The sequence below is a fragment of the Glycine soja genome, chromosome 17 (assembly GCF_004193775.1).
Source record: "Glycine soja cultivar W05 chromosome 17, ASM419377v2, whole genome shotgun sequence".
NCBI lineage: Eukaryota > Viridiplantae > Streptophyta > Magnoliopsida > Fabales > Fabaceae > Glycine > Glycine soja.
In genome coordinates, this window is record NC_041018.1 from 5,255,793 (window position 1) to 5,387,717 (window position 131,925).

At 30.9% G+C, this 131,925-nt stretch overlaps 9 protein-coding genes and 2 pseudogenes across 11 annotated transcripts; 3 read left to right on the forward strand and 8 right to left on the reverse strand.

Moving 5' to 3' along the window:
* Positions 1-19,338: 19,338 nt before the first annotated feature.
* LOC114393956 (protein SUPPRESSOR OF MAX2 1-like) lies at positions 19,339-23,976 on the forward strand. The gene is made up of 3 exons (XM_028355475.1): positions 19,339-21,199; positions 21,688-21,985; positions 22,087-23,976. Exons 1-3 carry the CDS (start codon positions 19,995-19,997, stop codon positions 23,686-23,688), a joined length of 3,105 nt encoding a protein of 1,034 aa, XP_028211276.1. The 5' UTR covers positions 19,339-19,994; the 3' UTR covers positions 23,689-23,976.
* A 20,821-nt stretch (positions 23,977-44,797) lies between these two features.
* Positions 44,798-48,327, reverse strand: LOC114392640 (probable alpha,alpha-trehalose-phosphate synthase [UDP-forming] 11). Its single transcript, XM_028353849.1, has 3 exons — positions 45,964-48,327; positions 45,589-45,862; positions 44,798-45,428 (listed from the first exon to the last, which is right to left on the reverse strand). The coding sequence occupies exons 1-3, from the start codon at positions 47,952-47,954 to the stop codon at positions 45,126-45,128; spliced, it is 2,568 nt and encodes an 855-aa protein (XP_028209650.1). The 5' UTR covers positions 47,955-48,327; the 3' UTR covers positions 44,798-45,125.
* Positions 48,328-64,312: 15,985 nt separating this feature from the next.
* Positions 64,313-67,344, reverse strand: LOC114392177. The gene is made up of 5 exons (XM_028353225.1): positions 67,196-67,344; positions 66,562-66,634; positions 65,484-65,597; positions 65,176-65,277; positions 64,313-64,623 (listed from the first exon to the last, which is right to left on the reverse strand). The coding sequence occupies exons 1-5, from the start codon at positions 67,276-67,278 to the stop codon at positions 64,579-64,581; spliced, it is 417 nt and encodes a 138-aa protein (XP_028209026.1). The 5' UTR covers positions 67,279-67,344; the 3' UTR covers positions 64,313-64,578.
* Positions 67,345-68,678: 1,334 nt separating this feature from the next.
* On the reverse strand, positions 68,679-69,789 carry LOC114393430. The gene has a single exon (XM_028354784.1). The coding sequence runs from the start codon at positions 69,761-69,763 to the stop codon at positions 68,834-68,836; it is 930 nt and encodes a 309-aa protein (XP_028210585.1). The 5' UTR covers positions 69,764-69,789; the 3' UTR covers positions 68,679-68,833.
* Positions 69,790-71,499: 1,710 nt separating this feature from the next.
* Positions 71,500-72,502, reverse strand: LOC114393431 (RING-H2 finger protein ATL56-like). Its single transcript, XM_028354785.1, has one exon. It carries the CDS (start codon positions 72,237-72,239, stop codon positions 71,706-71,708), a length of 534 nt encoding a protein of 177 aa, XP_028210586.1. The 5' UTR covers positions 72,240-72,502; the 3' UTR covers positions 71,500-71,705.
* Positions 72,503-78,181: 5,679 nt separating this feature from the next.
* LOC114394187 (RING-H2 finger protein ATL13-like) lies at positions 78,182-80,509 on the reverse strand. The gene has a single exon (XM_028355824.1). It carries the CDS (start codon positions 80,128-80,130, stop codon positions 78,562-78,564), a length of 1,569 nt encoding a protein of 522 aa, XP_028211625.1. The 5' UTR covers positions 80,131-80,509; the 3' UTR covers positions 78,182-78,561.
* Positions 80,510-89,619: 9,110 nt separating this feature from the next.
* Positions 89,620-95,555, forward strand: LOC114393656 (E3 ubiquitin-protein ligase XBAT32-like). The gene is made up of 10 exons (XM_028355033.1): positions 89,620-90,898; positions 90,983-91,042; positions 91,159-91,230; positions 91,333-91,502; positions 91,593-91,753; positions 92,544-92,602; positions 92,720-92,766; positions 93,282-93,422; positions 94,142-94,230; positions 94,777-95,555. The coding sequence occupies exons 1-10, from the start codon at positions 90,704-90,706 to the stop codon at positions 95,313-95,315; spliced, it is 1,533 nt and encodes a 510-aa protein (XP_028210834.1). The 5' UTR covers positions 89,620-90,703; the 3' UTR covers positions 95,316-95,555.
* Positions 95,556-105,437: 9,882 nt separating this feature from the next.
* Positions 105,438-107,867, forward strand: LOC114391864 (annotated as a pseudogene). The gene is made up of 5 exons (XR_003662186.1): positions 105,438-105,725; positions 105,924-106,079; positions 106,220-106,315; positions 106,490-106,610; positions 107,408-107,867. The product of XR_003662186.1 is annotated as an uncharacterized LOC114391864 (transcript).
* Positions 107,868-108,073: 206 nt separating this feature from the next.
* LOC114391863 lies at positions 108,074-111,596 on the reverse strand (annotated as a pseudogene).
* A 1,435-nt stretch (positions 111,597-113,031) lies between these two features.
* On the reverse strand, positions 113,032-115,946 carry LOC114392666 (VAN3-binding protein-like). Of its 2 annotated transcripts, none has more exons than XM_028353876.1 (8): positions 115,676-115,946; positions 115,357-115,419; positions 115,193-115,261; positions 114,725-115,082; positions 114,055-114,222; positions 113,873-113,922; positions 113,475-113,523; positions 113,032-113,372 (listed from the first exon to the last, which is right to left on the reverse strand). In XM_028353876.1, the coding sequence occupies exons 1-8, from the start codon at positions 115,859-115,861 to the stop codon at positions 113,161-113,163; spliced, it is 1,155 nt and encodes a 384-aa protein (XP_028209677.1). In that variant the 5' UTR covers positions 115,862-115,946; the 3' UTR covers positions 113,032-113,160. The 2 variants fall into 2 exon arrangements, with proteins under 2 accessions (XP_028209677.1, XP_028209676.1); XM_028353875.1 differs by having other exon boundaries at positions 115,357-115,428.
* Positions 115,947-124,335: 8,389 nt separating this feature from the next.
* LOC114392071 (transcription factor IBH1-like 1) lies at positions 124,336-125,719 on the reverse strand. The gene is made up of 3 exons (XM_028353104.1): positions 125,498-125,719; positions 124,819-125,361; positions 124,336-124,659 (listed from the first exon to the last, which is right to left on the reverse strand). The coding sequence occupies exons 2-3, from the start codon at positions 125,358-125,360 to the stop codon at positions 124,623-124,625; spliced, it is 579 nt and encodes a 192-aa protein (XP_028208905.1). The 5' UTR covers position 125,361; positions 125,498-125,719; the 3' UTR covers positions 124,336-124,622.
* Positions 125,720-131,925: the final 6,206 nt, after the last annotated feature.

Sequence of the window (131,925 nt, forward strand, 5' to 3'; positions counted from 1 at the left end):
TTTTCTTCTTCTAGGATTACTTATAAAAAAGTTTACACAAAGTAGTTTATATTCCTTTTATTAATTTTTCTTTATTAGGTTAAACCATAAGTTAAGAAATGGAATTAATATTTTTATCATATTATTATTTTGTAATTTCTAAAATTCCTTAATTGATTTTTATCAATCTTTTATTTATATGTTTCTCTCCTTTTAATCTGATTAATCAAATGTCAAATTATTATAAATATGATCCTACAGTTGTTTTGCTTGTATCAAGTGCTAAATTTTTTATCAATAAATTGTTTATTTGAATGATATTTAACTTTATCTCATTAATTAAATTCTTAATTTCAAGTCTTGTGAATTATTTCCTATTAAATATAATCAATTAATTTTTATAATAGATCTTTGTTATGGATAAATTTAATAAATATTTCACATCAATATTACACAGTAGTCTGACAAATAAAAAAAAATTAGGCACTCAAGATGACATTTTAGACCTCTCACACATGTTAGGTTTAACATTTTAGTGTATCCTAAAAACACATTAAAAATCATTAAATGGAAATTATATTTGATATGTTAAAATTTTAAAAATATTTAATATTTTTAAATGATTTAAATAAATAATAAATGCTTTTTTAATTTATTGATTGTATCTATAAGAAAAATATTAACAAATATCATATTTTATTTTATGGATTATAATTCTTTTTTTAGTTATTATTATTAAGTATTCTATGCATTCTTCAACTATTTACCAATTTATTATTAATACAAATTCAGACCACAATTTAAATTGTTCTTTATAAAGTTAAGATAAAATTTACATAATGTAAAAATATATATTTATCTTATTCAAAACGTAGACTAAATACTGTGTAATCATTTTTCAAACATTTACATACAACAATTTGTTTCCAATACTTATATTTATGAATAAATACTATACAACTTGATGATAAATGTACAGATTTTTCATATTTTTATTCAATCACATAGTGTTAGTGTTAGTTTATTAACTTTTATAATATTTTATAAAAAATTCAAACTAAGAAATTTATAACCTATTAATAATGTAAAACATTTACATAAAAATAGTTTTAATTATATTTTTAGTTTCTAAAATTTAGATTCGATATCTCAAATTTCAATATAAATAAATAAATAAATAATTTTATTCATTCAAATTTGAAAAAGTATAATTTTAATTCTTAAGCACTATCAGCATTAAAAGAATCATTAACTAATAGTCAAGTCAAATTTATGATGACATGCCAACATGGTCGTTAAATATATTTTTGTTATCCCTTAAATTGGTGAATTTTTTTTATTCCCAAATTTAAAAGTAATTGTTTAATTATTTAAATTTAAAAATATTTTTTTATTTACTTATATTTGAAAATATTGATTTAGTCTCATGTTTAAAAATTAATTTTTTAGTCTCCTTAATTTAGAAATAATTTATTCTACATTTGATGGTTGACGTTGTTAAAATAAAAATTGTTGCTGTGACTATCAATGTATTTTCTAACAATCTTTTAAATATTATTTATAAAAAATTTAAACTTTTAAAATTTAGATTACTAAGTAATATTTTATAATATATTACTCGTTAATTTGTCTCACGCGTTACCTAAAATTTCAGTGACCGAAGCGTATATGCGATTTGTCACATAACAACTCTAATATATTCCTTGATACTATATATTTGTTTAGAAAAATAATTTGATTAAATCTTTTTATCATATGAGATAATATACCATAAGTTTTTCCATAATTTTTTAAAAATGAACTAAGAATAACTTATTTAAACATATTTTATCAAAAAACTTATTAAAATAAGTTAGTAAAGCTATAAGCTATACTTATAAACTCCCATAAAACTCATACCAGAGCAATATGAAAATGTCCCTTATTTTTACTTCAATTCCCTAAACAAAAAATTGAAAGTTCAGAAGCAAAAGAAAATCGTGAAAACTGCAAACTGCTTGTAACTATATCTATCAATTAAATGGACTGAACACAGCACAATCCTCTCATCAATGTCTACCTCATTAAATATGCCACCTAAATCCATAGATGCATTCAGCAATGGATATAATCAAGGGCAGATGATCCTATATGCAATTATGAATTTAGTTGAAAGTAGTTTAGCTCTCAATTTATATTCAATGCATTTTCGTTCTGTAGGTCCGATAAAATGAATGTGAACGACAAATGACATGGCTAGCTTCCCCTTTAAACAGGGTCTACACTAGATAAACATGGGCATTATTGTGCGAATGTCCAGACCAATAACTTCTAAAACCAGTTCAACTGTTCAAGCATTCAGCTCCAGAACAAATATCGTCGGAATAGCTTCATTTAATTAATGGTTTCAACATTTAGAAAGATTAGTGTAGAGAATATTTTTGGGAAGGGGGGTGTGGCCATGGGTAAAAGTAGATTGTTTTATTCATATGCAATTTGCGAGTAAAATTTATTATGTATGTGGATATTTTGTTTAAAGGCTAGTGTGATTAAAATTGTTACCTCTCGAGACACTACTGCAACCAAAATTGTTGCTTATAAGTAAGTTTTTAAATGCAGAATTTTGGGTCTTCAAAATAACCCTCTCTTGAGGATATTTTTAGTTTAATTGCATTAATGATCAATGTGAAATTATAGTATTCTAATTCTTTTGGTTCAAATTTAGTTCTCTATTTTTTAAAATTAAGATAATCAAATTCTTTCATCTATTTTTTCTTTTCACGAAACTCTCAAATCTCTATTCTACCCAGAATATATTTTAGGACAAATTTGAGATAGAAAATATTAATAATTTGATTTGTGAGTTTTGAACAATGCTTTTAAAATCAGACTAGACATTGAACACTTTCATATGCGTGCTAGTTTAAGATTCAGTAGTTGAACAATGATTAAATCAATATTAATAAAATAATTTTAAAGCTTAATATCATAATTTTACAATATTAAAAACCAAACATAAAATATCATTAACCAATTGCAATATATCATAATACTAAATCTAAATTTTAACTATATACAACAATGTTCATTAGCAATAACAAGTTTACATATATAATAAAAAATAATAATAAATACTTTAAATTAATTTTCATTTTGAAAAATCAAAATGATATTGCATTAAGCAATTTTCATTTTTTTTTCCATTAACTCACTATGAATTGATTTTTTACTAGTTTTACCGGTATTTGAGCAATTTTTCGAAAATTAGACAACTTTATTAAGGGAAAAATATTAAGGATAAATTATTGAGTATGATGTAAAATAATTTATTGATTATTTTTTAGATATTTAAAATAAAAGAAGTAAGAGCTAATTTATAGTTGTTTATGAAATAAATAAAAAATCACTCTCTTTAGAAGAAACAATTTGAGAAGCCATTCAAAATAGTTTCTGATATTATCTATGTTATAGATTCTGTTTAGCTTTTGATTATTTTGAAAGAAAAAAAAAAGATAAATGGATAATTTTTAAAAAAAATTGTTACTTTTTTAAAAGTAAATTTTTTGTGAAAAAATTGTAACCAATGGAGATAATATTTAACTTGATTTTTTCCTGAAGAATTGAGTCATACCTTTTCTGAAAATCTCTTCAAAATTATGCACTTTAATTTTTATGAAAGAAAAGAAAAAAAAAGAAACTTTTTAACAAAAGTTAAGTGAATTGAAGAAGCTTTTTAAAAAACTTTGTTTTTCTTGCTCTCGCTCTTTCTCTGCTTGCTTTCTCTTTTCTCTCTATACTCTCTTTCATTTAGTTTTTTTTAACTAAAATAAATAAAAATTATCAAACAATTTCTGTTTTAAAAAAATATTATTTCAAGTTTAATTTTAAACAAACTTTTCAGCCAAAAATATTAAGTCAAACACCACTTAAGAAATAAGTAAACTTTTTTATATAAGCTAGCCAGTGACATAATTCCTGAGGCGTACGCATAAAATATTCTGTAAAGATTTACTGAAGGAGTATTGGTTATATATCTATCCTTATGATCACAACATGAGTTTTAATTTCATCAGTATTCCCTACAAACATTGTTAATTGGCAAAAGCATTTGATATTTACCTAACAATGGATAACATTAGATGAATTGTACTTGTGTTTCAGGAGTTTAAGTCTTGAAGTCATCACTCTGAACTCTGAAGCTGATTTTACTTAACTATGAACTTGGCCCGATGATTAATATCATAACTTTACCTATAAGAATTTCCAATCAAAGACAAATACTAATTAAAAAAAAGCATTTGATGTTTTGTACTAATCTTTGTTTTTATAGTACAATGGAGAGGTACAAGTTGGGGTATTTGATAATTTGTTTTAAACATAATGGATGTGCAATCATTGAGAATATTTAATCAATTGTTTTTATAATGAAAGCGCAAAGATTGCAATAGAGATAAGAATTATAGTAATGAAGATGAATATGCAATTTCACTGAATATATTTGATGGGTTCTACTAATATCGCGTTCAAATAATAAAAATTTATTTAACTAGGAAAGTAAAAAGGAAAAGTGGCACTTTGCATATGCATCGGTAACTATACTACGATCAGATTAATTAGGCTTTTGTTGTTAAAAATATCTTGAAATTATCACTGAATGAATTGCTGTAGGTCCCTTGAAGGGATGGGTATCTTAAAGATTTGTCACAACTTTAATAAGCACATTTTAAAACCCAGCTTTTAAGGGTTACAAGAATCTTACTTGAACTTGAATTGAAAGGATTAGGTGTGGTTAAAGTGTATTACGTAGGCAGCATGCTTTCCTTTTCAGCATGTAACTCATGGACAAGGGTAGGGTGACTCAATTTCAGGTCAGAAAAGCTTTTGTTAATTTCTGGTAGAAAGCTAGCTAAAAGCTTGTGTGTAAAGTATCCGAGAGATATTGATTAGTAGTGCTTGGGCATGAACAAAACTTCAACGCCATTAGTTAGTGGAGAAAAAGTAACTTTTCATCTGGCTTCATCTAAGTGGGATTTTCTATAGTTAGTAACACTTTAAGGATTCCATGTAATCGAAAAGTTTAAAGTAAAGAAGATGCCTTGTTCATTCAAACAAAAGCTTTTTGAGGTGGAAATTTGGCATCTTCTCCTTATCCCTTATATGACGAAAATGGAATAAGTATACAAGAAGAATTAAATGGAATATATATAATAGCCATTACATGGGGCGGTGCTCCTCTCATCATAAGGACCTAGCTAGCCTCTTATGATTTCCTCCCGATCGATGACTCATATATGGAGCAATTATGTTAAATAATTCATATACCCCACAACCGCTAAATACCTAGTAATTTTGATCTTATATCATGACAAAGTTATGTTCTAACAGTGAACGGTTCAAACATGTCTTCGAAATACTGATTTTAAAAAAAATGTCTTTGAAATTGCTAACCTATAAACTACCAAACCAACCCTATGTATATGCATGGAAAAGAGATAAGTTTAGATAGGTGAAAATCGTTTCACTAATTTTTATATCTTTAAAAAATTAATCTCTGGTTAATTATTAATTAAAACTCTCGATATACAAAAATTCTCTCTCGTTAGTTATTCTTAATAATAATAATATAGAAATATTTTTTAACTAAAAATTAAATTGTTAATCTTAGAGATATTGTGGTGTAAAGTCCTACTGCATTCACATGAGTTAAATCCGTGTTTAATTTTCATGTGTGCAAAAATTTTATTGGATTATCGACATTCATTCACCGTGAGCGAAATTAGTCTCTAATTCAGTAAAGTAGGAATATCTATAGTCGCTGATCTAAGATCAAAAATAGATATTGTGAAATGATTGTCTAATTTATTTGTGAGAGGATTATGTGTTAAAAATTTATTAGTTTATTTATTTATTAAAAAAGTGTTTTTAATTAAAAGTATATTATTAAAAAATATAATTTTCCAAAAATAAACTTAAGAAATTGTGACAAATTGTGATTTCTAGATGGGGATTCTCTGCAGTGACAAAAGTGACTGCATGAAATCCTGGACATTAAAAATAAATTATATATATTTTAAATAAGAAAACAAAATGTAACTTGAGAAATTTTAGTACATTAGATAATGACAGCAAGACTTAATTTGTAGTTGCATTTCAACCGTAAGGAACTTGGGTTCTTAGATAATATTTTAAGCAAATATTATGTGGGTGCATATATTATTTATTTAAATAATTATTAAATTTTATTATGAATTGTTAATGTTAAAATATACAAATTACATGATTTTTTTAAAAAGTCACATAATTTTTTTAAATAACTATATGACTTTAAATTCTGACGATATATATACGGTTATATACTTACATAACCCAAATTTAAAACTTAACATATAACCCAATATTACATCATAACATTTTTTATTATTATATTTATTATTCATTTAGTTATAATAGTTCAATTATTTTAAGTAATGACTATTTAGTTAATTAATTAGTACTTCAATAACTAGGTAACTTTAATAATGATTTTACGAGAGATAATCATATTCAAACTAGATAGACTTAATTGGAATAACAAAATCTTTTATAAGTATTTAACAGGATTTCGTGTTCAAAATTTTTTAATCCGAAATTTTTAATTAAACTCAAACAATTTCATATTAATTAATCCAACATGAGTTTAATAGCACCCTAAGATGGTGTAACATAAAAACATCTTGTTGACACTTTTTTTTTTTTCACGGTATAGCCTCTTTTCAAAAAGGAAATGATGGTACAATTCTTCTACTGCAAAAAGGGGGGAACCAACGGTCTTGTTTAGCTTGATTGGTGCTCTTCTGCCGACTGATTTCGTCTCTTCAAAAAGCAAGAGCACTTTCTTTTATTCTAATCTAAACTTGAAAAAGGAAAAAGGGGGGAAAAGGATGGGAATAGCTGTGGAAGAGAAGAGATTGAGGGCAGGCACGAAAGTCTACTTGCTTTGAGTGCAAGAAGCTACCAAAAAACTTTTAAGAGGAGATGGCCCTAATTTCTTCCCAGTTGTGAGTGATTTTCTCTTCTATGTGTTTGCTTAAAGTTTGACCTTGATGACATGATTATCATATACTTTTTACATATCTTAATATATATATATATATATATATATATATATATATATATATATATATATATATATATATATATAAAGGCATGCTAAGGTGGGGTTTGGCTTGCAATATTGAAAAGTTGTTATGGGACCTTTTGGCTCATTATATTCCATCAATTAGCCTTTGTGGGAGACTTTTTCTCTGTCACCCTATGGTCGTGTAAAATTTTAAAACTTGTAGGAAATGTGTTTTTCTTCTTAATTCTCATAATTAATTTGATGAAGTAACGGAGAAGATATAAATGGAAATTATGAAATATTGAAAAATGTGAGAATTAGAAATATTGTAAATATGTGGGAGAGAATTGTTATTTAGAAATTAAAAGAAAATAAATTATGTTTAAATATGAACTTAGTTTTTGTAAATTCATGTTTTTTTATTTAAAAAAATGTAAGTTATTTTGTTTATTTTTAATCTATGTAATTTTATTTTTTTAATTTTAAGCCAAGAGAGTACAACTGGTTAAGAAGCGTAAACTTAGATAGACTAAATTCATATTTAAGTAAAAAAATTACAATGTGTGTATTCATTTATTCCATGATTATAATTTTTCTTGTGTTTTTCACTTTAAAGATTATTTTTTTTATCAGCATATACAGAAGGATCCTTGAAATGGAATCAAGGGTGCTGTAACTTGGAGGAAAATAGCGGGCCTCTTGGAATCATCATAGTTTCTCTATTATTGGTGGGGATGGAAATGGATTTGAAAAGGCAGGGGCTGGGGAAAGGGTGTAGTGGGGAAACTTTTCTCTTGGGAAGAAACCAACTAAGAAACAACAACACCTTTTGACAATTATACTGAGGTAAATAATTTAGAAAGAGAAATGAAAAAGAAGGAGAGAGATTGAAATTTAAATGTATGGCAGAGGGAGAAGAAGTAAAATGATGGTAAAGAAAAGAAACATGGCTAGCTATAAGGAAGGGAAATGAGAGATGCAAAAAGATTGAAAAAAGTGTTGAGTTAGGCTGATGAAATCACCTAGAGTCTTTTCAATGGAGAAAATAATTACGGCATCATGCTTAAGATGTAGATATATATGCTAGAGACAAAACAGTCAAATTTTAAATAGTCAGAAAATGGGGAAAGAATTAAAAAAAGTTTTGGCCTGGCCAAAGCATAAACTTCATTGTTGCCCTCAAGCCTTTGTATTCTTCTTCCCATTTTGACCCAATGAAATTTCCGTTCAAACTCAATCGATTAAGGTGCCCAATTTGCATAATATGGACAAAGCATTTTGTTGGTACAATCTCTCACGCATTATTATTGTCCCTTAACATTATCTTTTGCAGTTTCCATTCCTATTCAATTCACTTGTTAAATTAATTATTTTCTGTATTATACTCACTTTTCTTTAGATCTTTATTCTAATACTTTATACGTGAGCTCATTCATTTGCTTCGTATCACTTCCTCGGGCCCGAAATAAACCGAGTCAATTATTTGCCAATATATCAGCAATTTTGTCATTGACTATATAACAGTACAACTCCTAATAATAATAATAATGTTATATTTTTGAATGAAAAAATTGTTAGCTGTTTGCTAAAGAAAACGTAGCCAAGTGTCCGTAAGTTATTAATATCATCACAATTCACACAGGTCACAAACGGAATACTGGTCTTCCGTAGTTCCATCCCAATAATGATGAGTTTGGAGAAATTAAGTTTTGATGAGGCCATGCAATCAACGACACAGACCAATGCTTGATGCTTTTATGACTTTTCTAAAGTTAAAACAGGCCTGGAATTTTGGATTCTTTACACACCGACAGTTAAAACACGCCCAGTGCTGTTTACTTGCGTCGAAGAAAAAAGAAACGGTGCGCATGCCTTTCTTAGTTTAGAAACATATTGTTTAGCACATATTTTAAATGTGTTTTTTTATTTGATTAAAAATTATCATAAACAACAAAATTTATAGATTTTATTTGTGATTGTATAATTTTAATAAAAAAATAATAAACTTTTAATGTGTATGAGAAGGATCAGTATTTGTAAACTCGATTTACCAAATCGATCAAATCCGTTTGAGATTAATTTTTGTGAGTGTTTTAATCAAATTGAACACAATCAATTCAAACTTGTTGATGTATGGGTTAGATAATAGATGCTGATTTTTAAATTCATTCACATGTGAACTTGATTCATTGACCCTTGAATTAGTATTAAAATTATTATTATTCTTTAAATTAGAAAATACAATATTATCCCTTTTTAATTAAATTATTGTGACGAATTTGGATAGAGGGGGTCTATTAATGTAAACCCATGAACCGTTGAACACCTATAAAATTTATGATCTGCTATTGTTTTCGTACTAATTTTACATATTATACCAGTCCATAATGCTGTCGTAATAATATATTTTTTAAAATATGTTGTGTTATTTGGTCCATGTGTCTTATCCGTGTGTAATTGGAATAAACTAATACTTTTATTTTACAGCAATAAACTAATACTTATGAACTATCATTTTGGCAAAAGAGTTGAAGAGCAACTGCAAAATTGAAGGACCTTCGACAATGACCGAACTAATTAACCAAGATAAACAATACAAACATTCAGATGGTGAGACAATTTGTCTATATAAAAGAATGGTAGTGATTAAAGAGGCAAATTAAAATAATGGGGCATACATGTAAAAGTAAACAACTAATCGATAAAATATAATATATCTAATGTGCATCCAACGAAGTCGATGAATAAGAAAATAGATCAATCTATAAATGTATAATATTGATATGAAGCAAACTTAAAAGGCCTGTAATATCGTACATCTTAAGAAAGAAAAAAATACAATCAGAATATCTTCATTAGTTAATTTGGTTTGAATTATAGTTATTAAATAAAAATGAATTAAAGAGATAAAAAATTAATATTGAAAACAAATTTATAAAAATAAATTATTTGAATCAAATACAAAAAATTTGTGTTTATTAATTTAATATGATGTGCCAAAATTCAACTCAAATTCAAATTGAGATAAACAAATTTTAGGTAATAGCATTTGACAGGAATAAAATAAAAGAAAACATAAGATACCTTTTTTGGTGGAAAAAACATAAGATACTTGATACAAAAGAAATTATGTAACAACATAACTTTTTGAGTTTATCAAATCGTTTAAATATATAACGAGTCTCTAGTAAGAAGTTGCCATTTTTTAAATTGATTGTAAATCGTTATTAGTTGATCAATTACAGAGATCAGATTATAATATCTTTAATTGGGACTGGTGTGATTATCGGTACTATTAGACAGTTGCTTAGTTTGAATTCGGATTTCAGGTTAATTTTCTGGTGGGAGAGCAAACAAGGTAGTTCATTACTTAGCTAGATCAGCACTAGAGAGTTTTGAATCTCATATTTTTCATGACATTCCTTTTTGTAATCATCACTTGATAGAAATGAAAATACAGTAACTTTCTTGCGTAGAAAACAAAGAAGTTGACAAGTAAGATTTAGCAAATTAAAAATGTCAAGTTGTTGAATTTTGAAGTAAAAAAAATTAATTACAATATGACATTTATTTAAAATATTTTCTCTCCTTTTCCCATCTATTGGATGAGGGAAAAAATTGTAAGAATATAATGTTGACATAAAATTTATTAGTTTATTATATTTTTCACAGTTAAATTAAAAAATAGATAAACTTAATCCTTGAGTACATTCTTCTTAAAAAAAAATACTGTACGGTCTAAGAATATATGTATTTTTTCTATCTAGAAGTTGAAGATAATATAATTACTATGTTTAAATCATTGTCTTATTTTTACTTTTTTGGCCCATTGTTCTTATTTTTATTTATTCTTAAATAATTTATACACTCGTAGTAAATGTGATAAATAAGAGGGAAATTCATATTAAAAATAAAAAATATTAATTATATTTCTTAATCTATGCATTATCTCATAAAGTAAACATATAAGAAAATGGAAGAACTATTTTCTGAACAAAAGTATGAACTTAAGTAAGGAAAATGAAACATATCAATTTTATTAAATAAAATGAGTGATAAGTATCTATATTTTTTTTACCTTATAAGTATGTATTTAGTTAAAAAAAATATTATAAATATTTTCTTAAAATGAAGGATAAAAGTCATATTTTGCAAAATCTTTAAGAAAAATGTAATTAGTATTCTTAAATATCAGTTACAGATTAAAAATTTAAAAATTATTAATACTATTTCCATTATATTTTTTATACATTTTGAATTATTTTTATAAAAATATTTATTTATTAGTAGTTTATAATGGATAATTTACAGATACAGGGTGAGAAAGAGTGGGTTTATAAATTTGGATTTGCAAATTGCAGTAAACGACAAGAAGGATTGTTCGGCGGTGAAAGAAGGTAATAAATGCAAAAAGTTGAGTCACTCTCTCTCCGTTTCCAATATCAAATCCAAAGTATCACTTTTTTGTGGGTCGCCAGAAAAGGAAAGGACTAAAGTTTCACGCGTCAGCCTTTTCTCATTAATTTGTCTCTCCACCGTTTCACACGTAACAACCCCAATTTCCTTCTATAATGACAACTGTAGTGCCAACTTAACACACCCAGAAAAAAATCAATCAAAGTATTTAATTTTTTTAAAACAAACTAATACTCACTTCTTTGGAGGATATATAACGTTTAAGATTTTTTCACAATATTAAAGTAAGTAATTTGTTGGATTTCAAATAAAATATTAAATAATTTTTTAATATATATTTTTTATCATTTTAATTAATGATTTATTTATTCTTATGCACTACTTTTATTAAGTATTTATTAAGAATATTCTTTAAAAAATATTTAATATAGTATTAATTTTATAAAATGACATATATTTTGAAATAAATTTTTCTCTTTAAAACTTCATATATCAAAAAGAGTATTTATTTTCTATTTATATTATAAGGGTAAAATAAAAAAGTAAAAAAATACAGGTAAAATTTTTTATTTAGATGAAAGAAATAAAAAATGGAAGAAGCAGCGATATTTTTCTTTCACTTATTTAAATAGCCAGAATAAAAAATAGAAAACAATAAATAGGTGAAAATATCAATTTACTCTGTAATGTTTTAATAATGTTATTCTTGCATTATTTAAGAAATGCTTTTAATAATAATCATAAAAAATAAAATAGAAAGCTAATCATACCAACAAATTTTAAATTTTAATTTTTATGGAAACATATTTAAAAAAACTTGTCTACACCTATTATTTGATTAATTAATTTTTAAAATGTATCTTATTTTATGTACAAGGAAAGGCTATGAACCTTTTTTAATGATTTTTTATTTTTTTAAACAAAATTACATATAATTTATAAAAATCATTTAGACAGAACTAATAGTAATAAAACTTACATAATTTATGTAATAAAATTATTCTTTAATTTATATCTTATAAAACACTTTAATTATTATCTTATTAAAATTAAATATTTTTTAAATATTATTGTTGACAACCGCTTTAAATTCATTTCTTATTTAGTTTTCATGAAAATCTCATGTGTTGAAGGATGTTCAAGTTGCAACAACTCAATAATTCCCAACTTTTCAAATAACAAAAAAAAAATAATGATGATGCATTGATAATATAAAGTAGTTTTATAATGTCTTTAAATCATAGATTATCATTAATATTACTTTTAGTGATTATTATAAAAGTTAATAAATTTATCATAATAAATTATGATTGAATAATGACATAAAATTATTTTACATTAGTGTATAGTCTATTTTCTAAAAAAATTAATCTCTGAAAATTATCTATTTATATTTATTTATATTGAAAATCTTTTTTTATGGAATGTTTCAATCACAACTCAGCAATCCTCCTAATTTTAAAAATTTTGAAAGTTTTATTTCTTGTTTTCATAAAAAAAAACTCGAATACATTTCAGTCCACATAAATATTAGGAATTTTGACTTTACTCTTTTAAAAAAATAGTTTTGTTATAAAACTTTAATTTTTTTATAAAGTTATTATTGTTTAACAATAACACGACACACATATAAATATGCTATGTCATATGTCGTATCAGAATGATCTTCAATGTGAAATATCTAACAATCTCTATTACTTTCTTTTGGCTTTTTGGCTATGGAAGAAGAAATTGTGATAATTGCACAAATTATTCACTTTTAATCATTATTAAAATATTAATATTATGTTTTTTTGTCAAATGTAAGAATAAAAATGAAGAAAAATATATAATTATAACTTTTTTTAATAGAAAATCCACCACAAAAAATTGATGCTTCAGATTGTGCGATTGGTTGTGTAGGTTGGATGAGTGTCTAATTGGAAGTGGCTGTGTAGGTTTGCTTTTGTTAGCGTGTTATAAATTTGTTGAGCTTATCATATATTAAACTATAGTATAATTTTTACATGATAAATACAAAATTACTATCGAACAAAAGTAGTTGACAGGCTTAGAAAAATTACGAGATATACCTCAATACCCAATATATATATGTATATGAGCAAATAATAAAATATCAATAAAGCTCCTTTGAGATATGTTATCCATAAACAAATAACACAAATTCAAATACATGCATAATTTCTAAATGAACCACCCAATTTAGCATTCTACATTTCAAATAAGATAGCACTTAGTATTGAGTAATTTTCATGAACAATACATAAACTTAAACAGAATTACATCTATCGAGTTTTACTCTTGAATAACAATCAGCATATCAAAATACTTACATCTTTTTTTAAAATTATTAACACACTATCCAACATCTTATATCTTAAATAAGATCACACTTATTAAGTTTTGCTCTTCACTAACAAATAACAAATAACAGACACATTAATTACTTTTAAATCCTCAATCCACAATCCAAGATTTTATATCACACACATATTGTGTATAAATATCATATTAATGTCAATAACGTTATACATATCATTCAAATTTTCCTCAAACAAAGAGAAAAATAATAGGTTGTCGTGTGTCCAATAAAAAAAATTTATGAGAGTTTTATATACTCGACCTGTAGACCCAACTCGTAAACTTGTAAAAGTCTACTTCATATAAAAATAATTACAAAATATTTATAAATAACATACCAATTAAACATTTCAATAATATAATATAAAAAAAATAATAAATCATAAATTTCACAATACTTAAATAATCAAGTCTAGTAATGCATTATTGCTAGATAATAACTTGAAGATGTTACGGTAGTGATAGATCATTCCCATTGAGGGTTTGATGTTATCAAAGAATAAAGGTTTAATGTTACTTAAATAACCAAGTTTAGTAATGCATTATTACTAGATAATAAATTGAAGATGTTACAATAGTAACAGATCAGGGTTTGATGTTATTGGAGAACAAAAGTTTGATGTTATTAAAGATGATTTTTTTTTTATTCGGGAACAACACATTAAATGAAGATATGTTAAACATTAAAGAGATAAAAAACAACCCATAATGACTTACATTTTGATATAATTTTATTAACTTACTGACTCTTAACTTCATAATAAACTCGAGAGTCTATCGAATTTATTTAAAATTTATAAAGTATTTTCTTTACACACGAGTCAACTCGGACAAGGTAACTGAACTTGTAAATTAGTAAAAATTAGTGAATTAACTCAAAAGTTTGATAACCATAAAAATATTTGTTTTGATAGAGAGACAAAGATATCCTTAATTATGACCCAATAAATTATTGGAGTATTTATGTAATTTTGCATAAATATTTTTATTCTTTCCACACTTTTTAAACATTTTAATTATCAGGAGAAAAAAGGAAAGTTGTTCCTTTTCTTTTATCAAACAAAATAAAAATGATCTCACTTTTACTTTATTTTCGAAAATCAAACATACCATCAGACTAGAAATATTAAGCAAGAGTCTCCGGAAAATAATTTTCTGACTTTTGTTTTCTAGTTCGTACTAAATAGAGAATAATAGAAGCACTATAATCATACTGAAACTGTTTGTAGAGGAAATATTATTTCCATCCGTTTCCGTTAAGTGAAACAGAGTGTAGTGCCCACGGCAATGACGCGAATGGGATGGCAAGCGTGTGTGTGAAGAGTGAAAGGGAAGAGCAATAAGTACAAATGGTTGAGACATAAATGAAGCAAAGGCTGTGAAAAAGAGACAAAGAAGGAGAGAGAGAGAGAGTGGGTGCGTATAAAGGTAGTAGTTGTTGTTGTGAGCTCGATAAACGCGAAAAGGGCCATGAGAGAGGTAAAGAAAAAGGAGCGGATGGAGGGCGTGCGTTACAAAAAGGAACTATGATGATTCATTATTTTTTTGGGTTTCCATAAGCTTTTTGTTTAAAAGTTGGGAATCCCAAAAGCGTTAGAGAGTACACACTCCTCTTATATTATTATTCTTAGACAAATGTTTAATTAGTTTTTTCAAAATACACATAGAAATTTTAAATTTTTTTATATTAAAATATATAAATTATATTATTCATTATATTTTTTTTACATTTTTTTTTAATTTTTATGTTAAATATTTTTTCGTGAATTCCTTAATCAATATCGTATTGTTATTTTCAATTTTATTTCCTCACACTTGCATAATCACCATTATCATTAGTGATAGAGCATTCCTTATCATTTCTTATCTGTAATGCTCCCTTTTATTTTTTTTAACATTAGATTTTAAGTTTAATTTTAGATATTTAAAATTAGTCAGATTTAATTAAAAAGTGTTTAATTTTACATGGAGTAATATTTTTTTTTCTTTCTAAATCTTATCATTTTAATTATTTAGAATTAATTACGAGAACTGACGTTAAGATTTTTTTATTTAATGTATTGAGCCCGTTAAGTGATTCTTGTGTTTAAAGTATGTTAATGGAACTATTATTGATTTAAGATCTTGTATATTTAATTTGTACATTAATCAACTACTACACTTTTATGTTTTTATTTTGTAAAGGCATATATATGTCCGTACAAAATGCAGAATGCCTTTTCCATATACATACGTATTAATAATGATCCCACACCTACGTTTGAGAGGTGCAAACTGCGAACATTTTTTTTTTCTTTTTAATTCTGGGTGTTAACATCTCTAATTCTCTATTAAGTGAAATAAACGGGGACATTAAAAGAGTGAAAGGATAGGTCAAACATGATTGTATTTCCTTAAAATTAAAAGCTTTTAGTTATTTTCTGAATTATCATATAAATTTTGAAAGAATAATTTTTTAAAATTAAGAAGAATGGTGTTTTTTTTATAAAGAGAATGGTGTTTTTTTGGGTTTACTAAATTGACAAAAAAATGGTAAAAAATTAAAGTAATATAAAATTAGGATTACTTTAAAATGGAGGGAATAACATGACATGAACCTCTTCGACAGAGATGGATAAAGTTTTTTTTTTTCCTTTCTTCAGTCTATTATTGTCCGATAAAATTTGTATCTATTTTTCTCTTCCTGGATTATACCTTTTTGTTATAATTATAAAGAACATTATGGATCATTTTGTTTAAATTTATTTCTTAAATAAATATTTATTTTAATAAAATAATTAAATTTTTATTTTATAGTGTGTTTGTTTAAACTATCTTTACTTTAAAAAATATTTTTCTAATTATTTTATTTTAAGAAGTAAATTTTTATCTGCTTCTTAAGAAAATGTTTATTTTAAAATTGATTTTTTTTTAAGGTTTACACCTTAAAGTATTGTTATATGTTGCTAAAAAACCTCAAGTAGCTAAATCTTGCAAGATGTAGTTGTTGGACACATTAACGTCATAAAGACACCAATTATTTAATTAACATTGAATGATAAGATAATAGCTAGTCTGAATTTTTTATTTATGATAATTTGCGAAAATGTTGAGTTAAGGGTGTTGTGTCGTTTAGTTTCAATTATTTTAGCATACACTGTACATTCTCTCTCTCTCTTTTTATTTTTTGTTTTTCCTTTTGGAAATTAACATGTCCTTAGTATATGGAGTAAGTTAAAAATTAAAAGAAGCTGTTCTACCGAGGTCGTTTTCTTCTTTAAAGAGATTGTTATTTTTCGGATTCAATGAAGGTCAGTCCATATAAAACCAAGTTGAATTTGTCCACTGAATTTAATGCCAGATATTATTGGGCGGCTGTGGCTTGGGAAGGTTAGGACTCAACCATTTCAATGCATTTAATGCACTTCCTCTTTTAAGCACAAATTACTCATATTTTTGTTTGACAAATGTTTTTTAATATATAATTGAAAGTAAGTAATAACACATCATCTGTATGTATATATATATATAAAAAAAGAGAACAAGAAAAGACCTTTTACTTTTGAATGACCCAAACTTAAGCAATGCCCCCGACATCTTTCGGCCTCCAACTTTTTTTTTTTCGTTAAACTTGGATTAATCAGAACTTTCTGGCAAGGGTCGAGATTCATTGCTATCGAGTTGAAACTGAAAGGCACATATATTTATACATTGAAAGCAAATGCTTGTAAAATTCTAAGTGATTATGTATATATATGGTCAATCACAAAAGCTAACGGGGCTATCGTTTTCATTTTAACAAACATTAAGTCATGCAACAACGTGATTCCAAAGTAGAGTTTTATTGAATCTGAATTTCAAGACAAGAGCTAAACTCATATTGATATCACTTAAATGACTTACACTCATTACTGGTCATAGTATATGCTATTATTTTGAAATAATCTTGCTTAATGTTGAATTTAAAATTTTGTGCAATTACCCAACTAATGAGAAAATATGGTACTAGTCCCTCGTCCCAGTGTAATTTTCGTATAAGAAAAAAAATTATCTTAATATAATTGTTATTTTAATTTTTAATATAATAATAATAATTTTTTTCACTTATGTTTTTTTATATATTAACAATAAACTAAAAAATATATAAGTGAATTAATGATAATGTAAAATTAATTTTTTTAAATTTATTATTTTTTTTATGTAAAATAACTTTAAATGATAATTATTTTAAGATAGAAGAAACAGGAAAATTTTAGATTCTCCTACATTAATTTCCTTACTTTTTAAATATAAAAATATTGAATATTCTTCTAAAACATTAAATATATTAATTTATTTTAAAAATCTTTTATTTAATGGTTTTTTTTACTTTTTTATTTACTGTATTTAAAAAATTTAATGGTTTCTTTGAAAATATTTAAAAGATTTATAAAAAGATACTCCAGTCCGTATATGTCATTACTCTTGAGTATTATTGACTTTATAGTTGTAACTGATTGGAAAAGTTTTTGTTTTTTTTTGGTACATGGAAAAGTTTTTGTTTAATAGCGGGTAAGTAATTAATTAAGGATTAGCTTAAGAAAATAGGTGGCTCTTTTCATGCGGTAATGGTAACTTGCCAAAGGATCACGTAGCCTGGGACTTGAGATAAAGTAAGAGAGAGAGAGAGTAATTTAAGTATGAAAAAGGTGAAAGTGGGGAGATACCTTTTGTAGGTGTTGCGTGTGAAAAGCAGAAAATTGGTTGAAAGGCAAAATTGAAGAGTGAGACAGCAGCAGTTACTATCACATTTCCTAGGCGCGTGAGGGCCCCCACTCTATGTGTCCATTGGGTCTTGGTTCGTGTGGTGAAACTTCCATTACGTGCGTGGTACATTTTTTGTTACAGTTTTATGAAACAAACAAAACCACTATGAGAGAGAAACTAAAAAGCCAGTCAATCCAAACTCGCCAGACCTCAGTCCTCTCTCCTATCATCATCTTTCTTTTTAGTTTTTACATTTCTCTATCCAATCACTGTTATAGAAATATTAATTATTACTACAGTCATTTTTTTAAATAATAATTAAATTACTTAATTGAAAATACTATGAAGAATCTTGAAATATTAAATAATAGGCCAATGGAGAATATAGTATTAATATCCCTGTGGTGTGCAAAAAAGGTGGTTTGGGTTGGTCCATCATAACTAATCTGTTGAGTCGAGACAAATTAGCCTTTAAATTGAATTATAAAAAAATGCAGACAAGAAATATTTAAAGGCAAGTCTTGAATTAATAAAACAGTGATAATAATATTAAAAAAATAAAGATGACACAAAAAGGAGAGCAGATTGCTCTGTCCACAAAGCATTTTTTTTTTTCTTCCAGAAATCCTTGCAGCCGATAGTACTTTCATCCATCCATCAATTCTCCGTTTACTAGAAATTCTCTCTACTTCCGTGTCTCTCTCTCCCCACAATAAAGAAACAATTTCTTTTATATCTTCTTTACCTTGTTCGTCTGTAGTGCACGGATAATTAGAATAGAATAATATTCCTAATTAGTTAAGTTTGGTTGCTTAGTTGATGAAAAAAGGAGGTAGCTTTATATTCACCGCCCCCCTCGGGACAGATTGGTTATTGTTTGACATGGACGGAGAGAGAAGCAGAATGGTGAAGGAAAGGAGGGGATCTGATATTTCCTTTTCGCGTTGAATTCCGAATTCCAAATAGCTCTTTATCCTGAAAGAGAGAAAGCAAGTTAAAAGCAAGCAGGGTAGCTACTACTAGGGTATTGCTTTGTTGATTTTTGTTTGTGTTTGTAAAAAGCTTTGTTTTGATTGTTTTGCCAACCCATCCTCCACCCTTGAAAATGTGAATTTGTCTATATTGAAAGTGTTCTTATCTTATCTCGCCACACACTAATTTCGTTTTCTCCCTCTCCAAGTGTAAGTTTCACACACATTCGTCTCTTTTTTCTCCTCTCCCATAAAGTCAAGCAAGTACCCCCCGCAGAAAGGCAACCCCTCCCTCTCATCAGATTCATATTCATTCTCCTCCCCTTCTCTCTTCTCATTTCTCACTCACCCTTCATTCAATTCAATCCAACCCAAATCCAAGAATCTTCTCTATATTTTTTTTCTTCTTCTTTTTCGCTGGAGCCTCACCAACAGTACACCATTCAATTCTTTCCAGCCGTGAAATGAGAGCCGGACTAAGCACCATCCAGCAAACCCTAACGCCCGAGGCGGCGAGCGTTCTCAACCACTCAATCGCGGAGGCCGGCCGGCGAAACCACGGCCAAACCACTCCGCTCCACGTGGCGGCGACCCTCCTCGCCTCTCCCTCGGGCTTCCTCCGCCAAGCCTGCATAAAATCTCACCCCAATTCCTCTCACCCTCTTCAGTGCAGAGCCTTGGAGCTATGCTTCAGCGTGGCGCTGGAGCGGTTGCCTACTTCTCAGAACACGGGCTCTTCCATGGAGCCGCCAATCTCCAATGCCTTGATGGCGGCCCTGAAGCGGGCCCAGGCCCACCAGCGCCGAGGCTACCCGGAGCAACAGCAGCAGCCACTCCTTGCCGTGAAAGTCGAACTCGAACAGTTAATCATATCCATCCTCGACGATCCCAGCGTGAGCAGGGTCATGAGAGAAGCCAGTTTTTCAAGCCCCGCCGTTAAAGCCACCATCGAACAGTCCCTCAACGCCGTCCCCGCCACCGTTAATTCCGGATTGGGATTCCGGCCAAGCGCGGTGGCTCCGGTGAATTCCGCCCCGGGGCGGAATTTATATCTGAACCCGCGGCTACAACAGCAGGGGAGTGCTGCACAGCACAGGGGCGATGAAGTGAAACGAATTTTGGATATTTTGCATAGGACGAAGAAGAGGAACCCGATCTTGGTCGGGGAATCGGAGCCCGAGGCCGCGATCAAAGAAGTGATAAAAAAAATTGAGAACAAGGAATTGGGAGAAGGGGGTTTCGCGAATGCTCACGTGATTCATTTGGAGAAGGAGCTTCCGAGTGACAAGGCGCAGATACCCGCGAGGCTGCAGGAGTTGGGGGATTTGATTGAGAGCAGGATTGGGAATTCTGGGTGTGGAGGGGTTTTCGTTGACTTGGGTGACTTGAAGTGGCTGGTGGAGCAGCCTGTGGGGTTCGGCGTTGGCGGTGGTTTGGGAAACATGCAGCAACTGACCCTCGCGGAGGCGGGCAGGGCGGCGGTAGCCGAGATAGGGAGGTTGGTGAGCAAGTTCGGTGAGGGTGGCGCTGGGAGGCTTTGGTTGTTAGGTACTGCTACTTGTGAGACTTACTTGAGGTGTCAGGTTTATCATCCTACCATGGAAAATGATTGGGATCTTCAGGCAGTGCCAATTACCTCCAGAGCACCTCTCCCTGGAATCTTTCCCAGGTATTTAGTGATGCATATCATCTTATTCATCACTCAAGGACTTTCATCGAATTTCATCCCTTTTTTTTGTTATTTCAGTCTTGGCAAAATCTTATTTATTTCTCTGGTTATTCTGTTGCAAGATCAAATTAAATTATTAACATTAAAAATTATGGAATTGGCATAGTATTCTTCGTGGAATCAGTTAAACTTGAGATTGCAGTTGGTGGATGAATCTTGTCTGATGTGTGAACTCTGTTTTGCTTCTGTTCTTTTTTCGTTTTTGTTCTCACCACTGGGTTTACTTGAACTCCCACGTATTTTCATTTTGAATGTAGAACGTGTGATGTTTCTGTTTCTGTTGACAGTGTTATAAGACAGGAGGATATTTAGCTTTTTGTCTACCTTAGCACTGTTAGCTTGATTAGGCTCTGATCTGGAACATGGTTATTCTGTCCCTGGCATTTGGTATTATCATTGTGTGACCATTTTATTTACTTGTAAACCAGGCTTGGGACCAATGGTATTCTTGGTACTTCGCTCGAGTCTTTGTTGCCGTTAAAGACCTTGTCCACTACAACAATCCCTTCACTGAGGCGTGCTTCTGAGAACATAGATCCTTCTGCAGTATCAATTTGTTGCCCACAATGTATGCAGAGCTGCGAGCAAGAAGTAGCAGAAATGTTGGAAGAAACTAAGAAATCAGATACTGAGCTCAAATCAGAGGCAGCTAAACCGTCCCTTCCACAGTGGTTACAGAATGCTAAAACTAATAATGATAACGGCAAAGTAATGGATCAGGCTCAGGTGAATTTGATTAAAACAATTAATTACATTGGTTGTTTGGTGGCTTACTTAGAAAATACATGCCTTCTAACTGTTGCTATACTCCTTTGTATTTTAAATAGAACCAAGAAGTGAATGTGAAGAAGAGGACTAAAGAAATACAGAAGAAATGGCACGATTCCTGTTTGAGTTTGCATCCTAAATTTCATCAGCTAAATGTGAGCACAGAGACACTTGTTCCAACTCCTTTGTCAATGACTGGCCTATACAATATGAATTTACTGGGGCGCCAATTCCAACCCAAGATACTGCGGAATAAAAATCTCGGAACCTCTTTGCAATTGAGCTCAAATCCAACGCCAATCCACCCACCAGAGCATGCGGTGAGCCCAAAGCAAATGCCTGTAACAACCGACCTGGTCCTTGGGCAAACAAAGCCAGCTGATGCCGTTCCAGAAGAAACACATAAAGAAGGCATTAATGACTTCTTGAGCTGCCTCTCTTCCGAGTCACAAGACAAGTTCGATGAATTACAGAGCAAAAAGCTGATTGATGCGGACTCTTTCAAGAAGCTCTTGAAAGGCCTGACAGAAAAGGTGTGGTGGCAGCAGGATGCAGCATCAGCAGTGGCCAGCACAGTAACACAATGCAAACTGGGTAATGGAAAAAGACGCTCCAAGGGTGACACGTGGTTACTGTTCGTGGGTCCTGACAGAATTGGCAAGAAGAAAATGGCAGCAGCTCTTTCTGAGCTGGCATCTGGGTCCAACCCAATAATAATACCCCTGGCGCAACGCCGTGGGGATGCAGGAGACTCTGATGCCCCTCATCTCCGTGGAAAAACAGCACTTGATCGAATAGCAGAGGCCATAAGAAGGAACCCACTTTCTGTCATTGTGCTTGAGGACATTGATGAAGCCAACATCCTTCTTCGTGGGAGCATAAGAAGAGCCATGGAACAAGGCCGGTTCCCGGATTCCCACGGCCGTGAAATCAGTCTTGGAAATGTCATGTTTATCCTCACTGCTAATTGGTTGCCGGAGGACTTCAGGTGCCTCTCAAACGAGTCTCTACTGGATGAAGAAAAGCTTGAAAATTTAGCCAAAGGAGGGTGGCAATTACGCATATCAGCAGGTAAGAGAGCATCAAAACGAAGACCTAGTTGGCTATCCGATGAAGACAGGTCCTTGAAGCCTCGTAAAGAGGTGAACTCAGGTGTATCGTTTGATCTTAACGAAGCTGCTGCTGATGCAGCAGAGGACGACAGGGGAGATGGTTCCCTCAATTCAAGTGACTTCACAGTGGAACATGAAGACAACTATCATGATGTAGGAGGGTCACTCTCAGCAGTACCACGTGAGCTGTTGGATTCTGTGGACGATGCCATTGTCTTCAAGCCCTTGAATTTCGATCTCCTTCGCCGGAATTTCTCGTCATCCATCGCAAAGAGGTTCTCCTCGGTGGTCGGGAATGGGGTGTCAATTGAAGTGCAGGGAGAGGCTCTTGACAAGATCACCAGTGGAGTGTGGTTAGGCCAAACCACCATTGATGAGTGGATGGACAAAGTGTTGGTTCCTTGTTTCCACCAACTGAAAAAGAATTTGAATTCAAGCACCCATGACCATGACTCTTCCATGCTGTTTAGGCTCGAAGATGATGGCTACTCCGATCGCCGGGGCTCCCAAGAGTGGCTACCTGCTACTGTGAGAGTGGTGGGAGAATAGTATATTATTCAAACAGTGGTGGTGAATGGTGATATCCGTTTTTGTTGGTGGTAGAAATGTAAATAGAACACTTTGGCATGGAAAAGTCAAAGGCGCGTAGTAGAACCAAGGAAAAACCGTTACAAGGCTCTTGGGGGTGTCAATTTTTTTTCTCTTTAGAAAAAGATTAACTAATTTTTGTGTTATAAACTTTATATTGTTTTCTTTTTTTCCCCTTTTGTAAGAATAGGTATATTTAATTAAACTGAGAATGATCATTATATTAATAAAAGGGAGCATTATTTCCTATTTTTTCCCCTTTCATTCTTTGTCACATTTTATATTCACTCTTTTGGTTAATTCTAATAAATTATATGCAATAGTAATGATTTATTATTTAATAGTTATTAAACTATTGGTTCTGTTGTAGTTGTTGAATGATAGTATGTATGTATTAACCTAATACACAATTGTTTGTGATTTGGTTTAAGTTGATTTAAGGAAATGGATTTCACTTTCAAGAACTTTATTTTTTTTCACTTTTAAAATTAATTTTTTATTGTTATAAAATTTTTAATATAAAATTATCATTAAGATACATTTTTAATTGTGTTTAATTATTTAAAATTATTTTCAGACTTTAAATAAATGAGTAATTGTTGTTTGTTCTATTTATTTTATATATTTTTTGAATGATTATAAAAATATTTCATTTTTACCTCAATTTTATTAAATGTTGCGAACAATTCTTTTTATTATTTCTTTCGTAGAATTTAGAAGCAGAAAATAAAATAAATTTGTATTTGTAAAATTATTTATGAAAAGTATATAAAAAAATGCTACTACGTTTAACTTAGGATGGAAACTGATGGCTACGCCCAGCTAAGGGTAAAGAATAAATAAAGTATAAGGAATCCACCCAGACCCAGTTGCTGAATCATGATTGATTTGAAGGCAGCGGCATCTATAGTTTCGGGCTCTTCTCTGTCTCACGTAAAAGTGTGAAAATAACAGATTCCACCTCACACCTCCACCATATATATATACACGACGTCGTGATGCCTCTTTTATCCCTTTTTTAGGTCTTTCTTGACAATATTTTAATTTTTACATAAAATATTACTAGTATAATAGTATCTCTGATGACAGTTATTTATGAGGTTTTCTAAATTAAGAACTAGATCTCATATTGTTATAAAGTTTTGACGTGACAAGTTTTATATAAAAACCGTTTCTTAACCATTTTAAATAATCGTGAGATAATTGTAGGATTTAATTTAATTTTTCTAAAGATTGCACAATTGAAGACAAAACTTATTAAATACCTTAAAATTGTATCTGACATTGTAGAATCTACTAATAGTGGATTAAGCAATTTCATTATAGTTGCATCACTAAATATGCTCAAGCGATCTTATAGATCAAAAGGTAAATTTGTATGACGTAAAAACTAGAAGAATATTTTTTTTATATACAAAGATTAAAATGAAAATCAGTCATAAATACAAAAACTAATCTTTCAATGTAGATTCAGTAAATAATTAATAGCAATGGTACGTAAAACTCATAAAAGATCTGGCAGAGTTAAGGCATGAGGGTTGAGACAATATTAAAGTCAGAAAAAACATATAGTATGATCTTTTTGTAAGACTTAGTTGAGCGGTGTTATAAAGGAAGGTAGCGAAACATGAATGATGAAGACAAGTACACATAATAGAAAGAGCGGGAATGGCACCATCTATCGCATCATATCACACATGTTTCATCTAATTCATACTTGCTAGTTACTAACCAATGTCTATTAGTTGATGAACAATGGGTGCCAATTATTATTGGTAGCGTAGAAACAGAGCATGTAGTACCAAACAGACAGCCCTACCGACAAACAAATGAATGTTTAACGTATTTCCTTATCAATTAAAAAGAAACCTTGATGGTAAAGAATGTTTGTTCCTAGCTATACCGTTATGTGGTGGTATGCGTCATTATCAAATTTGTTTCAAAAGAAAAGGCCAACCAACCAAGAAGATACCAATGAAGAAAGAAAGAAATAAAAGGCCGGCGATGAGTTGTACATTGAAAAAAACCTGTTACGGATTGAGTCTCCACCTCAAGCCAGTTTTCAACGCTACGTAAGGCCATTAATGCATGACTTTATTGGTTGTAGTTTTGGGGAAGTTGGTCTACGCTTCCACCAAAGTGCAAGTGATCACCAAAACAAGACAAGTGATGCTTGGTGCATACTTCACATTCATTCATTCAATTCCTAGTTGCCCATTTTTGACTCTATCCTTCTCCTTTAAGACTTCTAACCTTGCATGTGTTCTCATTTATTTTCATTCCCCCTCTCTTCATTATATGTTTCGTCTTTTTTCTCACGCTTCTCTCTCTCGATCTCTATCCAATTTGTTCAACCCCCGGATCTTCCAACCCTGTCCTTTCTATGACCATTTTCGATTCAATCTTGTCCCTTATATTCCCCAAGATTTTTCCTGATCACTGTCGCGGGTATGTGTTCATATCATACTATATCTTTTCCTAACTATAATTAATCTAATCACTTGTCACTAGATATAAGATTTTAATAGACTGATTTGACTAACAGGTGTTGGGTTTGGCAGAAAAAACTAGTTCCTCACAATGTGACAAATAAAAGTTCAAAATTTAATTAAAGAAATACTCAATTTTGAAGTCTAACAATGTCTTGATCAAGATTATTTTCAAATAAAAATACTTAATTATATGAGAGACAATGGATTAATTAGTTCTTGTACACTTTTTCTTACCCCTAATATAAGTGTTCATATCAACTGGTATTGGATCTAATCAACTAGCTTTTCCTAACCATAATTAATCTAATCACTATTGTTAGATATAAGATTTAATGGATTGATTTGATCAACTGGTATTGGATCTAGCAGAAAAAATTATTTTCTCACGACGTGACATTAACAAAGTTTATTTTCACCTAAAGAAATATTCACTTTTAATGTCTAATGGTGTTTTTAATAAGATTATTTCCAAAGAAAGATGCTTATGACAAAAAAAATGAATCAATTAATACTTGTTTTAGTGCCGCCAATGGAAAGTTTAGATGTAGAAAATTTTAGAGGAAAAATAGACAAAAAAAAAAGAGGATATAATTTTATGAGTAACTATATAATATATACATAGATAATATAAACTTTTTTTCAGTCACTCGATCATAAATAACTATAAACAATTTTGTTGGTAGTGTAATCAATCATAAAAATGTTATTTACACAAAATTTATAATTGAAAAAAAGATTAAAAAAAACAAATACAAAAGTGTAAGATATAATAAATGTGGATGCGATGAAAAGATACACAAGAAAATTATTGTATGCAATACGAGACATTTAAACGAGCTTAAGAAACCAACAAATATTTCTGATTAAGTTGGAGTGCAAAATTTATTAAATCAATAATGTGTAGAAATTCAACTTAAATTTTATTTATTAATTAAAAGAGTTATATAATATTTGCATGATGGAAAATAGGGTAAAAGTGCACTTTGACTAATGTGATGGATGCTTTAATTAAAGTTAAAGTATATCTATTAGATTACCGATACACTGCATTCAGTTGAGAAATTAATGATTATGACTGTGCTTGGGAACTAATTACGTTCAACATAATTGGTGTCTTTCAAAAATAACGAAGGAATTACTTCTGCTTTTGGTGCCTCAGGATGCGCAAATGGCCGAGTTTAGACATATTGGAATTCGTGCCACCAAGGTTTTAACTGGAAAACAAACATACAATATATTGTTTAAAAAGAAAAAAGAAACCAAAATGATGGATTTTCCATATTTGCATGGGACAATTAGATAGCTAGTAGGTGAAATGAATTAATACTAGCCATTTTAGTCGAAAAGAATTTCTTTTATTTATTTTTGTTTGTTTTCTTCGTCTTCTCATATACGCGGTGGCTGGTACTAAAGACTAAATAATTATCTATATTTAACCTTTAACCACCGAGATGAAAATTTGAAATTTAAACTTTGTCTTATATGACAAAAAAACCTGTTTTGTTAATACTGCTGTTTTTTTTTCAGATTTTAGATAATATGATTAAGGAGTAAAAATAAAAAAATGAGATTTTTTTTTTATTTTACCATCGAAGACGGTATAGATAATTTCAACTTAACAAGTGAAATATCAAACTTGAATCTGAATGTTAAAATATATATATATATATATATATATATATATATATATATATATATATATATATATATGATCTAATCCATCTCAATAAATATTATCTATCAGGAAAGACACACGTTTGTAAAAGAAATATTACTAATGCATTGTTAATAAACTTGTTATTTAATGGTCCTTTTATTGTCATTTTCAAAATAATTATCAACCAAACTATTTAAAATGTTCCACTTTTACTTTAAAATCAGTTCTTTATCAAGCACAAGATAAATGCTTATATAACTAAAATTTATAATAATAAATACTTTTAAATATATAATTATATTATAATTAAAATTCATAATAAATAAATAGTTTTAAATATATAATTTATATTTTAAATTTGTGATAAATAATTAATATTATGATACAAATTTATTTTTAGCTATTCATAATTTCTTTTAAAAAAATATGGAAATTCAATTTAAATATAAAGATGAAAAAGATTAATTGAAAGACATATATAAAGGGTTAAAAGAAATCTTTGCAAACATTATTGTTGAATAAAAATTCCTAAAAATAATTTTTAAAAACACTTTCATTTTAAATAATTATTCTAATTTACAGACAAATAAGATAATGTTAATAGTTTAGTGTGTAGTTGAGAACCTCCCCCTCATCATAATTTTTTCACAGCCAAAAATGTCATTTTCGTTGGTGAACAGATAATTTCCCATGTAACTTAAGGAGGGGTTCGTTGCATGTGTCCCTATATGTCCTCCTTCAACAACAAAAGTGGGGTTTGGAATCTGAATTTGAAATTATGGTGTAGCTTTGGATCACAAATTAATGCCATCCAAATTCAGAAGAAGAAACCAGGCTTATGCGAGAGAGACATGTGGAAAGAATAATGGTGTGACCCACTAATTTAATATCTATTTTCTCTTAATAAATTTCCGGTCATGTTAAGCATCTTAAGTGTATTGATAAAAGATATAGATAATTTTTATTAGAAAAAAGATAAAGATAATTTTAAGGATTAAATCAATTATATTAATTCTTCTGATTATTTATTTAATGGTAAATGTCAGTGACCTGGATTAAGAAATAAAGTTGATTTTTTATTATTAAAAAATATTTATTATATTGCAAGTTTTTATTATTAAAAAACATTCTCTAAGTTTTTTTTTTTTTACAAGCATTCGTAGTTCTTCAAGTTTTAGAAGTTATGATTTACATTTTCAATTAGGAATTTAACTGCTCAATATGATTTGCGTTCTTGGATATGGTAAGCAACAAGTAATACACAATGTTTATATTTTTTTTTTATCATTCATACACAACGTTGGTATTGAAGATTAATTAATATATAATGATTTTATAATGTGAAGATATTAATAAATTGCATTGTTATGATTTATATCGAAAAAATTATAATGTTAAAAATTTTCATGAAATAATTTTATTTCAAAATCTATAGTCGGATAAAGGTTTTTATCAGATAGATCATATTTTAAAAATCTTATATCAATTTAAAATTATTTAATACTCTATTTTCATAGATCAAAAGTAATGTAACGCATAGTTCTAAAATATTTTTAAAAAAAGTACTCTTTATATATATGACTGTAATTGTTTAATTTTCATAAAATTTGACTCAAACAGTAAAGATATTATATAGTTATAAAATAATTGATAAAAATCACATTTTATTTGGAAAAAAATAATGTTGTAAGTTTATATATGAAAATAAGAATCATTTTATCATATTCTTATTATTATTGTTTAAGTTTTACGTAATTTAGCACAAATAATTAAGATATCAAATAATTAAAACTGAAAGTCAAATCGGTTAAATAAAAAAATATTTATTTCATTGTCTTTAATATCTCACTTGTCAAAATATGCAAAGAAAACAATAAAATTTAAGCTTAAAACTGTATTTAAAATATCTAAACTTCCTGTTACTAGGTCTATCATTCAATAGACACGGTAGGCCAGTTGTCATAGATATTTCATTTTTACTAACAAATGTTAATTGTTATTAATTTTTATCAGTAGAAAAATCAAACCTATGATTTTTCCTTTTTTTAATCATTTATATCTTTACTAATCACCAATGTGATGTGAGATGGATAACATGAGAGACAAACACGGGTAAGAATGTAATTAAGATTAATTATTAATGAATTTTAACTAGTGCATTAGAAAAACAGCACTACTAAGTTTATGGAGTGGCGTAGTCATCCATCCAAAAAGAGAATAATAGTTAATCAAATGGAAAGCTACCTTTGATTTTGTGTAGATGCAGAAAATTCGAAGAGAAAAGGCAGTGTGGTGTCGTATTCTCCCAACCCACACAACTTTACAACTTTATAACTTTATACTCTTGTCGAATGAAAACAAGTTCTCAACGACTCTCCTCTTCAAATCTCCCCCATTTCCTGCTTCACAACCCCTTTTATTCTAACCTACAACACCAACACCATTCATACATATTTAATTAGTTAGTGACGCATGGGAAACGTATTGGAAAAATTTTTCTTTCTTTATTCATCAACAATTATCGGTCAAAGGATATCTTTTTATGTAAATTTTATATATAATATATTCATCAATGTCATTCTAGTTGAAGTGATTAATTTCTTTTTTTTTTAAAAAAATTAATCCATGGTCGTGACATCATGTGAAGCTCACATAAAAAACAAGCACATACGTATATAGTGGCAAAAAGAGAATCTTCAATCTTAACAAAGTTTAAACAAATTAGCATATCGAATGAATAAGCTAAATTGACAAGAAAAGGTGTTGGCAGGCCTACTTCATGGAACTTAAAAAAATATTATTTTTAATTTTAAGACAAAAAGTATAGTATATATTTTTTAACTTTAAGACAAATGTACTTGGAGGAATAATCAAATATGTTACCAAAATAATTTTTTTTTCTATACTGAGTTTGAAGCTTTTCAAATGAAAAATCAAGCATAATCCATGGTCGTTGAACTTTATTTATTTATTTGGTTTGGATGTATGACTTGATGCATGCTTTTGGATTAAAATTCATGAACCTAAGTTTGAACCAAAAGTGTGTTAGAAACTTAAAGTTTGCAAAAAAAAAAAAAAAAAAAGTTTACACAACGTGTTTTGTGTTTGAATATTTCTTTATTCAAAAGTAGGTTTGATGAAATGAAATTTATTGAAATAATACTTATCAAAAGTATTTTTAAGTATGTAAATACTAAAAAGGACATACAATTTATAATGTAATACTACTAAATATGAACTAGTAATATATATATATATATATATATATATATATATATATATATATATATATATATTAAAAAAATACATACAGTAGTAGTCCAACAGAGAATTTGACTTGTAGAGGCAAAACATAATCCTTGTTGTTTAACCTAAATTTTGATAGATCAACCAAAGATACAGAGCCAATATATGTTTCAGAAGTGTTTACATCAGAATCTACAGCACTGTATGCAATTGTCAATATATAAAAAAGCTACTTCCATGTCAAGACATCGTGGGAGACAGAAGTGACGGATCCAATTTTTTTTCCAGTGAGATAAAAAATAACCAAATATTTTTTCAATAAAAAATAGATAAGTTTTATTAAAAATGATAATAAAAAATTGAAAAAGATAAAACGAGTAAAATTAATATTAATTTATTCTCTCTTTTATTTATAACTTTATATCGGTTTGAATCCGTTCATCGGGCACGCCTCCTCAAAAAGGAACAAACTATCCTTAGAAGTTCAGAAAGATTCATTATATATATCGTCTTCACTTTTCACCATGAAAGGGCACATATAAGATTATCGGAATCCGAAGTAGTCTTATTTTTTTACAATGCGGGTTCCACCATGATTCTTATATCAACTCATTCACGAATCTGTTCCATCTTCGAAAGCAACAACCGAGAAGAGGACTGGCTTGTTCCTTTTAAAAATTAATAAATATTGTGTTTTTTTGCAGGGATATACACGCGTAAACTTTTAATTTAGTTATGAAAATATAGCCTCTGTTATATTAACTTTTGTACAAGAATTATCGCATAAGTATTTTCTATGAAATTATCGCATAACATTTTTAAGTATGTATATATCTTTCGCGGTTATATATATTTTTATGTTGTAACTACTCATAAATTAATTTAACCGACAATATGTACAAAAAAATTATAAAATATGTTTTGTTTTTTTAAAACTTAAATATGGATGACAATATATATATATATATATATATATATATATATATATATATATATATATATATATATATTCAGAAATTAATGTTTCACGTTTGGGGACCACACGGGCTATTGACATGACTATTATTGGCATAAATATCATTATTAGTCAAGAAAAAACTTTTTAAATAATGTTACTTAAATAATCAGATGTATGTATTATTCTATTTAAATAATGTTACTTAATCTCATGGAAATAATCAAAGTATATATGATGATGTGCCCTCTCAACGACATTATTGTATGATTTATAAGTGTAACAAAATTTCTTACAGTGTACTGGTTGTAATTAATTTGATAGTAGTATTTTAAAAAAAAACTTGTTGATGTCGATTTATATAAAAAGATTTATACACTAATAATCTAAATATTATTTAGAGAGTCATCCAATTATATAATATATATATATATATATATATATATAATTTGTTAATTTTTAAAATAATTATTTTAAAATAATTTAAACACAGTTATTTATGTTTGGATAATAATGTAAAATTATTGTTAATGTATAGGCATTAAACTCTAAATTAAGAGAAAAGAATGTTATACACTGATAATGTAAATTTTTTTATAAAGTCATCTAATCACAAACAAACTACCATATACGATAAATTTGTTAATTTTTAAAATAATTATCTTAAAGTAATTTAATTGATGATTTATAATTGGATAATAGTGTAAAATTATTATCATTGCATAAACGTTAAACTCTAAGTTAAGATAAAAAAAATTATACAATAAAAATGTAAAAAAATTATACAGTCATTTAATCATAACTCATCATGATAAATTTGTTAATTTTTAAAATAATTATTTTAAAATAATTCAAGATAATTTGTGATTGGATAAGAGTGTAAAAGTGTTTTATACTCATAAGTTAAAGATCCAAAAGTAATTTATTTAATTTTAGCTTATTACACTCTTCCTTAAATTGGCGTATTATTGGATAACTTTATTCTTTAATGATCTTTGGGTTAATTGTAAGTTCTGTACAGTAGTGTACACAAAGTTCTACTTCATTTTTATTTTTTATAATTCGACTCGTTTGTAACTTAACGTGTTAGAAAAATTTGGTTTGCCAAAAATAATAAACTGTGATAGGAGAACTCACTAAGATTAATCGTGTTTAAATGCAATATAGGTCTCCTAGCCTTTTTGACTCTTAAGCGCGATATAATTTATCCATGAGAATCGTATTATGACTTTAAAAATGAAAGAGAAAGATCTAATCTCTCAAAAATATCACTACAATATGAGCAATACATTTGCAAAATCATGTAATTGTACATTGTAATATATATACTACAATGTCCATAATCATACATGATCACATCTCAACTAATTCTTAAATTAATATTGCTCTTTTCCCCCTAGACTATAGATTGGTATATCATTGGTCTTGATTAATTACTTTTTATAAATCGTTATTTGAAAGCAAGCAAATAGAGCAATTTGGCTGACTACACGTTCTCTGATTTGGCAAGAATATAGATCCATCCAATTGCTTGATTGATGGGGAATTAGTTCTCTATTTATTTAAATTTATGTGAAGATTAATGTATTCTCTCATTCTTCTAATAAACCAGAGTGCTGCGCCTTTCTTGTGTATGAATGACAAAAGTCAAATGAAAGAGATGAGTGTTTTCTTTTAAGCATGAGAGTTGAAAGAAAAAACCAATACAGCTCTCAACAGCTCATCTCTTAGGCTCTCACTGTTTGCATTGCAAATATCAAGAGAAGAAAATGATATGCTGTTGTAGCTAGCTAGGAAATTCAGCTCTATTCATTATATCCAATAATTCGAACATCAAAAGGTTTGGACGGTTGATCTTCTGTCAGAAAGTGTCACATTAGGATATATAACTGAAAATCAAACATATTACTTATTCGAGAATTTATATATCGGTACTAATTTTTAATGAGCATGCATGGTCAAGGCATATAATGGTATCATACTTTTAATTAAATATTTTGAATATGTATTTAAGTTTATTAAATTGATCAGTTGTTACTCTAACACTTTAAGGATCGATAGTCGTCGTTAGAGTAAGTTTTAGATAATAAAACAAGATTTATGGGAAAAAGTTATCATAGTTATACAGTCTCTTGTTCCGGAACATGAAGTGCAGTGTTGGTGAAGAAATTGAACTATAAAACCTTTTTGCTCTTGGGTATGATTTATTGATTGATTCGAGTCGTCACCAACCTTTTTATCTTTTGTCTTTCTTCTTGTTGAGGTTTTAGGAATCCGAGTCTTCATCTCTCTTTAGTTATTTAAACTTTTTAAAAAGTTGGTTGGCCCAAAAGGCCGGTGCTTAAACTTTATTGTGAATGAATTTTCCATGCCCTGAAATCTGAATGAATGGTCCTTTGAAAGAAAGATGAAAAAAGGTTTATTAGAAGGATTCATTATTCGTATCCATGCTGACCAAGACCTCAGGCTCAGGGTAACACATACGAACCCTTTTTTCTTTACCTAAATTGTCCCTTGCGAGGCTAATATGCTATCTAAAAGCATAGAAATGAGAAAGAGATTAGTTGTGAAGTATTATTATTGTCAACATGAAGCTTTTTCACGAGATATTTATGAGTAGTGATTTGTGTAGTTTCTTAGCTTATGAAACATTCAAGTGTGTGCTCTCTCACACACGCTTCGTGTCTGTTGGAGGTCCCCAGCATAAATGAGTTTTGTCAAAAGTTACGTTGAAATGTGTGTTGAGATCATTGAATCATCGACCATTGGAGGAGTCAATCAGTTTAAATTTTCCCGTTAAAGCAGCTATTCTTTACTGAGATTTGCCAAGCAGTATGACCTAGCTTTTCCTAGATTCTACGTAATTAACTAATAACGAAAAAGATTATGGCGTAAATTCTACATTTATATAGATCTTCTTAATTATTATTTTCTACTAGGGTTATTTTGAAAATTAAGTTAAAAGACAATAGTACTAAATTATAAATCCTAAATTTTATAGTATTTCAGATTATATAAATACGATAAATAATTAGTAAGACTTATATTTTTTTTTCTATATAATAGTTTTGAAGTTCAAATTTAAGATCTGATTCAAATTATCTAAATCTCTTGTGTCTAGCCTTAGTAGGTTCAAGACTTATAACCTAGTTCACATTAAATTTAATTTACTTAATTTGGATAGTTTTATTAAATAAACTTAGGAGTTGTTTTAAAAAAAATATTCAACTAAAAACACTAACTTTTAGGTTAAAAGGAAGATTTTATAAGCCTGGTAAGGTGATTCGTTTGATTTAATATACACATGACATGTCATTATTATTATTAAATTTGTATCGAATTTCTATAAGTAGTTTGTTTATTGGCTTATTTTTAAAAGATCTATTAATTTATATAAAGGCTTAATCTCATTTTTTTTAATTTAAAACAAGTTTATTGATTATTTTAAGGTCTTGTTTTGTTATTAGGTCTTTAGATGTATTTTTAAATTTAAAAATTATCATGCAAATCTATCAAGAATACAATTTGGATGTACTATACTATAAATTTTTTAATATATTATCCAATATTAAATTATACTATGCATAGCAAGATTGTTAATTTAGGTAATACTGAATTGCTTTAAAAATCATATATGAAGTATTTTTTTTAATTGATTATTAAATTTAAACTTATATATCAAATTTAAACCTTATATTTAGAAGGGAAAAAAATAACATAATCTGTCTTTTTTTAAAAGGACCAAAGTTATGGTATTTCATTCCAAAAACATACTCTTTGTTAAAAGCTTAAATATACGTATTAAAAAACACATTTTTTTTATGGTTTTCACTTTGTATTTGATGAGTTTCTATCTTTTTTTGTGTGGAAGGGATTGATGAATTGCTATCTTCATTTTGTAGTTTTTAATAAAATTTAATTAATATATAATAAAATGCGTGTTCAAAAAATGTGCTGTTAACTCTCCTCTTTCCCTTATTGAACTCATCTTTACCCTATAATTAAGGACCCCTGTTGAATTTAAATTGCAACTTGGAAAAAGGTGTCGACAAAATGAACTCTCCACATAACTCATTAGTTAAAGTCGCCAATGACTAAGAAAAATGTTAATAGGCTACGAAACTTAGCCATTAAAGATATTAATTAGTCAAACTAGTATTGGATAGACATGAAAAGTATTTTCACTTTTCAATAACCCCATCCTACGAATATAGTAAATCACTCTGTTCCTCAGAAAATAATAGTACCAAGGGGGCCTTTAAAGGATTTTTTATGGAATTTACTTGGACTCATCAAATAAATACTTGGAAGATATACGATGTTTGGACTTATGAAAATGATATATGATGTTTTTAGAATTTTTTTAAACTAATTCTAAAAAAATTTGTATCAAAGCTTATGATGTAAATTTCAACATGAGTTCGTATTAAATAAATGTTTAATTTTTTTTATTTTCTAAAATTCTAAATGTACCTCACAAGTATATTTACATATTTTTTATGTTAGCATTTATTACAATTACTATTTCTTATTTTAAAAAGTAAGTACATTGATTATTTTATTTTTTATAAGCAGAAATAATATATTCAAGAATGATTGATCATAATTGATATAGATTGTAACTTTATATATATATATATATATATATATAGGTTTTCATTGGTACCTTCTTTTACAAATACTCTTATTTGAGACATAAACTGACATTAAATAGAAACATCCCTCAATGAGAATTTAAACCCTCATTCATCATCTTGTAGAGATTAACATTTTCTGTTACATCTAACCTCTATTAGCATTGTAAGTTATAACCTTAATTTTACTTAAAATGTTAAAAGATTTGGACTTCTTTTTTGAAGGCTAAAAGATTTGGACTTTAAAATTTATAATTTGAAAAGAATTTATCTAATTACAATTTTTTATAAGAGAAATTAATCTTATAACTATTTTTCTAGAATAACGATAGAGAGATAGAGACTAAAAGCATTATAGCAACCATAGAGGAGTGTAAAAATAACATTGTAGATGTAAGTTTTTATATTAAAAAAGTGTCAAGTTGTTAGAATAATAAAATAATAAATGCATAACAAAAATATAACAAGTACTAAGTTGAATGGAAGATTAGTGCAAATACTTTTTAAAGGTAGGATTTCGGAAGAAACTCCTTATATGTGGACAAATTATTGGAAAGTATCAGCATACAACACAAGACAGGACAAAAGGATGCAGAAAAAGATGGAGCGGCTTAGTATTAGTTAAGCATATGCTTTTAACCTGCTTCAATTATGCTAAGCTTTTGTAATCTTCTATATGCTAAAAACTCGAAGGCACCAACCAACCCATTACCCATATATATCCAATTAAGCATGATAACGCCTCCCTCACACTCCTCCAATGATGTGCACCTCTCTCTATCTTTTCATTCTTTACCCAAACCCCTAAAAAGGCAAAGGATTGTCTTGGAAGGAATACCGAATGAATCAACTTTTTTCTGTTACCTTTTAAAAAGCAGATGCTGACATCTGAAGACTGAAGCTTTGCTTACTAATATTTTATTTTGGAAGATAAAAAGTTAGCAAGTCAGGGTTGTCAAATATTCCTCTCTCCTCCTTATTAAGCAACCCATATGATAGAATAATTGCTCGGCTAAGAGATTTGAAAATTGACATAAATAATGTAAGATAGGAGTTAAGAGAGGCATGGATGATGGAACAAGTAGCCGAGGAAGCAAAACATGCCTTTTTTCTATTGCTCATCTTTTGGTAGATATGCAGGCTTTTAGAGCACCATGCTTACCTGTTCCCTGGTCACTATGCTTAGAATAACATTTTGATCAACTTTATCATTTGCCTTTTCCTCGTAGTTGATGAATGGGTGGGGCCCCTATTCGAAGTGAGTCACTTGAGCACCATCACGTTTGCAATTAGATTGGCAGCACCCTTTTTTTCTCATCTAATTAAAACTGCTCCTCCTTTCATAATTGACCATCCAAGGACTATAAAGTAAACCAAACAATTTGAGTTGGTAGGTATCTGATGCTTATCATTTGCATATGCATGAGCCCATTATATTTTAATTAATCAGCGCTTTAATTATCTTCTGAGTAGAAAATCATGCGACCAACAACCAATAGGTTAGCATGTGAATTACATGGGGGCACCATGGTAAAGTACCATCATCCTCTAATCTAGGTTGCTTCTATCCAAGATGAAATGAAACCGCTACCTATATTTTATCATCCTAAAAAGGTGCAAGGATAATGTGCGCAACTAATTGAATATAAAGTACATCTATTTTATAAAAGAGGAAATATCCACCATATCTTGTTGAGTTTTGACATTAATGTCGGATTTGAGGCAGGGGGCAAGAGGAGCTGGAACGAACTTCCTTGCACCAGAGCTTTGCTCAAATTGATATTCTAGATGGATATGAATTAAATTTGGAAAAGTCACAGCAACCACCTCCTCCAACATACTATAATCTTTATTTTATATACAACACATGTTAATTTCCTAAAACCAATAATTATCTCCTTTTTAACTTTAAATTTTATTGTTGAAAATTATATTTATTATATACATTATTATATTACTTACATCACACATGTACCCAAAAAAAATTACTTCTACATCACACATTAAATTGATTAAAAAACAATCATAATGGTTAAATCTCAATGAAGAGATAATTAAATAGAAAAAGTTAACACGTCTGATGGCATAATTAACGATTTTGTCAAATATAACATTCAATCAAGAAAAACCCAGTTTAAATTTTAAAACAAAAAAATGTTTCAACTGTATACTTTAGAAATTGGCAATGCAATTAATTAAAAACCAGAGTGTGTTTAAATGAAAGAAATTATAATCCCTTTAACATATTGTTCAACACATATGATTACAAGTTTGATTCAAAATTCATATTTATATAGGGAAAAAAATATCTCAGGAAAAGTCACTGTACCATCAGATATTAATATTTAACCTACTTGCCGAAAGGATACTTTAGGGGGGAAATAAGGTGCAATTATTGAAATAAATTTAAATAAAAAAAAAAATCAGGACAAGACGTGCCCATAACCACACTGGGACAGTAACAATCTAATACTTCAAATCTTGCATAATGATGTTTTGTCAGTTCTCCATGGGTCTGGAAAAAGCTGGCAATTTTGATCTCATTATATCAACTGGTAATCTACACAGATTTTGTTACCTGTTAAATTAATATTTGGTCTAAGATAAGTACTGTTAATGTTTTCCATTTTTAGATACATGAGCCCCATCTGTGTGCTTCACCGAACCTATTGTGTTCCCTTTCCCATGTCAATATGCCCTTTGAAAAAGCTTCATAGGTCAAGGCCCAATATAGTTTCCTTAGGAACCCATTTCCTTTTTTTTATTCTCCTACTTTGTGGGCCATTGGTTTGGATATAAACACGTTCGAAATAGTGGGATCCAACATAATCTACTATTCCTAAGAATTTTGGATTGGGCGTATGATATTCAGACCCTTTTTTTTTTATCTTCCTAACCCTCCACTTGTTTTTAAATGTTTTGACAAAAATACTCTTGACGGAAATTAATTTTGGTTTTTTTTTTCTTGACAAAATGTTGTCAATATACTCAACAGAAACTTAAACTAATTTCCGTTGAGTATCTTATCAAAATACTCAATAGAAACTTTTCTATTATGTATCTTGGCACGATTTTGTCAATATACACATTGTAGATAATTTTCTGTTGTGTATCGTTAAATAATAGAAAACAGTTTTCATCATATTGGCAACACACAAAAGAAAAAAGGAAAGTTGTTGCAGAAGAAGCAATTGGGTCTAAATTCAAATGGAGAAAGCAATGAAAGATAAAAAAAAAAAAAGAGTAATACTTGTAGAAAAGAAAGTGAGATGTTTGAAGAAGATTAAGAGGCGGGGTTGAGGGGGTAAGGTGGTGTGTGGAGAGGGAGAGGAGGAGGGAGGTGTGTACAGAAGAGTAAAATAGAATTATTTTTGAAAAAATAAGTGGGGGGAGGGGTGAAAAGATAAAAAAGGGCAAGTGGATGCCAATTTTTTTTATATCTATGGTGTATATAAATATAACTTATTTTGATGTTTGTATTGATAGTATATAGTATGGTAAAAATATTTTTTTATAATGATTATTTTTATTATTATTTTTACCTTACAATAGTTATTTATAATAATTATTTTTTATTGATTAAAATAATTATTTATAATAGTAGACAATAATTATTTTAACCTGATATAAATTATTATTAATTCAAATTTATAGATATATTTTATATTAATAATTATATTTGATAATACATAACAATAATAAATATCTCTATTATTATTTTAGTTGATTTTGTTTTTGGCGTGTTATTAGTTTTACGTCCCTAAACTGAAACCAGAGCAGCCTAAGAGCTTTCATAGTGGCCCAAACAGCAACAAATTGGGAGGGTTTTGTTGGGAACCCAAAAATGAACCAAAAACACAAAGTGTGGCCCTAAACAAAGTTCTAATAATAAATGTTAATATTGACAAGACATGGTATGGTAAAATTATTGATCTATAACAATGTCTTTATTATTATTTAAACCTCAATTGTTATTTATAATTATAATTTTCATTATTTACTTTTGATAAGACATATAGTATAGTAAAATTATTAATAAGACATAGTATGGCCCAAAACAAAAAATCTGAAAATAAATGTTAATATTGATAAGACATAGTATGGTAAAATTATCAATCTATAACAATGTCTTTATTATTATTTTAACCTCACAATTGTTATTTATAATTATAATTTTTATTATTTACTATTATAATTATTTATAATATCTATTTACAATAATTTCTTACTTTAACCTTATAATAAATATTTATTGATATAAATATATAAATGTAATTTTTATGTTAATATTTATAATATTGCAATAACTATTATCTATATTATTATGTTGGCTATTGGATCCTGCACTCCCATTATTACATCCCGCACCTCCCATTATATTTTAGTAAAACTCATTCCAGAATATAAATTTATATTTCAGAATATAATGAGAGGTATATGATGTAATAGTGGAAATAGAGGATATACATGTCTATTATGTTACTTAATTTTGGTTTTTGTGGGTTATTAATTTCTTCCTCCGTAGGCCCAAACCAGAACCAGAACAGCCCAAATGCTTTCACAACAAGGAGTTTTTTGGTAGAGACTCGAAAAACGGACCAAACAAACAGATTATGTAGCCGAAAACGAAGTTTTGTATTTATTTTGCTGAAACACCCTTGTTGTGCACGATGTGGATGATATAATAAATAAATGTTTTTAAAATTACCCTATCCTGCACGATGTGAGTAAAATGATAAATAAATGTTTTCTAAAATTACGCTACGGTATCGTGCACAATGTTGGTAAAACGATAAATAAATGTTTTCTACAACGATTCTTGCACCACTAGATTTTTTGTTTGTTGATTATCAAAATTAATTTTGACACTAGCCATGTTTCCTGGATTGAGAGGAAGGTCTCACCTTACTAAAAGAACAATTATCTTTCCCATGCCCTTGTTGTTGTGGATCTTTGGAAGTTATGAGCATGCACGACTTTAGCTATTTGCTCACGTACTATCACTGGTTCCAGTTTTCCACCGTCATTAATGGGCTTTGCTCATTCAAAAGGTGATCTGGAATTGATTCTGTCCATATCTCCACTCAAGCTTTCTCCTTTTTGCATATTAATTGTTGTGTAATTCCTTTTCTGATTGGCTTTTCCCTTACCCAATTTTTTTCATGGTTCGTACAACAGCTATCGTGCCACGAGAACTTTTGTTTGCTAATTCTCAAAATTAATTTTGCCACTCGCCATGCATGTTTCCTAGGTTATGGCTAGGGCTTACATGAACAACTATTTAGGTAGCCTTCGGCCAGCTTGCCATGTTACCCACTTGGATTATCCTGCACGGGTTCTTCAACCACCTCTGCTCATTGGTTTTGTTTGTTACCATATTTTTCAAATCTAAAGCAAATCAAATGCAACCTTGTCATTGAATTGATTATTGTTGTTATTTTGGTTTGATGATATTAGAGAATAATCAGACATTAACTATAGCCTTGTTTAATGTTGCATTAGTTTTTTGAACTTAGATTAATTTTCAATGTGATGTAAGATCAATTTATTTACATTTAAAGTGTACCTAAGATACCTCACCAAAGAAAAGTGCTTAAGAATGCTTACTGTAATTATACTCACTAAACACTTCAATGTAATATGTTATTAAGGATACATGTTTTAACAGATCAGTAAATTCACTCGACTTGAAACTTAAGAATTGAATTTGGTAGGAGAACCGAATGAAATGAAACAAAAAACGAACAAAAATCGATTGGTTCATATTAAATGTGTAATTGATAAATTTTAAAATTCCCTTAACTTTGATTCCCATTATTTATTTTCATCTATTTTTAATTTTTTTGTCTAATGAATGTTTATATATATATATATATATATATATATATATATATATATATATATATATATATATAACGTAGTTATTTAATTCAAATCAATTCGAATTTAATTGAATTAGTACTGTTTGAGTAGACAAATATTTTAAAATCCGAGCCAAACACATTTAATCAGTTTAAACCACAAATTTCCAAACTTATAATATGCCATGCTAGATAATCTTACATGGATTAATGATGGGTGACACATGAAGGACAGGATGACTCACCGTTCTAATCTTATATGTGTTGGAAAATTTGAAGCCTTCTCGCAAACGCTTCATTTACACTTGTCAATGTTTGAACCAGTCCTATCCTTGGCACGTTCCCCACTTACCCCTTTGCCATATGTGTAACGTTGATGTGGACTACACCTAGATTGATTGATCACATTCCAAATTTATGAAATGGAAAGGAAGCATAATAAGTAGTAGTAAATTCAGGAACGAATAGGGAAGAAAAGTTGCACACGTTTCTGTGACTTTGACCCCATTTTTTTGTACTGGATTGGGATATCCAAAAGAACCATCACCCATGGTTGTATTTTTTCAAATCTAAGATAACTTTATCTACTTAGTTTAAGGAAGCTTGTTTTCACTGTTCATCAGCTCCCTCGGAAGAAACAAGCGATGCCCGAGAAACGGGTCACATGGATAAGATCATTCCATCATGATCCGTGCCAAATGTCAACATAACAGAAGCTGCTTAAGAGATATATACTAGCTTTTTATGTGATTGAGCCCTTTCATGATACTTTGGTACATGAATTGAAATTCTAGTTAAGTCTTTTTCTCCGTGGCTCAAAGTGTTAGTTTAGCTGGACAAATGCTATTGGATCATTAGGATTCAAGATAACTCATGTTCTACTGAACTTTCAAGTCAATCAATCAAAACTGGTTTTAGGTGGGATAATCTCCTTTTAGTTAATGACGAAGTCGGAGGAAAATGGGGTATTGTAGTTGGAGCCAGCCAAAGAAAATAGTTTCTTTACTTGGAAAAGTTTAAGCAAGTGGTTGGTACTGCATCTGAATTGCTTCTGCCGACCCGCTGAAATTTTAAAAGCTAAAAATATCATCATGTAGTTGTATTCAAGCTGTTCACAAATAAGTGGTTCTCCCAAAGGAGGAAGGACTTCAAAATAAAGTACAAGTAAAAAATATTTTATCACAAGTTTTAGGTGTAGAGAACAAGAACATACTTCATTAACACATCTTCAGATATTTATTAATTAGAAAAATGGGTATAAGTAGTGAGCTGTCTCAGCTCTCTCCCAACTAACCATGGTTAGAGGTATTCTTGTAATTCCCATACTATTTTGGTATCTTTATTCATTTGTACAGGAGTTTATTTAATAAAAAAATAACAGTGGATGAAAGGTAATACCGGGACAGATTTATTTTATTTTGTATATTTTTTTAGATTAAATTTTATTTTTTTTCTTTTAAGAACGGATTTGTCGATATAACATATCTTCAAAAGACGAAAATGATTATTTATTCTAAAAAATAATGTATATTTAGATATTAGTTGAGAGAACTTATTAACTCCCCAGAACAACAAATGCTTCTTTTTTTATAAATGTTATTTACAATTTTCAAAATTTTTATAAAAATATTGGGGGGAGGGGGTATTGTGTATATGCACCTAAAAAAGCTAGTAATTGAAACGAATCCATGTGGGGGACGGTACAACCTAAAAAAACTGGCTAGACAAGACAATGCAGAGAAGTTTGAACATCTGGTGATTTTTATTGATAAATCATAAATGGTTGGTGGTAATGGCAAATGGTAATTTCATTTTCAAAATGTACTGTGAGGACAGTCCCCCAAGTTATTAAAATTGATTCCTGGTTGTTATTAGTTGTGTGCATTGATAAAAAAGTTTGTTCTTAAAGACACGAGTTCGGGTGAATGTAGACAATTAACTCTTCCACACACTGTAGCATCTGTGACAAGTTCTTTGCAATGAAAAACAAGTTAGCCAGGCTGTTACTACTTACAAGTACTTCCAGCTTTTTCCAGACTCCAACGGCGTACTCTGAGCTTCATCATATGAAACTCGTGCCTAAATTTAATTAAACTCCAAACCGTACTTTTTCCCTATAATTTGCAACATCACCAACAACTACCATCCAACGATAAAAAAAAAAAAAGTGTTGCAAGTTTCACTCAGAAACCAAGGAAACTTCCGCAGGCAGTCAACGAAAATAATAGAGTAATGGTAATTTAATTCGTAAAATTGACAGACACTGCCCAAGACCTAATCCACCAACCCATTTTGATCTTTATCAAGAAACTTAGTTGTCTCCTCCTCAAACCTTATTTTATTGTTGAAAGATTGCTGTTACGCATGTTTTCATTGAACGGTGCAGAAAGTCATAATCCTTGTCATAAAAAAAAAAGAATTTTTTTACTGCAAGTTATGAAGAACATGAATCAGCTAATCTGTAAATTTCTAAATATAGACCTTTTAAAATCCAGCTATGAAAGTATCATTCTGTACAAGATTGTTTTTCTGTGTCAGTTTCTATAATGTTCCTCACAATTCCTGAGAAGCTATGGACGCAGATGGTGCTGAAGCGGTTGCAAGTCCTTCAAGTAACTTCATTACTTCGCTAGTATCATCCAAATAGTATTCAGCCATACTTGGTTTCTGTCCAACAGTGCAAGCAAACACTTTTGGTATGGTGGGAAGAGCTGGATTAGATGCTGAACGAGCAATGCTTTCAAACATATCTTCATCTGAGCGATCATCTCCTATGCACAGTAGAAAATCTGGTGACTTCCCCTTACTTCGCATGATTGAGATAAGGTCTTCCACCACTTTACCCTTGCTCACACCCTGCAACTCATACAACAAACAACAATTCAACCAATCACCATTACAAAATTCACCTTGGTAAACAACTATAATCCCAATTAAAATGAACAATCTTTCTTTCTGTCTGAGGAAGCAAACACACATTGTCAGTTCAATTGTTTAGGCCTTAATTTAAGTATACCTGAGGTTTAACTTCAACTATATGTTGTCCTCTTATAACCACTACTGGCTCATTGGCAAGCACACTCTCCAGATGATCAAGAAGCTCTTTAGCTTGGCATGATCCAAAATAAGGATCCGCTTCTTGATGGTGCCAAACCATTGCGCTTTCCTTATGTTCAATGAAGGAACCATCAGTTGCTTCTGTATAAAGCGACATCACAGGTTCGGCAATCATTTTCCATTCAAAATCAGTCGCCAATCCGCAAGTCTCCCAAGGAGAATCCTTGCTCCACCTGCCAACAAGCAAAAGAACAAAAAGACTATTATCAACAAAACAAAACAAAAAAACAAAATTTACAAATTTTCCATAACATAACATGGAAATCCAATGTACCTAGTGAAGTAACCGTGCTCAGCAGAGAGACCCAATTTCTCACACGGAGAAAACCACTTGCCCAAGCAATCCTTATCCCTGCCGCTCACAATGAACACCATGTTTTCAGGATCACTGCATAAATAATTCAAGACAGCAATAACTTCCCTGCTTGGAGTCTTGTTTATTGTTGCCTGCGGCATCATTGTGCCATCGTAGTCCAAAAGGATCAATCGACTGTGTGTATCTCTATATGCTGAGGCAATGTGATCCACAGAGAGCTTCCTAAAGGTAGGATCCAAAGCAACAATTCTAAACCCCAAACCCAATCCAACACCCCAATACCTCTTAGAGTAATGCTCCCTACAAGCTCTATCTAAGTCCTGATCAAAACTCCTAGCCCAGTACGCCACATCATGAGAGCTTATGTACTTGTAATGCTTCTCGTGGCGCAGATGCTTCTCTGCCTCCGACATTGTAACAGCCGAATTCATAGCCTCAGCGACATCATCAATGTTCCACGGATTCACCCTGATGGCTCCACTGAGCGAAGGGGAACACCCAATGAACTCAGACACAATGATAACGCTCTGCTTAGGAGCTTTCTTATCCTCACCTTCAACGCCAAGAGCCTTGTCCAACGCAACACTCCCCTGCCTACAAACAGTGTACTCATAAGGCACCAAATTCATCCCATCCCTCACCGCATTCACAACGCAACACTCAGAAACAGCGTAATACGCAGCCTTCTCCTGCGTGGAGATTGGTCCATTGATGTAAACAATGGGCTGGTAACCCGGTTGTGAATATTTCTCATTTATCTCCCTCGCAATGGCCTCGCTCTCGTTCTTCACGTCCTGAATGTCCTTCCCTTTGCTCCTCGCCGCGTTCAGAATCTGAACCAACACCACACGACCCCGTAAACTCTCATCCACTTCCAGAAGCTTACCCAAAGCTAAGAACTTTAAACTAATACCTTTGAACAAGTCCATGTCATCCACTCCCAATATCACAATCTTTCCTTCATACTCCTCCTTTAATTCTTTCACCCTTAACGCCGTCTGCGGCAACGACAACACCGACTCCAAGAGCCCCATGTGAATTCCCGCGGGGAGGATCTTAACCGTCACGGTGCGACCGTAGTAATCCAAACCAATGTAACCCCTCTTGGACTCGTAATCCAGCCCCAACATCCTACTACAACACGACAAAAAATGGCGCGCATAGTCGAATGTATGGAACCCAATCAAGTCGCAGTTCAAAAACGCGCGGAGAATGTCCTCGCGCACGGGCAGAGTCCGGTATATCTCCGAGGAGGGAAACGTGTTGTGCAAGAAGAACCCCAGCTTCACGCGGTGGAACCGCTTCCGGAGGAAAGTGGGTAGTATCATGAGGTGGTAATCGTGAATCCAGACATAATCCTCGTCCGGGTTGATAACCTCGGTGACCTTGTCGGCAAAGATCCTGTTCGCGAGCACGTAAGCCTTCCACTGCTCGCGGTCGAAACGCGCGCCTTGGCTCGGCGACATGGGTAGCATGTAGTGGAAAAGAGGCCACAGGTAATGCTTGCAAAAACCATGGTAGAATTTGTTGTGAACTTCTGAAGGAATAAACGTTGGGACGCAGCGGAACTTTTCGAGGAGTAACTGAGCGACTTCTTCTTGTTTGCAGGGTTCGATCTCTGCTTTAAGCGAACCGACGTACAACACTTCCACGTCGGAAGGAAATCCGTCTTTGAGCTGAAGGACGAGGCTGTCTCTGTCCCACTCGAACCTCCATTTCTTCCCCTCGCGAAACGCGCGTATCGGTAACTGATTCGCGACCACGATCCTCCGCTCGAGCGGCGCCGGCGCAACGGCGTCGTCGGATCCTGAATTCTCCATGCCGTCGATGTCTAACTCCGGCAAGTCTCCGGCCGCCGTATTCACCAGCCGCGGAGCGCGACTAGCCAGCGCGTGGTAATCATCCACTGATACCAAATTCAATAGCCCCAAGCAAGATCTTGATAGCATTGTCCAGAAACAAGAAAAGAATAAAAAAAAAAAAAAAGAGGTTTTCTCGTTTTTTGTTTTATTTTATGGAGGATGGAGTGCTTTTCTGTTTTTTGTGATGGTGGTTTTAGAGGAAGATAAATCTATTAGTGATGAAAATCTTAGGTACTGATGCACCTTCCATAATGGAAGAGCGTGGGGTGGCGTTTTTGTCTGCGAGAAAACTAAACTATGACACTGGCGTGGATAAGAACCCAACCCAACCGGTTTTTTTATGTTGTGAATGCTTTCATCCGACGGTTCACGTTTCTTGTTCTCACATCAGTATTCTACTTCTCTCTTCTCGCTGCTAACTGTAGCCGACTAGTCCTCTCTCTCCCTTCCCTCTCATTGCGTTATCCTTCATTTATTAGCTTACTGTAGGATTTTTTTTTTTTTTTGGGAGGGGTGAGAAAGGATACCGGGTATAGCCGGTTGAAATGGATAAGGATGTGGTTGTGTTAAAGGATGAGAAAAGGGAAATATGAATTGAATGCCAATTCATAGGATCACGTGGTCTTTACGGCAACGTAAGAGAAATGAAATTTCAATTCTATTCAGCCATATAGAGATAATTATTTGTGTATGGTACATTAATAAAATAAAAAAATTCTTGTTAATATAATTGTCGACAGCACGTTGCGGAAAGTTAAATAATATAAGACCGATGTTAGAATTAGAAACAAACAGTTGACAGAATATAAATAAATCTGTATCGATATTGAGCTGTGTGAATAATAGGAAAAGTATATGAGACAAAATGCAGAAAATAATCATCAAAATATTCCATTCTTCCAAAAATAGAGAAAACGGGGCACGGATACAATAAAAAAATTAATAAGCGGATAACGTTATTTATGACATTAACTATTTACCTACTACTAGCTATTTTAATTGCAATAACGTGCAGCTTTCAGTTAAAATTTGTTCCATAAATTGTATAGAAAAGAAGTGTATATTTTTTATTTATTATTCTACTTGTAGATAAGAACTGTATATTTTTTGAATATTAATAAATATTTTTGGAATAATTATAGATAACTGTGGTTGAATGCTCCACTGGAAAAGTGGATAGAAATCACGGATATCATGGACAGGTGGGAAAATGTAAACGTTTAAAAGAGAAAAAGTGGGAAGGATTACTACTGGGTCGCCAACAAGATCCCAATCCATGTTCACACGGATGGAGCAAGCTACCTGTTCCTCCTAATGACTTTTGTTTCTCTTTCTGCTTTGGGGAAAATTTGGTTGGGAGTTTTTTTTTTCTCTAATTAAAAAGTATTTGAGATTTTTTATTTAAAAGTTAAAACTCAATTAATTTTTTATCAGATTAATTTATTTTGAAATAAAATAATAATTTCAGTTATAATTTTATATTCAAATCAAAATTTTAACTTTAAACTTTGATTAAGAAATTTAAATATTTAACTAATTATATGATTTTTTTTTCTTTTGGGTGTGTAGGTGGTGGAGGGATAATGATATTAATATTGATATTTGATATGATATGAAAAGGTAAAATGAGTTCGTAGAGGTGGCCACGTGGATCTCTGCACAAGGAACGTGGCGTGTGGGTGTCGTCTTACCCTCACGGACCACTTTTGACTGCTGACTTGGCACCCACGCCTCTTACATTGGGACTAATCTTGTTATGCCACGTTACCCATCATATTTCTCTTGATCTCAATTCTTCCACGCTCTTTGTTTTACAAGTTGCTTTAATAATAATAATAATCGTGTGCCGAAAATAAGGTGTATTTCATTTTGATATCTTAAATTTATTTTTTAGTGGATTTTCCAGTATCACATGTGTGATAGAATTTTGTTTCTTTTTTTACAAAATCTCAACTATAAGTCACTTTTCTGGTCTTATAATAAATCTCATTTAAATATATTTTATTAATTATTTTTAAATTAAATTTAAGTAAATGGTTATAAATGTTTTAATTTTTAATAACTAATACTAAAAAATAAATATTTTGATAATTAAAATTTTCATTTATGACTTAAGAGATTGATATTGCAAATGAGATTGAGAAATAACAGATGATAAGAAAAATTGCTGTGCAAAATATGATCATCTATGTGCTTAATTTATAGGATTTGGTGGGAATGTAAATTTTATTTTAAAATATTAGAATTTGCAAAAAATAAAAAAAATACACAATCTATTGTAAATAGACGGGTAAAATTAACAATAGTACTATTTGCCTACTAATTGAAAGGCAACAATAATTTTTGTGATTAAAAGGCAGTGTTTGATTACCAGTATAACATTCATTTTTTTATCTTCTATTTTTTTTCTCTCAACTCACCAATCAACACCCAGTCTCATTCTCTCCTCACTTTTTCGCACAATCTCTATCATGAGCAGTAGGAACCACTTTACCATCGTGCACAGTAAAAGTCAACTATGCCAGATACACTTTCTCCAAGCCACACAATCCCCTCTCTCCCTCTCCTCTTCCCTCACCCTCCACCTCCACCTCCGTGAGGTGCATGGCGCCACCAACGTCCCCCTCCGTGGTGCCCAATGCCACCACCTTCCCCCTTCGTCGTGCATCCCCCTCCGCAGCATGCGGTGCCACCACACTCCCCTTTGGATTTTTTGAGTCCATTCTCCTCTTCATCTTCCTTCCCTCTTCCTTTTTCATTTATGTTGTTATCCTCCACAATCTTGTAGAAGATCTCGTCTCCCAGATCTCAGGTCTTTCTCTAGTGAAATCCAAGCAAGATCAGATTTGAGTTTAGGATCTCAATTCAAAATTTTCCACTAGAAATGTTCTTTAATTGAAGAGTAATATTAATTATTTAATATTTAAATTGTACAATATCCTATATCCATGACTATACAACCTTATCAATTAAACAAATTAGACTTAGATCTCAAATTTCATAAATAAGTTGATTTTTTCAGAGTCTACATACATATATATATATATATATATATATATATATATATATATATATATATATATATAGAATGAACATGGTACGATTATTGTGTAAGTAACAAAATTTTTTATCCTAATATTTAACGCATCTCCTTACTGAATACTTAAAGTCAAAACTATTTGTTAAATTGAAATAAATAAGTTGAATATATATTAGAGAAAAAATAGTGTTGTACAAAAAAATATAGTGTAAGTAATAAATGCATTAAATGTTTTATATTAAATGCATTATAAATTCAAGACATTAATGCATTTTTATCATTATTTGTTTTTATAAAAATCATATAATAAAACTATGTTTGTAAATATAAATTTGAAATGAAAAAATCTTTATTTTTCTCCTACGGTCTTGTAATCAAAAAATTTAAAAGCTTACCACTTTTTAACATTAGATGATATTTCTTTTACTGAAAATTTCAAAATATTTTTTTATTCGATAACCATCCTACTTAGGATCTTAGGTTCCGATTAATATTTCAAGATATTTTTACAAATTTCGATCTTTAATCAATTACGAAATTAATCCTTAATTGGAACTTAATCCTACTTAGAATTCATCTTTTCAAGAGTGTATTAGGTGAAGATAAAAACCATTCCAAAATTTCCTTAGTTATTGTTATGATAGCTATCGACAGCTAGTATATTATTTGAGTTTGGTTGCAAGATAAAGTGTAACATGAGAAACTAAAAAGGAGGGAAATCTAAACAAAAAAAAAAAAACTCTACTGTAGTACCTATTGAGAACTCAAATGGCGTTACCCATAATTAAAGGTAATTATTTTTTTATGAGAAGTTTAATTACTTCTACAAATAGTACAATATGTGACATAAACTTAATGATGACAGGTTTTATTATTTTTCTTACGCTAATTATGGAGTATAGTAAAAAGCTTAAAATGATTTTGAGTCATTTGAAAGTTTTGAAATGTATTCCTTCCCTATAAAGCTATGATGTGTATGGTATGTTGGGTAGCGAAGAAAGAAAATAAATAAATAAATAAATAAAACATAAAACATAGATAATGATATATATATATATATTGTTTGAATTAAAAAAAGTGAAAAGAAAAAAAATGATTTATATAAACAAAACTTTAATTCTTTCCATTTAAATTTCAATTTTTTTATTTAAATTCCATCCAATATAAAACACTCACCGTATGTTTACATAAGAAGAAAATAAATAAATTAGTCTAAAGAATTCTTACTCAATTAACAAAAAAATAGTAAAAAATACTACATTTTTTTATTTAAACATTATTTTCAATTTAAATTTATTTTTTATTTTATTTTTTCATGCTTCTTTCCTCTTATCCAATCGATCAAAAGCATCAGTGTCGTGAGGTCAATTAACCTGGACGGATATAATGACACAATTAAATAAGAATTTTTCTAATCAATGATTTTAGGGTATTGGTTAAGAAATTAAATAAAAAATATTTAATGTGAAAATCATAAAAAAAAGTTCAGAAAATCATAAAAAATGAAATTTTGTGTCTAATAAAATCTTTGTAAATTTAGTTTGTTAACCCATTTTGTAAAAATACTACTTTCCATTTGCCATTAAATAACCCATTTTATAAAAATACTACTTTCCATTTGCCATTAAATAACCCATTTTATAAAAATACTACTTTCCATTTGCCATTAAATAAGACGGGAAAAATTCTAACAAGAAGGTAAGTAACTCTTTCTTTAAAAAAAATGATAATTTTACAAAGATACCTTACATATAAATACTTGTACTGTAAAAATTTAATAAATTAACATTTGCATCCTTTTCAGAAAAAGAAAAAAAAAATTTGCATCCACTCGCACTTTGTTAGTATTTTGTATCAGTTGACTTGGGGCATGCCAAAAAGCTTATCTAAAGGCGGTGAAGTGAAGAGAGTCATTAATGAAGACGACCCGCATAGGTTAAAAAAATGAGGTGACGTGGTGTAAAAAGGATATGGCACGTGTCATTACAGGGTCCTTACTGTTGATAATTTCCTCAGTGAACATGTCAGTCATCGTCGAAGGCTTTTTCCAAACAAATATCGGTACCTGCGGCTGCGACTCATGACCAATGAGAATTAAAAAAAATATAGAACTTTGAACTTTCAAGAAAATATGGATAGAGTGGGGTCCATCACGGATTACGTGGATCGGCGGACCCCACTTTATCTACAAAGTTATTATTATTAGTAGTTTTTAAAAGATAGCCATTCACGTGGCCGGCATCTTGTGTTGTATGGCTGGGAACTTGGACCCACCAATTCCTCTGCGTGCTTTACTTTTCATGTTCACATATATTTACGTCATTATTATATCTTATTATTTTCACTTTTTTAAATGTTTATTATTATTATTTTCTTTTTTCAAAAATCTTTCTGTTAGGTGCAGAGGTATGATTCATGAACATTCTCTTCAAACTGTTCCACTCGTATGAATTTAGTCCTGCAATATAGTCTTTTTATGAAATTAATTAGACTATACAAATTTTTATATTTGTCGTTTATTTTTAATTAATTATTTATAGTGATTTTATTTTTATGATATTTATTTAATACTTACGTTAAAATCAATTTAAATTAATTACTAATAATGTAGAAAACGTCAACAATTATTAATAAGTAAATATTTATTTAATTGTTGATTTTTAATTCATTATGAATTTTACATGTAGATACGACTTTTAAAACTTCCCTAAACATGACTAGAATAGTAAGTGACGAGGGAAGAGTGCCCGAAGACCACCCAAATAGTTGGTGATATCAACCGTAGTTGTAATCTAAGAAACCTGGACGATTGTAGAATTAATTTTCAGAATCAGCAAAAACAAAATATTGTAGTGGCGCAAGAACTATTGTATGGACTATGAATGCCGGTGAAATGTTACATGCGGAAATTGGGTAAAGGATGAGTCGGTAAGAAAGGAATTTTAGCAATTAATACGTAAAAAGGCGAAAGTTTTAGAACATATTTGGACAAAATCAATTTTGGATCACATCTTCATTCACTTCATTGGTTAACTGAGCAAAGTTCGGCCATTATGGGGGAAATACTTCCTGTGGGAGCAATATTAGTTATATTTATCTATGAAAAATCGAGATTCCGTGATATGACACAAGGTCTTTCAAAAGTAGAATAGATATTAGAAGTTGGTTTGATTGATTTAATATCGATGAATCTAAAAAAGAGAATTGATACTTGAAATGGCTGTATAACAAAAATTCTTGGCATTCAAGTAATGTCAGGAACAATTCGATTGGATGTTCACTAAAGATCTAAACAAACTGTCCATATAGTTGGTGATATCAACCTTAATCATAATCTATGAAATTTGGATGCTAACAAAATAAAATCTGAAAATCAATAAAAACAATATTCCAGTGTGGTAAGAATTGTTGTATTATAGGCTATTGATGAGAGTGAAACATCCCACGAAAATTGGGTAAAGGAAAAACCAATCATAAATAAAAATTGGCAATTAATATATAAAAAAATTGAGTGAAGATTTGAACCTACAAAATACCTAAATGTGATGATGGGTTGAAGGCATTATTTTATCAATCGCAATAAAATATTCTTATCCTACATTTTATGTTTTGATTAAAGAATTCTTTGAATATCAAACAAAAGTTGGTGAGTTAAACAAAACTCATTTGTCATATCATCTTGAACCTAAAGATTGATCATGCATTTTCTCTAAAACATTTTAGTTCAATCAATCTTTATAAGGTTCTATATATTGTGGTCATTAAAATTATTGTTCAGATAATTAAGATTAGTGATGGGTTAATTGAATTACCCCTTTTCAATGCAATTTTATCCGAGGGTGTTTGAGTAATAACAATATTATCATTTCTTAGGAAATCATTCACTCAATACGATCAAAAATAGGAAATAATCGTTGGATGATGATCAAGATTGATCTTAAGAAAGCTTGTCACAAACTAAAATGGGAATTCGTCAAAGAAACTTCATTGATATTGATTATTTTACAACTCTTATTTTTTTAATTTGTAAATGTATTTTTTCTATTTTATTTAAATATTCTATAGAACAAATATTTTTTTTATCCTTTTTACTTGTAATAAGGGAAATAGGCAAGGTGATTCATTTTTTTGTGTTTAATCTCGAACACCTCTCTTAAATGATTAATTTAATAGTGGATCATAAATTATAAAAGCATATCAAGCATGTTAGAAATGATCTTAAAAGATCTCAATTGACTTTTTATGGACGATCTTATTCTATTTGTGGAAGTTAACAATAAAGAATTACAAAGATTATCCAAAATTGTCTAATCCTGTTTTGTATAAATTTAGATAAAAAAATCAACAATGCAAAGACACACATTCTCTTCCCCAAGAATGTTTGATGGCAACATCAAAGACAAATTAGTGAAGTACTAGTATTGAGATTTTAAATAAGTAAAGACCTCTAAAGATATTTGGGAGATCCTCTTCACCATAAAAAGGTTAGTCCGGATTCTTGTAACTACACTTTTTATTAGGTTGACCAATGACATAACTCTTAGGAGGCTCATTCTCTTTTTTTTAGGGGACAAGTTTTAGGATAATTATTGTTGGATTGCTGAAGAGTAATATGATCAATATTAAATGCACCTGTCAGACACCAATTTCATAACCATCAAGGAGTCAGATTTGACCATAACATACTTGGAATCAGGACGAGCCTATGAACTATTACCTAAGTCTAGCTTAAAAAACATGAGTATGTCGTTATGAATATGCTATTGTGTTCATGAGTTACGCCACCACAAAAATACACGAGTTTAATTTCTGATATATATACCTCATATTTTCGTCGTGCTCTTTATTGGTAGACATTTTTATAGAATGATTTTTTCATGAGTTTTGATTGTTTTTCTTTGTACATTTAGCCTTTTATCAATACAATAAAAATAGTTAACCTCCAGTTCAATTAAAAAAATATATAGAATCATTCTCATTGAAGCATGTACTAGTGCATTAAATAATTAAGACAAAAATGAATGTTGCATGCCGCCTTTAGAAGATTATGTTAGATAATTATCTACTGCGTGAGTTTTTAGTTATGTAATATAACTTATTCACAAAGTCTTGCCTCTTTGAAGTGATATTATATACATTATTTTAAAAATATAATTAATGACATTATGAACTTCTTCTTGAATGTTACTACTAAAAGTGTATGTACTCATGTTTATTACAAGAATAGGATTTTTCTTTTTTTTTTTTTCTTTATGTGCAATGTATTTCTCAATATTAATTGAAGCAAGTACGGAGAGAGAAATTAATTGAAGCAACCTAGCTACCATTTCGTAAAAGTCGCGTTGGTTTCACTCGTAATAAATTATAACTGGGTTTTCATTCTTGTTTTAATATGGTTCATAAAAAATCCCATAGAAATACATAATATTACACAAGTTCTATTTTTTAAAATTATTTTATAAGTGTAAAATATTTATTAGTTTTATTAATGAATAATTTTTATTAAGTAATTAACTTGGTTCATTACTTTAGTAGTATTTTTTTTCAATGATATTTTTATCTATAAAATTGGAATTTGAGATGTTGCTTAAAGTATCCAAGTCTAAGTTATCTATTTTCACTTAGATTAACATAATGTTGATATAATAATAGAGTTTGATGGTTATATATTATTCATGCAAAATCTTTTACATTGTTAACTAAGAAAAAAAATATTATTTGTGTGACTTTAAAAATATTTATTTCAATATCTGTAAAATAATAGTTACGGTAAAAATTCACAAACTCATTACCGTAAAAATTCACAAATTCATTATAAATCGTTGTTTATGATTGGATGATGATAAAAAATAACTTTATACTTCAAGATACACCATATTATTTGGACTAAAAACATAATTACTTCTTTTGTGATAATAAATTTATGGTAATTTAATGTTTATATTTATGATCTCACTAATTGCTAAGAATGGTAGGAGGGATTACAAGGAGAGGAGAGAGAATAAGTGGGTAGAGAAATAAATGAGTTTTAAAAATATAAACATTAGATTAGTATATTATTCAAAAATAAATTTATTATCACAAAATAAGTAATTGAAATTCTGATTCAAATAATTTGGTGCAAGTTGCTAAAATAATCTAACAAGAGAATGTGTTAAGAATTATTCTTAACGTTTTATATCTTTCAATTTCTTGATTTTTAAATGGAATTATAATATTATTAAAAATAAATTATCAATAAGAAATAACTTATATCATAATAAAAATATTTTATTATAATCTAAAATATAATTTATAGGTTAAAAATGTTTATTTATTACTAACCTTAGTAATCTAGCTATTATAGATTTTAATACATTTTAGATTAAATCATAATTTTGGTCTTTCTATATTTTTAAATCCATGATTTTGATCCTCTCATTTTCAAATCAAGACATTTAGTCTCTTTATTTAAAAACATAAGCAATTTTGATCCTTTCATTAGTTGACTGTTAATTGATTATCCAAAGTGTATATTGATGTTGACGTGGAGCTTATGTAAAAAAAATTCAATGAAGTAAAAAATAAAAAATATCTTATTAGAAAGAATTAAACTCACAATCCTTCATTCATAGATAAAACAACAAACTAGTAAGATACTTGCTTTATTTAGTTAATTAAATTAACATTATTTTTTTATGTATTATTAGTCCAGATTTATTATTTTTTTCAAATGATCAAAATTTATAAAATAAAAAATATTTAATATATAAATATTTTTTAATTTTATGTTAGTAATTAGAGTAAAAACAATTTGTGTATTAAAATCAATTTAAAAATGAAAATAATTACATATTAATTTATGAAATTTAATTATAAATCTGTAAAATAAAAATATGTAAATTATTGAAAATAAAAACATATAAAATGATATAAAATAAAATTAATAAGGTTCATATATTAAATACATTTTAATTATAAATTTTGATAATTTTAAAAAAACTAATAACTCTTGACTAATGATATATAGAAAATAATTTGAATGTAGTTAACTAAATAAAATAAATGTGTTAGTAGTTTATTGTCTTATCTATAAAAAAAAAAAGATCATCATTTCAATTTTATAAAGAAACTTTTTATTTTTCACTTTATTTAATCTTTGGATGGTTAACTAATAGAATAATCAAAGTTACTTATTTTTTAAAATAGAAAGACTAAATATTTTGATTTAAAAATAAGGGGACTAAAATCTCAAATTTAAAATCATAAAGGAACCAAAATTAAAATTTAGCCTAAATTTTAATCATATAAATAAATATTTATCATCTATATTGTCCAGGCTAAATATTAGTACACAATATTTTATTTTATTTTAGCATATTCTATATGAAAATGCATTGGATTGTCAAGAAATAGGTTATCCTTTCAAGTCTTATTTTAATTATTTTCATTTTAAAAGGCTTTTGATTTTTTTGATATGATGATTCTAACATTTGAACAACGAAGCCGTATACAAGAAATACATCATTCTTGAACAAAATATACGAATTCATTATTCTGTTAACATTTCATGGCCGAAAAGAGATTTTGATTAAAAAAAAGTATACGGGTAACAGCTAATTCAGTTGCAACATCAATGCTATTGAAGTTATGAATCGAATGAAGGGATCATGTATAGAACCCCGGCTTGAATGATTCATTAAATTAATCCAACCTAACATAGGTTGTTGGTGGCTGCTAATGTGATAATTAATTAGTGTTAAGTTTATCCCATTGCCATTTGCTGATAATATCTGATTATCTACGCTAAACTAGTTATTTATGAAACTAATTGGTAATTTGATACGTGTATGAAATATTATTAGGTGGACCAGCTAAGCTGAGAAAAGATATACTATTTTGTTTTTTTGACTTTAATCTTTGACAATTGGCACGTTGTCAGTGCGCTTTTTGTTTTTATTATATTATTAGTTGGGATTAACTTTTCCACCAGCAGCCACAAGTCTATTGTTAGATGGATCATAGTCGTACAAGTTTGTTTGCGTGGGAAGAAAATTATGTGATACGTGGAAATGTTGGAGTTCAAGGTAGAAGAAGAGATAGTCAAATTTTGAAAACCAAACCAAATTTTGGGCCTAACCATTTTTAGTATGTTTGTTATAACTATGCCTTACTAATAGCAGTTAAATATATACCCGATAAACATTGCATAAACAACCAAAATAGTCTCTGTGAACATGGTGATAAAAACCTAATTGTCTAACGAGCAGTATTTTTTTTCTTCTTTTCAAATCACGCTTCTTTATGTAGCCTACAAAACAAACTGGTTTATATATGATAAGCAGCCAACTTTTTTCAATATGGCCAAATAAAAAATCCCGACACATTGATTTCTTTGAGTAGGCCAGCCAATCAAGGTCTCTTTCCAACTTAATTATGCAGAAAAGTTCACGATCTAGTACTAAAAATTCCGGGTTTAATTAACTGAATGCATAGATAGCTGAGACAAACTTTTTTGAATATTAGGAAGACTGGAATATTCAAAGTATAAGGCCTTCTCTCCAGCTCTTTCCCTCTTTTCTTATGGTTTTATGTCAGAGAATATTATTACTAACTAATCTCTGGGCTTTTGGACGTAATATATATTTAGTCCTCTTTGTCTTTTAGGCCTTCGTGTTCCCCTTGGACAGGTTCAAATGCTACCTTTTTGGTCTTTGAAAAAGAAAAAGAAAATATCATGCGCTTGGAATTTGGAAGATAAGGCAACTGACAAAGACTTTGATATGTGTCCAAAATCTTGTTTCCACGCTACACAAGCCTTATCTAGACGAAGCAATTTGAAAAGAACGAGACACAAATTAACAACCTTCATCATTTGTAGTTATCGTTAAGTTGAACAAAGAATTAAAATAAGCAGCGTGATGAAGTGCAACATGATCTGCTCCGCTTTATATTTGAAATATAGGGGCGCATGTATAACCTAATATTCTATTTAACTTTTCTTCGTACTGTCCTTGTTGCCGAACAAAAATTAAAAAAAAAAATCTCAACCATTTTACAAAGTGCATTCCACTCGTGGAAGATTAGTAGGAATTTGTATGTTTTTTTTTTCCTTGTTCATATCCGTAGTGGTCAATTAAGTATTTTTTTCTCTAAACATTATCCTTTCCTACAACTCCAACAACCTAATCTATGATAAAAATTTATTGCCTCGTCCCTTCCAGAAAAGAGGAAATTTTTGCACTAAAATATGATATAAGTGAATCATGTAACTATTTGCTTTTTAATGAAAATTGTTCCTTTAACAGGCCAATCTAGAAGTAACCTCGGGAAAAGAATGGGTAGGGACTTGAATTTTAGGTTGGTTGGTTAAGTTGTTTTTAAAAATTATATAATGCTTTAACAATATGCTAAAAGATGAGATAAAAAGGAAAGGAAAGAGAAAAAGAAAAAGATGAAATACGTCATAGCGTTGTGCGAAGAAACTTCGAACCAATTAGAACTTAAACGCAAGGGAAGCATATTCGAGATTGGTTCAAACAAGACGAGAGGAATACTATGTCTATAAGTTTCTTCTTATCCTTAATTCCATTCTCACTTTTTATGCTAATTTACATGTAACTCTCCTAGCAATTAAACATTGCTTTGGGTGGTTGCTGATTGGCTTATGTTGTATGAATATGATTATAATTTAAGGTGACGTAAATGACAAGCTCAGGTTTAATAAGGATTGTTTCTCTAGTAAATTGTTATTGCAAGTAGTAGCTAATCATAGAAAATGAAGTGGTGACTTTGTAAATACTCCAACCCTCAAGTTGGATATTGTTTTAGTAATAGTGTAACAGTATATGGACAAATATACGTAACTGTAAGAGAAATTCTAGTATAGATAATGAGATGATGGCTGTTATAACCTACATAAATACATATACAGATGTTAAATTAGCAAAACATGCTGATGATATGAGATGCGAGTTAAGAGTTTGGATGTTCCAAATCTATCTAGAATCAACGTATTTTTTTAACTAATAAAAATTTAGTTAAATTGGATCTTAGAAACTCATTGGAATCAAATTGATATAAACAGAAAGAGTACAAATTAAAAACGAAAATCCAAAATGTTAAATGAAAGAATTCATTTCCAGACTAGCTAGCCGGCACGCGTCGTGAACAAACCTATTTTGACTAAGATAATAATGTGAGTTAGCAAGCTGGCTTCACCTCCCAAACACCAAACTTTAATTGCTCCCTAAAGATACAGAGAGAGAGATACTTCATTGATCATGTCGCTGCAGAAACATCTTTGAAGGGTTGCATTACATAAGAGACACATATTAGACAAATGCATGTGCTCATTTACATGAATTGTCTATTTGTCTTTGATTAACTTGGTATGTATGCCTAAGAATATGTTACTTGTACATAGGCAATTGTACAGTGTATGGTGGAACCCTCCCTTCCCAACCCAGCTCATTAATTCTAAGTTACCTTTGAATGAGCTCAATGTTATCATCGTAGAATCTTGTTCACCCAGATGGAACTTGTCTCACGTAAACAATCGAAACAAACAACTTATTTCTAATTCCATAACTCAAACTTTGCTCAGTTGTTACTTACCCAATAAAACATTTCCACGTAAGATGTGCAAGGTTACGTGACAAGGCTACTTAGGCTAAAAAATATTGGTCCACATAACTTGTCAATTTTAATAAAATAAAATAAAATAAGTTGAAAGTTAATGAGATTAGATCAATATAGTATATAATAAATGGTACAAATGTGACCGAAACCCACCCAAATTTAAATAAAAGATGGGATAGGGGAAAGAACACTGTCTAACTATTTTCTTGGTAGATATGGGGACAAGAAAAAAATAAAAGCTCAAAAGAAATAACAATTTTGTTGGAGATGCAATTAGCCACGTTTCAGGGAAGTTGGTTGTGCACAGGATGAAGTTTGAGAAAACTGAAGGAAATGAAAACATGTTTTGGTTCCATTAAGGTTGAGGAACGAGTCCTTTTCTTGCAACCACTTTTCCAAGTTTTGGGTGTTCATTAGCTGCTTTATGTCCATCGATATCCTTATCCTTATTGGTTTTAATTGAGCAATGCCTCTTTCCTAGGAAGCTGCTTCTTTTGTTGACCCTCGGATTCAACAACGAGCTCTGTTTTTCTTCTTTTTTCTTAATGTTTGTCATTTTTCAACTATATTCTACATCTACCTAGCCTGAGAAAATTCTCGCTTATTCCCATCATTATGAAATTAAGATTACACAATGTGTATAGTCTATTCTCTTCTAAAAATACCATCCATGCTAATTTGTGTCATGATCGTGAACTTTAGAAAAGTATAATCAAGTGTTGAGTGACACCTTGCATGTTTTATTTAAAATACATAGATAAAAAAGAGTTATAAAATTGGTTGAATGATAAATGAAGAATGAAAGAAAGAAAAAAATTGTAAATTCAATTCTTCGGTTAATACAAAAATTAACAATTAATAACTAATATTTGTGGATAAAAAATATATATAAATAAAGATACTTACTTCATAATAATATATATGATTCTGGGTCTAGTTTGCTGAACACAATCTAATACAACATAGCTTAATATTATGCTTTGAGAACTTAAAAATGTTTTGTTTACTTTGACTAACTTTCTAGAGCAAAACTAGCAACTTTCCATGGCCTTGGTGGACATTTTCCTCGTTATTTCCGGTTCCGAGAACAAACTTAATAACATACGGTGTTCGGATTATTATGATGACATTGCATTCTTATCTATGACGCGGATTTTTGTCTGAAAGGGACCCAACTGTTTAAAATTTAAAACTAAATAATTATCTTAGTGGAGGAAATATTTCGAGGTTTGGAACAAAACAAACAAGAAGGAACAAAATCTTGAATTCTTCGTGATTTCTTCTTTAAAAAGCAGCATTTTTTGGTATAAAACTTTTTGCAATAAAGTTATTATGAATTAGTATAATATTAAATTATGAATAAATTTCACCAAAAATCTTCCTATTATTTAGAGTTATTTTTTCTTTAACAGTGATTAACATGCTAATGGCCTAGTAGTCCAGTACACCAATACGTCGTCTAAAATCGTGTCACTGAAGTACCAACACCAGAACTGAATGGGCTCCTTTGTGTTTGAAGGGTTGGGCGTGTTGAAATTTGGACAGTTCTAGGCCAATTGGGCGTAAAAAAACAATGTACTACCGCGCAATATTACTGCAGATTAATACCTAAAAAACTCTCACACCCAAGTGTTGTGGCAAAATTTATCAGTTCTTTCGGATAGATTTACCTGTGCTTTATGAATGCCTGTTTTTGGGAGCTCCAGTTTAAATTTAATGCTAATGCTTATATTTAGTGGTTCAGATTTAGAGTTTTGAAATACCATCTTGTTAAGTGACACATCCACAAACGCGCACGCATATTAGTATTTTAGTTTACGCATTATACATGATATGCAGTGGTCAAATTTAAAGTTTTGAAGTTCAATTTAGAGATGAAGATAAAAAAAATGATATACCAGAAAGTTCAAGTATTTCATATAGATATAAGGGAAAGGTAGTTGGAAATAATTGAGAAAGAAATCTTTTAGCTAATTGTGGGTATAGTGTGTAAAATACACATCAAAGAACACCGCAAAGAAGACTACTAAATTCGGTTGCTTCTGCAGAGAAATTTTCTCCTACAAACCTTACAAAACTAGATCATAAATATCTCCCTCTCTTACCCCCTTTAATGCATCACTGTTCACTTCAATGGGAGCAAACGTGAATACTTTTTGCGCATCCTAAGATTTTCAAATCTAAAAGCCATTAAACTCATTCTAAAGTCTTTCTGAAAGCAGTATAGTATGGTTCTGCCCGATGTATAACTGGCAATTCATTGAAAAATCCTCGTTCACGCTTGCTCAAAGAATAGCATATTGCCTTTCATCTTATTATTTAGTAAAAGTTGCAGAGAAAAACTATGTAGTGCTGCACTAGCATATTATGGCCCTGCCTGGATCTATTACTACCAAGTCATATCCTAGCTCAATAGAAAATCTTACATATAGATAGACAATCATATAGCATATAAGAATATATACCCTTTGCAATACCTTGTTTCAAAATTGAGAATTCAAAACATTACATGCACCATTCTATAGCCTTTTTGTGCAGCCGGTAGAATAGGGGTTGATCCTAATATGTTGATTATAGTCAGCTTCTTATACAAACCAAAAAACACTTATGGAGTTTTGGTAGTTATGGGGTCACCATCTGACATAACTAAAACTGGAAGCACTTGACTTTATTTTAATTAGTTTTGCGACCATACAAGGGAATTGTGCCCTTGCTATCACCAAGACTAGCAACCCTTTATGAACTAAATTAGTCTCCTGAGAAAGGAATGAAAATGTGTCCAGACTTTAACAATAAATGCTAGCAGACCAGTGCAAAACAATTCAGTACACAAACATCCATATCATACAACATAAATTGGCTTGCAGCTCAATTATTCATGTTACATATGTAGCATTACTAGGTAACGACGAAAATTGAGAAGTGAAAATTGTATGGCTTGGTATGTGAAGAAAAACCTCGCAGGTATACTTTTAACAAATATAAAGTACAAAGAATGTGAGAAAGAATCTGGAGTCCTTAATATGTATCCATGGACCTTTTGGAAGAAGTCTACCGCACAAAAAAACTAACAATTGTACCCAAGTAGTCTTGCAGCTGGGGAAAAAAAATGTTTACACATCAAAATAACAAACAGGAATTGTTCAGTCAAATGAATGTAATAAAATCCATATATCAAAATCTCCCATCTGAAAAAGGATACAACTTCGATCAAGCTTCTTATATCCTAGGCCTCAAGTTCACAAATGAAACATTAACATGTGAGCATTTTTCTAAAATTCCAAAACATTTTGTTAAATGTAAACTATTTAATGTTGCAAAAAATGTCCACATGTTATTGTTTGATTTGAGAAGTTAATGATGAAGATGTGAGATTTTTTATCCAAGTTTTGTCTTTTGGAAAGCAAAGGTGTATCCACCCTTGAATTTTAGTATGTTAGAATCATGATGCACTTGAACTGAATCAGATATGGATACACCCTTACTTGCTCATATTAGAGACAAACTCAGTTTATAAGAGCCTTATACTTTCCATTAGGTGTACGTATTTTAGAAAGCCCTCACGTATGTCCATGTGTTTATTTGAGCTCATGTAGTTTCATGTGTATGTCACAAGAACATGTAAAAAGAAGCATTTCCAAATTTCACCTGAGTCAGAATACTTTTCCCAGTTTGGCCTTCAATAACTAGGCCAGCCGTGAGACCAATCATTGCCCATGCTCCGTTAATTGCCTCAATTTGGCGTCTTCTCTGCAGTCACAACATTAAGTTGGCCAAATTTTTAGTTAATTGAGGAACAGGGTTTCATTAGAGTATGCTCAGTTTGCTTCTGTCCTGACTGACAATTACAGGGATTCGGGGAAGGACAATGACTTTCAAACTTCTTGTATACTTCTATAATAAAAGACAATAACCCCAAATATGTGATTCAAATTCAAACATAAGACTGCTTTCACCTTGAGTTTCTCTTTTGCTTTAATTTTTTCCATTTGTTTGGCAGCCAATCTCTTGGCTTCCACAGGATCAACCATGACCACATCATCTTTTGAACCTTCCTTTCCTGAAGCTACCTGTATAATTTTTAATATAAATTATAAAATTTATAGACCTAATTAAATGGATAAAAACTAAAATGTCAAATAGAGAAGGCGTAATTTTACACAGAAGGAGCAAAAAAGAAATGTAACCCAGGAAAACATGGAAACACATGATTTATCAACAAGCTAAATATTCAAAAGAAACAATGTTTTAGCAAGAGTTTATTGAAATTCATAAAATATTATGCCACAAGAAGATAGCATCCCTTATTTCACATAGAAGGCTAGAAGGCAGCAATGAAGCCAGATTTCAATTAACATGCAACTGGATATAATTATGATTTTTATAAAACAACATTGAGACATCAGATATTGTCACAGGAAGTAATTATATCTTATTAAGATTTAGAAATGTTTTCAACATGACAAAAAGGTTTTATAGTTAATTCCTCTACATGAAGAAATTATATTTAGCATACATTAGGTAATCAGGATTCAGGTATAGTAAGAAATCACAGTCCATTATACTGGGTTCTATGTAGACTATTTTGTATATACAATGTAGGTTTTCCTTCAGTATATTTAGTCTTATTAATTTTTTTTATATCTATAACTCCCACAGATTTCACAAACATGCCATTCCTCACAGTGATAAGACTTTCTACCTTTTTTCCATACCCTGCTATCCTCGTTGAATTTACAATTTACTACCGCTGCGTTTGTAGTCTTATGTCAGTACATGTGTAGACTGTTGACCATAAGATAGAACCATAGAAGATAGTATATATGTGAAATGCATGAAAGCAACACAAACTGATAACCATTAGAGAAGATCATCCCGATAACTTGAAAGTTCCCAACGATATTTCATAATTCAAAATAAAAAAAGAAACATCCCCTCTCAATAGTTATATAAGTTATTTTCAACCGACAAATTAACAACACACTAGAAACAAGGAAATCTTCACTTGATGCATAATTAGTAATTAGGATTTACCAGGACTTGAAATGCTTGACCTCGGGTTCTATTGGCAACTATGCTTGCGTCTTGCTCTTTTCTCCATCCCCACCTAAAACAAGGAGTATAATCTCATTAAACATCAATGAGAAAAAAAGTTCTTATCCCACAGGTTTGTTGTGCAGATTCTCCTCCAAACATGGAGAAAATCCATCAATTACATATTAGAATAGAATAGGTCAATACTGAACTCAGCCAGCACCCCTCTGCATGATTTTTTTTTTTATCCATATCACATAAATGCTATGTTACTTATTAAGATAATGAAATCCCTAAGTCGGTTTGCAGTTGCGATCCTCAAAATCCTTGTTGTGAAACCTATGCAAATAGCACTCTGGAAAATTGAAGACTTGGAAAATCATAGCAATTTCAAACAGTTTTGATAGGGTTAAAAAATTATTTTCATAACCTGCTTGCCCTAAATGGAAGCAAGTAAGATAATTGTTGGAGAAGCCCCCGTTCCCGAACATAAAGTCAACGCATAAATTAGAATTTCAAAGGTTCGATATAAGCATAAATTTGAGGCACAATACAAAAGAGAGGAGAGAGAAAGAAACACGAAATCTGTTATGGTTGGGGAAGAGTATGAAATGAGGAAAAGAAGTGAACTTACCTTGGGAGAGTGGGAGAGGAAGAGCGGTGGCGAGCGTTGAAGGAAACAAACTGAGCGTTGCTTGGCGGTAGAATGGTGGCCATTGCATTGCCCTCCCGTAATTGCTACACCTCTTTATCCTCTTCTCACTTCCCAACTTAAACTAATATACACCTTTTAAAATATATATTTGCTTTTAAATATTTTTCTATCGAATTATAAAAGATATAAAAATCTTTGTAAAAACAAAAAATAAAATTCCACTTTCATTTTTAATATTTGTTTTTACAAAAATATTTTCCCATTTTCATAATTTCATAGAAATATTTTATTGATAACTTATATTAAAAAATTGTTTATTTTTATTTCATACTGTAATAAGATATCAATTAATTTTAATTTTCGTTAAAATTTATAAACTTATTTAGTTTATAAAATTTTTCAATTCAATAGTTAAATGAATTGATTTTATATTTTACAAAAATATACCGAGTGAGATAATTTTAACTGGTTGAACCTTTAATCATAGATTTTTTTTCCCGTAAATAATAGATTGATTTTAGTATAGCTTCTACTATTGAAAATAGAAAATTAATTATGCACTAACTGACGACGTAAATTAATTTTACACAAATCTTAAATCTGGTTTTTCCAGCTACTTTCATACTTCTTTACCTTCATAGTCTTGATTCCATTTTGAATAAGTTAACAAGTTGACCCGAATGAAGTATATAATTTGAGTTTAAATTTTAAGAATGTTATCTTACCTGCGTTAATATTTTTATAAAAAAATGAATTTGAGATCAGTATAAAATATCTAATTATAATCCATTGTTAAATTTATTTTTAAAATAAATACAAATATTTCATTCCAATAATATCTGAACTGATGAGATTTAGATTAGAATAGATCTCTATAATCCGAGTTGGCTCATTTGAAGTTTAGCGATAATTAGCCTGTTTCCCAATCATAAGGTACCCTTTTTTCTCCGTTCTGAATTCTCATATCATATGGTACCCTTGTGCAAGGGTGTCTGGGATTGAGTTCAAGTCATTATCATCAAATCATGTTTTCATTTTTGAAAGTATAAAATTTAAATAAACTTCTTAATTATTTATATTATTATTTTTTTAAAACACGTTAAATATACTTAAATTTGGCTCCATATTTTATTAAAACAATACCACAATTACACAATCCATTAAAAAAACTTAATCTACATTTTCTCACTTTCAAAATGGCACTTGTATATGTGGATGATTGCTCCTCCAACCCTACCAAAGAATTTGTCAAGTTTGTACGCATCGGTTACTTATTTATTGGTGCATCTAGCAGAAACGTTATTCTTCCTCCTTATCTGCCTTTTAAGATGAAAAGAAACTTCCTCCATTTACTATTGATTCCTTCCACTATCTCCATTACTAATTTTGAAGATTACTTAAAAGAGATAAATCAATAAAGAAACGGAATAAATTAACTAATACAGTAAAGGAGACACATGGATTATGAATAATTTTGCGCGAAACTTCTTCTAGGTAAAATTCCAGTAAAAGACATTTAATTATTTTTGTTATCTTTCTTGATCATAGATAGTGAAAAACTGTAAATACAAAAACTAAAGTTGGAAGAAGGTGATCATGAGGTTGAATTACATTATATTATATTACAGAGAGTTGTTGTTGTGGGTGGTCATCATCATCTGGTTGGGGTTCCCTAATTGGATGGCGTTTTCTACAGTCACAGTAAAAGACAGTGATAACAACGTAACTCCACAGCACTAACAATCCGTAAGAAACTATCAGACCCGCTTTATCCTTAACCGCGATCGAATCCTGACCGTCCATCAAGTGTTCCAGCTTTGACCCGATCAGGCTCGAACCTAAAACGAACAGGCCCGACAGGACCCAACCACGGACCCGGCTTCCCTCCATGAGAGCGGATCCAACCCGAATGGCATCCCAGCCGAACCTCTCTTCGGCGACGGAGACGACGAGGGCGACGCTCATGACGGCCATGAGGTAGACCTCGAGGGCGGAGGCGGAGGCGAGTAGGAGGAGCCTGGTGGCGGGGGAGGGGGAGAGGAAGGCGAGGAAGCGCGGGAGGGGGGAGAAGGCGAAGAGGATGGCGTAGACGAAGATGGTGGTGGCGAGGAGGCGCGCGGAGTGGAGGCGGAAGGCGGCGGCGGCGGAGTGGAGGGAGGGGGTGGTGTGGAGGGAGAGGAGGGTAGAGTGGACGGCTGCGAGGGCGGCGGCGAGGGAGAGGAGGTAGGAGGGGAGGGAGAAGAGGGCCTTGATGCGGAGGAGGGAGAGGGCTTCGTGGCGGGATTCTTGCCAGACGTGGCGGGACTCGAAGCGTGTGGAGGTGAAGCGTGCGAGGGCCTCGAGGTGCTGGATTTGGGATGTGAGGGGGTGGGTGTAGATGGATTGGGAGATTAGCAGGGTGGACAGAGGGAGGGTGGTGAGGACCATGATGGATGCGAACATCACTTTGTTCCACGCCATAATCCTTAGCGACTCCACTATCACCTTCAATGGGGTAAGGGAATCACACCACCACCCAGACACGCCCCCTGATTCCGTCATTTTCATGCTTCCTTCCTCTATTCCCCCTTTTAATATACTATTACATAAATTACTTATTTTAATAATTTATCTTCAATAGCATTTTAAATACTTTCAAATTTATCCTGTTAGATTAAATAAGTTTTTACTTCTCCACTTATTTTTTAAAAAATAAGCTTATAGCCTTTTTTTATTCGTAAGAGTTTGATTCCTTTGACCTCATCGATTGGTTCACTTGCAAGCTAACTAGGGGTCAATGAACCTAAGCACACCACATAGATCTGGCTGTTTGAAGCATATGGATAACAAGAGGTTGACGTGTTTCAGTTGACTTCAAAAACCTCGAAATAATAAAATCACAAAGTCTAGGATAAAAGAATTTAATTATATATATATATATATATATAAAGAATTTAAAAGTACAATCAATCGAGTAGAAAAAACAACATTCATCTGCCACTCTTCATCATTCTATTTAGTATTTATTTTCTCTTTTCTTGATAAGAATAAATGGTGCCTGTGAGGGTCTGTACAAGTAATGTTTGTGTTCATAAAACAAGGAAAGCGCCAACGCAAAGGAATACTTGTGAATAAGCATTCACAACTATTATTAATGAATACCGTTTTACTATAAAACAGACTAACAAAAACAGTTAGGAATAAATTCCATGGAATGAATACCGACCACAAAAAACACAAGTTTGTTTTGTCTTTTTTTTTTCCGGTGGGGGAGCAGGGATGGTAAATTGGTAGCTTTGCAATTTAACCAACTAGTAAGTAGTAAGAAACATTCGGCTTAAAACTCTAGGGAAAATTTATCCCGCAAGTAATATAAGATGAACAATGGTAACGGTACTTCAAGTACCGCAGGACTTGCTCCATCATAATAATACTCCAACCAAAAATGTTTTATGTATACAAGCATCACCTTGCATCTATAAAGTATACAAGAGAAACAAACTGTAGAAAATAAAGTAAAACCTTTTAATGATATATAGGGTGAAAACTATATATATTCACACACACAATCGCCAGCCAACCAAAATAATGAAGCAAGAAAGAAGACCTAGAATCACCTCCTCAAGCCAGCCAATGGGTCACATCCAGAGATCAAAGGATGATTCTCAGCTGTGTAACATACCATACCAATAATTGCATTGTTGTGGTCGCTAAGTAAATAAAGTTTCCATTGTCACCAAAATCACGAATCCATCACATGCCCCATCCATTCCGCTTCAAAATTGTAGGGAAAATCACACCTATATCCCCTATAGTTTAATAAAATTTCGCACGATACTCCTGCTTTTTAAGGCCTACAATAACTTTCTTAATGGTTTAAAGCACATTACAAATTTCACCGCGTGTCTTATCAGAGGAACTATTTCTTTGTATATCTCTGCCAATCACTTTACATGATCATTTATTCCTACACTCGGCTTGCATCATGCGAGGACAAGATGTGTTACTCAAGGAGGATTACGTTATTCCCACCCTTTGTTTTCTCCTTTAAATCAAACCTATCTTCCATCCATCATGAACTAAACAATTTACTACCCAATTTTTTTTAGCCAATTACCAAAGATGATTGATTAGTCAGGTCGACTATCAAATTATTAGTTAAGAATATCAAGACTGATAAACTAAGCTCAAGAAGGAACTAATCAATAACAACGACGAAACTTTCCACACACACACACACACAAAAAAAAAACTGTAATTACACAACCACAAGCAAGTGGCACGAAGGTGAGGGTGATCAGAACTAAAGAGATAGATTTCAAGGCATTCTCCTCTTCTTAAAAGTAAAAACTTACCAAAACATTCGTGAATTAAGTTGGTTCATTTCTTCCCAATAGTCGTCGAAATGGGAGAAAAAACTATTGCTACAATTCATATACATAGATTAAAAAAACAATTACTTGATATCCTTACATGGTTTGGGAAAGGCTTAAAAACGAAAACTTACAAGCTATAAAAGGGTGGTGAGAGCATTGGAGTCAGTTCCGCAGGTATGAAAATGGTCAGACCGCTGAGGCGGGTCATGTACCGTAGCACCGGCATTGAATCCCACGGGTGTGCGGCACGTGGGGCATGCGGCGACCTTAAGGAGCCACGTGTCGACGCACCTGCGGTGAAACACGTGCCCGCACGCAGCAAGCTTTCGGCACCATTGGGCGTTATGGAATGCGTCCAGGCAGACGACGCAATTGGAGTCGGGTCGGGTCTCGGATCCATTGGCGACACGAAAGCGGGGGAGCTTGTTGATTTCGCGAGGGGGGAGGCCGTTGGAGGAGGTGGGTGCGGTGGTAACGGAGGGGCGGAAGCGAAGGCGGTGGAAGGCGCCGCCGAGGAGGAAGAGGTTGAGGAGGAGGAAGGCAGCGAAGCCGAGGAAGAGGAAGAAGAGGGAGGTGAGAAGGAGCATGATGATTGGTTTGAGGAACAGAGAAAGGAGGTTGGGATTAGGTTTTGGTTGGGGGCGGTGGTGATCTGAAGGAGAAGGCATGGTGATTGGCGTGAGAGGGAAAAATAACAAGAGATAGATAGAGCAGAGGAAGAAAATAGATTTGAAGAGAGCAAGGGCGTGAATGAAGGAGCAACCTCTGAAAGTGGAACACAGATATTAGGATCCAATCCAACAGAGAGAGAGAGAGAGAGAAATCTGTGGGTAGTGGGTTATTCGGTTGCGGATTGTGGATTGTGGACCTTGACCGTCGCTACGTCGGTGCCTCTGTATTCTATAATCTATATCCTTTCCATGTTTGTTTCTTCCTCACTCTATATTTTTTTCCTATAAATATACTAAATTTAAATTGTAAGGAGTGTTTCTCATCGTTCTTTGAGACTCCTTCTTAGTAGTTTTTATTATTATTATTATTATCATTCAAGAATTAAGATTCAACATCTATCATCACTTGAAGCAACCATTCGTTTAATCATATATTTATTTTATCTCTTATTTTCATTATTATCTTTTAAATTATAATATAATAAAAATATCATTCAAATAGCTTTTTAGAATCATTTCACCTTTTAATTTTACTTTAATATATAAAAGTCAATTCTTTATTAAATTTAACAGTAAGTTAAAATAAGTCGATTACTAACAGACAATCAATGTAAAGTAAAATTTATAAATTTCTTATAAATATAAACCTATTACGGCCCGTTGTTTAAGACGCTGACGGGCCACTTAACCCAAGGCCCAACCATGTTACCCCAACAAGCATTTACGCATGTTATACCCGATTCTCTCAAAAACGTAACGCTGAAAAGTCCAACCTCGAAGGCCATACTTATCGTAGACCCATTATTGATTTTGGACCTGAAAACTCAGACCGCTCTTCCGATTGTCCATACTCCATAGCAATCCCCCAATCTGAAAACATTATGTTTAAAAATACAATTTTTCCTTATAATATCTGAAATTACTGTCACTTTAGTCTTTAGAAATAACTACTATTTAGAATTTAATAATTTATCGTCATTACTTTTAAGAGGAATTTATCCTCATTTTAGTACTTACAACATCTTAAATTACTGTAACTTAAACACACGTTGTATATAACTTTAAACTAAAATGTGTGGCATATTATAATTTTAAGAATTCTTATTTTTAATTTTATTTATCCAAAGTGATAATTAATCACAATTTCAATAATTGAATTGTTCATTTACATTTTTTTAGTTGTATTAAATTAATTTTTTTAAGCTGTAAATTATTTTTTTTATACACAAGCAACCGTTCCTTTTACAAGGAACAACACTTAAATTAAGCTATCTACTCTGGCAACCAAAAAGTTCGAACAATAAGAAAAAGAATATCAGTCTATTTGTTTAACACACCTACTTAAATAGTTGCCTTGAAGTTGTTATTTATTTATTTTTAATAAAAGGGAAAACTACCAAAAACAACACTAAAATCTGGGAAAAAAAGCTATAGAGATAGATGAAACATCCGTCATAACAACGTTCAAAACAAAGGATAAAACAATATCAATCACCCTCAATTGATCCGGCAAAGATAGGCCAAATCTAACAAGACAATCTATCACTTTTTATTTTGGAAAGGCAAAGAAAACAAGATTATCCGTCACTTGATTCCCTTCACCCTCAATTATTTAAAGGTGATTAATTATTTTTTATCAATGTTTTAAGAAATTATTTAAAAGAATAAGTTGAAACTAAATTAAACATGGTATCTGTAACCAATGTAATCATACAAGGAGGAAGGATTCAGCCCAGACACTATGCTTAAGACAAGCTCACAGATCACAGCCATATCTGTAACATGGACCACGTTTCATTACACAGGGATGACAAATAGAAAACTACACGTTAGCCACTCATGAAAAAAATGGAGAATTAACATAGCTTTCAGTTAAATACCACTGTTTGCTAGCTTGGCCCACTTCCCAGAATACACCGACAAAGACTTTAATTAATTATAAGTTATTGATTTATTTTATACGGTAAGTTAGAAAAAAATGCTTGAAATGGCGTAAACTTTATTTAAGGGAGACAATGTTTCAATAAAATTTCTAAATCTAGCTTATCTCAACTAAATTTTTGGCGTCTGCGCTGTTACAATACTAAGTCGTACTGTTGAATCTGTTTGAAAGTGCATGCAGAAGCCATAAACTGTGTAATTGAATGTTGAAAGAAAATTGTTATTGCTGGGTGAAATGCATTTGCGTTGCCTATAGTTGTCAACTGCCCCAGCTTTCTTATATTTACTTGTGTTTTCCTTATAAAAAGGTGATGAGTTTTACCCAGTTATATCTCAATGAAGAATGAGATGGTGAGTGAATGGAATTCTCTTCCTGTGCTTCCTGCTTCCACTGTACGTGAGTTGTGTGAGAAAATTATGGAAGTTTTTTATGTCCTATTAACATCGATCAGAGCTTGAAAGTTCGATTTCGATGGTATCAGACTGACTTGTGTTGTGTGAGTGTCAAATCAAATCAACTGTACCTTACCAAAATTTTTGTAGAACAAATATATTTGTTGAACAATAAAAATATAACTAATTATACTATTGGTTGCTTTGATGTCAGTTATTGGAAAATTTTAATATGAGATGTGATACACATGAAATAATATGTATAAAAAAATACACATGAAATAATTTATATAATATTATGTTTATCTCTCTATATCACTTTTTATATTTCAAATTTTCTTCCTTTCAAAAAAGATATATATATATATATATATATATATATATATATATATATATATATATATATATTTCAAATTCAAAATTTTATCATTCTTGTACCTTTTGTTCTACATTTTTTTTTTAATTTTGTTGTATAATTTATTGTACAAGTGTATTTTTCTTTTAATAGTTATACATTTTTAAAAGCTCATAATATAATTTTTTGAAACAAGGATTGCTCAAAGGAAGCAACAATTGGCACCGCGCGTCACAGATCAAGGCGTAAATTACTCAATTTTGGAAAAATAACAAATGCCAAGATTGCTAAAGGAAACATGGGACAAAAGCACAGAATAAAAAAAACATGGGACATGTTTTAAGTTTTAATTTTTAGGTATGTTGTCAATTTATAGTTTAATAAATTATGACCAGTTTTTATGGTAGGAAAAATTGAAGAGGATTATTATGACATCTAGAGAAATTTAAAGGTTTGACAATTATTTTTTCGATCAATATATAGTTTGAATGCGTAATGAGTTTAAAATACTACTAGTAAGAGAGAGACTTCTCAAATCTCAATGACAGAATTTACTATAAATTGAAGCAAAGAAAATGCTATCTTTATTTTAACATTAGAACTTTATATTAAATCCAAAAAGATATTAGGATTCACTTGTTTAAAATTTTTACAAAATAATTATGTGTTACATTTTTTAAAATTATAAAGTAAAATTTTCAACTTTGAAAGATATTATTATAACAACTGTTTTTAGTAGTATATATTTTTTATAAATTACATAATAATCATAAATTTTGTTGAATAAAAAGGTAATTTCAATTTTTAAAAAAAAACTTAAACAAACAATCCCTGAACGTATGACACGGATCACATGTCATAATCTCATCATAGATTTCAAGTCTATTGCTAAATCACAGCAATGCTTGGTTGGGAAAACAACCAAAGAGATTTTTTTCTTTCTTTTGAAATTATATGTTTTTCCTGGCCACGCAATGAACGAGAAAGGACAAAATTATCATTATGCGTACGACACCACCATTTGTGACTTGGTAATTGCAAGTCCAATCCAACTTATTGCCACCATCTGCTTGTGCTCCTCGTCTTTGAAGTTGCGGATAATGCCATTGATGTTTCGTATAATATCCCTTTATCAACTAAGACTAAAGTTAAACTCAATCATGCAGCATTGCAGTGCAAAGATAATCATCATTGGTCCTTCGATAAGCCTAAACATGCATCACAATTGAAAGGGATAGGCAAGTTTATACTCATTAAGAAGTTGCCTCACTTTTTTTAGATTTAAAATACTAGTATAAATTTATCCTTATAAGTTACTTTTGATTTGGATTACTGAATTTTAAAACTTCAATATTTAAGTTCAATAATTAAAAAAAAAATGATCCCTTGTACTATGAAGATGCCAAAACGTATGTTGTACAAGTTATTTTGATCCCTTGTACTGGGATTATAATTTTTTGGGATGAATGTCGATATATTGAAAGGACTGAAGCTAAAATAAATTAAAATAGAATAAAACTATAAAGCCAAGGAAAAATTCAAATTTAAAGTATGAAGATCAAAATCAGAATTAAAGTAAATTATAAGAAAAAAAAATGTAGAGGCAAGAATGGGAGATCTAATTTGTGTCACAAAGCTATTTAATTTGTTTTCTTCATGCATTAGATTAGTTCTTAAAAATTTTAAAAAAGGTAAATTTCATATTATATTTTAATAATTGTCAATTATTTTAGTATATGAGATTAATATCATGGGGCAATCAATTAAGTTATTATTAATTTAATCGTTAAATTTAACAATTATTAATCAATTTAAAAACTAAGATTATATTTGGTTTTCCATTCAGTTACCTTGAACGTGCATTTGTGTTACGTTAAACTCACTTTTGTAATTTTCCATTTCTATAGGTGTGTTTGTATTCATGTTTGCTTCCGTTGAGCATAAATACTTGCAACCGATTTCCTTTAAATGTGGATTCAAAATTAGAAAATTCATATTTCGCTTCAAACCAAGTTTCAAATAAAAGTGATATCAGACCATTAGAGTAGCTTTTAAAATTTAAATTTCTAAATTTTTGTTCATTCAAACTTATGTCAGTTAATTTAATCCAGATATATATTCTAAAACTGTATCTGCTTCATTATTCCAATTGTTTTTCCTAAAAAAATGTTTTTATTTCTTTAAGATGACGCAATTCATAATACATGTATCACATAGTCTAATGGAATTGCTTAAATAGGTGTTTTACGGTGTGAATTATTGTAACTTATAACTCCTAATACTTGTCTTTGATTATTATAAATTGGAGTAAAAATAAAGTTGGATCTTGATATATGTTTGGTTTCATAAACTAAGCACACTAATCAATCTTAAGGACCAAAATATAATTGTCGGAGCACTAATCAATTTCAAATTTGTTTACTCGTTTCTTCCCACTGGCACCTGTGTCGATAAGTATTATTGATATTTATTAAAGAGGATGGTACGTGGAGAGAAGGGTTAGGTGCAAAAATTACAGCAGACAGCGGCATCCAACCGTTCCCGTGACCGTATTAACATCAGCCATCAATGGGTTACTATTAGACCACTTTGAATACTCCTTCTTCTATTAAATGCAAACCCCTTCATGCATCCACTACTCCCTTGCCTGCTAATTTCTGCTAACATTTCCAATTCAACTCCACCAAGGACCAAACTCTGGAGAACCATTCCAATTTTTTGAATTTGAATTTTCATTTCCACCCATTATGAAGGTTATATAAATAAGGTCCCAGATGTGCATTTAATACAGGACCCAAACCACTGCTCACTGCTCACCTTTTCCATAAAGATACATTCATGGCCTTTATTAAAGTTGACATTATTTCCCCCCACGTCATTTTCTTCCCTCTTGGATAAGTGATGCAGAGTTTCCTACTACTTGCTAGAAAAATTAAATTGATTACATTTTCACATGTGAAAACATGCACTGGATTTTCGGTAAGTAATTTTGGAATCAACCCTGAAGGAAAAAGGACCAAAGCCATAATAGAAAATATGTTGAACCAATTTATAGTAGTTATTTACAGTTGGCATCGTGTACAAAATATCCAGTTCTGGGGGGGCTTCTATGTTTGACTTTCGGTTGATCATGTCATGTATCACTAGAAATGGTTAATGTCCTTACATTAGAATTCAACACCAAACTTAACCAAAACAAATGAATTCACCACCAAAAGCAATTTTAGTTTGAATGATTTATCGCATTATTGCAAGAACATATATATCTGCTGGTAATAAGATTAAGAGAATTGGAAAAAATTTACAAAATATTACAAGATTGCAGTATCAAGTGAAAACTGAAACGTAAATATTTGACTGAGAAATCACCGAGGAGGAAACAAAAAAAAAAAAAAAAACTTTCTTCTGCATTTTTTTACCCTCAACGTAGTGGACTCATATTCAATGGAACAGCAACAAACTCAAAGCAGAAACACTGTATTAGGATTTCCCAACTCATCTCACTTTTCCATCTCTCTTGCACCTTTCTACCACTAACATTCTATTTTAAACAAATTTAGATTCCAGAACTATAGATAAAGGAAGCAAAAAAATGGATCAAAGAAAAAAGGGGGTAAAGAAAGAGGGAAACTAGAGGTTGGAAGCAGAGTGAACAACCTTATTCTGTCTTCCTCCTGTGAGCCAAAGCAAAGTCCTTCTAGCAAAAGATGGCGCCCTAGCTTGAGAAGAATCTAGACTATAACAACTCTGGTTTTCGTCATCATAATCGAACTCACTCCCTCCTCCATTTTCCCACTTCCCAATATCCATCTCAGAAATAGTACTCCTTGTATCAAACTTGCAATTCTTGCCCTTCAAGTCATCATCATCATCATCATGAGCACTACCAGAAGCAGCAGTAACAACACTCGACTTCGCCGGGAATCGAAACGAAACAGCCCTTCTAGACGAATCCGCCACAGAATTTGGCTTATCCTTCTTCCCCCTAAGCCAAATCTTTGATATAGAAAAGCTCTCCTTTCTGCTCCTTCCAATGGCAGCAGCACTGTTCCCATTACAAGTTGTGCTTGAAGTTGTAGCCCCAGTACTAGTAGTAGCATCATCCTCAACTATAATAGTTGTTGCATCAAACCCTGCAAACTTGAAATCCCTTCTGGATTCACAGTCACATTCTGACATTGCAGGCCTGTGCCCTGGTGTCAAAGGCAAACCAGACTTCTTCTTACTTGATTGCTTCTTGATTGGAGTTCTTATAGGTACTTGCAATGAAGAACTCTCATCCATGACATAAGCAAAAGACCCCATAGAGAAACACCTTCTAGCATCCACGTTGTTGGTACTAGTACTACTACTACTCCCTTCCCCACCTTCACCTCCACCATCCACACTTCTAAACTTCCCCAGCTTCACAGTAACAACTTTTTCCACACCATTCGGCACTGTTGGATCAGGAATTTCACTTAACAACTCACCTGATTTCATCAAATCCACACGGGTCGATCCAAATTCACTATCTCCACGGCAACCAAGGCGAGAATCTGTGGTCATAACCGAACTAGTCCTTCCAACAGCAGCAGAAGCACCCACTCTTTCGGGAACGATTTCCCTGGAGCTCTCACTACTCCCAGATTCAAGGACAAGAACAATAGGAGAACATGCGTTGGTTGCAGAGAATTGATCAGGGAGCAAGCTGGCTCTACAAAGAGGACAAGTAGAGTGAGACAAGAGCCAGGTGTCAATACACTCCATGTGAAAAGCGTGGCTACATTTTGGTAGCAACCTTAGCTTGTCCTCAGGCTCAAACTCACACAAACAAACGGCACAGTCAAAAGGGTACTTCTTGAGCCCTATGATGGCCTTGTAGAGGAACACAGGGAGTGTGTCAATGAAGGACTGGTCAACCCCAGCATCATGGAGGTGAAAGAGTTGCTGCAATTGGCCTTGGAGAGCGGTGACATTGTCCAATTCATCAGGCTCTCTAGTTTGGGGTCTCCACAGGAATCTAACAAGAAGGTGCAGCAAACCAGAAATGAAGAAAACAATAGCCAGAATTATGATGATCAGAAGGATGCTTGGACTAACCTTCAAGGCCCTATCGTTCAAACTGAAACTATCAGATCGAACAGTAGTAGTGGGTGGGAATGGTGGGTTTGGCTCTGAGAGAAAATATGGTGGCTGTTCTGGTGGCCTATGACCCATGTTGCTGAGTCAGAGAAAAACTCACAAAAAAGGTTGCAACTTTTTTCAGGTGCAAATAGGATCACACAGTTTTAAGACACCATCTTGTGCCATAGACAAAGGGGGGAAGTGAGAGTACTATTTTTATTTTCCGGTTGGATGCTAAAGAAAAAAAGTGGCAGGGGAAGGCACCATGTAATGAAAGAGCAGTGCTTTTTGATGGAGACAAATGTTTACCTCACCTTTTGTTTTTTCTTGCTTTAGATTTGAGTCTGGAAAGTCAAAAAATATGAGGTGGGAGTGGGAGGAGGATGAGTTCCTTTTCCTTGGACCAGGGATTTTAAAGGGGGTGCTCGACAAAGAATATTATAATGATTTGCAAGTCTTGATGAACAATTTTTGAATGATAATGACACACAAATCTGTCACCGTGTGAAATTTATTGAGATCAGATTGGACCTTTGAACAAAAAATCACCCTCCGGCATAACTAGCGGTTGCTTCTTATTGGTCATGATACAGTTACTTCAACATTTTTCAAATTAGTGGATTTGTAATGTAAGAAAATAAAACTAATAAATACTTATACAGTAACTCATAATTAAATTAATAAATTCAAACTACTTTTATAGTACTTTATTGCAAAATTATTAATTAAACAAGTTAAAATGATAAAATACTTCTCTTGATAAAGAAATTCTTTTTTCAAAGAGTTAAATATGGAGTAGTTTAATAGTGTAAAAGTTTTTCATAATCAATCAATTAGAAATTATTGTTACTATATTTTTAAAATAATAACTATTATAAAAGTTAATAACTTTAAACTAAACTAAAATATAATAATGTATAATTAAATGAGTGTATAAAAAATAATTACGCCGTCATAGTTATTTATTCTAAGTATATTTATAACTTTATTTAAACGGAATGTCAACAAATAAAAATGTTATTAAAAACGAAATTAATACATTTTAGCTTTTTAAAAAATAAAGTAAAACACACAGAAACACAGGCACAGCCATGGAACTTTCACGCTTGTAATAGTTAACGTTAGTCCTGCTAGTTGACTTCTATAGGGAGCCTTACCCGGCATCAACCCCAATGCCCAATTAATGTTCCCGAATTAAGATATGCTACTACTTACTTCTAATTAATTAATGGATGTCAGAAGAAAATAATACTCGTATGCATTTGCTTTGGTGTGGAAATGTGAACCCCGATAATATATTTTTCCTCATTTTCCTATAGTTTAACGTTGGTTATGATTCTGATTCACATTCTTTTGGGTTCTTCTATTCCGTTTCCAATCTGAAATGCAAGGGTCTGGCCCCATGGCTCAAGTGAATAAAAACAAAACAAAGGGCTGTAGGGAGGGAGAGACACGAGACACATGGAAATTAAGAATTGAAGTAGGAGACATAGGATACGGTAAAGTAAATAAAACAAACAAATCAGTAGCCTAGAGGGTGAGCTTTCTGGAATCCATAATCTTGGAAAGTGCCCTCTTTTTCTATTTTATGTTTTCAATTTGTCTTTATGGGGATTTCGTACCCAGCTTCCTTGCTGCATAAAGCGGAGCCAGTGGTTCAACTAATTAAACACTCCTCTAGAACAAGGCTTTTCCCTTTTCACTTTTCCATTGAGATCCCAGTCAACGCACTATAACGAAATGCATTTGAACAAGTGAAATGCGTGACATGACATGTAATTGATGTAGTAATTTTCTTTTGATATGTTTTTCAATTTTCTTGCCTTTTTATTTCATTTTACACAATTTTTTTTACAGTAGTGCTCATTAAGTTTTTAGATAAGATAAGAAGTTGCTCCATAAGAAAATGTCACGTGCATTGGTCAAAGTTTTCAGTAAAACTTATAAATAACCTAACAATAAAGGAACGCAACTACGCAAGCAATAAATGAAACCATTACTTACATTTTACTCATAAAATAAGTCATGTTTTTCGCTAATTATTTCACCAATTAACTTCAAAATAAAACAATGAAACGTCCTACTACTACATATTTCATCCCCTTTTCACTTTATGCTTATTTCATTCATTATAAATAGTTTCATTTTAATATAAATTTTGTTGATACGAAATTTAAATAACTAATAGTTTATTTAATTAGATGATAAATTAAATACACTTGTTTGACAAATATAAAATATGTGATAATCAAATTTATTTCAATATCATCAAACATTTTTCACATACCATATTCGAAATTGTGCTTGATTTGATACCTTATTACTTTTTCATTTTTATCCCTAGTCACTTAATAAAACTCTTAATAGAGTACTTAGTAAGTTTGTTTACCAAATAATGTGCTAAGTACTTTTAAATTAACAACTTAAGAGTTAAATTGTAATTTTAAGTTAATTTATCAACTCATTTGGTAAGAAAACTAAATTAAGAAACATATAATATTATAAGATATTTTTATCAAATCTTAAATAATATATTCTTTATTTAATTATTTTAATATCCTTATCGAAGACAATCGTTAATCTTTCCCTCTCAGAAGTATACAAACAAAATGTCCTCATCATCGATTCCTTAAAACTAATTTGAAGCACCACCGAGTAGATAGTCCTTCTAGGGATGATGCATGAATGTTTTTATAGATGCGTGGAGCTAGCGTGTGCCTCGGCCTGCTATATATGCTTGAGGTTCTGGGTAAGCAAGGACGAAGGTTATTATCATATTTAAGGGAATGAAGACAGGAAAGTGCCAGCAACATTTAAGTTTCAATTGACTCTTGGGTCAGGAATTAGCTACACTACGCGTCAATGTCCATAGATGACGTGAAACCCCTTGGTCCCATTCCCAAGTTTATTGACACGTACGTGTGTTTTGGAAGCTCCTTCTTAATATTGTGTTCGGTAGTAGGGGCCAGTTACTCCAGACGTACTCAGAACTCAGCTAGCACCAAGTAGAAAAGATCAAAACTATATATATATATATATATATATATATGTCTAGCAAAGTCAAGTTGATAAATATTCTACTAAATTGAATCATTGATGCTTGCATTGCATGTTTACTAGCTAGCTAATAGATAATCGTATTGGTGACCAGGTTATACTAATTTCATCATTGTCTTAGTAGTAACTTAAGTTTCTGTTAAATATTAATAACATCAGTTGCGGTCAAAAATTCTTTTTTAAAGGAAGTTTACTAGTATTAATCTCTTGAAGATGAAATAAATAACTTCACAAGACTATATTAAAAAAAAAACGTGTCGTATATCAAAAATTAAAAAAGAGTCGCTGGCGCCATGTATGAGGAATTAAGGGCGGAAAGCCTATCATAGTATCATCAATTGTATAAACATTAACAAAATAAGAAAAGTTATGTCCCATAGAAATAATTTATAAGTACAATAATTTTGAGCCGCTCTACCTTCATCTAAATTAATCTTCTTCCTTTCTTATTGGACAAGGACTGAAACAGACTGATGAAGAAGAGTTTTTCTAGACTATGGCACATTTCAGTCTTTTAGGATCGTGTAAATATATAAGACAATCATGAGTAATGTCACCGGTCACTTCATTTAGTTATTTAGGTATTATATTTAGTATTATTGAATTTGAAGTAGTTGCTGAGTCACACATACGAAAGAACCAGTACAATATGTCTTATGGGCACTAGTTGGCTCAACGCATTTGGTTATATTCAGTTAATTACGTACGAATTTGATGATGAAAATATGCTGTGTGGACACGTGACTGATCAGTCCTTTTGATGATGAAAAACGCTGAATTAACTATATGATGTTCTTTCAATATTCAATACTTTATACATGTTACAATCCAACTGCAACATATTTTTGGCTAAAAAAATTTGCAACTTGCTGGGAAGTCTGTGGTATCAGTCGACAAAAAGATAAAAGTGTGATCATAGGTCGTTAGAAAAAAAAAACAACTTTCAAAATCGTTGAATAAATTAAAATCAACAATATTTGGATTAATTGGAGCCAGAGATGAAAGATCCTCGAGCTAACTAATCTAGTCAAGCTTGCTCCTAATTATTAACTACTTGGTTGTCCCATGTGTGTATTTGTCAAATATTAGGAATAGCTAGCCTCAAAGAAAACCAAATTGAGTCAAAAAGGAACTAACTTTGGAAAACAAATGAACACTAGCATGCACGAGCTCCAGTCAATGCCCTGTGAAATATAATAATAACCCTGATGATGACAACGGGTGTATTCATAATTTAAGGGTATCGTGCAGCTACACCCTACAAATACAGGGGAATGTGAACGCTGATGCGCGTGTGCCGGCAGATTCATGTGTTTTTTTTACTTACTCTCTATGCCTCGTGCTATTTATTTTTCAAAGTAATATATATTTTTTTGAAAAAAAATACTATAACAGTAAGACATTTTTAACAAAAAAACTTATACTAAAATATTTAAAATGTAAATAATGGATTCGTTTAAATATTTGAGTGATTTACTAATAAATAAAATATTGTAAAAATCAATAATATTTTTTTAATTTTCAAAATGATAAATATTTTAAAATAAATTAAGATACCTATGATACTTTAATAATATTATTAGGTAGTAAAGAATAATGTTTGGACTTGGAGTTTTGTTTTCTGTTATGTAGGCTTCCGTTGTGGTGTGGCTGGGCCTGACGGGATCTGCTAGAGCGCAGCGTGAGACAACCAGCCAGGTGCATCCAAATCCCAAGACAAAGTCAACCCCTCCTGTCACATCATTTTTTTTGTTTCTTTTTGTTTTAGTGCATAAAATCATAAATAAAAAATAAACATAATTAGCTGCAATGTAAAACAGTATGCAAACTTTTCCTCTCCAATATTACATTCTCGGTTACGTTTGTAAAATTAACAAAAGAAAAAGTTAGATAATTGTCAACGCATTACTTTATATCCCCACTCTTCTTTTTTCTTTTTATTCACAAAAAAAAATAACAGTGCCAAAAATTTGAAATTAAATTAGAGATTTAAGTTACTTTTTTAAAAATTAATCCGGTTAACTCTAATATAAATATCTGGTTTTTTTAATCCGAGAGTATCAGAGTTGGCCCCTCAATGGTTTTAATAGATGTTTTTTAATATGCAGAGATTAAGAATTAACTCTGTAATTACATATTTAAGAGATTTATCAAATATGCCAGACAATATCGGTGATATAAATATATTGTTTAAAATTGAAACTAAGTTAATTATCATACAATTTACCATTTTTAACAGTAGTCAATGTCATATAAATTATCTGCTTTAATTAAAATTAAGTTAATTAGATAAAAGTTATCATTTATAAAAGTAATCGAATTAAGTATGATATTAATTTTTATCATAACTAATTTGATTAAAATTAAAAAGGCTAACTTGTGTTATCATACATTCAAATTTTAATAAAGAGTAATTTATATCACAATTAAATTATGTTTTTGTTGTGTATTTTGTTTTTCAATTCACCTTAACATGATTTTGTTATGTATTTGTGTGAAAAGAGTATTTTCAGAACAAAAAAAATTAAGCACAGGCGAGGTGTAAATAAAATTTTTTGGGTCAGAATAAAAACACTCTTGATACTTTTATGGACAAACAGGCCCATATAGTCAATGTTCCTAGAATTTATGGGCGCGGAAACTACGTAGGTAACGGGCGTAGATAAAATTGTGCCTTGATTTTTCATAAATCAAATCCGCTTCAAGTTCATTTTTGAAAGCCAATTTCACACTTTTTTCTTCAGTAAATATCTCATGGGCCACGGATAGTTAATGTTCCTATTAAGGGAAGAAAATGCTCCTACAATTGCAATATCTAAGAGAGTTTTTTTTTTTTTTTTTTTACAATAATCACACTGACATACTACCTTCAACCACTAGTTGGATCTTAGTGGTTCAATATCTAAGAGATATAAGGTATAATTGATAAAAACTAGTTAAAATCTAAAAATTAAAAGCTGAAAAAATTAATTGATAGTTAAAACTTGGTTTATTAATGATTAAAGTAACTAAAAAAAATGTAAAATGACACATTTAAAAGGATAATAAAAAATTAAATAAATATTTTAAAAATAAAAAGAGAATAAAAACTTAAATGTGTCATTTATGTTATTTTATATTTTCAAAGTTACAAACTAAATGAAATGTCTGTTAAACATAATCTTATCATGTTTTGTTAGAAAATAATTGAAATTTCTTATCATGTTTTGTTAGAAAATAATTGAAATTTCTTGTTGAACATAATATTAAAATCTAAAAGCCAGTATTTTAAGGTTACGTTGAACGAGACGTTAGTTTTTAACTTTTTTATTAGCTGAATTTTTTGATAAATAGATTTTTTTATAGTTTGTGAAAATATATTTTTTTTAAAAATAATATCCCCAAATCAGTGGTGATACGATCCGACTATATATGTTTTAAATATATATTAGTCGGATAATAATAATTAAAATTATTAAATAACAACATAACATAACAATGATATATCATTTAATGACAATGTATTTTACCGAAGGAGATATACCCAAATCTCACAAATATATTTTATTGTTTAGAGGAAATCTCATAAATATCCGTTTTTACGTTTATATTATTTTTTAAAATATAACAAGTTTAGACTTTAGATCACTCGAGTTTATCTGAATTGATTAAAACAAAAAGCCATTAATTCAAGTACCACTTTGTCATAGTTTTCCAAGTAGGTTATGTAGGTTGAAAATCATACTTAGAGGGGAGAGATTAAACTGACCTTTAGGACTTTGATGCTAATGCAGTTTGCTACTATGTGCTACTGATGATTTAGCTATAGACACATGTCATGCTTGGAAAGGTTTCACGCTTCGAGCATAATGGAGGTCGCAATCATTTTGTTTCTTATTGAGTGGACTCTTTCCATCCCCATGCACCAATTTTTCATGCTTGAGTTGAGTATGTAAAAGTAACTAGGAGTATGTTGTAAGTTGTAAATACTATTCAATCATTATTGGATGTTGTTGACCAAGTGTGTCTTAGGAAAAATTTATATATATAAAAACAAAATGTCTTATGGTGTTCATTTAACTTAACTAGAGTCAAATGGGATGCAGCACTGGAGAGAAGGTAGGTCGTGGAGTGCAAGTTTGAATTTTTTATTAAATTTCTTCAATACTTTTCAATACATTGAACTGATCGAAGAGCATGAAAAGAAGATTTTTATAAAAAAATTTAGATTCTCACGTGGGTATTTTAAAGCATAAAATTCATTGCTGACATTATTTCTGTTGTTTAAGCAGGAGGATAGGATAGCTTTTGCTTCTAGTTTTTAAAGCTCACTTGAACAACTAGGAAAGTTGCTATTATAAGTTGGCGTTCCAGAAAACATGAAAGGTTACTCTTTTTTTAAATTAATGTCTGTTAACAGACTAATACGGAAGTTTGAGTTTTATTTAATCAAATGTTGTTGTTTGTTTGAAAGGACTAATATTCCTTTCAACTTAAAATATATAAAATGAGTTCACTGCCATGTAGTGAAAGTGTAAAAAAAAAAAACAATTATAATGTCAATTAATAAAAAAAATTTATCTTTTTATAAATTTGGAAATATTTATTTTAAAGTAAACAAATTTATTATGATGAGATATAATTAAATAATATTGTAAAATATAATTACGTTACGTTGCAACTTGCGAGTGTATTCTAATTAAACTTACATAAAATTTAGAATTTAATTGACATATATTATTAATGTAAAAATTATTTTTTTAACAAATTAAAAATCAATTTTAATATAACTTTTAAAATAATTATAATGATAAATTTTAAAAATTTATCCCAACAATAACTTATGATTAAATAGCAACATAAAAATTCTTTACACTGTATATTATTTATTCTAAAATTCAAACTTCATTGTCAACCACGTATCCTTTGAAGGCCAACACGGCAATGTTATATCTTTCTAAACAAATATGAATATTTTATTAATTATTTGGAGTATCCTATATATATATATATATATATATATATAGACACATGAATTTGAAATTTTGACAAAGTATATCAGATCTACAAAAAATTATACAATTTTGTTTTCAAGGAATACAATTTTAAAGTTAATTGATAATACTTTATAATTCCACTTTATTTTAAACACTTGATCGTTATTGAAAATATAAATACGTAAATATTACTATTAGATTATATATTTACAAATATTTAAATATATATAATTATTATTATTTTGATCAAGTATATATATATATATATATATATATATATATATATATATATATAGTATGATAATATCATATATATTAATGATTAAATTCGAGTATAATTCACTTTTACTAACAATTATTAAAAGCATTATTTTAGTGAATTTGACACTTAATATTCATTGACCAATCTGGCTGGCTATCAATTTTTTCATTTATGTGATTGTGGGTGTAGCTGTTATGTTATTGCCAATAAAAATGAAACAAGAAAGATTCCAACTGTCTAGACACGATTGGGTTAGACAACGCATTACAGCCCTAAGTACCCCATCATTCGTATCACAAAATTGGTGCCACTCCACCGCTTTTTGCCTCCTGTTTCCTGGGGCTATTATCAATTTGTTCATGTTGTCATGCCATAAGCATAATTATACTAAAACCTTCCAAAGGATGAACCCAATGTCAATGCTAAAGTTAAGTAATTAAGTTGAATTTTTTTCCGTCTAAATTACATGTATTTTATATTGAAAATAATCATCATCGAAATGATAATATTATTATGCTTTATAAAAGAAATTCTTTAAATATTTAACATAAGAACATCTTTAATGCATGTGCTTACATGAATTACTTAACTTTAAGTAAAGTTGCTAAGTTTTTTTTCTCAAGAGAGTATGAATTTGTAAAACTTACAAAATTATAATAAGTAACTCATATAAATAATTATATATTATAGATATTCTAATCTTTTGGTGTTTTTTAGACACCATTAATCTTTTTGTAACATTAAAGATGATCTACGTGTCATCACGTTGGGTTGCTTAAAATTAAATTTTAATTGCTTATGAGTAATTTTTTGTTATTTTACTGAAGTTAACTCATTAGTTGCTTAAAATCGTATATCATTGAAGTAAAATATATATGAATTGCTTAACTAAAATATAATATTGTAGGAACTAATTAATATAAGATAAATAATTTAAAATAAATTACTTAAATTACACCCATTAAAATATTCTAATTAATTAAATTAAAATAATGTGACACCAATTCATTCAAACACTTGATAGTTATTTATTTCGATTGTTGGACCTTCTTCTCGCTGTCAACTATTTTTAGCTTTGCATCTGTTTTCATTTTCCCCACTTCTCGCTATATTTATCTAACAAACTAAATTATTCCTCACTTAAATTGGACATTCTCTCCCAAATGGGCAATCAATTAGTAATAATATTCCACATGTAATTAAATCAAAACACAATCAATTCGGTGTTAATAATATTTCATGTAATTAAGATAGGTGTTTGACCCCTGGGTAAAAAGTAGTACCACCTTTGAGGCCTCGATCTGTGTGTGGTGTTTGATAGAGCAAACAGTTATAAGGAATTCTAATTCTTCCACCGCAAAGGGAGGGGACAACGAAAGAAACGACACAACTACCAAGTTGACTCATTAATAATATCCAATCATGGTGACACGCCTTTTGTTGTTGCCTCAAGAAGCTGAAACTTGCCTTTTCCAATTACATCTGTCACCCTTTTGGATATTCCATCTATCTATCTTCTTAGGCATTATTTTTAGCAAATTGCCAGTTTAAGCAAAAGAAATATCTTTTCCCGTTTTCATCGTTGTAATTGGTTTTGCATCTGTTGGGGGCTGATGGTGGAGGTTTGATGCGATCAATCCTCTCCCAGAAAACCACATATTGCCCTTCCGGGTTTTCATCCTTCCGAGGTTAAGGTTGTGGGATTTTCATGCTTATGTGGGTTGTGTAATTTGGAAGGTGATTAATGGCAAATGGTTATTCCTCAAATGATTGTTTGAAAGGAATAGTAGAAAATTGGTGTCTGTCAGGTTCACAGTATCAGCTTGGCAAATTGAAATAGAATAGAGATTTTTCCCAAGGTACAAAGAATTTTTTTTTTGTATGTACCGTAGAATAATATTTTTGTTTTGTTGTTCGGTTTCTCGAAGTTCACGAAGAGTTGAACGAATCTGTAAAAAAAAATTATTTTTAATATTTAAATTAACAGTTTGAGAGTTGGCAATTCATTGGTTGCGCAGAGTTGAAGAGTTCTGGACAAAACTTCCGGAACCTGTTTTCCATCTCTCTCGAAAATCATGTGGGGCTTTGACTGTTACAACCAATTCCTTGCGATGCTTGAGAAAATTTGATTTAGTTGTTGTTGGTTGTTTTGGTGAATGCAATGATCCATTTGACAGAGAACACGATCTGTCCAACAAACCTTTTTATTATTTCAGAATTTTCGGATTGTTCAAGATTTGATGACTTCATGTCGGGGGTGTTTGTCCAAAAGGGAATTTGAGGCCTTTTGATGAGGCTGTGAAGGGACCCCTGCTTCGAAATTCCTGAATAGTTTAGTCAATTGTGTTTTTTGTCGTGATTTCTAAGGGACATGAAGTTTCTGAGCATTGTGGGAAATTCTTTTGGATGTTCTGCATCCGGTGAGCGCCTAGTTTCTGCAGCAAGAGATGGGGATATTCAAGAGGCCAAGGCCTTGTTGGAATATAACCCTCGTCTTGCTAGGTATTCCACATTCGGAGTTCGCAATTCCCCTTTGCATTATTCTGCAGCTCATGGCCACCATGAGGTAATTGATTCAATGCACTCCATCTCCTTGTATCATGTTTTGCAATTCTTTTCAAAATATACCTTGTCTTTTGCGTTGATGTAGATAGTGAATCTCTTGCTTGAGTCCGGAGTTGATATCAATCTCAGGAACTATCGCGGTCAGGTAATCCATGTTGTTTTGTTTGAATGTCTCTAAAATTCAATTCACAGTATCTACATGCATGTCACATGAAAGGGCCATTTCTTTTACTTACTTTTCAAACTTTTTACCATTAACAGACTGCATTGATGCAAGCTTGTCAACATGGTCACTGGGAGGTGGTTCAGACCCTGATTATATTTAATGCCAATGTATGATCGTTACTAACAACAATTTTTGTTGTATATTTTGATAGCAATCAGATAAATTCTTGAGTTGTAAAACATTGTCTGTTAAATTGAATTGCATTGCAGATCCATAAAGCTGATTACCTAAATGGAGGTACTGTCCTTCACTTGGCTGCTTTGAATGGCCATACCCGGTGCATTCGACTCATCCTCGCAGACTATATACCTAGCGTCCCTAACTTTTGGAATGCATTACAGACAGGTGATCATAAATCAATCTCAGAATTTGATCAAAGGTACTCTGTCTGTCACTCAAAGGTCCTTTTGCATTCTTCCGCTGTGGCAATGTGTTAATTTTGTCTTTAAATGGTTGCTTGCATACAAAGTGGACTCTGCGAGGTGATTAACAGAACTGCTGATGGAGGCATCACTGCTCTGCATATGGCAGTATTAAATGGGCATGCTGAAAGTGTGCAATTACTCTTGGACTTGGGAGCTTCTGTGTCTGAGGTTACTGTGGAGGATGGAACTACCATTGACTTAATTGGTAATTGTTTAGCATTTTCTAGTTCATGCGATAAAATGATGTCAAATATTTGCTTTGGAAAGTCCGCATTTATGAATAAGTAGATTGGCATTTCTATTATCTGCTGATTGATTTCATACCCGTTCCTGTTCCTCCCTATTCTCTATTTTTTTGCTTCAATTTTTTGGTTTGTTATGAAACCTACATAGCCAGGTAATTTCTCACTTAAATTTCAACGTTTCCATTTCTCGTTTCTTGAATACATATACGATTTGCTTGGTTGAACTGAAAATGAGCAAGTGAAAACTTTATATTGAAAGGTACCACAAAAATTTGAAACTAAACTACAACGCACTTACATTCTAATTCCAAAACTCATGACCTCTCCTATAGCTTCAAAGTGAGCTGAAATTATATTTTACTCGCTTTCTATGCAAGGACCATAGATTGTAAATCAAAAGCTTTCCATATCTTCCACATTATTTTCCTCTTTATCTTTTAAGCTTAGCCTTAGTGTTCTTCCATCTCTTTTTAAACCTCACCAGTATCGAATATACATACATTTATCAAATTCTATCATCTAGAGATTTGGGCTAGATGTTCCTTACTTCTACTATATAGGAGAAAATTCAATTGCTATTCGCCCATCAAGTGTTCATGTTTAAAGTTGACCTCCCTTGTGCAGAGTACACTTATAAACTATAACACAGATTAAAAGATATTAAGAAATTTGAACATATTGCGTCTGGTAACTTTGGGCTAATTTAATTAGTTTCACCTCTAATAACTGTTTGTCTATACTTGTTTGCAGGTTCTGGAAGCACTCCACTCCATTATGCTGCATGTGGTGGAAATCAACAATGCTGTCAAGTGTGTATCTATTTTCCTTTCGAAGAAAACTATACTTTTGCTACTGAAAGTATATTACTCTTCCTGCTTGTCAGCATATTGAAGTTCCTTTTTTTTTTGTGTTATTGTTTGGTTCAGCTGTTGATTGCCAAGGGTGCCAATCTGACTGCTGAGAATGCAAATGGGTAGGTATCTACATGTCTGTTACTTTTGATGTGTGATGACTTTATCCTACTAATTGCCTGGCATGGTAGATATAAATATCTAGGCTTTTATATGAAGTTGTGCTGTAAAAATTCGTCTCATATCCTTTTTTTTGTCTTTGATATTAATAATTGGAGTATTGCATAGCTTATCACCTTGAAGTTTAAATGCCATCTCCATCACTATATTAGGAATTGTATGTAGTATTATCTGTTTGACATGCAATAAAAATTCGTCTCATATGCTTGTTGTTTTTTCATTACAACTTGAATTGAGGATCATAGTGTTCTCTGGCTGTAATCTTTTCAAGAATCCTTTGGTCTCTGCTCTCTAATCGCAATAAAAATCAATTGAACCGTCAAAACTCAAAAGTATAGTGCCGGTAATGCTATGTTGAATTTGAACAAAGCAACTTGAGATTGATGTTGTCTAAAACTTGCATGTCTTTGATGGGTTTAAAACATTTGGGTTTACCCCTATGATTTTTGTTTTGAAGATGGACCCCCTTGATGGTTGCTCGTTCGTGGCGTAGAGACTGGCTTGAGGACATCTTAAAAACACCTCCAGAAGACCCCTTACAAGTTCTTCCTTCTCCATATATATCTCTTCCACTTATGAGCATTGTGAGAATTGCTAGGTAAGTGTGTCAGTCCTATCCTCTTATCAATTCAACCAATTTCTTCCTATCAGGGCGTGTGTAATATATTTGGTGCTATCTCCTTTGCTCCTCATTGGGAGAACCAATTGAAAATTTATGCTTTCCTAGAAATTAGCATCAATTTATTTTCATAAGCACAATTCTTTCCATTAATTTGTCCAGTCTGCCCTGACTTCAAATCAACTAGCAGATGGATTTGTCTTATCATGCTTTGAATGCGGTGTCTAGCCTGATTTTTCAACAGTATTTATGGAAGGAATTTATATTTCATTGATGGTTTGTTATATCATTATGTTTCTAAGTACACACGTTAAGTGTTTTTCAGTTCATTAATTTAATTTTGACATCCATTATCATTGACATCACTGGGAAACTTGCTTTGATCTTGTTGTAGTATACACCAAATAGGGATATATTTGGTCAAATTTTTTCTTGAGTGCTCTATCAAACAATCTAGCCTTATCTTGTTCTTACAACAAATTAGCTTATTTTGTGTAATTATCAAGTTATTCATTCCATGAAAGTAGGCACACTACCAATACTTGTGTATACATTTTTCCACAGCAAATGCCACATCTTGAGATTACATAGCAAAATTAGCATAAACTTGTATCAAAACTTGAAATTGTGGTGTATTCAAATTATTTTTAATGTTGCTCCTCCCCGCTTTTCGTTTCTGTTGTGATCAACCTTGACAGAGAATGTGGATGGAGGACAAGTGATTTAGCACCATGCTTAGATCCATGCGCTGTTTGTTTGGAAAGGAAATGTATGGTTGCTGTAGAAGGTATATATATACTCCTCTTAAATTGACAAACAAACGTATGTATTTTGTTTAGCATAAATGCTGCACGTATGGTATGCAATTGTAGAGAATGATTGAGCCTTTTTTGAGCAAAAGGTTAGTGTTATGGTTAAATTTTTGCTGTGGAACAATATTATTTTGTAGGAAACATAACGTAATTACCAGACATGAAAGGCCATATTCTCAAAATGTTCTAGTTTTAGTTTATAGTCTTTTAATCTTAACTAACACGTTTATATGTATAAACAACAATCTTCGATATGGTTTTTTGGATTTTATAAGTGGTAGCTCCTAGAAATGATAAATAATGGTTCACTTTATACGGGTTGCAATTGTGTGTACTCATGAATTCAATACTACAGTTTGGATGGTGTGTTCCAATGTGCTATTATAGAAATTAGAAACAGATAAAAGCCATGACCCTAGTCCCTTAGGATGCTTGTGATGTTAGATCAGTAATTGCTAGCCTCGAGTTAATGTTTTGTGGTTTCATGCATAAATCCATACATCTAATGGTGATGCATGCAGGTTGTGATCACGAGTTCTGCACACAATGTGCCATGTATCTTTGTTCTACAAACTCTACCTCAACAACCACAACAGGCCCCCCAGGTTCAATTGCTTGCCCTCTCTGCAGGCACGGCATAGTCTCATTTGTGAAGCTTCCAGACGCCAGGCCTTTACATAAGGAAATGCAAAGGACATCAAACTTGTCCCTAACATTATGCACATGTTCAAGTGAGGTCTTGGGAGATTCCAGTGACATGACCACCCCATTTTGCAAACCAACTTCTTCTCGTGGATCCAAAAGTTCTTCCCCATCAAGATCATTTCGCTCCATGAGTTGCCAAGGGTTCCCCTCATTCAGAATGAACCCCAGCCTTTGCTTGGGAGCAGATGTTAGCCCCTCCTTAGTCCCTTGCACTGTGAGCAGAAACGTTAGGAACCACTTGGGAAGGTGTTCTGGTTCCACTTTCAGACGTTCATCTTCTCAAACAGAAAGAAGGAAGTCATCATGGTTTTGTTCCCTCAATCAATCTGTTGCCACAGGTGGCAATAGATGCTGATTACATTTTGCTCTTTTCATCATCCTTGTTATATTATACTCGTGATTCCAAATATCATCCACTGTTCACTACATTGACTGTAAATACCAAAGCCCAATTAAATTTCTTTTTTGGCAACATATTTCACAACACAATTTTTGCAAGATTCATGTTTGGTGCTTGTAAATGCAAACTGCTCAATGTGAAATTCGTGACTTACATAATTATCAATAGCAAACCTGTAAACTATTTAAAGAAAAATCCCACGGTTTGTGATCAATAGTATATCATACGGTCTGCTTGAAAATTGGACCAAAGACTAATGGTCTTTGCACATGGAGAAAGCCACGGGTGACGATGTTAGGTGTACGTCACAATTTCATTAAAGTTGGCAAAGGGATCAGAACTCAGAAGCTCAGAACCTAAACACAGCATTGATGCCTGAATTCAGTTTTCAGTAAAACAATAAATCTGTGCCAGCAGGGCTTAGTAATTATGGGCAACAATTGGACCCACAAGCCCACGTGCAGATATTTATTACTACCACCGTTGGTTAGCCTCTTTACGCAGAAATTGCATCCTAAATAACATAAAAGCTAAATAGATCGAAATAAGCACAGGATGTTTCCAGTTTACCTTACTCGAGTTCTGACTTTCTTCACGTATGTCTTTATGTTTTTCTACTTATTTCCGTTCATTGTATTACCCGTCCTCAAACAAGTTATTACAAGACCGTACTCATTTCATCACAGAAACATATTATACAATAATGCTTTCTTCTGTGCTTGTAGACAATTAGAAATATGATTTACAGTAACAAGTTGAATATTATGTACGTGAATATCAATGGAAAAACTGTTCTTAATTAACAAGCGATCATGTATGTGCGTTATTTAGATAGTGCAGCTTCTGCTCAAACGTAAAATGTAAAACAACATAAACAAAAGAAGGATCATAAGAGAGAGATCTATCTGCAAATTTTATAACATCGTCATATATATAATGACAACGATTACACGGAAATATCACCAAATCACTTGATTAAAGCTCAGGAGGAATAACTAAAATTTATTAAGATGGGAGTGACTACCATGATGAGAAGAAAAACTTAACCTAAAAAGAAGAAAAATAGTGATTATACTAAATAAATAAAGATAAAAAAGTCTTGCAAGATCAAGAAAAAGATAAGCAAAGAAAATAAACCAACAAAGAGAAGATCAAAATGAAAAACTGAAAAAAAAAAGCTCAATCAGGATATCGCCATCAAAAGTCAAAACCCTATTACAAGCTTCATTCTCCATATGGTGCAGTAGAGAACACCAAGGAATCTCGTTGCACTGCACCGAGACGGTAGTAGGAGGAGATGCTTGATGCCATTTGTGAGAGATTCTTGAGCAGTTAGGAGGAAGAGCATATTAAGAAAGAAGTGACAAGTTTGTAACAAAATGTTACGTAACGACAACAAGGTGATGTTTATAGGCGTAGCTGTGATATGATATAAAAGGGCAAGTGGGGGGTGCATTGCATGGTGATGAGAAGATTGATGGAGTTTATATAGTGAAAAGAGAATGAGAAATAAATGACAATAGTGGACTACTGACATTCCAAAAACGTTGTTGTTTCAGTGAAGTTTGAAGAAAAAGGAAGAGGTTAGTAGACCCAAAAAACTGTGAATTAATGGGATTTATTAAAAAAACCCTTTTTTTTTCCTTGCTCTAGCTCTGTCTTTCTCTGATCCCTCACAGCGAGAAGTCTTGGTTTGAGAGAAGAAAGGATAAAGTACAGTGCAGTGACAAGCAACGTGACTTAACCATATTTCTCTGCCTCAATCTTCTGTTCTCTAATCTTTTACCTCCTCAGTCACGTAAATTCAAAAGGCATATATACGAAGCATGGGAATTCGGACTCAAATTTCCAATGAAGGGAAACAAGTTAAAAATAGTATGGGGCCTGCAATCAATTCTCTCACAGGGTAAAAGTGAATATCAATCAAACATATATACGGCCCAGTGCCAACTCTGATGACAAGATAAAAATTAACAGAAAAAAAAAAAAGACACCCTCTTCGTCCAATCGACTAATTTTTACCTTTACTTTTTTATTTATTATATCTCCATTTTTTTCCTTCCTTTCCTTTTTATTCACATGTCAAATATTATTTAAGGTTCTATATTAGGAAAAAAAATACTACTATTTACAGTTTTATACACTATTCCCAACAAATCACCTCACATGCTATCTTCACTAATCAAATATCAAATCAATTTAGGTATATTCAATTATTTAACTACCACTAATTAATTATAGTTCTTGAGTTTTATATTTCTCTCCTAACCATTGTCCTCAAACCTAATGGGAATATAAATTTATCTCTCATTCCGTCTTTGATGGGTCGGGTTTTTCGTATCTCGTCCCGCCTCCAATATATTTATAAAATTCTAAAAAAAATGTAATTTTACATAGAATGAAAAATATAATTTTAAATATCAATCATAACATATTTTTAGATTATACATGACAACATAAAATTCAATCCAATAATTTTATATTTTAATGTGTTATATATATGTAATGATATTTTTATAAATTAATTATTAGTATAGCGTGTTTGGGGATGAGTTCGGATCGAATATTAATAATCTTATTCTTGATCCCGAATCTTACTTTGTTTGTTGAGAAAAACCTAAATTTGATTTCGACCTTAATCAATTCAAATTTTTTTTCATCAAAATCGAGGTGGGCCCACGGATTTGGGCCCATTGTCATACCTAGTGGTAATTAAGTATATTTTTCTTTTTATCATAAGTGGCAAGTATTGATATATTGTTAATTAAACATTTTTAATAGTTCGTTGTCGACAACCATAAGAGATAAATATATGTGTACAAATATATAGGACGAATAATAGTATTGACCTAGTTTGCATGCCATGCATGATGCATGCATTCTCGCACAAATCAAGAAATAACTTTTGTACGTTTGTTGTAGACATATTCAAATTGAATTGTTATTTGGATTCAGTTAATATAATTTTCAAAACATACTTTAGTACTATACGTGATTAGTTAGATTTTTTAGATTAATAATCAGTTATGGATTCAGTTAATTAATTTTCAAAATATATTTTCATTAATAACATGATTAAAAAAAATGTTGTAATAGGCAACTCACATAAGACCATGTGTACACATTATTGTAATACTGTTAGTGTTTGATAAGTTATATATTTACCAATTAACATGATACGGTATAGTTGACACATAATTGTGTTTGGTAAATATGTGATTAAAGGTTTAATCATCGTCTGTATATATTAAAAACATTTGAGAAAAAAACTCGTATCTCCAAAAATAAAGTCTGCCTTTTGGCCGAGGAATACTCAAAGGCTGTATATATTTTGAACCAATAATTTAGTCATTATAGATGAGAAAGAAGTTGATATAATACATCGGTTTCAGAGCTTTTACTTCCCACAATGACTTTTATACAGATGAGATGACCTCATTCTCTTAAAGGATTTGCAAGCATCCTGATGCATCAACTTGGAGTTTTCAGCAGCCAGAAGTCCAGAACACTGCATTAACATAAATGTACATTGAAATCTCACTGCATGTAACGGCATAAGCTTTATAAAGCACGAACCTCAGAACCTGATAACATGCAGAGGTCATACAATGATAACTCCATGGGGCTTCGCTTTTGTTCCGTCCAAGATGTACATGGGTGAGTGCATTATAAACTTAGATTTTAAACGGTTTTGAATTCATAAATTTAATTTAAAAAAATATAGCCGTGTTTTTAATTTTTTTATTATGATTTTTGAATGAAGTAATCCTTATGGAATGATGATTAATTTTTATTGGAGATCCATAAACACATAAGGTGGATATTTTTCTTCATGTTGGTGTTGTATTTTTAGTTTAACTCTTATTAAAATAGTCAATTCATTATAAAACATTATATAAAATTTTCGAATTAACAAGAAGTTTCTTTGTCTCACATTTAACCAAAATATTAACAGTTTGTTTTGTTCAGGTACAAAGTTGCTGTGAAGTCTCGCATTCAGCTGTAACATGTGAAAATATTTTGTTTTGAAGAAAAAAATTATTTCAAGACAGCAACTAATTTCTTTTGGGTGGACATATGTAAGAGTTCTAGCATGTTATTTTTTTTTTATAAGCTTCTAGCATGTTATTATTAGCGTTCTATTTGATAGTGTTTGCATTTTACCATTCTACCACTTTAATTTCTATTTTCCAATTTTTTAAAATTAGTTTATGAGAGGAGATATTTTAAAAAAAAAATCACTACTAACATTTGAAAAAAATTCAACCAGGATTTGAGCCAAATTTGATTTCTTAATTTTCACTCTAATCACGATTTAAGAATTTTCAAGGAAAATAAAAAATACCAATAAAAATATAAAATTACGATTTTGGTAGATATATAATTATATATTTATATATTTAGGAAAAAATGGGGGAATGGGTGAGGAAAAAACATGACACGGCTTTGCACGCAAAGCTGGTTACCTCTGCATGGGGCTTTCTCTTCTTTTCTAGTTGATTTTGAATTTCTATTTTCATCTTTCCACTTTGTTCTTTCCCATCAAATGCCACCACACGTTTCATGCCTGTTAGGTGTAAGAGGTAGCGTTTTCCGACTACCAATTTAAGGACATGCTTTGCTATTTTTTCTTTTCCTTGTACACGAATTTCTTTATCACGGTTTATAAATATTTTTTTTTTACTCTGAACATTTTAATGCAGTAACATTTCAAAGACTTGAATTAATTGCATTGTGGTTCAAATTTAATTATACGATGAAAAATTATAAAAATTTGATTAATTGCATATCCGGCATTCGCGTGCAACTTCATGTATGTGTAAGTTTTTATTCGTTTTAAAGATATAAAATTAATTCTTTTATTTTTTTTATACTGAAAATGCATATTTGAATATACATATTCAGTTTAAATTTATTAAACGGTTTAAAATTAATTCTACAGATAGCCCATAATGTAATTAAGTTGTTTATAAGTGAACTCATTTTTTTCTTTAAACAAGAGTTTACTATATTATCTGTCAAAAAAAGAGAGAGTTTACTATATATATTAGTATAGGACTATATCTTGCGTTGCTATCTTTCTGATGATAAAATAAGTGTTACAGCTGTGGGAGCCATTCTGAATTCTAAGGAATATGGTTAAAGATGGCGAACATTCGTAAATGGGAAAGGACGAATTATTCCAGCGGTGACAGCATGCATGTGAAAACCTTAGCTTGAATTGAATTGTTAGAACGCTCCATTATTGAAGAGACTGGAGGAGAGTAATCCGTCCCACGCACAACGCCTAACCTACCCATCGGACAAATGCTTCTCTTCATAATTATGACATGCATAGTATATAGTATATATATATATATATCATTATCATATATAAAGGGATATTACATTAATATTCACTCTTCCTTCCTTCTAAATATCTTAGAGCGATATAATAATAACAGCTAGTGATACTGATGGGACAACACATAGTCAATTCATCAGTGTTTCTCAGAGTCGTCCTTTCTTTTTCTCCTTCAATCGTTGCAGCCGCCTACGTAAGACAAAGCATATGAACATGGCAGCCCTTTCCAACGCCGGCCCCAAACCCCTTCTTCTTTCATCTATCAATAGACCTACTGTCGCTGCTTCTTTACACTAATTCTAACCATTTCTCTCGATCTTTCTCTATAAATCTCACTTAGTATCCATCCATAGAATCAAAAGAAATAAAAATCAAATCATATCAAATAAAAGATAAAAGTATAAATTTCATTTTATTTTATTGTTGTTTTCTTTCTTCTTCTTCTTCTTCTTTTTTTCTTTCTCTAGAAACGAACAGAAGCATGTATATGTGACCTGTGAAGTTGTTTTACTGAATTTTATGAAAGAAAAAATGTGAACAAAAATTATATTGAATATCCGTAAGATTCGTTCTTTGTATATATGTATTTTTCAAGTTAGATTATCTATTTGAATTGAGTAAAATAATTTGAGATGATAAAGCTTATTTTTTTAATGTTTAACACATTTGTATACTTAAGATTTAATATGTTTGTTTGAGGGGAAAGTGAGAGAAAAAAGAGAATTAAATAATAAAATGACATGAAACTCATATTTTTATATTTTATTTTAATTTAATTTTTTTTCTTAATTCATTTTTTTTGTATTTCTTTTAATCCTATCGAACGACCCTAATCAATTAATTTATACTCTCAACTGTAACTATCCAATAGACTTTATTCCAAGCCTGTAGTGAAGTTTATTTAAGAAGATGTTTTAAATTACTAATTTTAAATAAAACAATTAATTGCTTAAAATTATAAAAACTGAAAATTCAATATTTAAATAAATAAATTTTCACAATTCGTGAAAGTTACTTGCATGAAAATAAAAATATTCTAGGATTAAACCAAAAAAGAAAAAAAAAATTGTTGCAAGTGCAAGACATCGATGCTGTGCTGCTGCTGATGCGCACTTATAATTTCCCGTGTCCGTGCTACTCGCATGTGTGAATGTTGATCATTGTCTTGAGACTCTGCTATTCTCAGGTTACCCATAAATGTTTTTTTAATCGTTATTAAACTATCAAGTTAATTTGTGAATTTTTATAAATTTATAAGTTTATTTAATTTTTATGAGTTGATTTATGTGTAAAATTTTATTTTTTAATAATATCAAATCTTCTATGGGAATATGTTGTTATTATTATAATGTTGGTAGGTTATTATCTAATAATAATATATTATTATACTTGATTATTTAAATATTGTAAATTTTATAATTTATTATTTTATTTTATTATATTATTTCATATGTTATTTATAAATATTTATTATTATTTTTACATAAAATCAACTATTACAAGTTTATAAATCAAATTTAAATTTGTTTTACAAAAGTTTACCTAAATTCTCAAAAATTTTCCCCCAAATCTTGCTGCTATTCACCGCTATGGTTACACGTAAAGGGCATCGTGATTGTGGTAGCTGCGGGCAGTGGCAGGGGACGATACCAAATTAAAGAATTTATTGGAAAACAGGGGTGGGTGGGCGTTCAACTGTTTTATTTATTATTTCTTCATCGATAACGGAAGGAATCAATTCACGAGCTGGCTAGGCAATGACTAATTGATGTATGATGGAAAACAAAACATTGCAACGGATATTGATTGGTGCTTTTTTTGTTTTGCCGTATTGGTGCTAGAATAGGGATATAGGAGAGGTTCTATGTGTAGGTAGGATGAATATAATATATTTTTGGTCAATCCTAATGGAAAACGAGATATCCTCACAAAAACTTGATTTTTTAATTGATTATAAAATTAACCATGTGAAATTAAATTACATTTCAAGTTTTTTTATTTCTCTTTTAAGATCCTCTAAGAATATATTTTACTAAATCAAACTCAGAATGTTTCCAAAAAACTCAGTTATATATATTGGTTAAGACGAATAGAATACAGTATAATCTACTACAGCCGTGCATTGAAAAGTAAAGGACAACACTGTTGGCTATGTTGGCAACACTTTGCCGTGTTCGCAAGTAACGTTTGTTTGTTTGACTAATTGCATATTGATATGTAAAGGGGATAGATTTTCATTTTAGCCTGATCCTCTTCACCGACATTTCCTCCCCTCATCAGTTTAGCTAGAATTAATGCCCACGAATATTCTAAATAATAGTAAAATGGTTGATATTTTGGATGAAGGGAAATATTTTTGGAGTGGCGGAAGATGATCTTGGCTTGATATTTAGATTCAATAAGTACATACAAAAATTATATTTGATTAATGGGATAATTATTTATTTAATGAATAAGGTTACGAATTAGTACAAGTAATTGCATGCAAAATTTGAGAGAAATGGAAGCAGATATGAATATTTTACAACTTTTTTTGTTGTCACACTCAAGCTTTAGCTCTTTGTGTGACTACATATTTAGCTTGGATCTTCTACTGCTCCGATCAACAGATATAGCTCACATCTAAACCATTAATTTGTAATTATACAAGTAATCAAGGGAGGCAAACAATATAATGGGGATGATTGATAGTATATTTCTTTTCACATTGAAAATGCTTAAATATCAATTTGAGCCGATCTAACAAGACACTTACTTCTTCTTTGGAATGCTTTGAAAGCTATGACACCCGAAACCCTAACACACACTCAGATTTTAATTTTTAGATAAAGAAGAAGAGTGTCGATGGAGAGGCTAGAGAGAATATGGACTCAATAGATTCAATGGTTAATCACAAAACTTGTCTATAATTGGTAGGGTAGTCATTCACTTAATGGGTAAGGATACGAATATGAGTAACTACCCACAAAATTTGATGAGGAGAAGTACGTGTGTGGAAATTTTAGTACCTACTCTGCTTCATACCCGCACATACATGTATGTAACTACAATTATAATAATTACAATGACAAACAAAAAGTATAAATTATTTAGAGTTTTTATCTTTAATTATTTTTTGTCACACCCAAGTTTTATCTCCTTGTGTGACTACATGAGACATGAGTTAATAAGTTGTGACTAAATCAATACATCAATAATATTTTCATACTAAATATTTTTAAAAAAGTAAAAGTAAAGAAGCTCGCCATTAAATTTCCTTTATTTTCAAGTCTTAACTAGGTTTCTTTCCTTTAGCTGGTAGTCATTATTTTTTCCTCCTCAACCATTGTGATTATAATCTTTAACTTTTTGGTAAGATTTTGACATATTCACCTAAATTTCGATCTTTTGAATTGATTGTAAGACTAACTATTGATTTGAATCTTAATCACATTGCTTTTAAAGATATATTTTACATGAATTGAATTTACATCCTCCTTCACAGACTCGATGTGTGAGGAGTTTCAAGGTTTGTTATGTGCAATATATATTTTTGGTGTGTTTGTTAATCCTGGAAAAGTTTATTTGATTATTCAAAATTCATTTAGCTGCAAGATGAAACCGAAATAAAAACAAGTACATTTTTCAAGCAATACACGGGATCATGAGTCATAATTCACAAATGCCACCTCACTCACCGAATTCTACTTTATTTTTTCATATTTTATGGTCTAACGTGTTAGCATTGTCCATGCTGAACTTTATAGCATTTTTGTTTGTCAAAATGCTGAACTCTATAACAAGCATTTATTTTTTGTCAACACAACAAGCACCCCTTATAAAAAATAATTAGTAATTGGGCTTATTAATTATCCGAAACCCGAGTAATGGCATTTGCTTGGAGCACTCAGTGTTTTTGCCAGGACACTCAAAGGCTAAAAATACCTTTTTTTTTCGTTTATGGGTATTCAGTTATAAATAATAGATTTTGTTTTTCATTTCTATAGTGTCTTTTTTTTCCCGTAAAATCTCATTTAGTGTAATTTTCTTCCGTTGGCTTCTGTTAGCCTCCTATTTTGAGCATTTGTTGTCTCTAACGGTGTACGTGTGTTATTTATAAATATGCGGTGAAGTTTGGTGGTTTTTCATCGTCGAAGAAAAAGAAATACATAATTTTTTTAAAAAAAACTTACAGATCAGCAATCCGTATGAACCATATGGATTGCTGATCCGTAGGGTTTTTTTTTAAAAAAAATTATAAATATATTTTTTTAATTTGTTTTGTAGTGTAATTTTTTTGTAATAGTTTTAGCAATTTTATAAATATGGATTTTATTTATTTATTTTTTAAATAATTTTTTTTAATAAAAAACTCAATCCATATAACAATCCGTATGAATTTTTTTTTTAATTTTTTATCATTTTATAAAAAAAGCTAAATTTTTTTAAAATCTCATATGGATTATCGATCCGTATGAGTCATGGATTGTCAATCCATATGACTCATACGGATTGATGATCCGTATGAGTTTAACAATAAAAAAAACTCATATGCATTATCAATCCATATTTAAAGAAAATGTGAAGGGTATTTTAGCCCTTTCATCTGTGTTGCAGATGTTCCAACAAAAATGTTGGGTGTCCAAAGTAACTATCCCGAGCAATAGGTAAAAAAAATATATTAGGTGGGCCTGGGCCGCTGTAACAGACAACAAATTAGTGGAGATCACTAAGCACAGAGACAGAGAAAAAGAGGAGAGAAGAAGGATAATACAAAAAAAATGACACTTGTTTCTTCCCTCTGTTCCTGTTCTCTAATTCCTTTTTCCTCATCATTTCCGTTGACATCTAATCACTATGGTTTTGCCAACATATTCAGGGCCCAAATCCAATCCTCAGCTTCCACGAATATTTGCACCCAAAAAATCGACACCAATCTCTTAACCATCGCTGAATCCTTCTACGAGGATGAGCTCTGGGCTGCTGCCTGTCTTCGCGTCCGTTCCTTCAATCAGTTCCGCGCCGACGCCTTCGGAATACAAGTCAGTCTCCCACTTCAATTTTTTTTTCATTTTAAAAAAAACAAATTTAATTTTTAATCATCAAATCTAGCTTCAAGCTTCGTTTTTGGTTACCTTTTCGCAAATGGGTATGTTTAAATTGTGATAAAAGAGTGTTTTCTTATTACAAGTAACGTAATACGGTGCATTTCGCATTTCGTGTTTGTTAAGTTGTGTTAGGATCATACGAGGTACTTGGCTGAGCGCGAGTTCGAAGCACTGAAGGAGCGTGTTTCAGGGAAAAGAATGGGCTTCAGAAGAGTCTCTTGCATAAATGCTTCGCTTCCATTGCCCCATATTGCCACCCTCTCCGATGATTTATGCTCTTCATGTAAGGTTTGTTTATTTCCTCACTCTTCATAATATTGTTTGTGCTGTCATCAATGAATTATTCAATGCTAATGCTTTTCCATGTGTTCTGCCGTGTTGTTTCTGGTTTCTTAACATAATTAATCGTAGTTTCGTTAAAATTGCAGTTTTCTACCAATGGAGAGGACCGGATTGTAGTTGGTACTCTTGATCTTAATCAATGCTTTAGCCTTCCTGATGAAATTGTAGGGGCGAAGCCGGAGGTATTTTTCTATCTCCTGGATGTCTAAATTCATGTGTTGTGTTTGTAATTGAATGGCAGAATTTTGCAGGGAACCCGGTTTTGAGTTTTGACACGAAAATTGCTAAGTCTTCTCTGGTTTCTAATTTGTACAATGCTGCCTCCGTCTATTGTTTAAATTTTTCACTGTTTATAGGTCATTGGAGCTGATATCACAAGGGCATACCTCAGTAATGTATGTGTTGCTAAAGAACTGCACAGAAATGGGTTGGCTTATGCACTTCTTGAAAAGTCAAAGTTAGTTGCTTATGATTGGGGTAAGAAACAAAATAGCACTTAACTACTACGTGCATGTTGCTATAGTTTCCACTACCTTTATAAAAAGGTCTATTGAAGTTCATGTATGACTCTTAATTAGATGAAGATTGCTAACAACATATTCTTTAATACACTACTTTTAACACACTGTCTACTATTATTTAAAATTTATAAGAAACTACAAAATTATGAGAAAGATTCATTAAATAAGACTCAATTTTGTGATTTGCCCATAAATTTCAAAAGAGTGAGTGTGTTGCATTTCCCTTGATTAGATATAGGCACAGGCAAGTAGGCAACCCTTATTTCTAAATCCTAATCTTTGTTTTGACAGTCTTAAAAATGATTCTTGATTGTACTACTCTTGATATGGATTTAAGATTCAATGTCAATTTTCATTGCTATTCTATCGGACGATCGAGTATTCTTTTAGCATTAACTAACCTATTAAACATTATAAGGGACTAGTCTGCTAAAAATTCAAGAATGAAGCTGACTTTTCTTAATTGTACTCTGCATCTTAGTTCCTTTATAAATAGTGATATAAACATATCATACTCATAAGCAAGAAAAGAAAGCAGTGCTATTTTTATATCCCAACTGACGAGATTATCACTTATAGTTGACTTGTGTTTGCTCATTTTGGATGCCTCGTGATGCGAAACGTACATCTTGATGTTTATGTTCTCTTCGATGGGTTAAGACCCCGATTTCTACATGACAATTTAGATTTGGACAGTTGAACTTTCGTAGACCAAAAGTGACTAAATTTATTTATTTTTTATCTTTCTTTCAGGCATAACAGATTTGTACGTGCATGTTGCTGTCGACAATGAACCAGCGAAGAAATTGTATATAAAGAGTGGGTTTGTCTATGAAAGTGATGAACCTGCGTGGCAGGCCAGGTTTCTAGATCGACCCCGAAGACTTCTCTTATGGTCAGGGTTTTCAAGGACCTAATTTAACAGTGTTGTCCTATATCTTCTGTTAATTTGATTTTCTGTCTATTCTTGTTCAGTTATTTTCAGAACATTCCTACCTTGGTTCATATAGTTCTTTTTCCTTTCATTCCAAAGCCCAAATGTAACGTGTTTTGCCATTTTAGCAAATCTGGCTTACAAGGATGCTTTAAGATATGATGACATGAAATGGCTCCCCTTGATGATTGTATTTTGATAAATATCAATCATACATTGTTAGGCTCAAAAAGTTGCTCAAGAAAACGGAACTCGCACTTGCCTAGCATATTCGTATGTTATTCAGTGTTGACACCATTGGCGCCGCGGTGCATTACAAGAACATATTCTAGTAAAGTATTTACTAACTTGTATCTTCGGAATAAACTAGGCCTTTTGAGATTTGTCCAAATGTGTCTACACTCTACATACAGTTACGAATATTAAATGATAAAAATACTATTTCAACATTATATACTCTTTTTGACAGGAATTTTCTGTCTAACTGACTCGAAAATAGATCCCGAAAGATGTCATTCATCTTTTTAAGGAAATGTAAATCATCTCAAAATATATTGGAAGGACATTTACAAGCTGTCTACTGCAAAATTTCCTGTTAAGCAATAAACTAACAGACAACATAAATTCATTTCAGAGGGACCAAATTACCAGAGTTAAAATTCGAACTGTTACGATTCAGATGAATATAGCTATCTTATTCGCACGTATAAGCTAGATCACGGTCTACCTTGAAGTGAGCATTAAAAAATCTTTTTTCCTGTTGTTGAATTCCCAATGTTAGAAAAACGTGGAGAAATTACAAGAATTAAGAAAAAGCAATATCAGAAAACTAAGCAATAATCAACTTAGGAAAGTCTTGCGATTAATTACCTCTCTATAATCAAATGAAATTAAAAGGTTCCTCAGTTTTTGTTCTTCCGAATCAAATAAAACAACGTGGCTGGGCAGAGACTTGTTTTTTGCATATTCAGACACAAATGTAACAGGGTCCATCAAGAAACGGTCAGACTCATCAGGAACTCCTTTCTCTTCACTGTTGGACATGATACATTAACATGAATTATGAACTTATTTAAGTTCCGATCAAGATTGTGTTTGGATGGAGAAATTTAAAATTATGAGAAATTTTAAATTCTAAGAATTTCAAATACTTCAATTGAAATTCTTTTATTTTCAAAATTTTGTGTTTGGATAAAAAAAATTAATATTATGAGGATGAAAAAAAGAAGAGAAGATATGGTTGGTGTGCTAGTTATACGTGTTGTTCCTCTATGCTCACACCCGATCGATATTTTAGGAGTTTGGTGTTTCTTGGAGAAGACGATAAGAAGAGAATTTCAATTTCTCACATTTTAGAAGGAAATTGAAATTCCAGATTTTTAGTTGTTTAAAATTTCAAAATTTTAAATTCTTCATAAAAATACATCCAAACAATGAATTCTAAATTACAGAAATTCAAATTCTCTGATAAATTACTTTCCTCAGTTAAAATTCTCTATCCAAACGCATTCTAAAAGTTATTGCAGAATTCTAAAATCCAAACCTTGGAGTGCAGTCCAGAAATTGCATTGGCAGGTTATGATGCAGCATGGAATAGTAGGGAGTGGCATGGCAAGGCATTAGGAATAGGATGCTTTTCACTTTCCCATGAAGAGCTTCTCTAGCAAGGTGGTTCATGACATCCTCGGGTCCTCTCTATTAGAAAATAAAGAATATATTAAATATTTATTTCTAGATTTTTACAGAAGATTTTGATATATAAACATCAAATTGAAAGAACAAACAGTGACAAGAAAAATTAATAATCTCTATATCCTAAATTGCGTGTATAATAGCAAGGCCAGTCCAGGTAAAGGAGAGAGGGAGAGAGAGACCCGATGAACCAAACTCATATACAAAGCCATTCGAATATTGGTAGCAAGCAAAAATAAGATAGCAGCTCCCATCTTGGGAGGAAATCTCGTATGCTTTTTTGAAGATTTATTTCCTTTATACTGTGCATAACCGGGATCTTCTATCATGGCCAAAGAATAAACAGAAAACATCAGAACTATCGGAAGAACTGGCAAGACAAACCTGTACCTCACAGTAATTATTATCATAAATCAAGTTAAAACCAATAGGCCAGGTATATGTTAACAGGCATATGTAAATTTTTCAGATTGAAATACCTGAATTCCTTGTGGCCTAATAAACTGTAGAAACCCAAAACCCATGCAAGAAGGCCATGAAACTTCCATTGTTTGGAATAAATGATACCAGCTATACAAAATGGTAAGTGAGAGAGATCATGACTGGAAATCCCTGAGTGAAGTACCAGTGCCACTTGTGAGTTCCATAATAATCTCCTCCCACAGAAAGAAAATTGAATTTTAGAAAATTAAGTGGTACTAGAATCCATGTGCCATACATGAAACAATCTAATAAGCAGTTAAGTCCAAGCACTAGGATCCTGAAAGAGTGAGCCCGAGTGTTAAAATATGTTCTTTAGGGAGAAGGAAAACAGCAAAAGAAAAGACACACGATATATCATTCTCTAAAAGCACAAGAACTAAACAAGATTGCATTTTCATTTAACATGCTTGAACTTTCATGCAAATTAGTTATCAAATTCAGGTGGAAGTAAAAGTCATACAGAATTTATAAGGTTCGTGGCATATTAATGCATGAACAACAAAAATTCTCAGTGTCTAAATAAATCCAAGTTCTTTGGATACAAAAGGAAAATAACACAACTTAGGCATCCTTACATCTTCCCCAAACATATACACAGGTAAGTTAGAGCATGTAAGCAGTCCCAAAACATACCCAATAGGAGCCACCTCCAAAAAAATGAATCTGAATCTGTTATGTGCCTGGAAAAGCTCAAGCAGGCAAACACACAGCCATGTGATTGCACTTGTTGGTCGGATAAGCACAAGCCACTGCTGCCACAGCCAAACCCCACTTCCTTGAAACAAAGGAACAGTTGCTGGAAGGTCTCACGCAGGGCCAAAAGTATAGAGAAACTAGTGTAAGAACAGTCTCAAGCTATTTGATAGTGTTCGAGAAAAACAATAAAGCATAAACCAATTGGAAAAGTGCGAAAAGAGCTGAGAAAGAGTTAAGTTTTCAATCTTCATACACAATATCGGAGAATGAAAAGCAGCAAGAACATCAAACATTAAACACACTCATTCCAACAAAAAGAAAAGGTAAACAAAATCGTAGGATACTGTCCATTTTGCAACAGAGTAACCAAAGAGAACCGCAGAAAGCTTGTACAAGTATAAATCACCAACTGCAGAGAATACAGATTGCAGTAGCCGTGGAGCCCTCATCTAATAAACATAGAACAAAAATTAAAAACAGGTTAACTTTCATAATGTAATAAAGATTTTAACATTATAACTCAATTGTAAATGACTTTCAACGTAATTATTATAAAAGTGGCGAATCTTCCTAATTACAGCATTTTAGTTAAAGGAACCACAGCCATGAAACATATAAGAATACATTAAATGTTTACCATAAGCCATGGGGTATCAAGATGCAGTAAGGCGAGGAGGCTATAAAGCGGAACGAAGATGAAGGGATGCAAGTAGCTTGGGATACCTTGTTTCCACTCCCATGTTAAGTGACCGTACCTGCCAGATCAGAGCTTATGAGGCATTCACGAAGAAACGAACATGAAAACATGAAAGGGGAAATGAATGGAACGGTACCCAAAGGCGATGCGATGAGCGACCTCGGGGCCCTGCCAGTGTTCGTCGGGGTTGAAATAAGTCTGCACCAAAATGTAATGCCAAGCAGAGAAACAAGACTCGTTTTTGTGAATTTGGTTTGGATGAAGTTGGTGGAGCTTGGGATTCTTCTTTGTCTGCATATTTGTGTCTTCGTCTCATTCTTTGTCGTTAGAAAAGACCGGAGATTACAGTCATTTACCTGTGTGTGAGTTGTTCTTCTTCAGCTACGAACTAAGGAAGAAACAAGTGACAGTGCCAGTGCCAGAAAGAATTTAAAACAAGTATTAACTGTATCTTTATCGTTATGATCCGACTCAAATTGGGTTTGCTAATTTTTTTTATTTTTTTATTTTGTAAACTTAAGGGCAACAGCTCAATTTAACATTGTTTGTGCATTTAAATTAAATTAGTGTGAAAAAAACCTCTTAAAATATTGATCAAAGAGAAAAAGAAATCCTTCAAAACAACTAATTAACTCTATATGACTTCAAATAAACTAATACTTCCTCTATGTTGAAATAAATATTATTATTTTAAAGTGTTGCCTAAATATTAATGAAATCCTAAATTTAAAAGAAATATTATAAAACTGACTAAAAAAATATAATTATTAATAATTTATCTTTTAAAAAATGTTGTTAAATACAATTTTAGGAAAAAAAAAGTAATAAATGTTTTCATGGTATTATATAATGATAAGCAATTTGTAATAAAAAATTATTATATTGACTCTTATTTCATAACGAAGTAAGTAAATACTAGTTTCATTCATTTTTATTTATTCACTTAAAAATGCTTTTATATATTAAAATTTTAGATAGTAGTATTAATTATTATTATTTTCAACTATACTTTTATCTTCATTTAATTTTGAATACTTTACACACTTATCATGGAATGAGGGAGACTTAATAGTAGAAATCATATTAAGAAGTGAAAAATGATTTTAATATAATGAGAATAATAATCATATTTTTAATCTTTGTGTTATCTTCTAAAATGAATAATAATCATATTTTTAAGAAGTTAAAATTATTTTAATTATGTGATTGAGATTTCATCATCTCACACTCTAATAAAGCAAATGATAAGCTTTGATGAAAATTATCATTTGTACTCGTAAACGCATTCATGTAAGATAATAAAACAAATTCGGAACAGGTAAATTATCATCTGTAATATTAATTAAGAAAATATCATATGTACTAATAAAAGGTCTTGTATTTATTCAATTCATGTTTGCCAATAAAACAAAAATGGGAATAGGCGAATTTCGTCAAGTATAAGAGTTACCCAACAAAAGTTCCAGATTCGTTTTCTCTCATATTTCTGGTTACACGGGGGACATATAGTTGGTGTGGCTTACCTTTTTGTCTAACGAAAAAAAAAAGTGAAAAAGGGGGAAGCTTATCTTGTTTGATTTATGTCCCAAATACAGAGCTTCAGACAACACCCACATAGAAGACACCAGTTAGCCGGTTGGTCCTGTCCCCTTTAAAGGTGCCACCCCAGAACATTATTGCTTTACTCTAAGCACTGCGAGCATGCCTTAATGTTACATTCAAAATCATAAAACAAACTATTTGAGGTCTAACAATTTAAATGAAATCTTGTGCATGCTCTTTGTGCTCATGATATATTGTTCGTAAATCATACTATTTCAAATTAAAGTATGTAGCAATAGCATAATACCTAACATGGCACGTTTGCACAAATTATTTTAGACAGACCACAGATAATTTGAATTTAATAGTAGGGACGATATGTTGTAATAGTTACAAATATAATTAGGGTACAAAGATGCAAACCAATACATAAAGTAAGTGCTGATATTGATAACGTTAATTTCAGTAAAATTGGAGCTCATATTTTGCAAAAGAAGATGAAATCTTCAGCATGTGATTGATTGTTGTTGCCCATGTCTTGTAACGACGGAAATCATCTGCCATGTCTAGCTTGAAAACGCCTCCTCTTGTTGTTAAAACGATCAGATAACACGTATCAGCATCCTCAGCTTCTGAACCTTTATACAGATCCGCATGCAGAGTCATCACAACACCTGTAACCAGTGCCATAAGTCATTTTGTCTTTCTAATATAGTCTAAAGTTTAAATAAAGTAAAAGAAAAGAACGTTATGGGAAAAAAAAAAAATACACCTACCCTCCCTCTTGCTTTTGAATAGGTTATGCTTCCTCATCATAAGTACGACCTGTAGGAATCATTGCACCACGAGTCAGAGAGACAAAAGTATATAGCTACATCAGTATTCAGTAATATTAGAATTAATCATAATGTCTATCATGAACTCAATTGCTTGACATAAAATTCAAAAGTAAGATTCGTACTCTGTAAGTTTCAATAATTAAAAACATCGTTAAGTTAACTTGAACAAGATTTTACGGTGTCTTTAATTCTTTCTTTTGTTAGCAAGTGTATTATTATTAACTGAGTCACTCCATGTAAAGTAGCTTTTACAATGATATGTTTTCAGTTCATAATGATAATCCTACTGAGCCAAATAAAAGTAAATAAACATAAAAACTATCCATGATCCTGACCTTGGCTTCGCTGTTTAGGATTACAGACACTGATCTAGGCATATACTTCCCTGTTCAGACATAATTGAAGTAAGAATAAATTAGAAAATCACATAATGCTTAATAGTTAATAGTTCTTTATTGTATGCAATTATAAGTGGATGTCACTGCAGATCAGGGTTTTTTTTTAATAATAACTGTACCTTCTGGTGTTTCTACATATAACTCAGCACCCTGTGCAAGAATTGATCTGCCTTTTTCAAAGTCAAAATCTAGATCATTGTTGTCTTCAAGGGGCAAGATAGGGACGCCCCCATTCAATCTGTTCTTGCATCCTGATCTTACTTTAAGTGTGGCAGCTCCTTTTAATGCTGCAGTTAGCCAACAGGTTTTTGGTCAGCAAAAGGATGGTACATAGAGTATGATGCATGGACACCAAAAACGAAATCAGAATTATGAAAAAAGAAGATATGTTTCCATCGGTTCCCTCAATTGCATGTTTCTTTTGTTTGGTGAAGTGGTACTTTATCTTACAAATTTCTTCATATAGATATATTATAAAAAAACAGGAAATGGAACTAAAAAAAGTAAAAAGTGCCTTTTTCTGATGGGGGAGGGACACGTCAAGAACCATCTAATTTCAATTGGGCCAGGAATTTTAACACTTTTGACATCACCAATACCAGATTTTTAGTTCCAAAATCTGTAGCCAAATCAAATCTTGCATTTGCACCCTCCCCCTCTCCAAATAATGAATGAAAATAAAAATAAGAATAAGGCTCGAAGGAGAGAAATGTGGGGTTTGATCCCTCTTGTTAACAAAAATTAACAATTAACATTTGCCGATAAAAAAAAATGAGTAAGGAAAGTTACATGTTGCAGCTGCGGCAGTGAGAGTTAGGATGTCACTTGCACTTGTGCCACTCATGGCTGAGCCAATTACAGTGCTAAGCAGTTCTTTCTTTGCCCCCATTGCTTCAGCTACTTTTGCACACTGTGCAGCTACCAGGGCAGCTGCAGAGGCCACTGCTGCATCTCTATCTTGGTTTGACTCATTTTTTGAACTTTCAGCAGCAATAGCAGCTAGAGCTGCTGCAATCCCTGCAACTGATATTGCTGCATGCACCTCTGCTCTTTGCAACCTCTGATCTTCTTTTCTCTTCATCTTTATTTCCTTAAACCATTTTTTTATTGAGACATTTTTCAGTGGTATGATCTGCTTCCATGGCATCTACATGTTGATCACAACAAACCTACTTATTGCCGACTGAACTAATAACCCAGTTCAAACAAGAGAAGTATGTCATGCTAATGAAATTCAGAGATCATAAGATTACATACCCATTTCTTCCGGAAACAGCTGTTGTAATTCAATTCAGGGTGCATCGCTTGCTGCATCCATATCCATGACTGAAAAAACGCAAGATGAAAAATATATGTATATGAAAACTAGTCATGAAAGATTGATTCTTAATATCACTTGTTTCTGACTTATAATTTCTTACCTTTACATTATTAGACTTCCATGCTGGGAATGAGCCGAAATCTGCACCATCCATTCTATCACTCTTTTCCATCTTATGCAAGGTTTCATAAATATTTATCACTTGTGAGTATGTTGAATAGCATTAGAACACGTAATGTTACATCCTCTTATCAATCTTCTAATACTCCACAGGTATTAGATGAAATTAAGTGTAAAAGCATAAAAAAATTCAATAGATTTTTGGTTTAGTTTAACCAATAAGAGAATTAATATAAGGATATATTGCAAGAGGATTTAGAACTATTCTATTGCAATATAGTTGAACCAGTTTGACTCACCGAAGGAAGAGCGTTGGGGCTACTAGGCTCTAATTGCTTCATAGAGTTATTATCAAGTAGAACAACTGATCCATGTTGTGGCTCAGGCTGCAGAGCTTGCACAGCAAAGTTACACCATGCAAGTGAAAGGAAATCCATAGTCTCGGGATGTGCATCCGAAGGGGATAGATTAAAATCTGAAGCCATGTTATTGTGATGATCAATTTTCAGAATAAATGAATTGAACAGGATGAGATAATTCAGCTACACGGTTTCAAATATGAATATATATATTTGTAGGCAAGCATGCATGCATATTTATACATTCTAAATCACCATGATAACAATATAATGATTTTGTAAACCCCACTACTCTCACCAAAAAAGTAAAAGGGAGTGTCTTTAAACATGCAGTATAGTGTACTCAATAACCCCATTAAGCAGGGACATGACACCGCGGCATTGCCACGGTAAGATTCATACCACTTGTTAAATCCAAAAAATGGAGTTTATGAAACTTTTTACTTAAAATGGTCACCACTTAACTTATTCTTAATGTGGAATTTCGTTACTCACTTAAATTTTTAAAATCATGTGAAAATTTATATAATAGGACATGGCAAAAGTGGACAGAAAGGAAAATGCTATCGTATGCTTCCTTGTCATTGATCAAATTGACCCATTGTATGAAATTTGAATTAAAAAAAAAAAAAAAAGCAAGGCAAGTGACTATGTTACAGATATTTTGGGCACATGTTGCTACAGTCCAATAACTAATATCTCGTTATACTGAAAGGTTTCTGGGGAACAGGAATATCGAGACGATGGAATAATAGTATATTACAGATGGAAAGTGCCGTTACACTTGATATAATTGTACACAACTTTTCGTGAAGCTACTGATGATGTGGAAATTAATGGACCTACGTGATATTGAAGGGGTTATTTTGTTTATAGATATAGATTGTGGAAAACAAGCCTTCAAGATTCGAATGAGAGATAACACATGCTAGCCAAATATATAACACTGTGGGATTATTAGTATATAAAGACTCAACAAGAGGCCCCTTTTCTTTTGAGCATCTTTAAATGAAAGCCATAAACTGGAGGCTAAGCAATAAGCATGATGCATAAAATAATGAAAGGCTAATTGCCAGAGGAGCAGAGCTTTTCTTCAGGACCACCACATAAGCATCCACAGGCTAGAAAAAAAGTGGGGTGGCATTATAACCTAGCATGCTCGTGGGCCAATGTTGATGGAAAGAAACTAGACATGCATGATTGCCACGAATGAAAGGAAGTAACTGCTATCATTAGGGTTAAGCATTTTTTTCATTAGAATAATTAAGCACTTGATTAGCTTACTTGTTAAATAATAACGATAAAGATTGGCTTTTCGCGCGTCATCTTGAAAAGAGCGTGTAAAGCTAATCAAGTAGGCTATGGCATCACACATAGCCACATACTTTAAAATATGATCGATAGAATGATCTTTTAATTAAAGCAAACACTTGTGGTAATTTGCTTGAAGCCGTGCTGATTACGTTCATGTGACAAGCAAACACATTATACGGTTAGAGATGCTAAGATTGTATCTAACTCATACCAAACACGTCTAGGATCAATGTATTCGTACTTATTTGATTATTATAAAGGACAAAACGTAGTTACATTATTTAGAACCCAGATAATGAGATAAATGTACATCATATTTTTAGAGTATTCGGATAAAACCTTGATAAAAGATTCGATGTAACAAAATGAGATGATAAGGGAAATGAAAAACACATTGAACCAAAAAATCAGCACATTTGGTACACAACCGGTTCCTTAAACATGTTAATTGGGTATGATTCCCCAGCCGAGAGTGTGTAAAAAACTTTGTTGGAAGAGATAAAGTTTATTTGGGTGATCTCCTTTGAGAGATTAGTTCCATGACTTTCCATTATAGGATATTTGCTTTCATAAAAAGAATGAATTTATGTTAAACATTTTGAGAAATTAGTTTCATGACTTCCGGGATATTTGTTTTCATCCAAAAAAAAAGAATCTATGTTAAACATTTCTCTCATTATTTGAGTGATTGTGATCTTTTTTTAAGTAAGATTAAAACTTTTCCCCCAACAAATTGCTTATTAAAGGCTGATATTAAAGGTTGGTACAATTCAATAAAAATAAAATGAATAAAGGTTGGCACAAATTGTTGGATCAAAACTCAAATTTTAATTAGAAAAAAAATACTATAAACACTTAAGCAACCATGCCTAAATTTTATTCTATTAAAAAATTTGCTCGAATTTAAAATGATTGAAGATGGAAAATATCTAGATATCTAAGCTGTTTCCGTATTTGTCTTGGATCACTACCCAAATCCAAGCCCATAACTAGCTATTTCGACCTCCAACCTAGATTCCCTCTGGTACAAAGATGTCAAATGCAATATTGAATTAAAAAAAAAAAAAAAAAGAGAGAGAGAGACACAGTCGGAACTCAAAACCATTATATTACAATTAAAATAAAGTAATAAGCACATTCAATCAACTTATGTCATTTATCTAAAAATTATTTATACTTTGAAACACGATTTAAAGATGGAGAAAGGTGGCTAAATCAGTAAATGTCATAAAAAGTATTAAAATAGATAATCTGTAGGATAATCAAGTACTTGTAAGACCTCCAAATCGTCATTATTGTTGAGATTGATAAAAAGAAAATTATATGGATTTAAATATTCTTTGTTGAATTTGTATTAAATTCGATTGATTTTGGATCAATCATCATGTTAATATTTATAGAGTAATGTTAGGCATGAGAGAAATACAAAAAAAAAAAAGTTGAATTGTGTTTCAAAACATTTTGCAAGTCTTTTTCTAAAACGTACAGTCTTACTCGAAGGGTGATGCTTAAAAGATTTAATAATCATGAATTAAAAATTGAGATGTGATTATTGTCTTTGGAAACTGTAAAGCTATAAAAGAGGTGGGGAAAAAGATAATTACACAAAACTTTTTATATTGGTTGATTTTAACCTAAGAGTATCTTTAATCATTGATATCTGTCTAGTTTTTTTATTAACTCAACCCGAGTTTTTGACCAAGCCTCCAAAAAATTAAACCAGGTATTTTTTTGTTACAAAACCTTTAGTCAATTAATATTTTAAAAATAAAACAAACGTGGCTATTATATGCTATTTATTATGTAGAATTATTTTTATACAATAAAGTCATAAAAATTAATCATGAAAAAATTAAAACAAAATTAATAATGTGATAAAAAATTATACGAATAATGTATAATAATGTTAATATAAGATGATTGAGTCACGTGGCTAAAATAGATATTCTATCTAGTTTCAAATAAAAAAAAAGTATAGCACACTAACTAACAAAGTTAATTTGTCATATCTAATTACATTAATTTTAATTAAAAAATATATTTTTTTAATTTATCTTTTATTAGAATTTGATATCAAAAATAAAAAAAATTATTAAAATTAATATCTCAATTAAATGAATAGTATTTTAAATATAATAATTTTTCTAAGATTTAGATATGATAACATTAAATAAATTAAAGTTAATTAAAAAATTTATATTTGAGATTTAAAAATATGTTTTTTTGAATACTCCGTATTTAGAACCAGAGGGAGTATGTCTCTTGGGCTATAAATTGGGCCATTCAACTCATGTGTTTCGCTTTACAGAGTCAGTTTCCGCACTTTAGGCTGAAGTTGACACGCCGTGGGCTACGCAATTAGGGTTGCAGCAGTGCAATTAATCAAATACTACGTACTTACCAAGCACACACTCAAATCCACCAATCTATTCGGTAAATCATCCAATCATAAATTCCTCTAATACAATTGTTGAATAAGTTATTTTTGTAGTCCTTAAAAGCATTTTTTAACAAACACGATATCATTGTGTAAAAACAAAACACGATAGCAAAATTAAGATTTAAAAAATAATAAAAATAGAAAAGTGTTTTTTAAAGAAAAGTGTAATAGCACTATCACAATGCCTTAAAAACAAAGCACTATCATAATAATTCTTAAAACTAAAAAAATTAAATAAATCTTTAAAATTTCTAATTGTTTTATCTGAGTTTCTAATAACTTACTATTATCATTTTGATTCCGAAACATATGTTGTTATTATCATCTAAGTAACATATTTTCTTTTTCAAATTTAAAACAACTATAATTGACAAATTACACTTTTAAAATTCTACTTAAAATGTTTTTAGTTTAAAAGATTACTACCATATTATAACGTTATACATTTTTAGACATTAAAATAATCTATAAAAATATAAATGAGAGATCAACTTACATAAAAAAATAACTTTTTTAAATTTTTTTTTATTATTTATTTTCTTAAAATCTCACAAATGAAATTAATAATTTATTATAATGATTAGATTTTAAAAAATAAATAATAAAAATAGGAAAAAAAAAATCTTAATATAAGTTAATTTCTCTTCAAAATCTTATATTGTTGGATTCTTTGCACATCCAAGACTATACTAGATAGTCTAGATAGAGATTAGAGACCATAAAAGATGAGATATCTGATAGTTTGTGTTGATTTGATTTGATTGGAATGGTGCGTATCAAAAGGGTAAGTAAATGTAGACTAACTAAAATAATTATGGCATCATAATACTAATATTAGTTGATTACTAATGGAGCATAAATAGCTGTCAAGCAACAAAAGTTGTAGACTTATAGTTTGACAGAAAGGGGCGAGTCAAGAGCTTTGGCTAGTGGAGGATCGGTGGATCCTATCACGTGATTGGAAGTAACGGACTCCGTTCTGTGCTTAGGAGCCAAAATTACAATATGTCCATACTCTAATATTTGGTATATATCTTATCAAAGTGTACTGATTTATTTTTATAGATTAAATCAGCATGTATTCATTTCTTTTAGTTTAAAAATTACATATATTAATTTTAGTTTTTCCTTTTCCTAGCTGTTCTTTATATTTTTAATATTTATCTAAATTAATTATTAATTATACCGTAATTTAAATATTTAAAAGTATTTTTAATATATAATACACTAAATAACTATCAATTCATAATAAAAAAATAATTATTGAAGAGACTTCTTCGTAGTCTATGAAATAAATGTCCTAATAAAAAATATATAGATCTTACAAATAAATGCAGAGAAACAGGTCATTGCAGTAAAGGCGATGAGATTATTCGTATTCAAATTCCCGTAAGATGAAATTTATTGCACATTGTCAATTGAAAATAATTGATTACTAGTCGTCAAAAAATTTCTGGATGTATATAATGGGTTTTTTGTTATTATTTTGAAAAAGATTGATTTAAGACACCACCTAACACTTCTTATCCAACTCTAACATCTTTTATTGGACAAAAAAAGTTAATAACACATTTTTTTAAAATATATTTTTTATTATTAACTAAAATTTATCAAAAATTATAAATTGTGATGATCTCACAATTCATTTAATAATTCTTTCTCTTATTTTTATAATTTTTAACAATTTTCAATCAATAATTCAGTGTGTTATAAATAATGTGTTTCAAAGAGTGTTGTTAGTCCTCTTTATTCCAATCATATTCTTCAATGATCAACCTCATTAGTATAATGAAAGCCGGAATATTTATATGTCAATTTATATTTATATTTTGTTAAAAACGGAAATTTGTATTTGGAATATTTTTTTTACCATATTCTTGCTATGAAGTATCTGTTAAGGAATTTAAGCTAAGCCCACTTTCATGATATGTTGGTTGTATTTGAAGTTAACGAAAGATGTACAGTAAAAACATTTCATATAAACATTAAAGCATAATTATAATAAAAAGTAATAAGTGTTTATGGTTTTTATAATTATCTTTGAATTAACAATAACATGTATATGCTTGTAGTTTTCTATTTCTAGCACACTGTAATTTTCTTTTATTTGTTTATTTTAAATCTTCAAATACAAATAAGACTTATTTACAATTTCAACATTTCATATTTATCTTCACTTTTTTGGTGGCTTATTGATGCTTAAGTACTAAAGAACAATCTCTCTTTCTTCTCTCTCTCTCTCTCTCTCTCTCTCTCTCTCTCTCTCTCTCTCTCTCTCTCTCTCTATATATATATATATATATATATATATATATATATATATATATATATATATATATATATATATATATATATATATATATATATATATATATATACGACGCATACAAAATAACAACTTTTTTTAAAGGCAAAATAACTATCTTATCAATAGGAGAAGTTTGAATTTTTATGAGAATATGATTAATTTATTATCGCATCTAACCCTTTTTTACATGATTTGTAAGTATAAATATCAGATTATTTTTTTTGTTCTCTTATTTGTCATTTTAAAATATATTTAAATATAATATTAATTATTTGGTAATATTTATATAATATTTTAATATAATTTAAAATTTTAATTATTTTTCTTAATCTTTATACTATAAATATGAAAAGAAAATAATTTAATAATTATTAAAGTTTCAAACTATGACCACGGGACTGTATATGTGCTTTTCAAACATCCACTTCCAAAAGCACATTATTATGGTGACAACACGTTTCCGTGTTACCAATTAATTAGCGTGATGGCATTTTCATCGCTAATTAATGGCGTAAGTCTTATTACAGCTAATGTGAGGGAGGCTTCTTATTATTGCACTTAGCTTAAAGTATGTAGGCTTCTTGTTGCACTTCTCATAGTTGTTTATATTTATTTTTAATAAGTGAAATTTCATTATTCAGAGTATGTAGGCTTCTTGTTGCACTTCAAAAACCGGTGGAGAGGATTTCTCATAGTTGTTTATGTTGTTCATATGTAAGTGTTTTTTCTTAATCGGAGAATAAAAGATATTCTAACTCATTTATATAACTCATCCATAAAGTGTTCTAAGACGACATTGCGAATTGATCACGAAAAGACTTATTTAATTCTAAAATATGCAAGAAACATCATTTAATATTAATTAGAAACATTACAAAATTTTGTCCTTTTTATTTAACTATTTCATTATAACATAAGAAACATCATGGATTATAATATTACTCCAGTTCTTCTTAATATAAAGTTGCTTAAAAAACATTGAAAAAACTTCGTTTTAATTAAAACAAATCTTATTTCATTTACTAATGAATTATATCATTTGCTAACAAGTATGATACATTATACTGATAAATATTGTTATTGTTGTTAGTATACGAAATTGATGTATTATCACTAAATCATATCGTTAGTAAAACATTTATAATTAGCTAGTGTAAATTTCAAAATAATTATATAAATAGTTTAATTTCTGTATAAAAAGATAATTCTAAATAACGAAAGCTAATCAAACACATATCATTAATAAATGTTCCTTTTGTGATGAAATCCTCATTCAATTGTTTTTCATGCACTATATAAACTAAATTACACCAATAATATATTTTATATTTAATAAAATGTAGAAATTTAATGTCCTTGACTATGCGTAGATTAGTTGGATATATTTCCGCCTCTAAGGTGGAAAAAAAATATAATTAACGCGCGAACAAAATGTACACAATGCACATTAGGTACTTAAATTTGTAGTGATTCATTTTGTGAAGGACAAAGTCCTCCAGTGATAATATATATATATATATATATATATATATATATATTGCCAACTAATGTTTGATACAGCCATATATACACTGAACTTAGATTCATATTGTATCTTATTTTAGCAGTTCTTATTCTGTGTATATGATTCGATATCTAAAAACATGTTAATTAACACTTCTATGCCTGCATATATATAGTAAACCAAAAGAAAAAATAAAGATTTCACTTGTCCTGTTTATAGTGGTATAGCAAAAGAGTTTAATTTCCTATACATTCTCAGTAAAATTTATTTACACTATCGACTAAATAAAATATCATTCATATAACTTTAAAAGCAATTATTATAAAAATTAAAAATTTATTTACATTATTGACTAAATAAAATATCATTCATACAACTTTAAAAATAATTATTATAAAAATTAATAAACTTATCCAGCCTACTAATTTAAAATCATTGACGTAAAACACTTATACTAAAATAATTTATATACAATACAAAAATAATTAATCCAACTGTTGGTCTTGTATTTTATATTGTTATATAGTATTCATTCATGGTACATAAAAAGGCAATGCAGTTGGTCTTGTATTTTATAAATAAAATTTAATATACATGTATAAAATTAGTGTAAATTTTTTTATACTATTAATTAATAAAAAACATATTTAATATACTTATAACATAATTACTATAAAATTAATAAAATTATCATACATAATTTTTTTTATTAGATGACTAAATATGTATTATTTATTCTTAAAAATATTTGCACGTAAAACTACTCTTAATTATTTGTAAACCTTAATAGTTCAAAATATGCACCAATTAAGCTTCACTAAAATCATCTGTAGAAACCATCATAGCCTGGATAATCAATACTCCACTTGGCATATGAAACGGATTTACCTCTACAAAGAGTTGCATCTCTTTCTTCCCCTGATCTTTGCGCGTACATACATGAGTAATGAGTTAATTTATTATTATTATTATATATCGAGACGTAGACACACATATATATAGATATATAAACAACGTAGCATACCAGATATATATAGATAATTAGCAAACTTGTTTAATTTGCTGTTTATTGTAAAACATTTGACATCATGTATTGTCAATTTCCTCTCACAGGTTTAATGATACACTTAATGTTTGACACATGTAATCTACGGTGATAAAAGAAAAAGAAAAGTGGACGAATCAAAGATAAACACGCAAATATACATCCTATGTGAAACTAAATACTATAACTTCCGATCAATCGAGGAGAGCATATGATGAAAATGAAACCTTAATTTGATTGACTTACAAATATATATGTTTACCTCTGTACAATGCCTTAACGTATATATGGGAGCGCCTGTTTTTCTCCACCCCTTGTATCTCGCAAAGAGAGAAAAATGTGAAGTGGACAAATTAAAAAAAAAAAAACCAGAAAATTAACAAATATTTAAAACATATAATAATATAATAATATAATAAAGAAGCTAATCAAACGCTATGGATTGATTAAAATTCTCTATTGGGATATTTACGATGGATTTAGGATCTTGATCTCTGAGGCAGTGACAAGACTTCTCATTACTTCAACTTGAGCTCGCAGTGATTGTATATAATCTAGGGTTTCTTCAACCAAAGACACACCGTCCATGGATTCTCCTCCTGGTAAGAGACTCTTGAGCCTTCGCGTTCTCTTCTGAACCAGCCTCTTCGCAACGGAACTCGCCACCACCCTATCCTTTGCTCTGCTGTGCACTGCACGGTTTCTTCTCAACATGTTTCTGCAGCTTCTGATCCTTGCTGTGAAGCTTTTCCCTGCTACCGGCCTCTGTGGTGATGATGTCACGTGTTCTGCGAGGACTTTGTTGTTGTTGCCATCTCTTGAAGCATTGGCAATAAGGGCCCTGCTCCAGCGAGTGGTTTTGTTTCTGGTGGAAGCCATAGCTAAATCTGCTGACAGCTTTATGGCTTTCTTTCTCTCCATCAGACTCATGTTCTTCTTCTGAGAGCTATATTTTCTCAGACCCCATATCCATTTCTTCAGAAATTCTTCCTTCACCGAGTTGATATTTCGCATTCTGTGAAAGAAGGTTTTAATTCACAATATAAGATATAAGTGTTAACGAAAGAAGCTAGCTAGGGCTTGCTATATCTAGAGGAAATTTGATTTAATTTAATTTAACTAGAAAAAATGACGAATTAATTAAGGCATACCTTGATGAAATTCTTGTAACAAAGAGAAGAGGATGGCGAAAATTAATATGAGTAAGGTTTGATGAGTGACGTTGCAGTGTTACAGATCCAAGCAAAGTGGTATATGATCAGGATCTGAGAAAGAGAGAGAGGTTGAGAAGAGCAAGAATGTGAAGGTAACGAATTTATGTGCTCGAAAGAGGAGAGTGGTGGGGCTTTGAGAGAAAGACACAGCACATGCTGGCACATGGAGTCCCTGGCCCACTACCCAAAACAATAGAGAATAATGTTACATTATAAAGAAAACAATGTATTTAGATTAGTGGTAAAGAAGAATAAAGGTGACCTTAATGTAATGCAAACCTAACATCGGTATCTTTGTTTTGAATACAAACAAAAATCACTAAATACGACTCACTTCGAAACAATGTGCCTATGGCCCGCGAGTGAAACTCCGTGAGAGCAAGATTGTACCTTATCATCACTATTAATTATTTTTAATTAATGATTATAGCTTTCTATTCTATCTTTTAAAATATGTGCCCTCCATTTTAGGGTAATTTAATTATATATGGAATAGGATGCATTTGTATTTTGTAGACTTAATTAATTTTCGCAATAATTTCTTATATTCGATTTTCAACTAAACAAAAAATCATAATGATTTGATTCCGAAAACACGATTTACATGGTTATGTTTTGATATATTCGAAACATCTTAACATTGTTTTTCATCGTAACACCAAGTGCAATGGAAATTCAATTTGGTCACTTAGATTGTGGAAACTTTCTTCAAGCAAAAATTAATGAAGTAGTATAACATGGTTTAATCATGACGTGTTACATATATTATATTATATAAATAAGGCAAGACATTTACATGATTATATTTTTAATATTGCACTATAAATCTATCAACAAGTGATATATGATTTCATTATAAATCCTTGTTATGCTAAAATTTGTAGTTTTCTCTGACCTTGCGTGGCAGAAAGTCTTTTTCCCATAAACTTTGTGAAAATTCGATTCAGACCATGCTTAGATTGTGAATAATTTTTTTAATGTATTAATCATTGTTGTTAATATATCAAACACATGATTTAATCATGACTAATATAGATTTGATGTTTTACACTTATATCACTAATTAAATTTTCGTTTTATTAATACAAAATTAATTAATCTAACTGTTGAATAAATTGATTATATATATATATATATATATATATATATATATATATATATATATATATATATATATATATATCAATTTCCACATAAATTAAACATTTATTGATATATTGTCCAGTAAGGAATATTTATTTATATTTTAAATAACATATTATCCGTCAAAATAGAACAACACAATGAAGATGCAATTATTTTTTGATTTACATAAAAAAATTAAACTTTATCTTCTTTATAAGAAGTTTTAATTCAGCAGTTAGATTATTTAATTTCATATTCTATAAAAAAAATCATTAAGTGCTATAAATACAAAAGTTACACACCTTATGTCAATTGATTATATATATATATGTAGGACAATTTTTTTGATATAGTTTCTTTTTTAAGTATTATTAGCGTTTTTCTTCCATTAAAATTAGAGTTTTACCTTATCAATTTCCATAATAAATATTTGCATTAAAAGATTATGTGAATTACTAAGTGAAACTCTAGTTTTAATTGATTTGCAGAACAATTGTATATAATTAAGTTTTATTCAGACGCATGTATGTAGAATGAAAATCTAATTTGTACGTGAGAATGAGAAAAATAAATATCAATTATTGAATTTTATGATAAATCATCAAGATTAAACCACGTACACAAGTTGTTAAAGTTTTTTTTTTCTAAAAAAAAAGTCACATGATTCTTTTAGTTGTTTACATAACTTTAAATCTTGACAATCTGTGTATGATAATATAATTAAAATATATTCTTTGCATTTTCAATTATAAAAGTCATTTTCTTAATAAGATATATATATATATATATATATATATATATATATATATATATATATATATTGGTGAACCCCATTTTTGCTATACAACACTTGTTTATCTTTAAGAGCAATTTGCTTAAAATTTTGATGGACAATATAAATTAGTGTACCAAACTATAATGATAAATTTTTTGAAATATTTATTCTACTTACTCATTTCATAAATAATAGAGAAAGCGAAGCATTTGCTTTGTTTCCCTACCTGCTATACCCTCGCATGGATAGATTTAATATAGCACCGTCGTTATGAATAGCTTCTTTCACTGGCACAATGAATAGTCATTTTTAGAAAGTTTGTGTGTTGTTTGTAATAACGTTAATAGTTCCAAGATATACAATCGTTTCATTGGCCCTCTCTGGCAAATAGGAAAAAAAGAAAATCGATGATTTCTTCGTTGATTTGATTTGATAGATAGCAATAAAAGAACAACAGCACAGCCTTAGGAGTTGGCATGAAATGCGCATTCTTCATTTCGGATTGGTTGGCATGCAAACTAATATTTTCCTACCATACAATTCTCATGCATGTGGCATGTTCTCAAATCATAATTAAAAATGATCTCTTGTGCCGTTATAGTTATTAATTATTATGCTATAAACTAGTAACCAGCAGGGGGAAAAGGTAAAATAAGCTTTCCCACAGTAATTTGATTTGCTATGTTTCTGGAATGTTGGAGTTAGAATGTGGTAAATATGCTTTTAGAGGTCATCCAGTCAAGGCTACCAGCATTCTGTTTATGAGTGAGCCTACAAAAGTCTACATCAATTAATGTTTCCCCCCTTTAAAGTAAAAGGAATTATAAAATAATTATTCATATAAAGTAGCAATACTAATATAGATGTTTGATTAAGACTAATACATTAATTTAACTTTATTTTCTACTCATAAAAAAACTACATTTAACTCCAACAATATATATGTAGAATATAATACTGAGTATAGTTAAATTCTAAATAACTAAAAGTTATTGAAATAAGTTATTCAAGTATTTGAGTTTTTTAATTAAGATTTGAGATTTAATATTGAAATGAAAGGACTGGGTGATATCAGATTGATTGAATACAAGATGAAAACTCAATATATCTTCTTATTACACAAAAAAAATAGTTAAACACTAAGTAACCAAATCATATATCTTCTTAGGCACATATACATATAAAAAATGGAGAGAAGGTAATTAACTAGCTAGGGTTGGGGTTGAGTGTATGTGAGAGAGGTATGGGTGGACGCAGCCATAGTTTGTTTGGAGGAACAGAAGAGGAAAGGAAAAGGAAATTGGCAGGATCCGGAAAACATGCTGATACGAGTGCGTCAGGTCCCACAGGCATTCGAATTCCCGGGCACTTGGGATTTGGCATTGCCTTAAGAAAAAGAGCACAATGCAATCCCCACATGCTCTCCACATGGGCCTTTCAAAAGTGTGCTACCCTCTTCTCTTCTTTCTATTCTCTTCTCTTCTTTTTCTCTGTCTAATTTTATCTTTCCCGAATCAAATCTCCCTTGGTTACCATGCTACTTGCTACATTGTTACCTAGCTACCTATCTTTTTCTCCACAATAATATTCACTTAGAATTAGAAAAAACACAATTACATAAGCAAAATTGTGATTATCGCTTTCCCATTTTGTCCAACTATGCCCGCTCTATCTATCTATCAGTCTCTTTTAGCTGACGCAAATGTGTGTCAATATCACCCATTAAGAAATTCACGTTTTGAAGAATATGTGTGACGTATACTTACCTATTTCAAATAAAGAAAGGAAAAAATGATGGAAAGAGGAAAAAAGGAATATATGTCTACAGTGGTTTGCTTTGTTATTATTAATTTGGAAGGGAATATATAGTATAATATAAATACATGTAAACATAAAGTTTACATAGTCCAAGAAATAAAGAAATATTAACAGATTGAATAAAGAGATATGTGAAGGATTTGTGTGGGCAGGTCATGGAATGGGCCCAGAGGTTACAATTTTATGTGTTTAGGAAAATCAAGGGAAGCAACGGGGTGCATGCGTCCCAAAATTTGTCGCCATATCTTCTCTCCCTTCTTTTTAGACATTTTACGCTTTCTCCAAAATCTTTTTTTGAATATGCCTTGCTCTTTCAATTCGCTGCTCCATCGATGACATTGTTTTGGTTGGTTGGCCCTCTCTCCTATAACATCCGTGGGATCTCTTTCGCTGTTCAAAGTTCAAACTTTAATTTAAATAGTGATCACATATTCAACACAAACGCATGATTTTTTTTAATATACTTGCGGAGATGGTTCTTGGTTCAATCCGGTATAGGATCATATCTTTTAATTTATCTGATTGGTTCTTCAATCCAAGTTCAATCTATATGGTTTTTGAAACTCAGATTTTGAAGTAGTTGCTGTCTTTAGAAGTTGTTGAATGTGCGTTAATGATTAACCCAGTTGCTTGTATAAATTAATGCTGCAGAAGTTTTCATTCTCTGGTTGTCATAGGGGTTGTTGTCTAGTTCTGGATTTGAAGGCTGATTTCGTAACCTGCTAGGCTTTCACACTGTTTTTTCCTGGCCCTATGGTTAGTGCTACTGATATGAATATTGTTTGGATTTGCCTCAAAATGTGTCTGCAGCTTATGAAGTTTTATTTTGTTGGCTTTTTATGTTTTGCTGTGGATCATATAGGAGTCAATTAAGTATGGCTTGCTTTCTGGAACGTCTTTATACCATTTTCTGTTATGTTTGAAGTGATTCTCAGCTTTTATGAGATTTGCTTTTTGGTTGTTATTTTAGGTTATGTTTGATTTCCGGTTTCCTAAATTTAGTTTAGAGTGTAAATTCAGTTTCCATTACCCTAAAAATATGTTTGTATATTAAAATTTTGTCTGAATCTCAATTTTGTAGAAAAATACTTAAAAGTTATTTTCACGAATTCAATTGGCAAATTTAAGTTTAATTCAAATTAATTTAAATTTGTAAACTTTAATACAATATGAACTTATTTATATATTTTGCTATGAGATATATAATTATAATAAGGACTGGTCTCTTGTCTTGCATGGTAACATGTAGAGCACCTCTGCGCACTGTCTACATACTCTGGTACTCTTTGGTAATAAAAGTGATTGGTGTGCTTGATAAAAAAAAAAATGTGTAACTTATTAATAAATGTTGGTTGTGAGCTAAACATTTTCATTTAACTAGGTACAAGTATGAGGCACGTTATACTTGACACGCGTTTTACTACATTTCATGTAACGCTTTTTTTAAAAAACATGTAACACAGTTTAGATATAGAATATTTTGTTATTTTTAATATATTTCTGTAAATAATGAAAAAAGTATTGAAAAGATTGCGTTAAAATATACTATTAACATTTCTTTTAATTTTATCATTAATTGACATAACCCATTTAGTAACGGACCCAAAAATTTTAAAAATTATGAGAAACAATACTCACATATACTTCTTTAAAGGCTTTTTTTTTAATTTATTCATATTCTTTAAAGGTTAATTTAGTTAATAATATTAAATTTATTAATAATTTACAATGTTCTTTAAAAATTATTTTTTTCATCTTAATTATTTTTCACCTGATTGTTACTTATGTTCTCCTATGAGAGAAGATTTTACTCCAACATTTATTATTATTTGGATAAAAAATATGACTTAAATAAGTTTATTATACCATTTTTTATATTTGATTGCTACATGTGTTAGTCTCATTCTATGATTTAAGTAATAAGACGTGATAAATAGACTCAGGTCTTTCCCTTCTCACGTAAGGAAGTTCTTTCCCTTCTCCCTCGTCTCCCTCTCTCCTTCTTCCTCACCCTCCTCCTTCGCTGACGCCAAGAGCCGCCGCAACCACCGCTCCACAAGCCTATTTTTCGCGACGCAACCACCCTCTCCCTCACCACACCGTCTCTGCCGCGTTCTCCACCAAATCCTTCTGCAATGAGATTCTCATCCTCTCCTCCATCAACCACGCGAAACACGTGAAACTCCACAAATACTGTAGCGACCCAACCTTCTTACTCCAAGGCCTCGTCGATGGTGTCGTTGTCCGGCGAGAGGACGAAGGTGAGGTCGCCACAGATGGAGGAGGGGTTGAGGAGGTTCGTGCGGCGGAGGAGGCCGAAGAAGAGCGCCATGACAGTGTCCGTGATCTCCTCGGTGCCCGAGGTGTCGACGTGGACGAGGCGTAGTCAGAAGACCCAAGGCAAAGGATGAGGAGGTGGTAAGGGCGGAGGCAGCGATGGGTGACATGGGGGAGGTAGGCAAAGGAGTGGAGGAGCACGACGGCGGCAGTCTCGATCTTGTCATTGGAGAGGCGAATGAGGGATTCGAATTTGAGGGAACAGTCCTCAACACAGTTTAGGGTGACAACGAGGAAGTAGTTAATAAAATAATGGTAACGGGAATTTTTTAAATATATTAATTAAATAATAAATAATGATATGACTCCA

Bases quoted from the DNA above. Each gene is read 5' to 3' on its own strand.
- LOC114393956 (XM_028355475.1), top strand. From the start codon at position 19,995: ATGAGAGCCGGACTAAGCACCATCCAGCAAACCCTAACGCCCGAGGCG. The intron at 21,200-21,687 runs GTATTTAGTGAT...CTTGTAAACCAG, and splicing joins CTCCCTGGAATCTTTCCCAG to GCTTGGGACCAATGGTATTC. The intron at 21,986-22,086 runs GTGAATTTGATT...TATTTTAAATAG, and splicing joins AAGTAATGGATCAGGCTCAG to AACCAAGAAGTGAATGTGAA.
- LOC114392640 (XM_028353849.1), bottom strand. From the start codon at position 47,954: ATGCTATCAAGATCTTGCTTGGGGCTATTGAATTTGGTATCAGTGGAT. The intron at 45,863-45,963 runs GTACATTGGATT...GCTTGTTGGCAG, and splicing joins GAGCACGGTTACTTCACTAG to GTGGAGCAAGGATTCTCCTT. The intron at 45,429-45,588 runs GTATACTTAAAT...TATGAGTTGCAG, and splicing joins TAGTTGAAGTTAAACCTCAG to GGTGTGAGCAAGGGTAAAGT.
- LOC114392177 (XM_028353225.1), bottom strand. From the start codon at position 67,278: ATGGCCACCATTCTACCGCCAAGCAACGCTCAGTTTGTTTCCTTCAAC. The intron at 65,598-66,561 runs GTAAATCCTAAT...AAAATTATACAG, and splicing joins GTCAAGCATTTCAAGTCCTG to GTAGCTTCAGGAAAGGAAGG. The intron at 64,624-65,175 runs GTGAAATTTGGA...TTTTTTCCCCAG, and splicing joins GGAAAAGTATTCTGACTCAG to CTGCAAGACTACTTGGGTAC.
- LOC114393430 (XM_028354784.1), bottom strand. From the start codon at position 69,763: ATGAAAATGACGGAATCAGGGGGCGTGTCTGGGTGGTGGTGTGATTCC.
- LOC114393431 (XM_028354785.1), bottom strand. From the start codon at position 72,239: ATGCCTTCTCCTTCAGATCACCACCGCCCCCAACCAAAACCTAATCCC.
- LOC114394187 (XM_028355824.1), bottom strand. From the start codon at position 80,130: ATGGGTCATAGGCCACCAGAACAGCCACCATATTTTCTCTCAGAGCCA.
- LOC114393656 (XM_028355033.1), top strand. From the start codon at position 90,704: ATGAAGTTTCTGAGCATTGTGGGAAATTCTTTTGGATGTTCTGCATCC. The intron at 90,899-90,982 runs GTAATTGATTCA...GCGTTGATGTAG, and splicing joins CAGCTCATGGCCACCATGAG to ATAGTGAATCTCTTGCTTGA. The intron at 91,503-91,592 runs GTACTCTGTCTG...TTGCATACAAAG, and splicing joins ATCTCAGAATTTGATCAAAG to TGGACTCTGCGAGGTGATTA.
- LOC114392666 (XM_028353875.1), bottom strand. From the start codon at position 115,861: ATGGCTTCAGATTTTAATCTATCCCCTTCGGATGCACATCCCGAGACT. The intron at 114,223-114,724 runs GTAACTTTCCTT...GGCTAACTGCAG, and splicing joins CACTGCCGCAGCTGCAACAT to CATTAAAAGGAGCTGCCACA. The intron at 113,373-113,474 runs GTAGGTGTATTT...CACTGGTTACAG, and splicing joins ATTCAAAAGCAAGAGGGAGG to GTGTTGTGATGACTCTGCAT.
- LOC114392071 (XM_028353104.1), bottom strand. From the start codon at position 125,360: ATGCGAAATATCAACTCGGTGAAGGAAGAATTTCTGAAGAAATGGATA. The intron at 124,660-124,818 runs GTAAATATCCCA...GCGAGATACAAG, and splicing joins ATCAAGATCCTAAATCCATC to GGGTGGAGAAAAACAGGCGC.